General features: G+C 43.3%; 12 protein-coding genes across 20 annotated transcripts in view; 5 read left to right on the forward strand and 7 right to left on the reverse strand.

Annotated features, from left to right (window-relative positions):
• Positions 1 to 2,791, reverse strand: part of dla (deltaA) — a 6,776-nt gene extending 3,985 nt beyond the window's left edge. Inside the window, exons 1-6 of the mRNA XM_012835994.3 lie at positions 2,216 to 2,791; positions 1,806 to 2,105; positions 1,499 to 1,559; positions 1,125 to 1,382; positions 290 to 350; positions 1 to 120 (exon numbers count right to left, since the gene is read on the reverse strand). The exon at positions 1 to 120 is cut by the window's left edge and continues 11 nt beyond it. Of these exons, the coding sequence (XP_012691448.2) occupies positions 1 to 120; positions 290 to 350; positions 1,125 to 1,382; positions 1,499 to 1,559; positions 1,806 to 2,105; positions 2,216 to 2,266 (851 nt within the window). The 5' untranslated portion in view covers positions 2,267 to 2,791. The remainder of the gene's footprint in view (positions 121 to 289; positions 351 to 1,124; positions 1,383 to 1,498; positions 1,560 to 1,805; positions 2,106 to 2,215) is intronic.
• Positions 2,792 to 12,960: 10,169 nt separating this feature from the next.
• si:ch211-133l11.10 (rho-related GTP-binding protein RhoU) lies at positions 12,961 to 15,692 on the forward strand. Its single transcript, XM_031563618.2, has 4 exons — positions 12,961 to 13,506; positions 14,195 to 14,253; positions 14,396 to 14,425; positions 14,684 to 15,692. The coding sequence occupies exons 1-4, from the start codon at positions 13,257 to 13,259 to the stop codon at positions 15,152 to 15,154; spliced, it is 810 nt and encodes a 269-aa protein (XP_031419478.1). The 5' UTR covers positions 12,961 to 13,256; the 3' UTR covers positions 15,155 to 15,692.
• Positions 15,693 to 21,558: 5,866 nt separating this feature from the next.
• ccsapa (centriole, cilia and spindle-associated protein a) lies at positions 21,559 to 25,827 on the reverse strand. Its single transcript, XM_012835977.3, has 4 exons — positions 25,640 to 25,827; positions 24,588 to 24,956; positions 24,128 to 24,420; positions 21,559 to 23,669 (listed from the first exon to the last, which is right to left on the reverse strand). The coding sequence occupies exons 2-4, from the start codon at positions 24,943 to 24,945 to the stop codon at positions 23,496 to 23,498; spliced, it is 825 nt and encodes a 274-aa protein (XP_012691431.2). The 5' UTR covers positions 24,946 to 24,956; positions 25,640 to 25,827; the 3' UTR covers positions 21,559 to 23,495.
• Positions 25,828 to 26,334: 507 nt separating this feature from the next.
• On the reverse strand, positions 26,335 to 30,199 carry acta1a (actin alpha 1, skeletal muscle a; the record flags this gene model as incomplete). The annotated part of the gene is given in 7 exon segments (NM_001309834.1): positions 26,335 to 26,811; positions 26,925 to 27,106; positions 27,207 to 27,398; positions 27,495 to 27,656; positions 27,923 to 28,247; positions 28,401 to 28,540; positions 30,164 to 30,199. Coding segments are annotated over 6 exon segments (1,134 nt in total). The 3' UTR covers positions 26,335 to 26,667.
• A 1,574-nt stretch (positions 30,200 to 31,773) lies between these two features.
• nup133 (nucleoporin 133) lies at positions 31,774 to 45,333 on the reverse strand. Its single transcript, XM_012835999.3, has 26 exons — positions 45,103 to 45,333; positions 44,883 to 44,983; positions 44,638 to 44,741; positions 42,810 to 42,914; positions 42,318 to 42,449; positions 41,774 to 41,944; positions 41,466 to 41,621; positions 40,741 to 40,811; positions 40,251 to 40,398; positions 39,666 to 39,816; positions 39,268 to 39,425; positions 38,875 to 38,963; positions 38,526 to 38,689; positions 37,720 to 37,814; positions 36,927 to 37,151; positions 36,388 to 36,510; positions 35,883 to 35,982; positions 35,530 to 35,772; positions 34,241 to 34,374; positions 33,862 to 34,020; positions 33,552 to 33,687; positions 33,238 to 33,356; positions 32,952 to 33,032; positions 32,583 to 32,647; positions 32,194 to 32,282; positions 31,774 to 32,011 (listed from the first exon to the last, which is right to left on the reverse strand). Exons 1-26 carry the CDS (start codon positions 45,303 to 45,305, stop codon positions 31,875 to 31,877), a joined length of 3,459 nt encoding a protein of 1,152 aa, XP_012691453.2. The 5' UTR covers positions 45,306 to 45,333; the 3' UTR covers positions 31,774 to 31,874.
• On the forward strand, positions 45,301 to 47,015 carry pigl (phosphatidylinositol glycan anchor biosynthesis, class L). The gene has a single exon (XM_012835978.2). The coding sequence runs from the start codon at positions 45,400 to 45,402 to the stop codon at positions 46,240 to 46,242; it is 843 nt and encodes a 280-aa protein (XP_012691432.2). The 5' UTR covers positions 45,301 to 45,399; the 3' UTR covers positions 46,243 to 47,015.
• A 2,332-nt stretch (positions 47,016 to 49,347) lies between these two features.
• On the forward strand, positions 49,348 to 57,388 carry soul4 (heme-binding protein soul4). 4 transcript variants are annotated; one of them, XM_012835989.3, is made up of 6 exons: positions 49,348 to 49,482; positions 51,020 to 51,221; positions 51,838 to 51,929; positions 52,797 to 52,938; positions 53,719 to 53,902; positions 55,335 to 57,388. In XM_012835989.3, exons 2-6 carry the CDS (start codon positions 51,062 to 51,064, stop codon positions 55,507 to 55,509), a joined length of 753 nt encoding a protein of 250 aa, XP_012691443.2. In that variant the 5' UTR covers positions 49,348 to 49,482; positions 51,020 to 51,061; the 3' UTR covers positions 55,510 to 57,388. The 4 variants fall into 4 exon arrangements, with proteins under 4 accessions (XP_012691443.2, XP_031419894.1, XP_031419893.1 ...); XM_031564034.2 differs by lacking the exon at positions 49,348 to 49,482 and adding an exon at positions 49,521 to 49,674; XM_031564033.2 differs by lacking the exon at positions 49,348 to 49,482 and adding an exon at positions 49,687 to 49,775.
• A 3,514-nt stretch (positions 57,389 to 60,902) lies between these two features.
• ptk7a (protein tyrosine kinase 7a) lies at positions 60,903 to 86,769 on the forward strand. 2 transcript variants are annotated; one of them, XM_031563999.2, is made up of 20 exons: positions 60,903 to 61,700; positions 74,497 to 74,790; positions 75,307 to 75,409; positions 76,515 to 76,705; positions 78,359 to 78,506; positions 79,084 to 79,214; positions 79,382 to 79,648; positions 80,202 to 80,338; positions 80,506 to 80,644; positions 81,701 to 81,820; positions 82,102 to 82,251; positions 82,459 to 82,597; positions 82,837 to 82,964; positions 83,208 to 83,414; positions 83,579 to 83,737; positions 84,173 to 84,405; positions 84,543 to 84,617; positions 84,713 to 84,864; positions 85,299 to 85,477; positions 85,771 to 86,769. In XM_031563999.2, exons 1-20 carry the CDS (start codon positions 61,568 to 61,570, stop codon positions 85,929 to 85,931), a joined length of 3,246 nt encoding a protein of 1,081 aa, XP_031419859.1. In that variant the 5' UTR covers positions 60,903 to 61,567; the 3' UTR covers positions 85,932 to 86,769. The 2 variants fall into 2 exon arrangements, with proteins under 2 accessions (XP_031419859.1, XP_031419860.1); XM_031564000.2 differs by having other exon boundaries at positions 83,208 to 83,408.
• A 246-nt stretch (positions 86,770 to 87,015) lies between these two features.
• On the forward strand, positions 87,016 to 120,613 carry mark1 (MAP/microtubule affinity-regulating kinase 1). 2 transcript variants are annotated; one of them, XM_031563559.2, is made up of 18 exons: positions 87,016 to 87,817; positions 97,045 to 97,248; positions 98,383 to 98,445; positions 107,934 to 107,982; positions 109,098 to 109,163; positions 109,293 to 109,363; positions 110,045 to 110,101; positions 110,575 to 110,811; positions 111,137 to 111,256; positions 111,618 to 111,717; positions 112,193 to 112,305; positions 112,409 to 112,565; positions 113,393 to 113,577; positions 113,854 to 113,951; positions 116,479 to 116,628; positions 117,285 to 117,542; positions 119,626 to 119,670; positions 120,198 to 120,613. In XM_031563559.2, exons 1-18 carry the CDS (start codon positions 87,767 to 87,769, stop codon positions 120,538 to 120,540), a joined length of 2,367 nt encoding a protein of 788 aa, XP_031419419.1. In that variant the 5' UTR covers positions 87,016 to 87,766; the 3' UTR covers positions 120,541 to 120,613. The 2 variants fall into 2 exon arrangements, with proteins under 2 accessions (XP_031419419.1, XP_031419420.1); XM_031563560.2 differs by having other exon boundaries at positions 87,062 to 87,817; positions 98,383 to 98,436.
• A 2,163-nt stretch (positions 120,614 to 122,776) lies between these two features.
• zgc:172076 lies at positions 122,777 to 130,274 on the reverse strand. Its single transcript, XM_012835996.3, has 9 exons — positions 129,689 to 130,274; positions 129,213 to 129,259; positions 127,685 to 127,883; positions 126,710 to 126,864; positions 126,397 to 126,529; positions 124,542 to 124,698; positions 124,232 to 124,355; positions 123,947 to 124,136; positions 122,777 to 123,242 (listed from the first exon to the last, which is right to left on the reverse strand). The coding sequence occupies exons 1-9, from the start codon at positions 129,723 to 129,725 to the stop codon at positions 123,058 to 123,060; spliced, it is 1,227 nt and encodes a 408-aa protein (XP_012691450.2). The 5' UTR covers positions 129,726 to 130,274; the 3' UTR covers positions 122,777 to 123,057.
• A 210-nt stretch (positions 130,275 to 130,484) lies between these two features.
• On the reverse strand, positions 130,485 to 139,291 carry traf5 (Tnf receptor-associated factor 5). Of its 4 annotated transcripts, none has more exons than XM_012835995.3 (11): positions 138,809 to 139,291; positions 137,809 to 138,038; positions 137,660 to 137,717; positions 137,476 to 137,577; positions 137,197 to 137,361; positions 136,938 to 137,009; positions 136,297 to 136,371; positions 135,687 to 135,779; positions 135,395 to 135,514; positions 134,847 to 135,018; positions 130,485 to 131,449 (listed from the first exon to the last, which is right to left on the reverse strand). In XM_012835995.3, the coding sequence occupies exons 2-11, from the start codon at positions 138,030 to 138,032 to the stop codon at positions 130,884 to 130,886; spliced, it is 1,647 nt and encodes a 548-aa protein (XP_012691449.2). In that variant the 5' UTR covers positions 138,033 to 138,038; positions 138,809 to 139,291; the 3' UTR covers positions 130,485 to 130,883. The 4 variants fall into 4 exon arrangements, with proteins under 4 accessions (XP_012691449.2, XP_031419402.1, XP_031419400.1 ...); XM_031563542.2 differs by having other exon boundaries at positions 138,698 to 138,826; XM_031563540.2 differs by lacking the exon at positions 138,809 to 139,291 and adding an exon at positions 138,250 to 138,676.
• Positions 139,292 to 139,402: 111 nt separating this feature from the next.
• rcor3 (REST corepressor 3) overlaps positions 139,403 to 140,776 on the reverse strand; it is a 7,953-nt gene continuing 6,579 nt past the window's right edge. Inside the window, exon 12 of the mRNA XM_031563544.2 lies at positions 139,403 to 140,776. This exon is cut by the window's right edge and continues 482 nt beyond it. The gene's annotated coding sequence lies outside the window, so the exon portion shown is untranslated.

Raw genomic sequence — 140,776 nt, forward strand, 5'->3', positions numbered from 1 at the left:
AAGAGGCCGCCCCATCCCTCTTGACAGTTGCACTGCCACGGCTGCTGGCAGGTCCCATGGAGGCATCCTGGGTACCGGATGCACTCATCACAGTAGCGACCCTCAAAACCAACTCTGCATCTGTTAAAACAACCAAAACCGTATGTAAGACATTGAAGCATTTTCTGATATTTGGACATAACACACATAAGTCACCAGTGGGTGGAATTCAAAGATCATTTTAAAGTAATATAACTGTCAACTAGATTTGCTATGATGCAAAACTTGATGTCATTCTGGATAAACTTACTTGCATTCCCCAGGCTTCTCACAAAATCCATGATCTTCATCACATCCTGGGAGGCAGATTGCTACAAAAGAGAGACAAAACCCTACATAAGAACCATGGCAACATGAAACAACCCCAAACACATGTTCTTTGTTGAGTTTCACTTCCAGTAGAAACTTCTTCCCTAAATCGTAACTAATTCATTTCATTTAAAAAAGGGGGTCACTAAACCTATTAGCTGGTACTCGGGGAAAAAACTAAGCAAAAACATTGTAGAAGAACTTCTGCTTAACAAACAGTGACAATAGGAGCCCACAAACTAGGGGGGGGGTGTCTTTCCCTACTCTGTGGGTCAAAACTCTTTTTTCATTCAGTGCACACACCACCCCTTAATGTCTCCGGGTGGCGGAGATAAGAGTGGACAGCTGGTGGATACGCGGCCAGTGCTCGACAGCTGCTCCATTGTCTCCGTTCTCCCGGCAGCTGCCCACTTCAAACAATACCTCCCCCTCGTAAGCCAATCGGCGCCAAGCCCACTCTGGGAGTAACGAATCGGACGTAAGCATGTAAATTTATGGCACGCGTGAGATTATTCCGAAAAAACTTTCCACCTCCTGATTTGAATAAATCAAGTGGTCTTGTGTGTTTGGCTTGGAGGGGGGGTTCTGAGGTGCTGGTGAATTTTACAACCAAAGGCTAACCGTTAACTTTGTTTATAATAAAAAAAGTCCCAACAAAGTAGCGCATTTCATAGCCTGCTTTCCAAACTTAAAACAACACGTCCAACGTAAAATAAAGTCATGGCTGACTTTAAATTAAACCGTCTAAACAATAAACAGAATTCTAAATTGCTTACGTTCAGTACAGTATTGTCCTTTCCATCCAGCATCACAAGTGATCTCGCCTCCTGCCCCACAGGTGAAGTGTCCAAAGGCATCATCTCTGGGGCGACAAAACACTGAGCAGCCGTCGCCGTAGTAGTGCTCATCACAGACAAAGCGGTAGGAGTATCTCAACTCTGTCCTCCCACCGGAATGAAGGTCCTGTGACCAGTCGTCTCCCACAGTCAAGTGCCTCTGGGTAGCCATAGTACTAATGATTCGCTCTGGATTCTCTGAAAGAAGATGTGTACAGTTGTGAATACTGGACCCTTTCTGATCACGAATGCTACGGATAAAACTTCATATTGTGAGCGCGCTGCCTTGGCTCAACATAGTGGTAAGGTCCTACCTGTGGTAAGGTCTTCTTTGGAATCAGCGTGCACGGCTTCGATGATGAGAGAAAATGTTCCCTGTGATGGAAGGTTAAATCGAGAAATTAAACGGATGAACTGTGTAAAGGCTAGTTCTTCATACACGCTGCACGTAAATGATTAGAGCGAATGAGTTTAAGGCTACCATAGAAACACAACAACGTAGGACTATTCATGCGCAAATGATTCATTCATTTCAGAGACAAGTAGCCTGGTCATTAGAAGTTTTTAACTGCTTCACGACCTACAACAAATTGTGCTTGCACTGAAGAACAGAAAACTCACCGGCCACGTAAAACCGAAATTCATCTTTATGGGATTGGTGAAAGAGCCATCCGGTAGCGTGTCAGGAACTTTGAAAGAGTTCGAACCAAGTACGGGTGTAGCAGCACCACCATAGGTACATGGGGGCTCCGGAGATGCGTTCGGTTGATAATGTTTTAGGCAAATTCGAAAAAAGGTTTTGCACTCGCACTGTTGGTACAATGAGGCTAAACCTGGTTTGCAACAGTTCCTATTGCCTTGTATTCCCTTCTTGTTCAAAAACTCCTGTAACTTGAGTTCAAAGACTCCAGAAGAGAGGACCTGTGGAAATATAAAACGACAGATTAGCATAGAAAGCTACACCCTTAACCAAAAGAGAAGTTATGGCTAAAAGTTTAAAAAAAGGCTTGATACAAAAGTTGGAGTATTACCTGGCATGTGAAGACGTGCAGGAATGATACAATTAGAAGGTAGCGTCCCATGATGAATAATAAATAAATAAATAAATACAAATGGTTTTCAAGTAACTCCGTTCCCAGATCAGTGTTGTTTCCTTGACAAAGGAGTCCTTTCAGATCCGTATTCTCTTCACTGAATGATTCATTGAATGCAACTTTCCCCTAAAAGGCTCTTCAGACACTGTCCCGCATCAGCCACGCTGTTCTCAGTCATTTCATATAGACACAAACGAATCCTAAAGTTTGAGTTTAGAATGTAGCTGTCCTTTGCTGATAAAATTCCGTTTCAATGTGATAATCCAAGATGTGGTCACAGCAGTGACGAATGTACGTGCTTTTAGAGATATAGTTCCTTCTTGGTTCTTGGCTTGGCTTATTTTTGTATCTTCCAGCAAACCTCCTTGGAGGCCTGTCCTCGCGTCTTCCTACGACGTACACTGTGCGTTTGTCTCTCCCATCCAAGCGCCTGCCTGTGGTTATATACCGAGCGCCACATGCCATGGTAATAACATGCAAATGAACCACCTCCTCCCAGTGTGCGTCTCGAGTTCTGACAATGAGGTATCTCTGCACCTCCACAACTCCCACCTTCCCAGTACTAAATCTACAGTTATTGAGTGTCCTGAATCTTTTTTATGATAGGCAAAGTTCAGGTTCTGTTTATGACAAATGAATGAATGAATGAAACTCTTTACACGCTGATCATAATCATGATTTCATTGCAAAGATTCAGGCATGTTAACTGGTTTAGACGTTATGTTGGACTGAAGTGTGGAGATGTATTTTCCCATGGTTTAAAACCGGTTGGACTGATTTACTTTTGTTTTGATTCATGGTAATGGTAGTAATACATTTCGTTTTGTTCAAAACGCTGGTGATAAAGTTAAGAACAGTTCACAGGCCGACAGATTTCTCCACTTGCTTTTCCCTTTTCACTGCTCCCTCTCCCTCTACGTGTGTGTGTGTGTATGCGATGGGGGTGGGGTGGGGTGTGCGCGTGTGTGTACAATGAATGAGAATGTGTGCGAGCGCGCGTACGCGTGTGGTTTGTGGGATGAGGAGATGGGGGTGGGGACTATACTGAAGTGTGTGTGTGTGTGTGTGTGTGCGTGTGTGTGTGCGTGTGTGTGTGTGTGTGTGCGTGTGTTCGCGTGGTCGTCCCCGGGCACTTTGTTATTGTGAGCTGAAGGAATAAGTTTGCTCTCTGCTCGCTCAGCTGTATGGTAATTCGCGCAGCACCTGCTCTCCCCACAATTTAACAGGGTGAGCGAGCTAACCTCGCGTACTAGTCCCCTCTTACTATACTCAAGTCAAGGGAAGCCTCCACATCTTCAAAATAAATAATTATCTGATCGACGCATTTTCATGAAACCACGATTTAAAACACATGATATGCCTGTATTCAGTAACTAAGCATAATGGATAGTCGAGTCTGAGAAAACCAGGGTACACGAATGGAGAGATTTTAATTGCTCCTTCGTTATTGTTGATTTGTGAACAAAAGCTTTTGCCCCAGGTCCATATTTACCATTTACGTTATGTTAAACTAGTGGGTGTAGTTTTACGTCCAAATGTTTTTCTCAGTGAAACATTTCACTCAAAGGATGAAGCACTTGGCGCCTCTCCACGTGCTGTAAATGGTTTGTCTTGTTACGTTGACGGAGTTCACTCCTTGTTATGATGGAAAGTGGTATCTGTTCAAACTAATTGAGCGGACACCCTTGTTTGAAATTCCTGACCTTCAAATAGAGTACAATTCTACAGACTGTTAACTTCAGCCAAATAAATAGATTGGGATTGACGTACATCTTGTTGAGAATTTAAAAAAAATATTTTGATCTCTTCATTGGATTAACAACGAGTAGCAACATTGTTGATAACTGCGAATTGACTACAGTTTATTAAGTGTGATATTTATTTGTAATCATTCATTTCCTGTACCTGACTCTGCATGGAGATCATCAGTGATTTTTGGGCCAGCCCATGAACACAACATACTCTGAACCGAACTCGTTTCTAATGTCTTAGGTCTCTCATATCTATAGGCTGGTAGGCTACACTGGCCTGAAAAATTGATAGATTCTTATTTTCCTGGTTTCTGTACCTTACAGGCCAAAATGATGGATTTGGGAGTGACTGTTTAACCAAAGCGCGACTGTAGGGGGGCAGTTGTACTTTAACTCCTGCCCACCAGTAGCTGCGGTGAACAAAAAGGTTGACTCGAGCTACGACCATTCATCCTTTTCTTTTGCGCTTTCGTTTTCATTGATTGTGAATGCGCGCGGAGCCCTAGGGGATTCTCTGTGAAGGGGCACGACACGCCTCAGACGCGGCCAGACCCTTACAAGCCATCTGCTCTCGAGCTAACGCCGTTTTTTTTTCATCCCGTCTCTCTCCATCCTCCGCCTCCTCCTCCTCCTTCACGCGCACGTCTCTATGTGGCACTTGCCAGAGCACTCCGTCTAAATGAAGCGAGTAGCATGTTAAAGGACCTGTAACGGTATGGGCAGCCCGTGGCCAGATGGCTAGGGGAAGCCAGAAGTTTTCGTCCCAGTGGAGTAGACAGCTCACGAGCGGCCGTGGGAACGTAAACAGGGAGCGCATCACACGATATCGATCATATGAAGGCGCGTGGGGATCCCCATTATAGTCTATTATGTTGTTTGTGAACCAGTGATCAGCAATTCCAAAGTAATTCATAGGTCCCAAGCATTGAAAATGAGAAGTTGGGATGTCTAAGAAATCACTTGCGTTATACGAGGAAAATGTATGCTAAAGTTACCTTGTTGTATTAAGGTTTAATTAAGTTTTGTTTTAAGAAGGGGGTTAAGTATGATCAAGTTATTTTTAGATAATTCGAATGACCAGTCGTGGCTGTTTCCCTCTGAAAATGGTAGAATGAAACCGAGTATACAATTTAGATATTCAAGCTACCTGTGAATGCGGGAGACGGCCAGGAATTCCATTGTCTGTGGATCAGATTACCCTGGCCAGCTGCCCAAGGAGGGACACAAGCCAATCCGAGAGCTTTTGTGGCCACACCGCGCGCTCTCACATTAACATCGCCTTGTTGTTCGGGTCGCTTAGGAAACGCTTCAGTGCGCGAGGGCTTGCCTGAGACATGGCAGCCCCACCGCGATACAATTATTCAGTAATTACATAGAGACCCGCGCACATGGCTGCGCGCGCGTATGTGCATGCGAGGACGCGGGCGTTTTTTGTGTGGCTGAAAGTGCGTCTGTTTGTGGATGTAAGATTAGGAAACAGAATGTATGCTTGGGAGGCGTTGACAACTTTGAATAATTAACACATGTCGCGTGGCACACATCTGCCCATAACTGCTGGAGTCAGAGCATCAGATAAAAAAGTCTAATTAACAGGGGGATGGAGTTGGACAGGAAGTTGCCTTTTTAAAGGAATCAATGGCACTTTTGTATTTGAGAAAACCAGTCCCAAAAAGTGAATTGCAGAAATACTAGCTGTATAAGGTACAGAAGGAGTAAATTGTCCTTCATCAAGACTGATTAAAATATCAAATGTTGATTATTTATCTTGATATTAATCACTGTTCTTGGAAAATCATTCCGGAAATACAAAATGTGATGTCTAGTGAAGAGGTTTCCTATCTACAGTTTCTTCCCATTGTAGTTTTGCTTGATCTCTCTCTCTCTCTCTCTCTGTCTCTCTCTCTCTTTCTCTCTCTCTCTGTCTCCCTCTCTCTCTCCCTCTGTCTCTCTCCCTCCCTCCCTCCCTCTCTCTCTCTCTCTCCCTCTCTCTCTCTCTCTCCCTAAGCATCTGTCCTGTGGAGGAACAGATGCAGACACCTGTGCTGTGGGTTGACATATGCACCCATAAGTCCCACCCCCATACTCTTCTCCTCCCCCATCCTTCTGATGCCTCTCCCCTTCCAGCCTCCAGCCCCTCTCCAGCCCCTCTCCTGCCCCTCCACAGCAGCAGCAGGCTTCACAAAGGAGCCAAGGAGGGGCCTGGTGACCAAACTCTATCTATTCCCCCAGGGCCTACGCTCTGTTAGAGACATTGTCAGTGCTACTATTGCCTCGCCTGCACCAAACAATCTGTTGTATGACTGCTCACTTTGAAACATACCATGACCTGAGTTGAAATAGAGAGTGTGTCTGTGTGCTTGTTGGGGGGGGGGGGGGGCATATGCGTGAGTATTGTATATGGGACTTTGTCAAAGGTTCATGGGTGTGAGAGGGGTCTCCAATGTTGCAAAGACAGCAAGGGAGCAGAAGAACTACAGGGAGGTTAGTGGGGGTGGGGAGACACGCTGCCTGGGGCCTGAGTTTGATGTGATGGAAGGGGGGAGAATCTGCCCAGAGAGTTCGCTCTAGTGTGGTGTAGGCCGGACCCCAGAGAGACAAGATGATGCCATGGACACAAAACAGAACAAAGTCTACAAAGTCTAGAGTTCAGATACGATGACTACGTTCTTTGGCGGCTTTGTGCCGTGATTGCGGTGGTAGCAGCAGCAGCCGTGGTGGCGGTGGAAGCAGGTGTTTGAGGTGTAAATGACAGAGAGAGGGGGGAAGCAATGCCCCATGGGAGAGGGATGAGATTGCGAGCGACAACAATAGACAGGTTCGCATGATAGACGCATCTCTCTCTTTAGACATTTTTCTTATCTACGACTCTCATCTTCCCTTCTCTGTCTTTTCTGTCAGTGTCTTTCTCCACAGACACACTGTGCACCTGTTGTCAGCGTCATAGCGCAGGAATGGTCAGCTCATCCTTGGCCTCAGGGGAAGAGGGGGTTGGGGGAGAGGTAGAGGAGGTGTGAGGGCCTTCTGGACAGGATGGGGAAGGGGGGGGGGGGGGTTCTGCCTCCCTCCCACTTCCCTGTTGTTGAGACGTGGGCCCAGGACCTCTGTCCTAAATGGTTGCCCCCAGGGGGACTGGGCTCTTTTGTGCTGCAATGCCCCTGCAAGCTGGACATCCAGCTGCCAGCACATAGAGGCCACCGTGGCCTGACCCACACAATGCCTCCACAGAGCACCGCGGGGTCCAGAGGCACTCTCTGTCAAAACCCCTGCATTCATGCCCTTCGCACTCGTGTGTGCAGAGACACATTTTCAGCTCATTTTAATGATGATCAACACCAAGCACGGATCACACTCTGAATTAAAGACTCCAGAACAGACTGATGTGTTGAGTTTTAATGTGGTCCTGGGAGCAAGGCCAACATCTGAACTGATTTTTCTGCCAAGTTTTTAAACCAAACATGTGAAGATGTATTCAATAGGTTCCTGTTATATATAGGGCCTTAATAATAACTAAAGTATTATGAACATAGTAAAATGGAGTAGAACTACGATGTTTTAGGTCAACTATTAACCTTTCAATAATAGGTCAGATTCGGTGTTAAGATTTTTATTTTTTTTAATAATAATACAAAAAGATGTAGAATAGGTTTGAAATATTGAAGCTCATTTTCTAACTGATGTCTTGCATTAGAAACTCATAACGTCCTGACATGCCAAGAATTCCCAATAATTACTTAATGTCATCCGATTTATAAAGTTTTAATCACACACATCACAAAGTGTATAACTCTAACTGAAACTGGCAGTGGAAATGAATATTTGAATTATATCTAGGTATAACATAATATTATGAGTTCCATAAAATTAAATCCATCTTTTTTTACTCTATCTTTATCTATATATTAAATCTTTTCAAAGACATTAGTATCAGAATCAAAATGAAACAATAATTATTCCGATAAGATTGGCCAATTAGAGCTGGATGTGTGATCAGTATGTGTCAGTGGAAGCATCCAGGGGCTGAGCACTGAAGACATCCTGCTATGTCAGGGCGCACTGCACTCTTTCCTCAATAAAAGCATCCCTCTTTCTCTGGGCCCATTGTGAGCTCGATCCTAATGATGCCTGTTCCAGATTTCATTAAAAACTGCACACAGGTCACTAAAGCACGGGGTCATTCCCATGGCCTGCTGGAAACCTGGACAGCAGGCATGAGTGTCAGGACAACACCCCTTGGCACACGCCTGTTGACCGCGCAACAAAGCAATGTTGTGACATCGCAACAACATGAAGCAACCCCCCGATTACCACACACACACACACACACACACACACACACACGCACCAACCCCCCCCCACACACGCACGCACGCACACACACACACACACACACACACACACAGACACACACACACACACACACACACACACACACACACAGAACTTTTGTACTCCTTAAAAATACCCCTCTCTCCATCCAATCACTTTATCAATTGGACTCTCTCCTCTCTCTCTCTCTCTCTCTTCTCTCTCTTTCACACTCACACACACATACAAACACAAATGCACACAAATAACATTTACTTTCAACACTAACAAACACACACACACAAATTCTATCTTTCTCTTTTTTAGATATATTTGGGAATAATGTGTGCAACTAGAAAAGCCATCGTTCTGCATAGAGTACTACATTTACAAATATGTGCAGTGTACACACACACACACGCACACACACACACACGCACGCGCGCACACACACACACACACACATTGATGCAAACAAACAGAGTCACATTAGTATTCAAAGGGGAGTGGCCTCTGCTTCAGTGATCCACATGTAGACAGTATATCTAATTTGTGAGCCGTGGGGACGGGCTTGGTGGCGAGTCCGTGGGTGTGTGTTTGCAGTGGGGAGGGGGGTTCATAAAAGTGTGTGTCAGGACAAGCGTGTGTATATCTTGAGGGGAGGGTGGCTGGCAGGGTCACTCTGGCCTGGGAAAGTTGGGCTCTCCTTTTAAACCAGCACATGTTGTCTCCTTCTGGTGGCTGTGTGAATGTACCCCATGACAGATGGCTGTGGCCCATTACTATAGACTCACAGCGCCCGGGTCCCTCTGGGGCCTCAGAGAAGGGACCGGAGCAGCTCAGCTGATCCCATCAAGCCAGAGGGACAGAGAGAGGGACGAGGCAGAGAAGACTAAAGAGGTAGAGGAGTCAGACAATGGTGGAGGGAGTGAAGTGAAGAGAAGAGAAGAGAGAGACTGAACTCAGTATTGTTTCATCTTAGTCTTAATCCATATTTGGCCAGTATGCAAACGAGGCTGAAAACCCCTTTGTGACCTTTGAGTACAGCCTGGACACATTTCCGGTAGCATAGGATGCCAGTTAATGTCATTATAATTACATTATCACAATTGATACACAAAAGAAGATTAATTAATGTGTGTGATAATGCAAAGTACCAAGGCAAAAGGGCTTAATGATCCTATCCATATTACAATTCTTTAATTAGGGAATATTCTAATTAAAACATAGAATAATAATATTCTTTTTCTAAGCTTAGGATATACCCCTTTTCTGCATGGTGTCCCTTTCTTGAAAGACTTTAAAGTAATTAAGGAATGTATTTAACACCCAAAGTTATTTAAGTCTGAATTTGTCAATGTTTCTATTGTAGTCTCAGCCGACTCCTCATATGCAAAAGCATCCAGCTTGGTGATACTCCTCAGCTTCCTTGATGGCAATGCTTTTTTTTTAATCAAATTTTAATTTTTTATTTTAAAAGTTTAAATCTGTGGACAAAGATGGCCACTCCATTATATACCATACCAGGTCAGATACGGATGTTACGCTTATGAAGGATCATTGTCTTGCTGAAAAGTCCATTGATCACCAAATTCACACATTAATGAACAATGGCCTGTTATTTCAAAGAATCTACGATACCTGGCACTCGGTCCAGACCCATCAGTAAAACACCCCCAAAACAGGTCAGAACCATCTCTACCCTTGACCATGGCAATGGTATTTTTCTTGTCATAGGTCTTGCCCGTACTACACCAAACATACAGCTGATCCATGGGGCTGAATAGCTCAGTTTAAGTCTCTCATCATGCCCTTAAAACCATTGCACAGTCCAAATTCTTTCTTACATAATCAAGTAAACGTTTTATGTGCTTTTTGGTCAAGAGTGGAGTATCGTGAGGTGTCCTACATCGTTGTGTGTTCTGCTGGTAGTCTTCATTGACACTTTTGATCCTCCTCTCCTCAGGACATGCATATCTCAAACAAACATCTCAACATCTCATTTTACATTTACATTTTACATTTAGCAGACGCTTTTGTCCAAAGCGACGTACAGTACAAGGGAGAGAACAGTCAAGCTATACGAGCATTAGAACCCTGGTGTAACAATAAATACTACTTTACATTTGCATTGCATCTCAGTGCATCATACAAACATCTCAACATCTCAATGCATCAAACAAACATCTCAACATCTCAGTGCACCAAACAAACATCTCAACATCTCAGTGCACCAAACAAACATCACAGGGATGATTGTTTCCAACACAGCCCTCTTCCTTTTGTGAAATCTATCATAATCTAATCGCGATTGTAGATCTTCTCAAATGAATCTATTCTAAAGCAACAGCATGCAGGACTTTACCACTTTGAGGTATGGTTTTAAAGGTAACTATAGTTTTTTGTTTCCTCTTCAAATTCACTTTGATGGTATATGTTCATGTCAAGGGCAGACAAACACACCTCTTGTTTCCACTAACTGCTATGTACATCTCTGGTCTGAGTCGGGAATCCTACAATGTTTACAGCGTGACATAAACTATATTGCCAGAAGACACAAGTAACCATGCTAGCAAGCTTTTATCTAGTATTGTGCTGTTGTTGGTGTTTGCAAGGTTTTTGCATACCTTTTATGGAGTATGGGTATTTTTCTTGTCATAGGTCTTGCCCGTACTACACCAAACATACAGTTGATCCATGGGGCTGAATAGCTTGAGTCTCATCATGCCCTTAAAACCACCTCAGAAAACTGCACAGTCCAAATTCTTTCTTACATAATCAAGTCAACATTGTATGTGCTTTTTGGTCAAGAGTGGAGTACAGTAATGTGTCCTACATTGTTGTATGTTCTTCTGGTATTCTTTATTGACACTTTAGTTTTTTTCCTTTCCTCAGGTCATGAGATTATGCATATCTCAAACAAATATCTCAACATCTCAGTGCATCAAACAAACATCACAGGGATGATTGTTTCCAACACAGCCCTCTTCCTTTTGTGAAATCTATCATAATCTAATCACGATTGTAGATCTTCTCAAATGAATCTATTCTAAAGCAACAGCATGCAGGACTTTACCACTTTGAAGTATGGTTTTAAAGGTAACTATAGTTTTTTGTTTCCTCTTCAAATTCACTTTGATGGTATATGTTCACGTCAAGGGCAGACAAACACACCTCTTGTTTCCACTAACTGCTGTGTACATCTCTGGTCTGAGTTGGGAATCCTACAATGTTAACAGCGTGACATAAACTATATTGCCAGAAGACACCAGTTAACATGCTAGCAAGCTTTTATCAGTGCTGTGCTGTTGATGGTGTTTGCAAGGTTTTTGCATACCTTTTATGAAGTTGGTTTTCAGGTTTTTGACAAAAACTCCTTCCTTCTGCTTTACCTTGATCATAAAAGCTGATCTGGTCACACGTTACCTATTTCTCACATCCACGTTTTAAAGGTTGGTACAAAACCACACCACCACCACAAGGAATACAGTGTTTCATGTTTCTTTCATGGTTCTTTGTATGTCTGTCCCCTTTAGGGTGGCTAGGGTTTGGTTCACAATTCTTCTTGAATGCCTGAGAAAAACATTGAAAAATCATTGTTCAATATACAGTACCAGTCAAAAGTTTGGACACACCTTCTCATTTTTTGAGAAGTTTTTTCTTTACTTTTTGTATTTTCTAGATGGTAGATAACACTTTTTTTGTTTAGAACATCATTCCATATGTGTTCTTTCGTAGTTTAAATGTCTTCAGTATTAATCTTCAATGTAGAAAATAATAAAAGTAAAGAAAACACTTCTCAAAAAAATTAAAGGTGTGTCCAAACTTTTGACTGGTACTGTATATAGAATTTGTTGCCCAACCCTAAGGAGTGTGCCGGTGTACTCTCTGTTATTTTAAATGGAGTAGACAGTAGGGATACATCTGCAATCTCATGTACCGTAGTTCTGGAGTAATACAAACGGTGCAGCATTTGAATTTGAATCAATGTACGTCTGATGTTTATCAAGCATTTATGTGCTTAACTTAATGTGCTAAAAAAATCCCTATTGTCTAATACACTTTCTTTGACTGTTTAATAAGGACTTAATTGATGTACCTTCAAGTCATAGTCACATTAGCGTGTCTGAGGGAAATGTTTTGACACATATTATCTTTTCAAAATGTTGCCTTAATGCAGTTTCCTCAGGGGAGCAGAATATGTGTGTGTGTGTGTGTGTGTATAAGGAAAATATGAAAATAAAATAGACAGTATGAAATAAACCTCAGAAACCATCAGCAATGATGATTTAAAGACCAATTTAAGACTTATGTCCAGATGAGATTTATTATGACAGAAACAACACTACACTTGTAAGGACTCTCAAATGATTTTGTTGGTGTTCACAACAACAACAATTTCACTCAGATAGATATAGCCCATGTCTATACTTTCAACATCTAATTACTATTCCGTAGGGGGCGCTGTTGACAAGGAAACACGCTAAATCATTGCATGACAGTCGCTTTCTCTTGAAGAGTTTAGAGTTAGAGCGACCCACAGCCCACACACAAGCGCGCCGTCAATGTTTTATTGTTCTTCATTATTATATGACAAGTCATGCTATGCTAGTAGGACTATCAAAACTAGTTTATGTGGCTTGAAACACTGCCTGCACATTGTGTTTATTAAGCCTCTTAGGGACCTGGCGCTCAGCAGATGCATCGGCTGTCAGTCAAGAGTAGAGATTGACTTCTAGTAATGCCAGCTACTCGCACAGCATGTGTTCGGTATCACCTGAAGAGATCATCGCAAATAGGATAAGGAACAGGAGCAATCGCTGTGTAAGGCCAACAGCTTACCACAGAGATGAGCATCGTGAAGACAGAGCGGCGTAAAAAGTGTTAAGAAACGGTGCCATCTCTGTTAAGCGTGGCTGGACATGAAAATGCCGTCGCTTCACAGCAAAGAGGACGATAAGGCATCGCTAATTGTGCCTCCGGTACCCCCGAGGCGAAATTTTTGTAAGGAATTGCAAATCCCAAGGCGTATGTCATTATTTCAACCTGAAAAGAAGGTGACGTGTGTGCTAGTAGGCGACGGTGCAGTGGGCAAGACAAGTCTTATAGTGAGTTATACCACAAATGGTTTTCCAACAGAGTACATCCCGACAACTTTGGACAACTTTGCAGGTAGGCTCAACCAGTTGCATTAAGATTATTGTAGGCTAGTAGGCTACATTTTATTTTGAATGTTTTCCTGAAATGTGACATGTCCTTAACGCTGCACAGACAGTTTATTAAATGTGACGTTTGCAGTGCATTTTCAAATATTTCAGATCTTTTGCATCTTGCTTCGTTGTTTCAGGTGCTTAACATGAACTATGTGAAACATAGACTACACACGTACAACATCAAAGATTAAGATGCACATGTATTCATAGGAGCACTGGTAACAGCAGCTTCTCATTACTTTTGCTAGTTACATTGGCAAACAGTAGCAATTTCTAGCAACAACAAAAAAAAAAGGAACGTTTTGACAATGTGTACTATCTATAGCAAGCTCTGGCCTGGTTTAGTGTTCTTTTTTTTATTTCTTTTTTTAACTTTGTCTTTATTGGAAGTAAGACACATAAACATAATGTACATACAGTAACAGAAATAATGTACCAACATACATTGGAAAATAGGTTAACAGAAATAAATTACTTTAAAAAAAAATTAAGAAAGAAAAATGAAAAAACATACAAGGGTGAACCTGGCCTTTAACAGGAGGAGACTTTACAGGAGCCATATTATGAACAGTTTAGTGTCCTTTTTAAACAGAGGGCATAGAATATCAGAGATGATTGTATTCACCTTCTGCCTCTCACTTCTTCAGCACTGGTTGTGGTCGACGGAAAGCCTGTCAGACTCCAGCTCTGTGATGTTTCTGGCGAGGTACTAACATTCATTCTGATCTTGATTTGGTCTAATCAATTCTACAATTATATTTAGATATTACAATAGAGTTGATTGATTGTGTAATGTTCTTTGTGAGGAGAATGCTTAATTGTGTCCCTGTACTGTTTCTGACTGGCAGAGATGGCTTACACCCAGCGGAGAGCATAATGTACGTCTGTTTTTATTGGCCTTTCTCATTTGGACAAATAGGTCACATTCAGCCAGTTGTTCGTTTTTTATCAATATTATCTTCTCTGCAATGTCACTGTGGCTTTTAGAAATTGTGATTATATATGGATTATATTATGGTTACACATAAGACCATTTTAGCCACATTTTGTAGGTACATTGTTTTAAAAGAACTAAACAAAGGCAGTCAATAAATGTAGTCTTTTTCCTGACTATGCTTCTCTTGTCTCCTCTGCAGGAGGAGTTTGCCCAGCTCCGCTCTCTCTGCTACAGACACGCTGACATCTTCCTCCTCTGCTACAGCGTCGTCCAACCTTCCTCTTTCCGCAATGTGACGTCCAGGTGGGCGCCCGAGATCCAGCGGCTCAGCCCAGGGGCGCTCATCGTTCTGGTTGGCACACAGTCGGACCTCCGCGAGGACGTTCACGTCCTGATCCAGCTAGCCCAGAGCCAGGAGCAACCAGTGACCCCAGAGGAGGCCCGTGCCTGCGCTCAACAGATCAACGCTGTGACGCTCACTGAGTGTTCAGCTCTAACCCAGAAGAACTTGAAGGAGGTGTTTGACACGGCCATCTTGGCAAGCATGCAGGACAATGAAACCCTTCAACTGAGTCCTTACTTGAGGAATGCACCGGATACTGTCAGGAAGATCTCGGAGTCCTGGTGGAAGAAGTTTAGCTGCATAGCTGAAACAAAAATATCACCGTAACAGCCTGCTTTGTCCATTGGTAGCATTCATGATATTATTTATGGACAGGCAGTCTGCACATGTACCTATCCTGCTGCAATACCTGTCCATTGGGAGCATTCATGATATTATTTATGGACAGGCAGTCTGCACATGCACCTATCCTGCTGCAGTACCTCACAATTTCTCACTGACATTTATAGACTCTGCAGTTCTTATATGAACCATAGAAGAGGATTTTGTATTTCTAGTCTAGTTAGTTGTCTGCTTTAACAAAGCGTTTGTATGAATAAACTAAAACACACAGACTAGTGATGGCTACTGAGCAGGGGACATTGTTGATATTTTAGCTGCAGTCTGATTGCGTAAGAACATGTCGAATGTTAAGGGACTGGTGAGTGACGGTTTAAAATAGCTGGTCAGAACTAGATGTGATATCAGCAGCCCTTCAGCGTTTTTGCAGCTTTGCATTGAGATCAGATCTCACTTGCTCGGATGAAATCCGTTCTAAAGTTTGTTCCCCCAACAGTTGTCCATTAACCAGAGCAAGAAAGAGAAACATTTTTTTTATTGTATTCAAAAGGTCCTGAATGACACTGGGTTTTAAACTCAAAGACTATCTAAGGCCAGGTAAACTGATGTTTGCAACCTTTGGTTTTTAGTCAGTGGAGTTACAGAAGCAGATTGTGTTGAATATTTCCATTGTTTATGTTTTTGCATTTATTTATTAATGTTATTTGTTTGAAATATAAAGTATTGCTATTCTATGATATTACATGACAGCCAATGTAACTGTACCCTTACGGTCAGCGTAACGCTGATTCCCACTGATTGCCAGTGGACTGATATTTGGTACTTGCAGAACTACTCCCCGTTACTCATCCCTGGTACTGTGTGGTTATCCTGTAACAACCACTCCATACCATGAAGTGTGATCTAACTTTTACACATTGTAAGGCAATTGATTTTTTTAAATATATTTATTTATTGTATCTGTTTATTTGCCTCTCTGTTTTCACTTTATTGAGAGGCCGTAGAAAAGTCCTCATTTTGTATTGGCTCACTAAAAACACTTGAGACGGATTATGCTGAGGAATGTTCTATTCTCTGTACAATGGCCCCGGTGAAATTGAGTCCCATGATTGGCCCAGTTAAATTTAACTGTAAGACATTTGTAGATAAAGAAATCACAGTCCGTGTATACAGAATGGTTAACCTCTCTTCCACTGTTGCCAGACAGCTGTCATGGAACTTTATCATAGCGCTAAGTGTATTAGCGAAGGTTTTCACTCCGCTGTAGCCCGGCTTATCCGGTAATGGGACAAGACAGGACCACCTGTAATGGATTAGTCCGCAATATGGTGCTCTGTGTTGCTTCTTTTAATGCCATTACACCATGTCTGCGCACAAGAGTCAAACGTCAATGCTCAGTAATGTTCTGCAACTAAATTTGAATTGGACAATGATGAGGTGGTCTCTGGTTTAGGGCTACTAATCTGTTCAGCCAACAGTAAATCTGTCCCGTGATGAAGGTTGCAGATGTACACAGAGTTGCTCTATGCCTTTTGTCAGTTGGTTTTGTTCAGATAACTTAGCCAAAGGCCTTATATTGCACTCTTTCCTGTCCCACAATAGTTGATAGTGGCAAATAGTTGCAAATAATTCAACAGCGCCTGCTTTCCAAATATGGCTCATGGATTTCTTCTAGGCCCACATAATCTGTCATGTGGTTGCAAGCTGTCACCACTAGGGGGCAGGCTCACGTTGAGTTAAGTGAGTGGTGAGTTAAGCCGACATCACAATAGTAATATTCCCATTCCAATACTAACTCACTTACTAAAGAAAGAGGCAGACATATTACACATCATTACACAATAACAAGTCTGACTGCTCGCAGTAGACGGCGGAAGGAAGATATAAGAGACAGATTCTAAGAAGACATTAGGGGGGCCTACCTTACCTCTCATTCACAAATCCATATAGTTTATCAGTCAGTCAAATCAGAGCAACTGTTTGCAGGAATGTATCACTTTTGAAGTATGTTTTAATAGGCAACAACTTCTGGTCTAATCAAATTAATTTGGATGGAATATGGTTATGTAAAGGACAGATAAACATGCCTGCCATTCCCACTAACTGCCAAGGCTCTGGACTATGTAGTTCCGTGGTCCAAGATTTCACAGCATGACAATGCCAAATATATCACTAAAAGACTCCAGTTAGAATGCTAGGAAGCTTTTATCGGTACGAACTGTGTTGTTGCTGGTGTTTGCAAGGTTTCTACATGTCTTTTATGTAGTTATCTCGCTAGTTTTAGACCAAAACTCTTTTTAGTTTTAGACCAAACTGTTGCTTTAATAGACATACATTTATAGACAAGATGACCACAAAGCCAACCAGACAATAAAGATGAACAACAAACAAGTCGATAAACATGAAACATCATAAAATTCAAAGCAGGAATTTGAAAAACAGTGCACATATTGAGAGGTTTCACTGCTGTGAGCACAAAAGAGCTTTTAAATCATTTTGTAGAGTGCATTGGCGTCCTAAATTCATCACTCATCAATATTTTGAAATGACCAACAGGTTGACTTTCATGTTCACAAAACGAATGTATTGCTAGAATTCTCCTACTGATTCTTTCTCCATAAACAATCTCTAACGAACCCGGGAGTCAGTTCACACAGAGCCTGCTTTGTAAATAAACTTGTTGATCTCCTTTGGCAGGGACGCCCCTGGCTCTTTTTTTTTAACACCGCATGATCAGTGTGGCCAGTTTAATTTCATATCAGTGTGAACTCTCAAATATTTGTGTGAGGATACTACATAACTATTATTAATCTGATGATTATTGATCAGCAGAAAAATGTTCTGATGGTGGAATGGCAACAATTAGCTGTGTACAAGGTAAATATAAGCTCTAAAGACTGAGATGAATGAGTTTTGATGGCACGAGATAAGACTGCACATGGGAGGTCAAAAAACCTGATACGGACAGAGCTAGCAGGCCTCTGTAAATGCCTATAAATAGTGTGTCACGTGTACAACAGCACAACATTGACAGCAGCAACTCTTGTTTTATGCAGATTGCCTGGGATCCTGACACGGACAGACTTGCATATTAAAGTACATATTAAAGTAAACATAACTCACTTAAAACATTTCATAATGTGATGAGTGTCCATGCACTTTCATTCTGATATGAATATTTTGGCTGTGTGTCTGTGTCATAAATAAAATTGAAAAGCGATACCATATCTTCTAAATCTGCACCCCAGCTAACATATTAATAGTCTCTTTAAATTGTTTCCAACACTTTTTGTGGGGCGCTCACTACAGAAGACCCTACATGGCTTTGTTACTTAGGTCTGTTAACAGTTCATTGTTTAGAATAAATCATTTTTGAATCATTGTTTCCTGAAATGCTGATGAATTGAGCACCTGTATGTTGCAGACAAAAACAAACGGACAAACAGAAAAGTACCTGCCGAAAGAAGATCTTAACACGATAGATATTCATAGCATGTGGAAGAGGACTACAAGAAGATCTTAACACAGTAGATATTCATAGCATGTGGAACAGGAGTGCACGGTCAGAGGACCTAGACACAGACTAAGCTCTTGTGAATGTCCTTTAATGTCATGGACCATCTGAGCTCACACCTCCATGGCTTGCTAAATCGGTCAGACGTGAAATGTAGCTTGCTGAGAAAAGACATAAAAGAATGAATAGGTGCAGTGACAGAACTACATTCTGTTCATAATGTTTATGTTAATGTTTAATGTTTATAATGAGCCAGAGGAAATCCCTCAATGTTCCCTCCAAATGTCCCATAAATGCTTCTTGCCTGTATATGTAGTAACTGTTAAGTCTTTGGTGGGTCATGGGTGGTAGTTTTGGGTGACACCACATGACACCCATGTACATTTACAGCTAGTCTTGTGCAAGACATTTCCATTCAATTCTATTGAATTTGACTCATTTATATAGTGCCTTTACCAATAGACATTGTCTAGGCCTGAGCCCCCTATAGCAAGTATAAGGCGATGGTGGCAGGAAGAACCCTTGAGCAGAACCCAGCTCAGAGGAGGGACCCATCTGTTTGAGGCCGGCCCAGGGGAAGGGGGAAGGGGGGGGGACAAAAGACAAGCAGATCATTCATACAGAGAATCAAGCAAATGCTTCAAACATACATCACACCAGCATGTGCACAAGTTACAGGGCGTGGAAGGGGAGAGAATTAACTAAGAGAGTAAAGCCAGCAAACAAATATACTGTTCTGTCAACATACCCACAGTACTGGAGTCTTACTCTTCCCGTAGGGCACATATACCCACAGTACTGGAGTCTTACTCTACCCGTAGGGCACATATACCCACAGTACTGGAGTCTTACTGAACCCAGAGGGCACATATACCCACAGTACTGTACCCACAGGGCACATATACCCACAGTACTGTAGTCTTACTCTACCCATGGGGCACATATACCCACAGTACTGGAGTCTTACTGAACCCATACATTACTCTCACTAGATTGAGTGGATGCTTATAATGGTACATATTCAAGAAGTGATGGGTAGGTAGGCTGGCAATCAATATGTGTGTGTGTGTGCTGTCGAACCTGTCTCTTGTGTGTAGTAAGACATGTTTCTTCCGAGAGAAATGTGTAGTAAACCTGAGGAATAGAACACATAGCCACACAATAGCCAAACAGTGCTGTGGTGACCTGACCAGTTTACCATCTCAAGATCTGGTCAGGCCTGGCTTTGCCACTTCAAGATGAAGATCAGCCTATGGACACCAGATCTGGCTTTGCCACTTCAAGATGAAGATCAGCCTATGGACACCAGATCTGGCTTTGCCACTTCAAGATGAAGATCAGCCTATGGACACCAGATCTGGCTTTGCCACTTCAAGATGAAGATCAGCCTATGGACACCAGATCTGGCTTTGCCACTTCAAGATGAAGATCAGCCTATGGACACCAGATCTGGCTTTATGTCTGGCTTTGTGTTTGTGTGTGTGAGACACCTCTTCACCAAGCACATGTTTGTGTGTTTGTGTGTGTGTGAGACACCTCTTCAACAAGCGCATGTTTGTGTGTGTGAGACATCTCTTCACCAAGCACGTGTTTGTGTGTTGGTGTGTGTGAGACACCTCTTCCCCAAGCACAGTTTGTGTGTTGGTGTGTGTGTGAGACACCTCTTCCCCAAGCGCATGTTTGTGTGTTGGTGTGTGTGAGACACCTCTCCACCAAGCGCATGTTTGTGTGTGTGAGACACCTCTTCACCAAGCGCATGTTTGTGTGTTTGTGTGTGTGAGACACCTCTTCATCAAGCGCATGTTTGTGTGTTTGTGTGTGTGAGACACCTCTTCACCAAGAGTATGTTTGTGTGTGTGAGACACCTCTTCACCAAGCGCATGTTTGTGTGTTTGTGTGTGTGAGACAGATTGTTCTACAGTAAACATCCAGTATGGTGAGCCTGCTGTGTTGTCTGGCCTTATTCCTGTTAAACAGGGTTCTATCTCTCGAACAGCTAATCCAAGTAACGTACATACGTCTGTGTCTTAGCAATATCTTAGCATTCATTCATTCCTTCATTAGCTACCGTCTGTCCGTCCTTCTGTCCATTTCTTACATCCCTTTTCAAATCAGTTACCAAAGATCTCAGTAAAGAATACAATTCATGCTGTGATATGCTTGCTTGCCTTTTTTGGCACATACTATTACTGTGTAAAGTATCAATAAATGACAAAGGCAAATAGCAGAAATGAAGGTTGAACCGGTTCAAATTGATAGCTGTATTTTGTATTTTGTTGTCCATTATGTAATGACTGATTGATAGAATATCTTAATTTGACCACAAATTGTGTTGCTTGAGATGAACCTTTGCATTTGTTGCATGTTTTTAATGTTTTCAGTCAGCTTCTCTTTCAGCCTGTGTGTTAACTGTTTGAAAATGTAACATCAGAGTGGACAAATGTGTTTGAGCAAACGAGAAAAAGTGTAATCACATCCAGATCACTCAAGGAAACAATCAGTCCTGGTATAAGAATCTTTCAGTCTGTTTCACAATCCTAGTGTATAGGATATTTTTAGGGTATAATCTGTGATTCTAATCAAATACACTTGTTGTGTTCTGTGTGTGCGCTCAAAAAACCTCCGGTGTTTGTACACAGTCCTTACTCTGTAAATGGGAAACAAATATAACAACTTTGGCCAAGCCACAAACAATTCTAGCCAATCAGCATTGAAGGGAGGTGTGTAATTTGATTGGCTGTTGAGCTCAAATATCAACAACCTGAAACAATCAAACAACAAATATAAAAAAGAATCAGACTCTGCCTTATAAGTTGATGGTCTGCTAGCTAACTCTTAAAAAACTTGCATCGCAATAAAAGACGCTGAACTAATGAACTGAATCTTCCACAAAGCTACTCAAACAATGTTTATTAACAGCAATTAAAGTAGATTTATGTGCTATACCCCAGATGAAAATATATTATTGTGCATTTTTTTCAAATACAAATACAAGCATAAGAAATGTAAACATTGTCTTTTGAGGGTCATGGTTAGTCCATCTATGTTAGTTTACAGATGTGTACAGCTTATGCATGTCCTTCAGCTTTGCACAAATATCAAAACAAAACTAAAGGTATTACTCCTCAATGTATATATACACACATGTATATTCTCCAGATAAAACATTAATCTTCACAGTTCTTCACAATGACTGAACTGTCACTGAAGGGGGTCTGGAGAATAAGGACATGAGATTGTACGTGCCATAATGATTAAAGGCGTTTTCATTGCGATCAGGGAGAGTTAGTCAAATGCAATAACATTCAATTCTTGAAGCAGTATTCTTCTGCTCCCCTGAGATGCTTCAAATAATCCTTACATGGTCAATTGGAAATGCAGAATTATACCAGAACACCTCATGCAGACACGTTTCACAACAAACTCTCAGCAATTCATAATAATACACGACTGACACAACACCTGAAAAACAGCCCTCAATTTCTCTTCCAAAAGAGACTAAATCACACATTTGAGCCGATACAAAGTGCAAAAACCCTTATGTGAGTGAAATACATTCTGTAATAATAATAATACAATCTAAAAGTGAAAGTACACGTGGTTACAGACAGAAGTCTACAGCTGGGCAGGTCAACATACCAAGCAAATGTGATGCAATAACAAAATCATCTAAAAGTTTAGAAAGAAAAAATTGGACAGCACTTTTTCTTGATAGTCTCGTGAATTTGTGAACTCTAACATTTCAAATGGAAGCTTTATAAATTTGTCGCACTGAGGCAATGATATTGCATGGTTAGAAAGTATTGGTGAGGAGCTAATATCTGCTATCAGTGGTGGTTAACTGTGGTTTTGACTAGAACTTGGGAGTACCCCAGTATGTTAATTACCCTACCACATGTTTATATTTTACACAGCGAGCCTCTATAATCCTGATGGATTGCTTGCATGTCAAAGTAATATAGATGCAGAACACCAACTCACTTGGCTTTGGTCCATAATCTACTAATCTACTGACATCTGGAATGCATACTATGTTTCTGCTGCGTCATGTTTGGTCCATATAAAAGACTGCCCACTGTGGAAAACAGAACTGCAAAAGTAATACTCACATTACCTGAATTACATGTCAATTGACCACATAGGTAAAGTAGTGCTTTTAGGGATCTGAAATACATCATATGGTAGTAGTAGTGTGAAACTATCTGTTGGAATGCCCACATTCTCTTCAAGAGGTCAGCCAAAGTCTACACAAAATATAGATATGTTCATACTTTTAAAAAGTGTTCATCTACAATGTTTGATCCAGATCCATTCAGAATTCATTTAAAAATTAAACAAATTGGTCAATACTGTCATTCTGGCAGAAAACTATCAATCACTGTACTGCACATCACAGAGCACATGCAGATAAGTGTGGTTTCACTGTTGAAATGTAAGCCTAGAAGAAAGAAGAAAATAAAGCTCACAAAAATCAAAGCAACCAAGACAACTGAAGAAAAACGGATCTCTATTTTCAGATTCATTACTGTTGTGTTGTGACAGTGCTTTGGTAGTGGGCGTGAAAAGCTCTCCACTCTTTTTTAAAAAAGTGAATTGATTTGAGCCAAACAAATGATATTGTTTTGTTCATCCTAAATGTGTGGTTAGATTAATCCCAATGTTCCTCCTCAGCTGTAGGGACATCCATCCTCTGAGAGTGAATCTGATAACAACCTTCCCTTCTCAAATCCACATCGGAACCCTTTTAAGATAATGAGGAAACTGGATCACTAGATCAGGGTTAAGAGGGGGATCCTGCACCGCCGGGGGCAAACTTCACCGTAGCCGCGCGGAGAAGCAGCGCATGTACTCGGTCGTCCAGCGGTCGGCTACGGTCAGCTCGGAGCGGAGGGATTTCTCCAGGTCAGCTGACCGTGCCCTGCGGCGATCCAGCGCACTACTGCACCTCTGGGCCTCCAGGCGTTTGGCGGCTGTGTCCGAACGATGGATCTGTGAGAACAGGACAAGATATTTGACATCATCTAGTTCTGTAAAACCATAGAACCAAAGAGCAAAAGAACAAAAGTTAGACTTCAATAGTATTCAATTGACAGGGTCACAAATGATAGGAACAACAGTGTGGGAATGGAATCAAATTGAAGGTTGCTGGTGCTCCTAAGGATCTCGTGCCACTGTAGTGAAAGAGAGCCCAGAGCACATCTCAGTGACTGGGATCCATTATTCATGCCCTCCACCGGTACTGTTGCAGATCTGGTTCCCTACTCTCCATGTTCTGCACCTCTCCATCCCCAATAAGAGTGTGCCATGACTCCACAGGCTGGAGCACTGGGACTGAACAAACACTTCACCAATATTGGATCATCTCAGCTCTTTTGATTCCTATTCAATAAGATGTTTCAATAGAATTCAAGATAGATGATCAAATTCACCAACTCAACATTCCTTACCTCTCCTGCAGACACTGAAGCGCGCATGCTCGACGTCCTCCCCCTGGTCTCCACGTGTCTCTCAGCCCAGCCCGGGCGCATGTACGAAGGCCTGTGTTCTCCTCCACTGCACTGCTTCCTCTCTGGTGGCTGACTCTTGGCTCTGGAGGGTTTGGGTGCTGAGGAGGGCCGGGGCTTGTCAACGTCACCGTCGTAACCGGGCTCAGAGCGAGGGGTGCGGCGGCGCACACGTCTCCTCGGCGGAGGCTCTGTGGAACTGGTCTGGTGGTCCGTCTCGTCTGGAACCCCATTCTCTGCACATCATTGTCAGAAAGCAACATGAATATCAAAACGAATGAAAAAATAGAGAACAATGAATAGCTAAGCATGATAGAGGCGACAATAAGAACAGATACAACACTGCAACCTGTCATCCCGTTTGGCATTGATTTCTATTATGGAGGTAAGGAAACAGACTTACCCGTGCATGAAGAAATCTCCTTACTGGGGGGGTCGGTTGAGTGACCATTCACTACAGTTTCGACCGATTCCTCGGTATCTTCGTTTTTGTTCCTGGACTCGCATAATGTCTGAAGCTTGGCTATTAAAGGGTCCAATCCCTGTTTGACTTTTGGACTTGACCTTCCACTAGATTCTGACCCACTGTCCCAGCCATCTCCGTATAAAGGGTTGTGCGTCTGTTCCATAACCCGACGGGTCAATCTGTATTTCACGGAGTCCTCGTAATTTTTGGAAAATGTGGACCATTTAGGATCCCGGAATTTTTTCATGTATTCCGATCGGATCTTCCTCGTCACCACTTTATTATCGTTTGCCATCTTGCAACAACCTGATGAAAAAAATCATCAACAGAAAAGGTCCCGATAAGTTACAGACAACAGTTTAAACTTATGAGGGCGTTATAGGTCTAATGTTACTGCTGATTACTTCTTGTTGACTCGATGTCAATGCATTTCTGCGCGTGTATGCATCTAAACAGGCAGTGCATGTGCAAAAACAAACGTTAACTCAGAGCACATAGCGGCCACCGTGTCCGTCAGGCACGTACCCTAACACTGTCAGTCTAAGCGTGGGCCTACTGCATAGCATCTATTAATATTTTAACACAACTTGATTGTGCTACTAGCCTACTTTCCTGAAATATATGTATTATTCACCCCATATCCTCAGAGTACGTCTTTCTATCTTCTCTATCGAATGGAATTAAAAACATGCAACTTCAACACCATAATAATGTGCTGGTTTATTTCTATTTTAAATGCGACTACTGTTTGTCACAAAACCATCACCATCTAGCCTGGACTGCTTCTGTGTCCGTGCCCATCCATTACAAGGTCTACGTGGACCCATTACGGTGAATTTTCTTAACATAGGTATTGCAATAATGAGCAACAGAAAACCAACGATTAACATGTAAAGGGTTACACGACGTCTAATCGGACTTCACCTGAGCATGCACACACAGGATAGGTAAACACATTATTAACACCCGCTCGGAGTGTCTCGTCTTACCCGCTCAGATGAGTCTAGGCAACAAACTGAAGAGAAAAATGTTTCCTTTCCGTAACCATACTGCCCTTTCGAATTAATCGGTTGCTAAATGTATCCAACTACACGACGGATTTCACCCAAGGAGTGCTGGGTGCTTCATGGCGGAGTTGAGCTTCAACCAGCGTATGACGTACCGTAAGCAGCAAGAGTGATGTTTATCCACTCAAAACGGCTACAGTGCGCATGCTCTCAAGATTAGGTACCACCGTGCGTAGTCGGTTGCCCTGATGAATCCAACTAAGTCCTATAGTAGGGTAGCCAGACATACGAGTTCGTCAACTCGTAATAGATAGACCCTATATCACGTCGCTAAGCGGTATTCACCATGTTTGTGTTGCACTCTCAATTAGCCAAGCTAACCTCTCAACCCTCAGGGCATCCTTTGATGATGTGAGTGTCATTTAATGAATCCCTGAATCCCTCACATCCCCGGCTACACCTGTTGAGCCCTATAGGTGAATTTGCGTGGAATTACCAAAATCCCTTGTTTATTTTCAATTGTTCAGTGGTTCAGGTTTCTTTATGTGAATGTAATGTTATGTAATGGCAGAGACATGTAATGATTGCTGTGTGTGTCTTGACAGTGTATCAAGGATGAAAGAAGTATTTTCCCATATTCGTGTTCCCCCCCATAATTAGGACAAAGACATTTGTAAATAGTTCATAAGTTTTATTTCCTGTTGGTGTTATTGATCTGGAAGATAGAACCGATAATAGGACTACAATTGACCAACTTTAAGAATACAAGCAAGGCAACAGTCTATAACCCTGATGTTCCCCAGTTAGGTTGCTTGCACCCTCTACAAGCATACATTCAAAGGATGACATTTCTTGATGTGTTTGTAGAGGCTGAAATCCTCTCAGTTTCGCGTCATTGTAAAACAAATCGTTGGCTGGAAAAAAAACTTGTACAAAATTGTCCCATAATAACAGCAGCGGGCTGTCGTTGGTTCCTGAGCAAGAAATGATCCATGGGGTGATTCGTTCGCTTAGAAGCATTTGCGGTGGACAATGCTGGGGCCTGCCTCATCGTACTCCTGTTTGGTGATCCACATCTGCTGGAAGGTGGACAGGGAAGCCAGGATGGAGCCACCAATCCAGACGGAGTACTTACGCTCAGGTGGGGCAATGATCTAGAGCAAAGAAGAGGAGAGAGATCATTAAGTCAAATGTTATACTTGATGTTAATGGTAATGTTATGCTATAGCTAAGTCAGATTGAATTGGAATGGGAAGCAGATAATCACCTTGATCTTCATGGTGCTGGGGGCCAGAGCAGTGATCTCCTTCTGCATCCTGTCAGCAATACCAGGGTACATGGTGGTACCACCGGACAAGACATTGTTGGCGTACAGGTCCTTCCTGATGTCAATGTCGCACTTCATGATGCTGTTGTAGGCAGTCTCATGAATACCAGCAGACTCCATACCTGTGAGTGAGAGTCGCAAGTGAGAAAAGCTCCTTCCCAAGACAGAACACAAAAGGTGGAGATGATGAACTGTTGCGTTCATGTGTTCCTGTATACTTACCAATGAAGGAAGGCTGGAAGAGGGTCTCAGGGCAACGGAAACGTTCATTACCAATGGTAATGACCTGACCGTCGGGGAGCTCGTAGCTCTTCTCCAGGGAGGAGGAGGAGGCAGCGGTTGCCATCTCATTCTCGAAGTCCAGAGCCACATAGCACAACTTCTCCTTGATGTCGCGCACGATCTCACGCTCAGCTGTGAAAGGCATTTTTTTTTGTTTAAGCTTCAAAGGGTCATCATTCAAAGTGCAGTTTAAGACTGAAACTGTAGCTTTGACTCTTTCTTACTAACCGGTTGTCACGAAAGAGTAACCACGCTCTGTCAGGATCTTCATCAGGTAATCAGTCAGATCGCGACCAGCCAGATCCAGACGCATGATAGCATGGGGGAGAGCATAACCCTCATAGATGGGGACATTGTGAGACACACCATCACCGGAGTCCAGCACAATACCTGAGGAGATAAACCAGAGAGTTAGTGTAGAATTCCAGATATCACCGGATGTGTCTGTTTCTTAATCACCTCACAACTACTGCCAGTGTTTTCTAAGGCAAATGTAGATGTGTAGAATTGTGTAGAGATGTGTAGAGATGTTTAATTCCAGATATCACTGGGTGTGTCTGTTTATTTATCACCTCACAACTACTGCCAGTGTTTCTAAGGCAAATGTAGATGTGTAGAATTGTGTAGAGATGTGTAGAGATGTTTAGATGGCTCACCAGTGGTACGGCCAGAGGCGTACAGGGACAGCACAGCCTGGATGGCCACATACATGGCTGGGACGTTGAAGGTCTCAAACATGATCTGGGTCATCTTCTCTCTGTTGGCCTTGGGGTTGAGTGGGGCCTCTGTGAGCAGGGTGGGGTGCTCCTCGGGTGCCACACGCAGCTCATTGTAGAAGGTGTGATGCCAGATCTTCTCCATATCATCCCAGTTGGTGATGATACCGTGCTCAATGGGGTACTTCAGAGTCAGGATACCTCTCTTGCTCTGAGCCTCATCTCCTACGTAGGAGTCCTTCTGTCCCATACCGACCATCACACCCTGGAGGAAGAGGCAGAAAGGCAGATTGTGGGAATTGTAACAACAGCATTGTATAAAACTAATATTTGCAGCAATTGCAAATATCAGTTATTATTTGAAATGAAAAACCTTTGAAAAGCTGAGCTTTGTAAGTTGAGGGGAAAGGGCTCATACCTGGTGACGAGGACGGCCCACAATGGAGGGGAATACAGCCCTGGGGGCGTCATCACCGGCAAAGCCAGCTTTCACAAGGCCGGAGCCGTTGTCGCACACAAGAGCGGTAGTCTCGTCGTCGTCACACATCTTGATGGATACTGCTCAGAGACATACAGAGATGGGGTTTCACTTTTACATGCCACAAATACCAGCGCAGCTAACACCTGTCACTTGGGCTATGCCTGTTAATATCCAGCCTGCACAAATCTGTGAAGAGTTTTACAACAACTTCTCTGCTTCAATAGGCCTTGCAAAACAATAAGAACGTCAAAATGCTGAGGAATTCTTAAAATAATGGCCTACACTGCAAAAATTCACCTTTAAAATACAAGAAAAAAGTAATAAAATGGGAGATATATTACTTAAAATAAGCAAAATTATCTGGAAAAATGTACAGGAAAATTTGACTTAACAAGATTTTCTTTTTTAAAATAACCCTAATATATCTGAAAACTAATGTGGTCAGACTAAAAAAAAAGTACATTTATCTTGATTCTGACTTTGACAAAGCAGTTTTGTACTTCAGACCGCCTTATAATTATGAAAATTCTAGTTTCAAGCATTAACTTGCTCAGGACCAGAATCTCAGTAACAAGTTATAATACCTTATTAAGATAATTAAGGACTGAAAGGCTTGAAGCAAGTTAAATGATCTAACATTAAAAATGCCTGGTAAGAAGAAATATCTTGTCAGACAAAAAAGATTTAAATTTCTAGGAGCACAGCTCCTACCAGATGTATGATAGGCTTTTTTAACCTATAATTAGTTCACAAATGAATAAATAATGCCTCTTAATCTAAACAAATAAATGAAAATGTCTATCCATGTATCTACCATCAGGACCAGAAATAAAATCTCAGTAACATGTTATAATACCTTATTAAGATAATTAAGGACTGAAAGGCTTGAAGCAAGTTAAATGATCTAACATTAAAAATGCCTGGTAAGAAGAAATATCTTGTCAGACAAAAAAGATTTAAATTTCTAGGAGCACAGCTCCTACCAGATGTATGGTAGGCTTTTTTAACCTATAATTAGTTCACAAATGAATAAATAATGCCTCTTAATCTAAACAAATAAATGAAAATGTTTATCCATGTATCTATTATCTGCATCATTCATTCACTAGCACGAGAAGGCAGCATGCACCTAAACTTTCTGTCAAGGAAAAGGCCTACTTCAATAGTCAATTTAACTGATGTTGGTTAAAGCAATTGCCAATTGGTCTCAACTTAGTTTATGCTATTAGACATTAAGAAGAAGATATTTTGTTCTGAATAACCGTTAGACATTGAATGTTTACCGAGCTTGTGAACTGATTTACTTTAATGTCCAACTATTTATGGCATTGCCCTAGGATTACTTGACATTAATCAGAGAGGTTCTCGATTATCAAATCCTGGATATAGATTCGTCAGCCTACATGAAGTCAGAGTTGAATAGCCTACAGTTTCTACTAACTACAGTTAGTTTTAAAAGTCGACTTCACGGTCTAGCAGCGTCAAGCCAAGTCTGGTGAACGGCAGCAGCGCCAGTTGCACACACGCTTGTCAAAACAGAATAACTATTCGTTAGGTTTTATCCGTTCCGTATTCATTGGCATTGTTTAATTCGGATTTCAAATGATGTCCCTTCATGGTAAAGTATCCAAAGTATTCGATGTTCAGTATAATCTCGATGTTCAATGAGTGAGAAATCCGGTCCTGTTCAGCACGCTTACCTGTGGAGTTTCCTGCCTAGTAGTTCAACCGCTGCTGGATAATGGTACACAGACATGGGGACCACCAGGATGCTTATATACTCGTCCTCTTCCACCCCTCCTTTTTTTCTCCCGGCAGCCTTCAGGAATATCAATGTATTACACAGGTATTTGCTCCGACCCCCATCCATATTTGGCTCAGATTGGTGTGTGTGGTGGGCACACTGCTTGCAACTGCTTGGCTCCTCCGTGCATACAGTGCCCGTGACAGTCCATATATGGAAAGCTAGACCCTAACCCTAGCCATGGTGTCCGAGCCGTGTATGGAAGATCAGGGGTTGTAACCCTCTTGCTCTAGTATGACATTTCGAATAGGGACGCTCTCCTAGGCGGGACTGTAAACCCCTTGGCCTATTAATGAAGTAGTTAATTTTGTCAACCGTAGTGGTGGACTACTGTCGTTTAAGTTAACATTACTACGACTGTAATGCTTAATAGCTCTAGTTATGGTCATGTAAGTGATGCAAGTGTGTTACTTAACATCAGGAGTAGCCTGGGCCAAATAATCCTAATAAAACTGTGAACCACATTTAAAAGTATTGATGGCTTCCGGTTGGTCTATTTTGGTAGCTGCAAATTGACTCATTTTGATAGGTGACAAAATAGTAAATTAATAGTAAAATTTGCCTAATTCATTTTGCACCATAATTGTGTAGCTGTATTGGGGAATTGGCTTGCTCTCTGCAACTGACTAAATTTCACTTACACCTTATTTTTTAAGAAGTCAATATGTGGCATAGTTCTATAAAGACATTTCAATATTGAATGTATGCAGGTTCAGTGAGGACATGGTCAGTACAGGCCAGAAGAAAAAAAAAAAAAGGGAAATGCTCAGGCCTCCATACTTGAGGAAATTATGCAGACAAATGCGTTTTAAATGAACATTTCAACCAAAAATCTGTGTATCCACACACCTCTGTCACTCTGGTCAGACATGTAACAGTCCACTCACTTTAGAAACTATAATTTACCCAATCCTGACCCAACAAAAAAGAAGCTACTTTCCTTCCTTCCTCCCCCCCCCCCCCCCAAATGAAAGAACAGGTTTGAGTTCCCACACACAGCCCATGTAAGGCATCAAAAGTGCCTAGTAAAAGCTGTGGTTATTAATCCGGGTTGTCCCCCAAATTAACCTCCCCCAACACTATTTATAGGAGCCTCAAGACTCCCTGAGACATCTGTTCCTGCCAGTAGTCAAGTAGATCAATTGCACCCCTCAAAGATTCCTACTACAGCATGAAGCGCATGTCAGCATCTGTGCCTCAAAGACGTTTGCCCTGGACGTGTATATTTAGGGTCGAATATATTGACCAAAAGGATCGGTTGCAGCTCTGGCACTTCTAGGTAGGGAAAGGGAGGGTGAATGTTGGAAGAAAGGGGCAGTGCCAAGGAGTCTAAGGAGGAAGTATGGTGTGGTGTGTGTGTGGGGGTGGGGTTGGGATGGGGTAGGAAGGTGGTGGGGGGCACTCCTCAAGTTATAAATAAACATACATACCCTTCAAGTGTCAGCTGGAGACAGACTAAGACTTGCTCTCTATATTTGGCGTGCAACTTAAGAAAAGAGGCAACAATAACTTAAAAAATATTTATTCAGAGAAAGAGTTTGAATGAAGCATATAAAAACATACAATATCGTGACACAGAAAGGATAGAGGAGACAGGAAGGCTGCGGTCACATCTGCACCTGTAGGTAATGCTCATAGTTGGCTCTCAGCACAAACTCAAAGTAAGGCTTGGCCCGCAGGATTTCGATCTCTTCCAACTGCAACAGTTCTTTGACATCAGGCAGGTATGTCTGCAGAGGCACACCTGAGAGAGAGAGAGAGAGAGAGAGAGAGAGAGAGAGGATAATCGATTGACAAGATACAAAAGTTGAAAGGGAAAGTGAGCTCTTAAGTCTCTCCAACTGAACCACACGACCCCAATCATGTTTGGATCACTCCACCAATGACACAAACACAGAACACACACGGCAGCGTGTCATGTCTTACCTTCTTGGATCAGCTTTTCGATAATTCGGATGAAGATACTGTCTTTTGCTGCTTCCACAGGGTTATCATTACCATCAGCTGATGCCCAGCTACAATAAAAAGCACAGAGACGCATTTACAGAAACAGCTTTCAACTGACAGCCAACGAATCTGTTGGAACTGAACTGAGTGTATTAGAACTGTTGGAAGTGCAGAGCATGACAACCAAATAGCATAAACATCAGGTCGGGTGTGTGTGTGTGTGTGTGTGTGTGTGTGTGTGTGTGTCACATAATGCTCAGCCTTAAGTACAAGCAGACACAGAGGAGCTCTTCAGAATGAAAGGAAGTGTGTTATGGCCAAATTAAACATTGGGAGGTGGCTGGCTGCTGTGGAGGTAACAGACTTACTCATCCCTCTTTAAGGCTTTGCAGAGGATCTCACACTTCAGAGCCTCGATGTCCACAGCGTCCTCCTGGAGACACACAGAGAAGTTCATGAGCCAAACCAGAGTATGTACATCCTCATCTAGAAGTGTGTGGACCCACAAGAGATTTCTGACAATCGGTCTTATGAAAATGTCATGAGATCTTCATCAAGTTAGAAAACATCCAACATGGAATAACCACCAACATGGAATAACCATTTTGACAATATATGCATTCTTTTGATAAGTGAGAATAAGATTGATGTCACATCTGTGCAGATTTCCAGAACTCTCTGCAGGAGACTGAGAACTACATGTAGAGGAGCTGAACTCAGAAGAAGCAGATTCAAACCTCATCTATGTAGTCAAGAAGGTCCAGGGCTTTTTTGAAATCATACTCGTTGGCTCGGCGGTTATCATCACAGATATATAGCTGGAGGGTGCAGGGAAAATATGAAAAAGATGGTGGGTGGTGGGTTTACAGTGAAGAGAGACATACATCAGGCAGAGATTTATGTGTGGGAGGTTGGCACCACCGCTCTGAGAGAGTATTATTGATAGTGTGTGTGAGTGTGTGTGTGTGTGTGTGTGTGTGTGTGTGTGTGTGTATGTGCGTGCGTGTGTGTGCCTGCGCTCACATTAATCAGGTTGTGTGCACTGAGAAGAGGCATTGTGTCAGGGTTGAGCTGTTTCTCCTCCAGCAGCTGTTTGGGAAGCGTTTCCTGGTGCAGTAGGAACCTCTCCTGCTCGATGATATCTGTAAACCAAAGAGATAACTGACCATCATACAAGCATTCCTGTCCTAAAATAATATCTCAATTAAAGGTGAAGTGTGAAGTTACCATACTATTATAAACTCCCCAATGCATCGAGTTAAGAATAAAAAAAGCACTGGTTTGATAGTCCTTTGGATACTGTGTAAGGGGTAACTATGGTAATATTTAGAACTTACCATCTAGTTGCTTCTGCATGTTGGCCCCTGACATGTCTGATGCCAGAGCCGTTAGTTTACCGAGGGCCAGCAGGGTCTTCTTCTTGACAAAGTAGCGCGTTTCCACGTTGGCCTGGCTGTGCAGGGTCTGGTGAGCCTGGAGACACAGAGCACACAGAGAGATGGGTCTCGGGGGTGTCAATGAACTCAAGAGATTACTACACTCTGATATTCAAGCATGTGTATGCAACATAGACACCTGTGTGTGTGTGTGTGTGTGTGTGGGGGGGGGGGGGTTACGCATGAGAGAGAGAGTTGGAGAGGTTCCTACGCTCTGGTAGTCGTGCACATGGATGTCATGAAGCCAACTGAGGTGCTCGTGGGCCTGCAGGAAGCTGGCCAGCTGCTGGTGTTGGGCGACCGGCTGAGAGAGCAGTTTCCCCCTCTTCCCCTTTTCCATGTACCAGCGGAACAGGAAGTCTGCAAAGTTCTGCAGAAAGTAGAGAACCCTCAAAACCCTGGAGAACACTCCACAACAATACCTGACAAAAACATTTATGGACTACTTGATAAGAGAGTGTGGTATGGGTTATACTACTTGATAAGAGAGTGTGGTGTGGGTTAGACTACTTGATAAGAGAGTGTGGTGTGGGTTAGACTACTTGATAAGAGAGTGTGCTATGGGGATATCTGGGGTTGATTGCTCTTACCTGGTCTGCAAATTTACTCATGTAGTGCTGTAAGCGGCTCTGGTTGTCTGTCTGTTCACACATCTGCACCAGGATGTCAAAGTCACCATACTTCTCCGCCAGGGCCGACACCCACTGGTACTGGCCCAGATCCACTACACACACACACACACACACACACACACACACACACACACACACACACACACACACACACACACACACACACACACACACACACACACACACACACACACAGAAGCACAGTGGAATCAATTCCAATGTATACAACACATTACAGCAGGCATACAACACATTAAAGCAGCTATACAACACATTAAAGCAGGTCTACGACACATTAAAGCAGCTATACAACACATTAAAGCAGGTCTACGACACATTAAAGCAGCTATACAACACATTAAAGCAGGTGTGGGGAAAGGAGCAGGGGCTTCATTGGGTTCACCTCATTAACCGATGTGAACCTTTAAAGGACTGATCAGCGTGTTATATCAGGTGCAGTCTGGGTTAGCCTGCAGCCACCATGGCTCCTTGGTTGGGTTAAGACCCATTCCTTGAGCGGCCACTATTATAATGAGTAATTATGAAACAAAGCTACCTCAGGTATATTTGTCCTGTCCGTTTGTTATGATAGTTGAATATAGTGCCTGACTAAATGTTAGAAGTATTCTCTTCCTTTTTTTATGCATTTCTTCAAGAGCATGTATTTCCCTTTGTTATTGTAGCTTGGCAGTTTTATCTTATCTATATTATTATTTTATCATCAGGACTTAAGTCATAACACTTTGGTCAACATGTTATTTTCCACTGGCTAAAAAACAAAACAAAAAACACAACCACAGCAATCACTCAAGTCAAACAAAACATTGAGCAATTATCTCATCACTCTCAAAAACGAAAAGATCGACAAAGAATAGCAGGGGGATATCTTATGAGTGACAAGTCACAGTGGCTGCCTGACAAAGGTTAGCAGCTGTAGCACATTACGAATCATTATTTGATAAGATAACATTAAAGAGATAAGCAGAGAGTATACAATATAGCTCAGACTGTGCATTTTTCACTTTCTTCACTCAGTCAGCATAGAAACAAAGAATACAAAATTAAGCCAAAAGTTCTGGAAACAAGCGTTGGAGAAATACAAACTTTGAGTGTTTCAACAGAGAACTTTGGCTGACAAAAATCATAGGTCTCTAAAGATTGACTGATAACGAGATCCACACTTAACCCAGTCAGCCCTAGTCTAAAGCTTCCAGGTCCATTAGAAACGGCCTGTTGTGGTAACTCACACAGTGGGAGGAGCAGCTCGGAGCGCCGGTGAGTGTACTCCATCTCCAGAGCGCTGTAGCGGTCGGACTCGGCGGCCCGGTTCACTGAGCTCAGCTGGGCCACATAGCCACTCAGGTAGGAGTTGAGCAGCGCCACCAGCTGTTCACTGAGGGTGTTGCGCAGCTCAGAGTCAGCGTGGGGGTACACCGCTTTAAGGATGACCTCATTCTGCCGTGTGATGACTGATCGAACGCCACTAGAGGCTGGAGGGAACACAAATGGACACGGAAATTGCGACAAATGCATTGTGACATTCACTTATGCTTGCATATTGTGTGTGTAGTGTGTGTGTGTGTGTGTGTGTGTGTGTTACCTGTCCATGGGATATACTCTGGCTCAGATTCAGCAGTCTCTGAAGCTCGGTAGAAAGAGGCTTTACTCTCTCTGTACTGGCATGCTGCTTGAAGCATATCCTGCCAAATCAAACAGCACTCTTCAGTTATACCCCAAATAATACCAGCTGGGTTCAGTCGAAACAGATTGGACTCGTCTCCAATGACAGGACACAATGGGCCTTGAATTCTCAATTGTGTTCATAGTTCATCAATACTACAAGCAGTTAAAGAAGGGGGGTTACAGGTTACATGCAGGAGGTTGAGAATGGAGGTCATGGACATTGTATATGGTCTACTGGTGATGATTACAGTTGAATGGAGGTCATTGTATATGGTCTACTGGTGATGATTACAGTTGAATGGAGGTCATTGTATATGGTCTACTGGTGATGATTACAGTTGAATGGAGGTCATTGTATATGGTCTACTGGTGATGATTACAGTTGAGAATGAAGAAGGAAGCAGAAACGTTGCGTTGCGCACCTTGATGATGTTGTTGACGTCGATGACGACCTCGGCCCACTTGAGTGAGTTGATGGGGTTCTCCTTCAGAGCCTTCTCTTCCTCGTCCAGGAGACACTCAAAGATGACAGAGATCCCGGACACCTGAGACATAGGTCTTGTTACATACCAGAAGAGTGTACACAGATTCACAGGAAGGAACTTCACTGACCACTGACCACTGACCAGTTAGTGAATAATCATGTCTCAGAGGATTAAAGGACATGCCCAACACGGTTACTTTAGTGGCCCTTTCACAATTGCAATGCAGGAAAAAATACTTTTGAACCTAATCATGAGTGTATTGTGTGATTAAATAAATTAAATTAAAACACCAAAGCTGGGTTCAAACATTTCATAAGAATGTGTTCTTTACAGTCCACTCTCATGCAAAGTCTTTGGAAAATGTTTTTAGTCAAACGTCAAAAATACTCTACATCTAGACTGAGATGCACAATTCCAACATTGCCATGAACACTGTTGCTGGTGCACATTAAAGTGGTTCTTGAGCGGTGCAGCACCTCTCTGAAGAAGACGTCTGCGGGGGTGAGGCTGGCAGGCACGTCAGCGCTGCTCCTCTTCAGGGCGCTGACGATGGCGGGGTTCACCAGGTCGGGGTGCTTGGCGTGGTGGTTCTTCAGCGCAATGGCTGCCGTCAGTTTCTCCGCGTGCTCGCAAAGCAACAGCCTGGTCGCCATGGGAGACGACTGCACTGTGGTCGAGCTCAAGCGCTCCAGCAGACCCATCTGAGGGGGAAAGGGGGAGGAAAATTAGTTAGAAAATGAGTGTGAAATCCTGCAGGCGAAGGACTTAGTCTAATGAGAGAGAAAAGCTGCCTACTATTGTTGTGTCACTGGGGTTAGACACCAAGATTACTTGGCTAGGTCAAAAAATGAAGGAGTTAGGATATTTTAAGGACTTCCTGCTCATCTTGGACGCCATCTTGAAAATTACACCTTTCTAGTGGTCAAACTTTGGTAAACTTTTAGTATGTTACTAAGGACACCTAATACTACAAGAAATAGCTGAGAAACCTTTTGTTAGAATTTTTTTAGGGTTAGGTGTTTTTTTTTTCATATATGCAGCCGCCTATTACACTCATAGTGGTACAGGAGGTAAAGAAGTCGTTTAGTAATCAGAAGGTTGCTAGTTCGATTCCCTGTCGAAGCGTCCTTGAGCAAGACACTGAACCCCTAATTGCTCCTGATGTGCAGTGTGCCATCAGTGTAAATGTAAAATGTGTATACATTGTAAGTCGCTTTGGAAAAAGTGTCTGCTAAATGACTAAATGTAAATGTAATAGTGGCAGTTTACCTGATTCAGGAAGTCCATCAGGCACCCGTGGGCCTTCATTTTGTCCTCCAGCTGGTGCAGCAATATAAGGGAGGTCAGGGGGAAGCCAGCACCCTCTGGGCCACAGAAGATGACAAATAGTGTACTGTTATACTATCATATTCCACATTTACATTTACATTACATTTACATTTAGTCATTTAGCAGACGCTTTTGTCCAAAGCGACGTACAAGGGAAAGAACAGTCAAGCTAAGAGCAATAGAAAGCATGGTATAACAATAAATACTACTTTACATGAGAATTAGAAAGCAACGACCATTTAAAGGAAGAGTCTGCAATTCTGGCAAAAGGTTGTTGATATTTGTTGCTCCTGATGCAACATGTTGATTGGCTGGAGTTGCTTATGGTTCGGTCTGAGCCACTATGTCTGTTTCCCATTGACAGTCAGGACTGTGTGCGAACACCAGAGGTTTTTTAGAGTGCACACACTGAACAGACAGCTAGAAGACCATGAGGAGCAATTCCACAAATTTGACAAAAAGTGTATTGGATAAGAATCATGGACTCAACCTTTAAATACCCTGTTTGGAATACTGGTGTCACAGCGTTCTCCTCTTTATTCCCTTATAACAACAATACGTATATATATTCACAACATTATATATACACACACACACACACACACACACCCCTTTCCCCTAAGCTTCTCTCAATTGTTTTCCCCTGTCCTTCTCTGAGGTTTGCGTTTCCTGCTCACCGTCAGGGACTGACTCAGCGCGCACACACACACACACACACACGCACACACGCACACACGCACACTCACCGTCAGGGACTGACTCAGCCCAGCGAGGATCAGAGGCAGGATAATCATCCACAAGGTCACGGCTGATCTGGGCCACCACCTCGTCCAGCTCTGCACCCTCCCCTCCGTCACGCTCGCTGGGAAGGAGCTGATCCGCCACGGTTTGAGCGCCAATCACATCATGCCTTCAGGAGAGAAACAGCAGCGCAGCACTTAGAAGGGCAGTGGAAATGGACAATAGATTGGTTTGGTCTATCTTGAATCTTATTAAAATAAAAAAATGTGCGACAATAACAACATCACACATCATAATAATAATAATAATAATAACACATCATCGCGTTATGTAAGTGTGTGAGAGGGTACATACCGACAGAACTGCAAGAAAGCAGATTTTAGTAACTTGATTTTGTCTTCCTGTGCAACTCCATCCATTTTAGGCATTTCCACAGCAGCAGCCTATGAATACAAGGGCAAATTATTGGTGCTAGGCTATACTTAATTCGTCTCAATGTTTGTACTTGTAATCCCAAATCAAGTTAGCAATCATTTATTACAAATCCTAAATTAATCTGGCATGAAACAAACATTCATACTTTGTATCATTGCAGTCACCACTTAAAAAAAAAAAGTTCAACGTAAACGTGAATTTACAAAACAGAATACCAACAAAGCTGCTAAAACTACAACGGCTTTTCTGTATGTTACTCTTCATGTAGTGCATGAACATGCAGGAGAAGTCTAAATGACACCTGGCCTGTACCTCTGATCCTGGACCTGCCAGAGAGGAGCAGAGGGAATCCTCCATCATCTCAGGAAGCATGGACACAGTCTCCCGAGGTACCACGGCAACAAGCCCACTATTGTGGGAGAAAAACACCGGCAGGTTGGCACACACACCTCCACCACGAATACGGTCTCCTGTGAAGGACAAATTAAAGTTAGACATTTGTAAAAATACATAAAATGAATTCAGTCTTTATAGCAAATCCTGTTAACTTTGACGATGAAAATGAACAATTAAGCATCACACAATTAAGTCTCGACATCTAGACTGGCTCAAACTGTTTTGATATTATAATGACTTCACAACACATTTGCTACAAATCATCTGACTCCGTCACCAACACCCACGTCCCCCCCTGTCTGTGACGGTCCTACCTGGGTCACTAAAGGCAATCCTCTCCTCGGGCAGGGCTCCCCGACCTCTCGCCATTGAACAGGTGAACACCATCTCCTCGTTGTACAGGTACGCAGCACTGCGAGAGCCCCTGGGCACGACCAGATGGGTGGTGTGCATCTCCTCCTCTGTCTGCAGAGCGACACCAATCAAAAGAAGGACAACATGAACCACACGAGTCACGACAGAGGATTAGACCAATCAAGAGAAGGACAACATGAACCACACGACAGAGGATGACACCAATCAAGAGAAGGACAACATGAACCACACAGGACTAGACCAATCAAGAGAAGGACAACATGAACCACACGAGTCACGACACAGGATTAGACCAATCAAGAGAAGGACAACATGAACCACACAGGATTAGACCAATCAAGAGATGACAACATGAACCACAGATTGTACGTTGGCAAACACACACATACAGATGAACATGCCCAAATGCACTCTACCATACCATAATGCCCACATCCCTGTCAACACTGTACCCTCCCATAATGCCCACATCCCTGTCAACACTGTACCCTCCCATAATGCCCACGTCCATGTCAACACTGTACCTGAAAAGCCGGGTTGTGTTTGGTGACTTCCACTGAGATTTCATCCGAGGTGAGGGAGACGCGGTCAGGCAGCATGACCAGACAGTAGTACACCAGACAGGGAGTATCTGCAGGGTGCCAGGCTGCCGCCAGGACAACCAACCCCTCCCTACAGCAACACACAAGATGAGGAACATGAAAGAAAAGCATGGGCACCTCTCGTGTACTTTATGTCCAATGGTTTCTGAAAGGGTTAGGTTCATAAATACTGGTTGATCATACAGCCATGTATCACACGTTACACACCACACTACCTTCCACAAGATTTCAGCTTTCAATGTCACCTATCTATAGTAATTTCTCCTGTGTCTAAAACGTATAATATAGAATAGGGATTAAGTCCTCTGTAAGTCTTCTATTACACTCAGTGAGAGCTAAGAACTCCTCAAAATTGAACCAAATGTTGTTTGAATACAAATGTATAAAGATTCAGAAAAGATATTTAGCTTACTTGCTCAGCTGTAGGTCCAGGTAGGCCACATTCACACCCGCTTTCATCTCATCGTAGTTGACTTCTGACCCCTAAAAAAGAAACAGGAAAACATACTGATACGAGTGGTTTCTTAAAAAGCACGCCATTCGTGGTTTAGAAGGACGGCTCATAAAAATACCACACTTTGTGAATTATCACCATATAATTAACACGGACACTTTCTTGGTATTCCTGGAACAACCAAATTCATCAAAACCTTAACAAATCAAAAGGCCTAAAATTGGCCTAACGCCACTCTACATAAGTAAGGCCTAGCCAAGTAGCAGGTTAATCAACTATAAAGCAAAGGACTTTTTCATACATCTCGCAAAAACGTCATAATTTGTGGGTTATCAGATATTCTCCCAGCTAAGCGTGTGCTAACCCAGATAGCATTAGAGGTGCACTCCTCCAGACAGTAGCTAAGCGTGTGCTAACCCAGATAGCATTAGAGGTGCACTCCTCCAGACAGTAGCTAACCGTGTGCTTACCCAGATAGCGTCAGAGCTGCACTCCTCCAGACAGTAGCTAAGTGTGTGCTAACCCAGATAGCGTCAGAGATGCACTCCTCCAGACAGTAGCTAAGCGTGTGCTTACCCAGATAGCGTCAGAGATGCACTCCTCCAGACAGTAGCTAAGCGTGTGCTAACCCAGACAGTAGCTAACCGTGTGCTAACCCAGACAGTAGCTAACCGTGTGCTTACCCAGATAGCGTCAGAGATGCACTCCTCCAGACTGCTGACTGGGTTCCAGCTGAGACCTTGCTGTTCAGAGCCCTCATCCACCTCCCACTTACTCAGCCCAGCGGAGCTCAGCGTGTACAGACATCCGGTCTCAGCCACCCACAGAACACTGTGCACCTGCACAAGACACACAGAATGAGGGCTTGGGATACATCATCCCTGAAGATGACTGAGTGTTTGTGCAGAGCAGAAAACTAGCATCGTGTGTCAGTGGTGTAACACTCTGGACGGATAAACACAACAAAGATGGAGAATGCTGGCAGACTGACTGTGACATCCGTGGGAGTGGCTGACATGCCAAAGAGGCTGGAGACCCGTCGCCCGAGGCCGGACAGCACGCCCTGTCCCTGCTGCAGGGGGCGCTGCTGCAGCTTTCCAAACACATCCACCCCGACCCGGAGGAGCTGCCCTTTGTAGGAGGACACCATGAAACTGTTCCCCTGGAACATCAAGGGAGTGAGGAGAAAGCAAAGAGGGCTGTCAATATTTACATTTGGGTCATTTCAAAGGCGTTGGCTAAATACTATTACCATACTTGATGACTGATTTAGATAAAAGTGTCTGCTAAATACTATAACTGTAACCATACTTGATGACTGATTTAGATAAAAGCGTCTGCTAAATACTATTACCATACTTGATGACTGATTTAGATAAAAGCTTCTGCTAAATACTATAACTATACTTGATGACTGATTGGTTTAACTTTATATCATAGTACAATCTTAACACTGATGTGTAAGATGTGCTTGAACAGAAACAGAGTGTCAGATCTTCCATGTGTTAGTGCCCCACTCTGTTCCAATAACACACCTTTACTGCTGTGACAAAGTTGCAGAGGTTTCCCCCGAGGTCTGCAGTCGTCTCCACAAAGCTGCCCTCATGGGCCAGACTTGACCAGAACCGGACGGTTCCTTCAGGCGACACTGCCAGAACACACACCGACTGTAGATTCAGAGGAAGTTAAGGTTGAATATTTGTGTAAGTTTCACATAATTAAACTAACTGAAATTCATGTAAGAATTTGATTCATTTGTTATGTTATTAATTTGTTATGTTATGGATAAGGAAGCAGGGACAATTCCCAGGTGAGAAATATCGTAAAACTAGTCTTACTTTTTTTAACAGCTGCAATACATGATACACGTCTTACAATACAACTTTCATCAGTGTTTTGATGATCAAGGGCAATACATTAAACAAAGTCAACTCAAGAAAACATCAAATCAAGAAAACATTGTGAAAACGCTTGTGATTACAATCTTCAAAAGAGGATGAAAAGGGAAATAAACAGACAAACTGCACCTGTATAGGGGCGGTGTCCAGCTGGTTGGAGGACGAGATGGAGATGAGGTCAGCACTGTAGGCAAACTCACTTGACGGTAACTGCAGGTCCTTGCACACTGACAACTGTGAATCATGCCAAACACACAGTCAAGTTTTTTCATAGTTAGCTGTTTGTTCATCTTCATTTGATTTATTTATATAGCACCAATAACAACTTAAATGTTCAAATCGTCAAATCAAACTTTATTTGTACGGCGCATTTCATACAAGGAGGTAACACAATGCGCCGTTCTCGAGACCTTTTACAGAGCCCAAGTCCTGAATGACCTAGAGTAAGTATTAGGGGTGGGAATCTCTTGGCACCTCACGATTCGATTCGATTCCGATTCAGAGGTCAACGATTCGATTCTAAACCGATTCTCGATTCTAAACCGATTATCGATTCTAAACCGATTATCGATTATCAATTCTAAACCGATAAAACGATTATCGATGCATCTCAATTTTTAAAACATTTGAGTTTGCTACTCAGAGTCTGCAATAATCGATGCCGCTTGCATTTCAACACAAAATGAATGTGTTAAAAAAAAAAAAAAAAAAAAAAAAAAAAAAAAATATATATAATTTTTTTTTTTTTTTTTTTAATTAAAAAATCGATTATGAACTTTTCTGAATCGAGACAGAATCGTTCTAGAGAGACTCGAGAGAAATCGAAAAATCGATTTTCCCCCCACCCCTAGTAAGTATGTTGTTGTTTTGAACGATACAAGCTCAGCATAAGACCTTAACCAGGGTACAATTTCCGTGAGGTCCACATGTATTCCAGATAGGCTGAACAGGGCAATCATCTGCTGTGGTTCCACAGGATTCATGCCAGCTGTTCAGCATTACTCAGGTATATTCCTTTCTAAATTCAGATTGTTTCTGTTGAATTACTAATTGCTCAAATATCACAATAAATGCAGCTATGAATCAGTCAATCAACGCCTGATTCCCTTACCCTTCCTTTTAGAACCCTACAAGTAATGTATCCCATCACTCTTCAGAATCAGAATCAGAATAGTATTTATTGCCAAGTAGGTTTACACCTACCTGGAATTTGTTCTGATGTATAGGTGCATACAGTAAACATAAAAACATACAACACAGTAAGTACTACACATAACATAAAACATAAAAACACAGTAAGTACTACACAAACACAATAAGTACTACAATACAAAAAGCAGGGCAGGAGTGCAAAAGTGGATGTGCAATGTGCAGTGTGCAATGTAGTGTGTGTTAACATAACACAAGCTTGAGGTGTGGGGGCGGGATGAGAGTCCACGTCAGGTGGCCTTGTTACTAAGGCCAACGGCAGCCGGGAGGAAGCTGGTTTTGTGGCGTGAGGTTTTGGTCCTAATGGACCGCAGCCTCCTGCCGGAGGGAAGGACCTCGAAGAGTTTGTGACCCGGGTGTGAGGGATCGGCCACAATCTTACCTGAGCCTTATTGTGTATTATTATTGTGAATTAATATTTCAACAGAAACAATCTGAATTTAGAAATGAATATACCTTACCAGGTAATTCAATATGACATCATGTACATTGCATGCCAAAACAAATGTACGAAACAACTTTATAGGTGAACGCCAATCACAAGCGTACCGATGCATCTCTCGTTGAGTAGAAGAAAACTGCTTAGCGTAGTCAGCAAGTTAATACGACCACTAACTTAGGACTATGTTCCCTGTTCATTTCCTAAAGGTTGGGCATCCTTTTAAGCGAAGTCTGACCTCGCTGTACAGTTTTTCCTAGGCTAACATTCACTATTATGGTGACGGCCCTTTAGTGTCAGTGACATTACCTTGGCGACAGCTGTCTGGCAAATCTTCCACATTACAAGCCTCTCTCCACACACCATCCAAGCCCAGCCTGTCTCCTCGATCTTCACAGAGATCTGATCATCCGCTGGCAAACACACAAAGAAGAAGTATAAGTAAGAAGATATAGAAGTATGCTGAATCACAGTGCTTACTCCCCCAAAACAATACATTAGCCTTTATTACAGCCTAATTAAGACAGCCAATAGGGCCTAAACGTAAAGCTTACATTCGGCCATGCTAAGTGCCTCCATCACTTTGACAGGCAGCGAGGAACCAAATGTCTGTACATCAAAGTTGATCGCTTCGACTGGGCCATGGCTCTGCACTCTGGAAAGAAAGAAGATATAAAGCTGCCATGGTCATTGATTGATATTTAGAACGGGAGTCATCAACAATTCTCTTTCGTCCTCGATGCTCCAATACTGTATGTTGAGCCTGTCACTAACCTCGCTGGCAATGCCGACCTTCTGGGAGAGAATAGAAGTCCCGTAGGTGTGCAGCTTAGACTTTTCCGACCGCCTGTTCTTGTTGTTTGCCTACGGCCAGAACCTGTGGTACCACGAGGTGAAAACATGCCGTGATTTCTTTGAATGTTATCGGCATCAAACGAAATGGCTTCACAATGGACTCTAGCTTTCTCTCCGTGCATGAAGAGAGTCGCGCTCAAACCCTCAAATAGTCGCGGGATATATACGTCATTGTAGCGCCGTAGACAAACACGGAAACTTAACTTAAGGTGAGCAATGATTTTGCCGTTTGTGATACTCTTCGTAGTGTTTTACGTAGCTTCGATAAAATGGATTTGTCATCGTTATAACAGGACATTCTTAATGTCAGGTCTTAAACTTTTATTCAATGACCGTCGACATCAAATGGGTTTCCGAGATGTAAATGAAGTGTCTCTCCCGCCAGATTCAGTCCGAGCGTTGGTTGTCATTGCACACCCGGACGATGAATGCATGTTTTTTGCACCTTCTATATTAACGTTGTTAAAGCAAAATGCTTCTGTGCATTTGTTATGCTTGTCATCTGGCAATTACTACAACCAAGGCGTACAGCGCAAAAATGAACTCTTCGACAGTGCCGCAGTTTTGGGGATACCGGCATCCCGAGTCTCCGTAATTGAGCACAAAGAGCTTCAAGATGACCCCAAAGCAGACTGGAGCATTTCTCTGACATCGTCTCTGATTTTGAAACACATCCAGATACATGCCATTAACGCTGTACTGACATTCGACGGAAGAGGAGTGAGTGGCCATGCCAATCACATTGTCATCTACAAGGCCTTCAATCATCTTGCTGTCACTGGGAAAATACCACATAGCTGTCATGTACTGTGTTTGGACACCATCAGCGTTTTCAGAAAGTACCTCTCTATCTTGGAGCTGCCAATTAGTTGGCTAATTCCTTCTGACCTCTGCTGCATAAGTGGACCAAAAGAATACAATCAAGCCAAAAGGGCCATGTTCTGTCATCGCAGCCAGCTGTTGTGGTTTCGCCACCTGTACATATTCTTTTCTCGCTATATGTTTGTCAACACATTCCAAGCCATCCCCCTTCACAGAAAAGATATAAAAGTATATTAGTGTGTATGACCTATCATTTTCCCACACTGAAGAATGCCCTGACTTTGAGGTAACAGGCTACTGACCAATGCATTGTGATCAACTGTATGTTGCGGTTCCATGGACTAGTCTGCATAAACATGCAGTTAGACCATATTTTAGTTTCACTTGTTCATGAACGGAAGCTGCTACTGTATGCACTGACATTTCTTTTTATGTAACTGATTGTACTTTCTTTCTAATTTTCACATTTTCTTTCTGAACTTTTGTTAAACACTGTATATAATCAAGGGCTCATGTTGAACCCTGTCAGTTGAAGGAGTTGTTTTCTTTGTTATAAATTGGTTCCTGACTTTCTCCCGAAGAAAATATGTCATGTCAAGGCATTTATTTCATGGAGACGTTTAGGACTGTTCTGTTATTTAGTTCTTAAGTTTGTAATGTTGAATTGTAGTAGGCCTATTTTTACATTCATATTACACAGAGATGCACCTCATGTACTTTTAAAGTGATTTGAAAGGCCTTCTTTAATCTGTGAGATGGAGACGAAAAAATGTATCTCTTTACTGTTCCAATGTCGAGGATCCTTCGAGTTCTACCAAGAACCGAATCCTTAAATCAGAGCCTTTTTTTTTTTAAAGTAGCGCAGAATTTTAATGTGAATTTTTTCAATAAGCACTGTTCCATTGTTTGTTCTTCCGAACGCTAGGAAGAGGAAGAGTCTCCATTGCCATTGTGATTGTAGTATGCACTGCTATGAAACATGAAATAAAGAGGGGGAGGTTTGATTCATGTATCTGTATTGATCCATATACACAGCCCTCTAAAAGTTTGGAAACACTTTGCATTATTTCGTGTATACACTCTATTTTGTAAACACTCTACTTTGCATTTTTAAAAGTTTTTTTATTAATCACATTTTGTGAGTATCAATTTTATTTGTTTTATTAACACCCCTAACTTCATATAATACCAATGACACAACCCTACTAAAAAGTATTTATTTCAAAAATGAGTTTTCAATGTCAACAGTATTTAATACTAATCGTCAGCAAAATTGTTGTAAGACAAACACTTTAAATATCACTTTCCAAGGAAATCCAAGAAATGATTGAATTAACAGCACTAGTTTTGTAAACACAGGAATTATAAACAAACTTTCAACAACAATCATCACTGCTGTTCATAATAGATGAACAGGTGATTCTGTTTAACAGGTACAGATGTGTGAAATCGTTTTGCACACTTCTCAAGATTGTTTTTCTGTTCTGCAGTACCCAGGGACCATCTATTGAATTCATTTATTTGAAAGGGAGGGTCCTCAATTCTGGGAAAAGGTTGTTGATATTTGAGCTCAATGAAATGACAACACTCCTTTCCGTGCTGCTCCTAAAGCAACATGTTCATTGGCTTGGTCTGATCACTTAGTTTGTTTCCCATCTACAACACCAGAGCTTTTGTTTAATGCACACTCTGGTAACTGGACGATAAAACATGAGGAGAATTTCCCAAAAGCATAATGGATTATGATTAAGGACTCTTCCTTTAAATATGAGGGGATGTTTTGGTGGCAGGGAGGGGCTCAGGTTTAGCCTTTACACTGTTCTCTTCCACCTACTACATTATAGACCTGTCATAACCTCTTGGGAACCAGTCACATTGTCTCAAAGCACTTTACAGAGCTTCAAATCTAGATTTTCTCAAATGTCCTTTTATTACAGTGCATGAAATGCCCTGTATTGTTATTCCTACGTGGCTTCTTATACTTCTTTTTACCTTTTTCTGCGCTTAATTTAGCTATTTTTCTAAACTTTATACTTTTTAAGATATTAAAGAAAAACTAATACATATTTTCCCATAGACTTACATTGGGCCATTATGACATCATAATAGGGTCATTAAACTGGCTTGCACCTGTGCTTCACTGACACCTGCGCCAAGGTTCCAAGGCTCCTCTTCTCTCTGTCCCTCTCCATTCAACTGTATAACTAGGAATATTAAGATACACCTTCCATACTCAACTTTCTCTTCATCTCTCTCAGTCTACTTTCTCTCTTCACTCTCTCTTTACTGTCTTTATCCAGAGCCGCTCTTGTTCACTCTTCTTTCCTTTCTTCTTTCTTTCTTCCACACTTCTTTCCTTCTTCCATTCTTCTTTCCTTCTTCCACTATTCTTTCCTTTCTTCTTTCCTTCTTCCACTCTTCTTTCCTTCTTTTGCTCTTCTTTCCTTTCTTCTTTCCTTCTTTCACTCTTCTTTCTTTTCTTCTTTCCTTCTCCCACTCTTCTTTCCTTTCTTCTTTCCTTTTTCACTCTTCTTTCTTTTCTTATTTCCTTCTTCCACTCTTCTTTCCTTCTTTCACTCTTCTTTCTTTTCTTCTTCCACTCTTCTTTCCTTCTTTTACTCTTCTTTCCTTCTTTCACTCTTCTTTCTTTTCTTCTTCCTTTCTTAACTTTTGCATTGGTATTTCCTTCAGGAAATGCATTTTCTAGTTACGTTTAGTATTTCTATTATTACTATATCATGGCAAAAAAAAGTAAGATCTATACAAAGCAAATAGAATGCACACTGGAAAATAAAAGGAACATACAGGCATTCTATTTGCTTTGTATAGATCTTACTTTTTTGCCATGATTTAGTTTAGGTGCTAATGTGGCTAATGTGGCAAATTTACGTCCTGCATTTTATTTACAATTTCTTTTAATGTAGTGCAGGGGCACGCTTATCCAGAGAGCACATGCAAGTTTGGGCTGATTTCCACAGCTATCCAATCAGCTGCAGCAGTTATCCAATGAAATAATACACAGCAGATCGAGTAGATAGAGACTTGAGGCATCAGAGACAGCTGCAGACTAGCACACAAGTTTATTTTGGTAACCTGAGGGTAGGCTATAGCCTACTGTTTTGTGTACTGTTTTTCACAAAAGTAGCAATACTTAATCAAAAATGGGAACATCTAAGGAAGGAGGACTACAAGGAAGACTTTTTTTTCACAGTAAACCAAACATTTCAAATCTCTGCCAAAACCTTAGCATGTTTTTTTTATAACTTCCCCTAATGTACTGTTGAAATACATCAGTGCTCGTCTATAAGACAGATTTTTTTCTGAAAGGGTAATGCTGCCCTCTGGTGTTAACCACAGCAAAGTCTTCCTCGAACGCGTAGGCCTATGTCATGGCTGCGCACAACATCGCCGACTGGTGACAGTGACACTTTAACACAGATACCACCTTTATTTTGCCATAGTCAACTTCCCCCTCAGGTAAGTGTGAAGTTTGCACGTGATCGTGTTACAAACAACATAACCAAATCATTGCCATACTATATTTAGTTTATTAAAATATACACCTATGCAGTACAGTATCCAAAGTTTGCCGTGTGCAGCACTCAGCGAGATATGGTTAGGTTAACATTAGCTTGCTAGCTAGCTCGCTTGATGAACTGTAACATTAAGGTAGTTAGAATTGCATCGCTTATCAAAAACGCATGCCTATCGTCATAACGTATCATAATCGAGGTGATACTGCCGTTACCTGGTAGAGGTTTAATATTTCTGTAAGTAGACGTTTTCGCTTGTTACAATGAAGCATTCGATCGTCGTGTTTCTGTGTCATTTTAGTTTAGATTGACCTATGTGTTGATGCTGCTACTCACTGAATTGGAGCACTGTGCTAGTGGCTATAATTGAAACCCTTTAAAGTTATTAAGTAAGTACATTATGTCATTTACATACTCAACTAGACCTTATAAAGTCTAAATTACTGGTTGCAGTAAATCGCCGAAGAATTACATATATATTAGCTATTTAGCTACCTAACAGTGAATAAAGTACACTACGACAGGGCCAAATAAATAATGGGGGCAAGGATGTTTAACCCCAGCGCCCGGGCAGACTGGCAGGGCCGTGAAAGAGGAAATAGGCCCACATCGTTAGCCAATGGTGTGACTTTGTATCACATTCCTTGTTTATGTTTGGATGCGACAAGTAGGCTACGAGTACTAGTATCGACATATCTGCACTCGTACTAGGTGTCAGGGGAAGTGATCTACCACGATACGAGTACAGATTTATACCATATCAGGTAGCAACCAAACTGCATGTCAGAATAGAGAATTATCTCATACTGGAAATCAACTGGCTGAAAAATGAGCTATCCTACCTACGACTACCCAGCGTGTTCTTTACGACAAATATAGACGGAGCTGTCAAAACATTGTCAACACAGCCCTCCTTGATTCTGAGAGGAAATAAATGCATGGTATATATTTGATCCATGATAGATTTTTAGTTATTCACAAAAAGGAAATCAGGCGAGTTTATTTAGAGGAGGCACAAAAGTCAGGATATACCACAACATCTTAAATATCTTAAAAGTGCCATCGTAACAAATATGCGGACTTGTGTCGTTTTTAATGGCATCCATTAGTAGAAATGGAATGTAATATTCGACATTATATAGTATTCTGTATTCAGTACCAGTAGTCGACTATAGCGGCGGGGGAGGGCTGTTTTCTAACGTTTACAAAAGGAAAAGTAGGCCTAATCGGCTACAGGCACTGAATGTGGAGGCCAGAAGAAGAGACAGATAAAAACACTTCCAGTACCAAACAGTCATTTAATACAGTAGCCTACAAATCATTTTTAGAAAGACCAGTTGTTCATAATGACCAGTGTATTCACAAGGTGTCCGGGGAAAAAAGAAATGTCTTAGTTTATTGAGACTGTGGTCAGTTATAAAGTTCCTTGGTTTCACAACATCTGAACTGGAAGACACTTTTAAGGTCTTTTCTTCCCACAGCTCAGTGGCTATCACTTCATTAAGGGGCCTTAATTCAGGAAGATGGCATTGATATCATTTGAGGACCTTGCCGAACTGGATGATGAACAGCTGGATGATGACATCACTGATAACTCTGAGCCAATGGATGATGACGATCAAGACAGACTGCTTGCCCATTGGCAGGCCGTGGGCCGGACCCACCAAGTGTCTGTTCCACGTGGTACAGAGAAACTCTTTTATTATGAAGCTAATGTCAGTATTCATCTTCTGTGTGATGTGCTCTCCAGATGTTATCATAACTGTCGGGCTATTCTGGGTTTGACTGTTAAAAGAGTTGTTTACGGGTGGTGTTGAAGCCATTTCTGTGGAAATAATAGTTTTGTAATAATTGTAGATAGAGAATTTAAGATTGAATGATATTTATGAGAACTAAGAAGAAATTGTGTTGCATGTGTAATGTAGAAATGTAAATATTGATAGTTGACCAGTGACGCTAAGAAAAACGTAATTTGATTGGATGTTTGATTCGATATGAAAGAACAAGAAACACCGCGAAGCAGTCAGAAGCTATTGGACCTTGGAGCAACACAGTCTTTTTACCTACACTAATGCCAGTTAACTTGTTAGAAAAGTATTATCCTGAATTTTTATGCTGTATTATTTAAATCATTTTAAGTAAACTTTCAAAAGAAGAATTTCGGATTACAGACTTTTGTTTCTGAACTTTGGTGTCGAGTAAGAAAGAACTTTGAGGTCCTAAGCTAATGGGCTAAGCTAGGCTGCACCCATAGGTGGAACTACCCAAACTCAGCTCTGCACACATCTTGTGTCGACAGAAATGACGGCGCCCATTGTCGAGATGACCCAAAGAAACCAAACCACTGAAAGGCAGCAGGTGCCCTTTGCCGTCATATCTAAACGTGAAAAGGTACGCAGCTGCTCTGTTCTTCAGTGGTGCTCAGGAGGTACGTGGGTTTAGCGACTAACCCAGAGTTATCTCAGCGTAAGTAGTAAACCTCCTAAAAGAGGAACCCTATGGCTTTGTTCTGCTTGGAGAATGAAGCCACAGGGCTCTTCTATTAGGAGGTTTACCACATACTCTGGGTTAATTAACCCAGGTTTGTCACTAGATCATGTCCATGGAATACTCTACAGGTTAATGAGTTTGTGGGTGTTATGTTTTGAAATCACGTTTACATTTTGAAGTGCCTCTTGTAAATCGCTAGACTTTGTGCCTTCAGGATTGCAGTCACTGAACTTGATTTAATTGTCTTAATTTTAATCTCTCTCGTTTAATCTCTAAATCTCTTAATCTTTGTGTGTGTGTGTGTGTGTGTGTGTGTGTGTGTGCGTGTGTCTGTGTGTGTGTGTGTGTGTGTGTGTGTGTGTGTGTGTGTGTGTGTGTGATGAGTGTGTGTGTGTGTGTGTGTGTGTGTGTGTGTGTGTGTGTGTGATGAGTGTGTGTCTGTGAGTGTGTATGTGTGATCTGAGTGTGTGTGTGTGTGTGTGTGTGTCTGTGTGTGATCTGAGTGTGTGTGTGTGTGTGTGTGTGTGTGTGTGTGTGTGATCTGAGTGTGTGTGTGTGTGTGTGTGTGTGTGTGTGAGTGTGTGTGTGTGTGTGTGTGTGTGTGTGTGTGTGTGTGTGTGTGTGTGTGTGTGAGTGTGTGTGTGTGTGTGTGTGTGTGTGTGTGTGTGTGTGTGTGTGTGTGTGTGTGTGTGTGTGATCTGAGTGTGTGTGTGTGTGTGTGTGTGTGTGTGTGTGTGTGTGTGTACGCATGTTGATGACTGACTACAGCTGGGAGAAGTGATGTTTGAGGAGAGAGTGTACCCGGCAGGGAAGTGGGCATGCATCACCAAGTCAGAGAAGATGTACGAGCAGAGCATCTCTCTGGCCTTCATGAAGATCATGCGCTTCATCTGCAAGGAAAGCTCAGTGGGTTGGTACAACTCCTTATATCCTTATGTCTGTGTGCTTTTCATTCTGTCAATTCTTTTATCGACACGTACAAAAATGATGTAATTGTGAAGTTCTAGTTGTGTTTTTTCAAATCGACTGTTTGTTCTTTATTGCATTGCTTAGATTTTTTGCTACAAATGAAAACAAATGTATAAATGTCAAATAATCAAGCTATTGTGAAATATTCATCTTTTCACTTCAGAATTGTATAATTACGGTAAGCCTAGAAGCATTTTTATTAAGGGTAACAAAAATGTAAAGATTTAAAGAATGCTGAATGCCAGTTCAAAGAGGTGTGTCCAGTTGGTGCAGAAACAGTAAGGTCATTGAAATATTTCATAGAGAGAGAGAGACCCCAAAACTCCCTTGACCCCTTAACTAACTACAGTGCCCTCCACAATTATTGGCACCCCTAGTGAATATGAGCAAAACAGGCTATACAAAAATATGTCTTTGCTGTTTATCCTCTTGGTCTTTCACTCAAAATATTCACAAAAATCTTGACATTAAATAAATATTTTTCCCCAAAACATGTGTGCCACAATTATTGGAAAGACCAAGAGGGTAAACAGCAAAGACATATTTTTTCATATTCACTAGGGGTGCCAATAATTGTGGAGGGCACTGTACTTGTCTTCCTCCAGGAGTGGTACACTATGGTAGATTTTAGGTTTATATGAAATCTTTGAAGAAATGACAATGTTCCAGTGATGTGGTTTAAGCCTAACCTCTGACCTCTTCTCTCTGGTTCCTGCCGTAGGTCGGTACTTGGGCATGACTGTACCTGTGGTGGCTGAGTTTCAGATGGCGGAGAATGGGACCAACTTCCTGAAGGACGTGGTGACGGCCTTCTACCTGCCTGCAGAGTTCCAGACCAACCCCCCTGAGCCCTGTGACCCCGAGATCACCATTTCTCACAGAGAACCCATGAGAGTCATCTCGCGGTAAGGAACCATGCCCTCTCATCTGTAAGCAGAACTCTCTCATCTGTAAGCAGAACTCTCTCATCTGTTAGCAGAACTCTCTCATCTGTAAGCAGAACTCTCATCTGTTAGCAGAACTCTCATCTGTTAGCAGAACTCTCATCTGTAAGCAGAACTCTCTCATCTGTTAGCAGAACTCTCTCATCTGTAAGCAGAACTCTCATCTGTAAGCAGAACTCTCTCATCTGTTAGCAGAACTCTCTCATCTGTACGCAGAACTCTCTCATCTGTTAGCAGAACTCTCATCTGTTAGCAGAACTCTCATCTGTTAGCAGAACTCTCATCTGTAAGCAGAACTCTCATCTGTTAGCAGAACTCTCTCATCTGTTAGCAGAACTCTCTCATCTGTAAGCAGAACTCTCATCTGTAAGCAGAACTCTCTCATCTGTACGCAGAACTCTCTCATCTGTTAGCAGAACTCTCATCTGTTAGCAGAACTCTCATCTGTAAGCAGAACTCTCATCTGTTAGCAGAACTCTCTCATCTGTAAGCAGAACTCTCTCATCTGTTAGCAGAACTCTCTCATCTGTAAGCAGAACTCTCTCATCTGTAAGCAGAACTCTCTCATCTGTTAGCAGAACTCTCTCATCTGTTAGCAGAACTCTCTCATCTGTAAGCAGAACTCTCATCTGTAAGCAGAACTCTCATCTGTTAGCAGAACTCTCTCATCTGTAAGCAGAACTCAGGATTCCTGTCAAAGCTAACCCTGGACACTATTTGTGGTGTGACATTAGCTTATAGCGTGTCATTTTCTTGTGTGCACACAAAATCGTTTTCAAACGGTCAAATAGAAAGTTTTTGTAAAAGCCCTGAATAACTTAAATTAGACTAAGGCAGAAAAAGAAATGCCATGTACCAGCACATTTTCCACAAAAGATCTATTTTCATGGCCTCTGCGGTACATGGTGCCAAGTGTAACTTTAGTTAGTGTACAGAATGCACTCTGTGCTACAGCAGGCATGCCTTTTTTTATGAAACCATGGAACACCGGAATGCCTTTACCGTGTGTGCAACCGCGTGCATGCACTGCCGTTTCAGCTACCAAACTGAGGCCCACCAGCTTATATATATACTTCTAAGATACTCTAAAGGCCATAGTAGTAAGTTCACCAAATGATTTGTATTCTAAATGTCTGGTCTGTGTGTGTGTGTGTGTGTGAGTGTGTGTGTGTGTGTGTGTGTGTGTGTGTGTGTGTGTGTGTGTGTGTGTGTGTGTGTGTGTGTGTGTGTGTGCACATTCTTAATGTCTGGTCTCTCCACCAGAGTGTGTGTGTGTGTGTGTGTGTGTGTGTGTGTATATTCTTAATGTCTGGTCTCTCCACCAGAGTGTGTGTGTGTGTGTGTGTGTGTGTGTGTGTGTGTGTATATTCTTAATGTCTGGTCTCTCCACCAGAGTGTTCTATGGGACCACCACGGAGGAGACCATCCAGTGGCAGATCCATCTCCTGTGGGAGCTGCTGGGGGAGACGGAGAACGTCCACCGCCACATGTACATGGTGGCCACCTACGAGAACCCAGGGGTTCCCGAACGCAGGAATGAGATCTGGTTCATCCGTAAAGATGCCTAGACTAGAGGTACCCTCCCTGCTGATGTTCTGCAATCATTGTCAGTGTGGAGCCCACAGATTTGTCCCATGTCACACAACCAGTCCCCCCTCCCTGCCCTGCTCTCGGCCCCTTTCAGAGAGAGCGTGATTGCACCAGGTGTGTTGTGGGTGTGGGCCAGGAGTGGATATAGTTACTGTGTAATCATTTCAAATCAATCAATGACCCACATCACCCTGATCAGCCCACATACCCCCTCGACGCATGTTCTAATCGTAAGGTAAGACCATAACTCCCATCGCACAGGAAGAGCATGACTTTCTATTTTAACTGCGTTCACTACATGATACTTGGCACTTTGGTAACGTTTTCATCTTATTCTGTCCCAATATAAATTCCTGGGAGGCCTATGGATGAAGGCAAAGTGAATATTATTATTATTATTATTAGTAGTAGTAGTAGTATTGTTATTGTTATTAGTATTGTTATTGTTATTAGTATTGTTATTAGTATTAGTATTAGTAGTAGTAGTAAACACCTGGTGGTTATCCTTTGTTGTCTTTATTCTTCTGTTCAAGAGAGTGTCTTCCCAGTGTCCCCAGCAGTAAAGCCAGCTGTTCTCCTTGTTCTGGAATGTTCCTCTTGTTTTGACCTGTGTTGTTCAAAGTCATCCCCTGGCTCAGTGTGTCCATGGTTCAGTGCGATTGAGTCCACTCACGCTCCACGACAGTCTGTCACTCGTCCTTGGAGAAGACACTTTGACGTCCCACTTCAGTTTCTGCTGGGGACGGAACTCCCAACTCAATTCAGACAATCAATCAATCAATCAATCACAGTTGGAGTCATTGATAGGTTTGACAGGTATGAAATCTGCTAGATATTCTTTTTTTTTTTAAAGATTTATTTTGGGGCTTTTTTGGCCTTTAATCGATAGTCTTAGTGAAGAGTGGAACAGGAAATGAGAGGGAGAAGAGGCGGGGAGTGGACAGGAGAAATGACATCAGGCCGGAATCGAACCTGTGGCATCAAGCCCGAATGTGGTCGGGGCTACTGGTTGCGCCACAGTGCCACCCCCTGCGAGATATTCTTGAGGCTAGTTAACTAGTAATTGTTCAATTCACTTGACATGCCTGGCTCTCATGGGGTCATTCTAAGATGTCCCTACTGCTTCAGTGGGTGCCACTGAAAAGGATCTTTATTCGAACAGTGCTGTAACTCCTGCTGGCCAGTAGGTGGTAGAATGGCCGTGACGGTATCTCTTCGCCTTGTTGGTAAATGGTACATTTTTCAAACTGTCTTTTTTTCAGGCAAATACTTCCAGACAGAGTGAGGACTAATTAGAGCGGTGGAATATTCTAGATGGTTTATCTGAGGTTGATGTCCCGTTCTTTTACTGATTGTACGGAGGGCTTTCATATCTGCTTCTTGTGTCATTTTGTGTCTTTGTGTTGTGCCTTTGCATCTGGTTCAAGTTGTTTCCTCCATGTTGTGATCTTGTTTTTACAATAATATAATTCTCTGAATGACATCCTTTTGCCAAGTTCTTTCCGCCATGTTGTGATCTTGTTTTTACAATAATAGAATTTATCTGAATGACATCCTTCTACCAAGTTCTTTCCGCCATGTTGTGATCTTGTTTTTACAATAATATAATTCTCCGAATTACATCCTTTTGCTAAGTTGCTTGATTTGTATGTTTGCTCTCTCTCTGCTGTATTGTGATTTAATAGTCTACCTTCTTATAGAACAACTCTTACAGCTCTTTATGTAAACTGTGGCATTATGAAATGTACTGGATACACTGTATGTACTATTGAGATATTATATTGAAAGAGAAACGGTTAATATTTTGTATTTTGCTTTTGAATAATACAAATGAATAATAAAATAATAAAAACACTATTATGGAACAAAGACTCGTTCATTTATTTATAGTTTGGGGATCCAGTGAACATTTCAGTGCAACAGCGGTAATTAAACCATTAACCATTCAAATTCAGTGTTCACGAATGATAACATTGTAACATGTAACATACAGTAATTGCTTGTATTCTACACAGTAAACAATAGTGAATAGTTTCACACCATTATCAATTGCCCTTTTTTGATGGGAATGTTGTCAGTCCTCCTTCAGACTCCTGGGTAGTGTTAGGGGTTTGCACCATAGACATACAGTATATACATATAGACATATATGTCTATGGTTTGCACATTGTGCTGGCTGTTCCCAGGACTCCTTTCCTGGACAGAGTTTGGAGTTTGTTTTGGGGATCTGTTGAACACACTCTCCTGACTTTGGGCCTGTGACTCTGGGTGCTCCTGCCACTGCTGCTTGCTTTCACTATCCTTGTTCTTAACAAATCTTATCTTAATATTTTTCTGTCTTTAGTAAAAGGGCAGGATTTTTGTGATTGGCGAAATGAAAGCAAGATAAATCATGACATAACTTTTTTGACCTTCAGTGTGAAACTGCAATCCTTAAAGCAACAGTATGCAACAATTTCGCACTTTTAATGTTTTTATAGGCAACTATTTCTGGTATCATCTTCAAATTATTTTTGATTGTATATGGTCATATATGGAAGGACAAATAATAACACCTGTTTTTTCCACTAGCAGCCCAGAATATGCTCTATATAGTTTTGTAGTCCGAGACGGACCTCCCCACAAAAATGTAGGAAAAGTTTTGACTGTGTGACATTGCCAACTATACTCCACTTATGTAGCCTGGATACCAGACCGAACTTAGCCCCGCCCATCATTTTTTTGGTTGGGAAGTTCGGTCTGGCATTACTCCATTGAGGAGAAATTATCTGCGGCTCGATATCGGCCGTACCAATCAAATTGTTAAGGCGGGCTTTATACGATGATGGACAGATGATCAACAGTAACGTAACCAACCACGTCACCAACACACGAGTTGAATTCGTTTTCAACAAACATGGCTGCCGCTGGAGAGCTGAAATGTATAGATTCGAGTCCATTTAGACATTGACAGTGCATTCATTTTGAAAGAGGAACAGAGAAACGTGATTAAGGCATTTGTCAATCGAAAAGATGTTTTTGCCTTCCTTCCTACGGGATCCGGTAAAAGTGTAATGTATCAGCTGCCCCTGGTCACATACTACGTTGTTCTGATTGGTTGTAGGTAACCAATTGAGCGAAGAGGCATTTTTTCTCCTGGTTCGGTTGAAACACGCCCCATAATCACAGCCCAATGGAGCGATATCAGACTCATATTCTGACTAGAATTATGAGTATGACATCGTCAGGCTACCACTTATGTGCAGAAATGCAGAAATGTCTCTTCGTCTTCAGCTTTTCAATTCAATTGGTGTCTGGTGCTGTTGATGATTCCCTCCACCTTCCCTCGTGATGGGGGTGGTGTTAAGGTGATATGATGTGTTGTTTTTATGTAAAACATGCGCATTCAAGTTATGGACAAAAATGTCAAACTTGATCTACTCCAACCACACATTTTTTGCATGGTTTTGGGAGCTTCAATGTGTGATCAATTCAGCTGGGTTTGAGTCCTTGTTATGAGAAATGTTTTCTGTTTTGCCACTTAACCCCACAGTCCAAACATATGAAAAACAAAGGAGATTATCGTCACATATAGATCACAACCATAGTCCAAACATATGAAGAGCAAAGGAGATTATCATCATATATAGATCGCAACCAGTACTTGCCATAAATTCCTGTTTCTACTTTAATGCCTCCCAGCCAAGTTTTCTCTCTCATACATTTGGATGAGATCTGTTCCTGGTAAAGTCACCATTGTGCTGTGTTTTCTCCCTGTGTTGATCTTTGTCGCCACATGTTTCCACTGTAAATGTAATGCCAAGAAAACAGTTTTGTACCCTCTCGTGACCAGTTCCTTTCACCCATGAGACTCAAGACCATGCCTATACTGCTGACCTTTCCTTAGGGTCAATCAGAGTCATCTTAAATGATGGGTTTAAACTGAACAGCTATTAAATCTCTACAGAGTGACATCCCCGTTATACGAGGAGATACACACCTACAATATGTATTTTTGTTGCCATAAAACTCTAGAAGAATAGTAAAATGTGATGATGACTTAAGATTTTAAATATGCCATCTTATTCTGATGTGTCCAACGTGTGGAAGAATCTTGACCTGGTATTAACACACGTCTTGGGTGATCCAACCACAAGTGGACAGCTCTAAATATGGCAGTTCACACCCGGCATTAGAATTGGACAGCTCTAAATATGGCAGTTCACACCCGGCATTAGAATTGGTCTCCAGTGACCACTTCTGATGGGATCTCACTACCCCGCTCCATATGCCGATAAACATGTACAGTACATCATTTCCGTTGGTCTCCAGTGACCACTTCTGATGGGATCTCACTACCCCGCTCCATATGCCGATAAACATGTACAGTACATCATTTCCGTTGGTCTCCAGTGACCACTTCTGATGGGATCTCACTACCCCGCTCCATATGCCGATACACATGTACAGTACATCATTTCCGTTGGTCTCCAGTGACCACTTCTGATGGGATCTCACTACCCCGCTCTATATGCCGATACACATGTACAGTACATCATTTCCGTTAGCGAAGACTAAGAGGGGGCAGTGCACTTTGTTCATTGGGCCCCCTTGCTTTATTTTAAATAACATTCAAATCACTTTCATTATGAGAGGGAAAATATATATATATATATTGTAGTCTCTGCAAACGGAAGTGATGTACATGTGTACCTGTGTAGTAGAGTTTATATATATATATATATATATGTATAAATAATTAATAATAATAATTTATATATATATATAAACTCTGCCATGGATACTAACATGACAATGAAGATTGACTAAAATGGGTAGGGGGTAGGGTACTGTCCAAGATGACACCGAGGCTCTTCGCCTGTTTGGAGACAGGTATGGTGGCTTCAGCAAGGGGCAGTGAACAGATATTAGTGTTTGAGAGTGTGGGTTTGGAACCAATGAAGAGTGGCTCAGTTCTACTACTGTTGAATTGTAGGTAGTTGTTTGTCATCCATATCTGTATAGCATAGAGACAAGCATCGAGAGTACTGGTGGAGTATATGCGTATGTTCGTAGAAGTGGGCTTAGTGGAGACAGATAAAGCTGTGTATTATCAGCATAGCAGTGAGAATGGATGCCATTGTGCCAAAAGATGTTGCCAAGAGGGAGGAGGTAAATAATGACTAAGAGTTGCCCCAACCCTGAACCCTGCTGTGGAACTCAACGGTGAACTATGCAGCTTTCGGACCGATAATTCAGTACTTGTACAAAATGTGTCCTGTCTACCAGGTAGTGGGCAAACCATGGATAGACAGTGCCACAGACTCCCATGCTATCCAGACAATCCATGAGGATGACTCACTTTAAAACGGCTCACATGCAACTGGAGCTTGCATGACCCACTCATTCTTGTGCCTTCCCCTTGCACTGTGAAATTAAACCAAATTTGCTTTAAGTATATCGTGCAAGGTGTGTTGGCCGGAGCAGGCCTATATGCTGATATTTTACAATAATGACAGTATTAATGTTTTTTTTTTTTTTTAATTTTAAGAAAAACTCTGCCCACTTAAAAACACTCCTGACAATGACTTCTACTTCCAAAACTAACATAGGGCAACTTTTTCAAAACATTGAATTTAATTCTTGATTTGACTCTGTGTTGGGAGAACGACAAACCCACCTACTGCCTGGTTCACCTACCACCCCTCACCAAAACCGGAAACTGTTCAGCCGAGGGGCGAGGAGTGAGGGAAACGCGATGCTGGAGAAGGGAACAGACTTTTCTGCTCTCACAACAACCACCCGCACAGAAGAAAAAAATCCATGTTTCAGAAAGCTACTCCAGTCAAAGTTATGATGAAATCTCATAGACCCACGGCCACATGCGCTCTCTAAAAGCTAGACTGGACTGTACGCGTTTGAATGGTATAGCTTTCTGAAACAAGTGAGAACGTTCAAGGATTTACTGCACACCGGTAGAGATTTCTTTACAACTTCTTCATTATCCTTTATCTTGGACTGTTTTTACCGATCGACGATTTTTCTTTAAACGCAAACATGACTTTATCGCTTGAAGATAAGCAACAACCTCGCCGACTAAAATTGGTGCTGAATAGACCACCTTATGAACGGGTGCCGCTGTCGACAAAGGGTGCCACTGTTTTTGCGATCCTGGCATTGCTCAGTGAAGGTAAGATGACTAGAAGTGTTATTTTTACAGCATATAGCCTAAGCTTTTTGGAACTGTAGGCCACAGCAACAAGGCCACTCGTTGAAGTTCCTAAACGACTGAATGTCTGAGAAGTTTATACTTTACTGTAGTGTTGGTTGGTAGCCTATATGCTACTTTTAAGTTTGAAGTTAAACTATGTTGACTTATCTTAAATGTTTTGTCTGGTCTCATTTAAAAATCTTAACAGATTTCCAGGATTTAGTGTACTATGAGTCGGTGTGCGCCAAGCCTATGCATTATGAATCCTATAGGGGCTGCGGAGCCTGAAAGAGTTGGAGGGGGAGGAAACAATAGCGCATCAGTTACCAAATTTTTAACTGATTTTATTGTCAATTGACAAACTAAGTCAATGTCGAAATTGGCCAGGCGACAGCAGGGACGTGATTTGCTTGTTGATGACGCGCAGGGAAAGATATATGTTGTGTTGTCCATTCTTATTTCTGTAACAAGTTTCCATCGGGGGGAAAAACGTGTTAACCAGGCTCTTAATCATTACTGGCATTGTCCGTTTCCATGTTTGGAATAGTGTAGCGTAGACACAGGCATATATGTTAGTTTGTGGAATATGTGATACTTTTCTTTAATACTTAATATCCAAGGCTATGACATAGCCTACAGTCATATGTGTCGCTGTCGTTTGATTCAACGTGCTGTTTCTTGAATTGAAACCGGTTGGGATGCCGTAGCTTATAGCGTGGGGGAGGAGAGAAAATTCAGTTGGCAAATTTGTTTCTCGAAGGTAGATCGTAGTGTAGTAGGTCTACGCATCAAAAGGCTCAGATGTCTACCAATTGGCTTGTGTCTTTACGTGATTGGATATTTTCCGTCTACGATTATGAGTAGCAATGATATCCTCCAATACACAGATATCTTTTTGTTTTGTTTATGCCACTAGGTCGTGGAGACAGGTAAAACTGCTTCAGAAAGAACAGGCCTACTTGGGGTTGGGAATAATTGTCTGTGTTGTATAGCTCTACTTGTCTCTGGGGGTTTTGGTTCCTTCGGGGTTTTTGCAGGAAATTGCAGCATATTTGCATAGTGGTTTGAAAGATAAAAGGCCAAGTCCAGGCCTGATTCACAGGTACTTGAGGGCTCTGCTTGATCTTTAGAACTTAGGGGAGCCATCTCCCCCTTTTGTCATGGTAATTGGAGCTGGCATGGGTGAGGGGCCTCTCTACAATGGTCAAGGAGAAATGCCATGCTTATGAGGGAAATAAAATCTGTATCTAATCTTAAATCATTTCCCCCAAGGGGAATACTTACATAGTGTTTGTTTTGTGTACAATACTGAAAAAGGACGGTTCCCCAATGTTTGGGGAAAATAAAGGAGAACGAATTTCAGGGATTTTGATTTTAAGATATTGTTGGCATTGCCCCTTAACAACAGATAGGAGGCAAATGGATGAAGTTACCTCTGTAGTGGTCATATTCAAACTCCTCCAGTGTTGATGCATTAGGTTACCTCTGTAGTGGTCATATTCAAACTCCTCCAATCTTAATGCATTGTTTTGGCCCAACTAATGGTCATTGGGTTTCTTTCCTTGACATGATTCTTGTGCCTTGGATGAACCCAGAACCATGCCAATGCCTGGACTGAACCATTCAAATGCTCAGTATCACGCCTCTACATTATGGCATCCATTATATGGCTAGAACTGAGTTGTGCTTCAGTCCGTCAGTGGCTCTTTGATGTATAAATTCATCCCACGAGGATGTCCTCAACTTGACTGAGAAGCCCTTTTCAGACATGACAAGAGACACGAAAGTGTCCTGGTGAGTGGAGTTCACACCAGCTAGACATGATCTTGGTGGTGTAGGGGAGATTGAGCCTTAAGACAGATATTAAGCAAAAAAAACAGGCGCAGAAAAGGCTTTTGTTTGTGTCTCCACCGTGGTCAAGTAGTCATGTTGTTATCTGAGCGTTAGCAGCTGTGATTGTCCTTTTCCTCTTTATCTCTGCCTCTGCCCTTATGGACCTCTCTCACCTCTGCATCTCACCAGGGTGCGTTATTATTTTTGCAGCAGTCTTCTTGTTCATGTGAAGTTTAAAACTATTTCACAGGCCACAAATGTAGTCTAATTATCCAAAATTGGCTCAGGTGATCTACAGACCAAGCCTCACAAAAGTTATCATATGGGTTTTAAATTTTCGAAACTGTTTGTGTCCATTACAGCTTATCAAAATTGGTGGCAAAGCCTCCAAACAGGAAGTGAGGTCATATCCCAGCAACTGTTTGATGTATTGACAATAAGCTTGGTATGCGAACTTGGGAGCCCTTCCTGAGGTAGACCTAAAATATGGGATCATTTGAGCCCTTGGGAGCACTGCAATAAACAACAACGTGTTTCTTGTAATATCTTTTTATGTAAAGGCCTTATAAAAGTGGTTGTTATGGTCATTTCTTGGGAGAAATGATCTTATGTCTTATACCAAATGTATGTGCCCGCCATATTGGATTTACTCAAAGACCTAAAAAAAAGCTTTCAGTGGCCACAAACCTGGTCAAATCTTCACCGAATTTGCTACAGATGATCTTCAGACAAAGCCTCACAAAAGTTATCAGACGGATTTTTTTATTTACTAAACCGTTAGTCTGTTACAGCCAATCAAATTTGGCGGAAAAGACACCAAACAGGAAGTGAGCTCATATCTTGGTCAATTAACATGAAACTCGCTTTGAGTGCTTCCAGCCATGCTCTCAACATAACGATCAAGTTCAACTCCACAGAAATCTAAAGTTGGTGCTGCTGAAATATATAGTTATTTTGACTACTTGGAATTGTCGTTGCAATCTAAGAGCAAATTAGGGCTGGTAGTTCCTGCACCGCAGTGGAAAATCAATTGAGTAGTGGGCCGTTCCTGTAAACGTTTGAAGCCCCTTGAAAGCCCTACAAGTTCCTGCAGTCCTGCATCTGCCTGTTGTTGGTGCTTGTCTTCTCATTGAAAGCCTGGGAGCTGGTGCTGGGATGATGTCTGTCTGCTTTTGGTCAGCGTCCATAAGAAAGTGGAATTGAATTAGCCAAAATTTGGTTAATGTTTTTTTTTTTTTTCATGTGCCGACTGTTGAATTTTGCATCCAGCAGGAGCTTTGACTGTGTCGGTTAACATGCTCACTATTGAATTGATCTAATTATGCAACAGAAGTGAGATCACAGATCATCAGTGCCATGATGTTAACCATGATAATGCACAACCTCATGTGTTTAATTACTTTTCTACAACATGAGATAAGCAAGATCGCTTCCACAGCCAGACCCCTTACAGTAGATCACTTCACTTCCACAACAAGACCCCTTACAGTACATCACTTCACTTCCACAACAAGACCCATTACAGTACATCACTTCACTTCCACAACAAGACCCCTTACAGTACATCACTTCATCACTTCCACAACAAGACCCCTTACAGTAGATAACTTCCACAACAAGACCCCTTACAGTAGATCACTTCACTTCCACAACAAGACCCCTTACAGTAGATCACTTCCACAACAAGACCCCTTACAGTACATCACTTCCACAACAAGACCCCTTACATTACATCACTTCCACAACAGAATTCTCAAAAGGACACCGGAGACATCACTTCAAAATGACAACTCATCAGTAGAATGAAATAAACTGCTGCTGCTGCCGCCGCCACCGATGTAGGAATTTTCTGTCGTAGGGAAAATAGCCTTTCAACGAGGTCCCGAGAGTGTTGTATTGTTGATCATTTAGTTGCTGACACACGTAATTCACTATTGACCATCATCATTCCTCCTGTTTACATTCATCAGCCCGACAGTTACACCACGTGCACCTCTTACCAGTACACCATGGATGCGTTTTTGGACAGATTGGATAGCTGCTGAAAGAACCTGAAAATGAAGTGAAGTGGAGTCTTACTCTACCCACACATTACTCTCACTAGATTGAGTGGATGCTTATAATGGTACATATTCAAGAAGTGATGGGTAGGTAGGCTGGCAATCAATGTGTGTGTGTGTGTGTGTGTGTGTGTGTGTGTGTGTGTGTGTGTGTGAAAGAATGAGAGAAATGAAGCATTTCCAGTTTAAAGCCATAGACCCACATGTTGCACGTGCAGTGCAGGCCCCCCCCCCACACTGAACAGGTTAGTGGAGAATGTCTTCAGTATGTGCGTTCTCACAACCCCTGGTGGTCTTCATGGAGAGTCTAAGATCCACTTTTATTGATGCCTTTCTGAACAAGGCTTTGATCTCGACTGGGAGCTGACTTCAGGATATTGACTATGCCACTCATTGAATTATACACGCAAAGAGCTGTGGTCAATGAGCATGATTGAAACTTGAATTCTAAAAGTACCTTACGGTTTGGTTGAGCGTTTCATGAACCTTTATCATAACATTCTCAGGGGGGCAGGGGGGGGTGGGGGTGGGATGTAGATGCTGTGCTTGTCATGTTTCAGTTCGACTAGATTTGAAAGCAAGCAAGCTTGGGTAGTGAGACCTCTTCTGAGAACAAGTGGTTCTTGTTTAGTCATGACATCAGAACGAGGTTGTAATTAAATTGAGGTAGGCTACATATGTTTGTCATTTGGCCTTTTTTCTCTTGTGCTGAATTTAGCAGCACTGCAGCATTCTCCTCTTGAACAGCTAAGGCCTTTGCTTCAACACAACGTTAAGGTATTTATGAAGTCCAATGAAGTTTAAGGGACTATGACAAACTTTGTTTTCGTTTAAAGTGGTTGAAAACATGTCGGGAGAATGCTAGAAGCTTATAATCACATCAACAGTTTTTTTTTCTTGATAAGTCTACGTTGAGGACATCATCTCATTATGCTTTCTTCTCTAGTGTCTGGTTGTGCTGGCATAACCACTGTTATATTAAGTGTGATCTCTACATGGGGGGGGGGGAAAGGGAGAAGTCATGACTTTGTGTTTAGCTACGTGCCTTCTTTGGAGCACAGCATATGTGTGTGTCTCTAACACTACAAAGCCAACACACTCACACACATAAGAGGGACTTGTAAAACAAATGTAAAGTTACATTAAGCGAGTTTTTACTGCTTTAGGGTATTTTTTTAAGATAGCTTTTACAAGAGCAATTCATTTTGATTGTGTCTTTTCTCCTCTCCCACCCCCACCAGACACTCTCAGGTCACAGAGATCACTGCTCCCCTCTCTCTCCCATGTTAAAGCCTTTATTTGCCTGCCTGTGTGGAGGCTGTGTGTCTGGTGCTGTGCTGCCAGCCTTAATGGCCCATGCATTCATGAGTTCCTGTGAAAAGACAGAACCTCGTTGGTCTACGTGCTGTTTTTTAGGGTGGGAGTCGCTCGCATGTTCTGGAGAGTTCAGGGGGATTGAGATGTGAGTCTGTGGAGCACTAAATAGCTCTTCTTCTTGCCTGAACTACTGTTCTTCTCGTCTGAACGACTCTTCTTCTTGCCTGAACTACTCTTCTTCTCGTCTGAACGACTCTTCTTCTCGTCTGAACTACTCTTCTTCTTGTCTGAACAACTCTTCTTGTTGTCTGAACAACTCTTCTTCTTGCCTGAATTACTCGTCTTGTTGTCTGAACAACTCTTCTTGTTGTCTGAACAACTCTTCTTCTTGTCTGAACAACTCTTCTTGTTGTCTGAACTACTGTTCTTCTCGCCTGAACTACTGTTCTTCTCGTCTGAACTACTCTTCTTCTTGTCTGAACAACTCTTCTTCTTGTCTGAATTGTATCAATTAGTCACATTGGAACTGTAGTTAAGGTTTGAACTCCTTCTAAGATAAGAGCCTGGTGCCGCTGTAAAAGTTTAGTTTGATTAAAAATGGAAAACGACCACAAGGAAAAAAGATAGATAGATAGATAGATAGATGGATACTTTATTAATCCCGAGGGAAATTTAGGAAAATGGGGTGATCAAAGGAGTTTTTGGAATTCTCCAGAATGAAAACAACAAATGACAGAATGTGTGCCATCGTGCATGTGATGACGGCACCATGAGGCACAGCTGCAGCCCAGATTCCAGCGCGACCAGCGCCAACCAGACATGGAAGCTGCTGAGAGGCCTGTTGTACTTTTAGTAGGATGCCTCTTCCCTCCAGTGTCTCTGTGTAATTACTGTAACTCATAACTCTTAGAACTCTCTCTAAAGTCCACCTTCTTCTGTTCAGTTGAAGTATTTCAGCATGGAAAGGGCCCTCGAGGCCTGTGTGCATGCGATGTGTGACTGAGAGATAATCCCATGGTATGGCTATCAAGTCACTTGAGCCGGTCATGTCAATACCACACAACGCCTGGATCATTTCACATCATTGTCAGTTCTAATATTCCACCCATCGTTCATGGCGGTGCCTAGCATTGTGGCGGAACAACTGTTTCTGAACGCTAAAGGATTTACACAAGCTTTCCTACTCACTGTGGCCCATTACCCGTCCACCTTTCTGTCTCTGTAACCAACCACACAAGTCTGTCTGTGTGTGTGGGTGGACTTTACTACACAGAGATGCCAACTCCACACACACGATTTTGAGTTACGTGAGAAAGACAATCTAGGCCCACCTGTTTGGTCATGTCCTGTGAATGGCTGTCTCATGATAGTGGAGAGGGTGTAGCAGCTGCAAAAACAGCCAACTTCCCTCTTGCCCACCCCACACTGAGCCAGGGGGGTCTCCTTAACAATGTCTCCGATGGCGATGGGGACGCGGCCTGGACTGCTAAACTCTCCCGTAATATTAGGTTACACAAGACAACAGCAGCTGAATGTGATAAGATTGCCAGTGTGGTGTCTGAGCCTGGAGGGGGGAGGGGGAGGGGGGGGGGCATGGCATGGGCTGCATGTCTTCATGAAAACTCCTCTCCTCTCATTAACATGCCAAGGTCTCCAGTTTCAGCATCAAAAATCAATTAAAAAGATGTCGTTGTAGTGGTGCCTGGGTGCTGTCCATTGTCACAGATGATCAGATTGGTGAAATGATCTTTTAAATGTATTGAAACATTGCGATGTCTGACTCTCAGTCGTTTTGGAAAGTAGGTCAATTCATGTGATTGATTCAGGCCATAGGACAATGCTTTGATGTCCAATAGACACACCAATAGTTATAATGAGTTTGATCTGTTATTGCAGACCACTGTTCAACACCACAATTAGGAGATCAATGAAGTATTCTATATCTCTTGGGTGGCTTGTTTAACACGTGTTTAATGCGGTTGTCTTGGCAGCAAAATGGATGCATTGCGAGTAGCCAACGCGAGTGTGAGGAGATGGAAGAATATCATTGCTGCCGACAAGGGACTCAAAATACTCGCCGATAGGAGCAATCGGCTCGAAGAGTTTGATATATATTTAATAATGCGATATAGGGTTTCAAAAGAATCCTTTCGCTGGCTTCTGCACTCTATACAATTCATTAAATGTAAAAAAAAAAAAATGAAATTGGAACATTTCTAAAGTGAAATTGATGTGATCAATGTGCAGGTGATTCATTTTGAACAATTGATCATCGTTCGTTTAGCCAAGTTAGTGTGATGTTCATTGATGATCATCGTTCGTTTAGCCAAGTTAATGTGATGTTCATTGATGATCATCGTTCGTTTAGCCAAGTTAGTGTGATGTTCATTGATGATCATCGTTCATTTAGCCAAGTTAGTGTGATGTTCATTGTTCGGAAATGGCACTCATGATTGCTATGTAGCTGTGCGCGTACAAGCTGTCTAATAAGTGTTTCAAGCTTAGATGTTGACAAAAAAAATGCAGGCTAAGCACCCATCGTAAATGTGGCCCTTAGATTTAAAGTGAATGCTTTCTTCATTTTGGTAGAACATCAAGCTTCCTTAAGTGAGATCCTCTGTGGTTGAATAGAACATTTGATTGGTCTGTGTAGCAGATACAGGGGAAACTGTGACAATGACAAGCCATGAACTCTGTTCATTAAACATTGTGTATTAGAACTGTGTTCATATGTTATATGTGTGCTTTTTGCAAAAAGCATATACATCATTGGAGAGGATAGAAAACAGCATTCACTGAAAGAATGTGCACAAAGATCTACAGACAAGCATGTGTGACTTGCACCGACTTCTGGATCATTCCATGTGAAGTCAACAGAGGCCTCTCAAGGGACCATCTTGGATTCGCTTCATACTTTATGTAAATAATGTCGCTGTACTCAACTAGTATGCATGATTTGAAGTATTTTCTTTAGTATCTGAGAAACACAGACTTACCAAAGAGGGCGTGGCCCTTATTTTACGGGATTGCTCTACAGTATTGGATGTCTTTGATGTCTAAGATAGTTGGCCCACAGTTGCATATTTTCCAAATTATGGCTTGGTGTAAATTGTACAAAAAAAAAACTTTGCAGCAACTTTTGGGCAATATGCATTATAGGGCAATATGCAGTATATGGCAATATGCAAAGTTAAAGACATGTAATAATGTATAAGAGTCCCTCAAAATCTCAAGCATCTGGCATGAATAGTTCAAAAGTATGTCATGTATGGAACTTTCTCATTTTTTTTAGTAATACTCAGAAAATAAAACATTGTGCGCACTAGTCGTTGGGTACAATGACAGATTTGCTTCATATTTGATGTAAATACTAAGATGGTCAGTCGGGAACATGTTCTAAACTCTGTGGATGGGACACGTTCTGGCCCTTGTCCCAAGGCAAAGGACACATGTGTTGTCTTCTACACACTCTACCCTTGAACATATCGTGCTCTTCCATCCAGGCTGTGTGCCAGCAGAATATTTTTAAAGGTATCTTCTCATCTGCTATGATTTCAAGCATTCCTTGGTTTCCATGGACACCATAAGATGCAGTGGACTATGAATGCCACCTTTGTCCCCCCCCCCTCTCTAAATTCCTCCTCACGAATCCAGGAAGAGGTTTGGGATCCTGCCTAGAACAGGTATTTGCAGAGAACTGGGTTTTTAAAATATCTCTTCTATGAACAGCTGTCTTCTTTTTGACTGATTAAAGCTGCACTAAAGTCATCCACATTCTGTTCTGTGAATCGGTGTGGTTGTCTCACACCCTTAGTTCTCATAATATGGAATGTTAAGGCGTTAGTTATTTCTCGTAACGCCTCTCATCATTCACATTTTGAGTTGGATCCAGGTCCTCTCTGGTCAACTCGTATATCCTAGTGGTCAGTCCATTTGGAATTCTGCTCTCACGCGTGACCGGTCACTGCACTCACTAAATATGATGGTGTTTTGTTACAGCTGTGTTTGGGGATTGCCGTTGTTGTTTTTATGCTGTCCTGTTATTCTTCACGTCTTTCAAATCGGAGAGAGCCAACACACAGTGTCTGTGGGCAAATACGACCTCTCCTTGAAATTCAGTATATGGCTCCTTTTTTCCCTGTGAAAGACAGAGGAATAAAATGTAGAATAAAAAAATGTTAAATTTCTCAGCCACCTCTCCAAGTCCATGGCTATAGAGGAGTAGTGGAGGGCTCATTTGCAGACCCCAATGTTTGGCACGTATTTATGTATGTGTTGGTATCAGGAAGCTAGCATTTTCCTGTTAACATTTAAGTTGTGTCTAAAGCCAGCCATTGTTGTGCCTCCGGACTGCATGATCGGACCAATGAGACCAGTTCATTCCTATAGCCTGGTCATTTGGGACTCATTTAGGTCAGTTTCCCTGCTTAAGAGTCTGCCGGAGCAGAGTAGGTCTCCCTGTGGGACACAGACAGGCTTTCATCCTAATAAGGGTCACGCTGGTCAGCATCTGTGCGGATGAAGGTCTGTTGAGTTGAGTTGAGAGGAGGCCATTGTAGTGCAGAGCTTCCTCTTTTAAAAAAGTGGTTTGGTTTAAAGGGCCCATGCTCGCTCGCTCATCGTCGTCTTCACTCGTACAGGGCGTGGGTTCTGTTGTAGTGCAGGTATACCCCCAGACCTCAGGCCTACCTGCGTGTGTGTGTGTGTGTGTCCTGTGTCGCCTCCATATATGCACGTGTGTGTTCCAGTGTGTCGTGTGTGCCATTAAAAACCTGACAAAGGTCTTAATTATTATTATACTATAATTATTATTATATTAATTCATTATTATTATTAACGCCATGTTCTGGGACAGAGGAGAGAGGGGAGAGAGGAGTCCTCAGCTTCTCAGAGTTGGGTCAGTTGTGTCGATTTAAAACTTTCAATTCCTTGCAGAGCTGGTTGGGTATCAGTGTCATTTCTTGAACCAGTGCTTGCCCAGTCTCAGCTTTACACGGCCGTGGAGAGTGCGGCTCATATTAGTAGGCAGACTGACTGAGAAGAAAGTGGACATTCTGTCCGTGTTGGGCTCTTCCCCATGCTGTTGCCCTGAGACGGGTCCATAGAAAGCAGACCCCTTTCTGAGTGTGACCCAGCGCCACCCTGGCTCTTTGTGTAGCGCGCCGTCTCAGTGGGAGAGACTGCATTCATTTCCCCTCTTCAGCATGGACCGTCCTCTCCCTCCCTGCAAGGGCTCCATTCAGGCCGAGGAGGAGTGTTTGTGTGTCTGTGTGTGTGTGTGTGTGTGTGTGTGTGTTTCTGTGTGTGTGTCTGTGTCTGTGTCTGTGTGTGTGTGTGTGTGTGTGTGTGTCTGTGACTGTGACTGTGTGTGTGTGTCTGTGTGTGTGTGTGTGTGTGTGTGTGTGTGTGTGTGTGTGTGTCTGTGTGTGTGTGTGTGTGTGTGTGTGTGTGTTTGTGTGTGTCTGTGTGTGTGTGTGTGTGTTTCTGTGTGTGTGTCTGTGTCTGTGTGTGTCTGTGTGTGTCTGTGTGTGTGTGTGTGTGTGTGTGTGTCTGTGACTGTGACTGTGTGTGTGTGTGTGTGTGTGTGTGTGTGTCTGTGTGTGTGTGTGTCTGTGTGTGTGTGTGTCTGTGTCTGTGTGTGTGTGTGTGTGTGTGTGTGTGTGTGTGTGTGTGTGTCTGTGACTGTGTCTGTGTGTGTGTGTGTGTGTGTGTGTGGGGGGGGGGTGTGTGTGTGTGGGGTGTGTGTGTCTGTGTGTCTGTGTGTGTGTGTGTGTGTGTGTGTGTGTCTGTGTGTGTGAGGGAGAGATCTCTGTCCCCATCCTGTCTAGCTCTGTGTTGGTGGTGGAACAGTTGCCAGAGCTTTTGAGTTGGTGAAAAAGCATGTAAAGACATGATCTGATCATAGGGGCAGAACGACACGAAATCTCAGATCAAATATGGAAAGAAAAGAGGGTACATCTGTCCGCTCTTGGGAAAGACAGCCTTCCTGGTCATTGTTTAACTGTGACCATAACACATGGGGTTCTCCCACAGAGAAGTAGGGTGCTGTTATGGTTGACTACACATTGGACATTTTACATTTAGTCATTTAGCAGACGCTTTTGTGTCCAAAGCGACGCACAAGGGAGAGAACAATCAAACTACGAGCAATAGAGACCTAGTGTAACAATAAATACTATTTTACATAAGAAATAGAAAAAAAAAGTGCAGGAATGTAAGCATGTAAGTGCAAGTTACGTACTAGTAGAAGTTCAAGTTAGGAAGGGAGGTGCTCTCTGAAGAGTTGGAGCTTCTTAACGGTAGAGAGGGACGCCCCTGCTCTGGTAGTGTTCTTAAAGGTAGAGAGGGATGCGCCTGCTCTGGTAGTGCTAGGCAGCTTCTTAAAGGTAGAGAGGGACGCCCCTGCTCTGGTAGTGTGTGTGTGTGTGTGTGTGTGTGTGTGTGTGTGTGTGTGTGCCCCTGCTCTGGTAGTGCTAGAGCTTCTTAAAGGGAGAGAGGGACGCCCCTGCTCTGGTAGTGTGTGTGTGTGTGTGTGTGTGTGTGTGTGTGTGTGTGTGTGTGTGTGTGCCCCTGCTCTGATCTGGTAGTGCTAGGCAGCTTCTTAAAGGTAGAGAGGGACGCCTCTGCTCTGGTAGTGCTGGAGCTTCTTAAAGGTAGAGAGGGACGCCCCTGCTCTGGTAGTGTGTGTGTGTGTGTGTGTGTGTGTGTGTGTGTGTGTGTGTGTGCCCCTGCTCTGGTAGTGCTAGGCAGCTCGTTCCACCAACGTGGGACATTGGAGCATCACTCAGCAAGAAGCCATTGGAGAATGATGAGTGCAGGGCCCTGTCCACAGCACACCTGCTTGGGCCACGTGAAGAGCTGTCTGACATCACATGTGTGTGTGTGTGTGTGGGTCTGTGTGTGTGTGGGTGTGTGTGTGTGTGTGGGTCTGTGTGTGGGTGTGTGTGTATGTGTGGGTCTGTGTGTGGGTGGATGGGGTGGGGGTCTGTGTGTGTGCTTGGGCCACATGAAGAGCTGTCTGTCTGAGATCACATGTGTGTGTGTGGGTCTGTGTGTGGGGTGGGGGTCTGTGTGTGTGTGGATGGATGGGGTGGGGTGGGGTGGGGGTCTGTGTGTGTGCTTGGGCCACATGAAGAGCTGTCTGTGATCACGTGTGTGTGTGTGTGTGTGTGTGTGGGTCTGTGGGTCTGTGTGTGTGTGGGTGGGGTGGGTGTCTGTGTGTGTGTGTGTGGGTGGGTGGGTGGATGGATGGATGGGGTGGGGTGGGGGTCTGTGTGTGTGTGTGTGTGTGAGTGTGTGGGGTGGGGTGGGGTGGGGGTCTGTGTGTGTGTGTGGGGGGGGGGGGGGTGTATTAGATGAGTTGCATAGGAGGGGGGCAGTGACAATGAAGTCATCACAGTCTTAAGGCTCAGATGTTGACCAGAAAAACGCTGGCTAAACATCCTTCATAAATATGGACCGATATGTTTTGCAGCTATACTGCCAAGATTCTTGACAATGCTGTTATTGTGTCTTAATGAGTTGCTCATGATGCTGTTCCATCTTCTTCTTTTTTTTTTTTCTAGTCTTGTGTGCACATGCAAACCTCCAGTTTAGTGAGGGGCCGAAGTCCCAGGATGCATTGCACGGGCGCAGCGCCATGCTGCGCTGTGAGGCCAGCAGCCCAGAGGAGGTGGCCTACACCTGGCTGCAGAACGGGGTGGCGGTCAACAACACGGAGCGCCGCTACCAGGAAGGAGGAAACCTGAAGTTCACCGCTGTGGATCGAACCCTAGATTCTGGAAACTTCCAGTGTGTGGCCCTCGTCAATGCCACAGGAGAACAAACACACTCCAACAACGCCTCCTTCAACATCAAATGTGAGTGTGGCTCTCCCTCATATCTGTTAGGAACTTCCCTATTTAACACACAGCTCACTCGACCAAGACCTCCTTGGGGTCTCCCCCCAGACCTGGTCCTGATGAACACACACACACATGCAGCCCATCAGCTCCAGCTCTGGCCCTCAGCTCTCCACAACTACAGAAAATTAAACATCACCCGCCCGAGAGAAAGTTATTTTGGGCCAGCTAGAGGCCTAGACAGAGGTCTCATTCATTGCCCCTCGCCAAGATTAATTGCCTGATGCAGTGTCCGGCTGTTTATGTCAAATAGAAAAAAGGTGAGTCGGCTGAAGGGAGGCTCCTGTTTTCGTGGTGAAGTCGGAATTAGAGGAATTTTGTTTTTGATCATCAAAACAGAGGTTCCGACACCAGCCGACACATTGCAGGAATACCCACTTTCAGTCTGGCCACTGGCTCTAGTCTTTTAGCCTGTATGTATCCATTACTCTCTGTACTTCTGTAAAGTCCCTCTCCTGTCTTTGATCTTCTTAGGGTTGGAGAGTGGTGCGGTGACGCTTCAAGAGCCGGCTTCAGAGACGGACATTGAGAGCGCCGCTGTTGTGACGTTACGCTGCAATATTGATGGGCACCCAAGGTGAGAGAGTCCCCCCTCCTCCACTGTCTCTGGTCAAACTGCTGGCTGTTTGATCATACGGTCTAGAATCTGGGCCCTGTCCGATGTACGCTGTTTAGCAAATAGAAGATAAGATGGGGTCCCTGCTTACCCATTGTGACAGTCAAGCTCTGGCTAATTCAGTTATTAACTCAAATGCAAATGTACAATATTGACTTTATTCCTATGTTGGAAAAGAGTACTTATCAAGACTTGAAACCACAATCAGCTAGTCTATTATTGGTTGAAGATAATGGTCAGAGACTGCACATTTGGTCTCTTTTGACAAGCAGCAAAGGCATTTAGCTAAAGTCTATGATTGATGCAGGGCCCTAGACAAAGTCAACTAGGAGTAAAAATCATTCAATTAGGCCTGTTTGTCATCACATAATTGCTCATGCAGTTTCTTATACTGTATATATTAGGGGTGTAAGAAAATATCAATACACTTGAGTATTGTTATATTATGTTTTTTGTTACTGTATCGACTCATAAAATCGTCGAAATATCGATTCCTGGCAGACAGTGGTTCATTTGTGTTGTTTTTAAACCCCCAGTCGCTATACAGCAGTGGGGTTCTGATTGCATACAAAAGTAAATGTTGTCTACATGGTGGTGTGTTCTTTACACTATGACAGTTTTCCTCAAATTTGACTGAAATAGTCCCAATGTATTGAGTCATGACCCCTGTAGGCGTATGAATTTAGTTGCGTTGACAGTTGACAGTTGACAGTTGACAGTACAAACCCACCACGTGGGCCCTGCTATTGGACTCTCTGGCCCTCCATCTCAAGGCTGAAACCTCAACACATGTAAAAGCTCAGCGAAAGAAGGAAAATGGGACATAGAAACATCAAGAAGTGAAATAATAGATAAAACATTTTACACTGGATGCAAGCCCGTCTTTAAGTTCATTATGACACGATTGCATGTAATAGATAGATAGATAGATAGATAGATAAATACTTTATTAATCCCGTGGGGAAATTCTGGTGTCTTGCAGCTCTCTCATATTTACAATAATTTTATTTACAAATATTGTAATTACAATAGCTTACAATTACAATGACGCTTTGTCATTTTACAGGCCAACATGCCGCTGGTACAGAGATGGCGTTCATCTCACAGAGCGGGATAAGATCCATCGCATCAACAGCAAAGAGCGAACACTCACGCTACCTAGCGTCACGCCAGACAATAACGGCGTTTACTACTGCTGTGCCAAGAACCCCGCTGGACACGCCTGCAGCAGCCTCAACTTCACCCTCAACATTATTGGTGAGTGAGCGTGGGTTTTACTAGGAGATTTTCTTTCGTTGATGTCTGCTAACACAAGGTTATGTATTTTCTGTGGTTTCCTGTTCCAAAGACTGAGGTCAGAATGAATGTAGGTATTGATACTATGGAATCTTGCATTCTAAAGCTAACCTGCTTGGTGGCACGTTTACATCATCAGAACATGTATGCGGAACCCCCCACAAGCTGTCACTGTCCGTGTGCATGAAGTAGAATATCAATATTCAAGTTCCAATGAAGTAAAAAAACAGTTTTTGGTGCTCGCACCTGTGGTCAATCAGTTTATGTCTGCTTTAAATTTACTACGAAATCATTTGTGTTGGGAACAATCTATTTACTGTGAGTTGAGTGACCTTGATTGCTGAATCATTGTTAGCTGTTTTGTCATTTTGGAATATGGAGAAGGGTAAGGCCCCCCCCCCCCCCCCGGGATTACAAACCCAGATTAGGGTAAGGGAAGAAAGTGGGATATGAACCGTGACACCTTAGGCACCCAAACATCTTACGACAACAAGTAGTCTGTGAGCGCCTCGGCCAAAACCACTGGCTTGTTTTTTTCAGCAGCCTCAGACAACTCTTTTAAAGCTCCTTTTGAGTCTTCGAAAAAACCAAAACCCAACAGAAGCTTTGTGGTTGATTTAGCTACAAAGCCTCTAACACCTGTCCCTGTTATTGACTGTTAATAGGTTAACCTCAACTAATTTATTCTCAAACAAACACACCAATGATTTTAAAACCTGATTATATCTCTATGTGGAGCAACCCTTGGTCAAGCTGGTTTTACAACCAGACAGAATATATTGAGCCAACACCCATACACAACCTGCAGCTTGTCTTCACCCACCCACTGACTGTGGAGTTGGGAGGACATCCTAAGTGGCTCCAACAATGAATTCAATGTGGTTAGCAATGCTAACTTAGCATCCATGGCCCACAGTTCTCTCCTGCTCTCTCTTCCTCTTAACATTATGCCAGTTCATCCTCTGCCCTTACTTTGACTGAGAAGCCGCTGCCGGTGATCGAGTTTCTTCTTCTAGCTCTGCTAGATCTTCAAGTGAACAAAAGATGGAATCATCTGCCTCCTCTCCCGCAATGTGGCCTTACCCTGTGCTTTCCAACTGTCACCTAGCCCAAACCCTGCTCATCCATTCTGTCCCTGCCCTAAAATAACCCTATGATGAAATGTTGAAACGCTTCTCGTGGACTCCACTTCTCCCCTGTTTTCACCGTTTGGAGCCGTGTTCTTGACGGCTGAATCCTTAGATAGAGGCTGCTCTTGGCACATTTGAACTCCTCTGCCAAGCTGGTCTTTGGTAACTTCAAACTCCTTTCCCATACAATGCTTACAGTACTTGGACAACATGGCGCCCCAAGACATTTCCTAGCTGCCTTATTCATGATTTTTCTCAAATATCTCTGAAATGGCAACCTCACACACAGTCAAAGGACACCGTATGCATGGCAGAAGTCCAAACTGCAAGCACTGCCATTTCAATGTCAGCTCAGAGTTTAGATTTCACCTAAAGGTTTGTTAGAACGGATATAAGTAGAGAGTGAGAATCAAACTCAGGTTGGCACACTTTGAATCTTGATGTTTGTACGTTTGACTTAATGGCCCATGTTTGTTTTCTGTAGATAAAAGCTATCCTCAGCCGGTGGTTAGTCCTGAGGATCAGGTTGTGCTCAAGAATGAGGAGGCCATGTTCCACTGCCAGTTCACAGCTGACCCGCCCCCCACTGTGGTCTGGTATCACGAGGACGAGCCCATCGCCAACAAGTCTCGGTATGTCTTTTGATGATTCTACTTCTCACTTCTGTTTTTATCAAGGATGTGTGTTTCTCCCTTCCATTACCCATTTTATGGGACATTCCTGGGATGCAGGTGTACTTGCCTGCACAGGATGTAGGAATGTGTTTTATATTTGAGACTGTTCTATGTATTTATGTAAAGATGTGCAAGTCTGTGTTTCTAATCCATTACATCCATTTTTTTTTTTTTTTTTCAAATTGAGTGACTTGCCCCTCACGGTCCTGAAACAAACTCTGATACCATATTTACTGTAGTCAGATATAGTGCAATTGCCACCTACTGATCTTTCTTGGTATTACTGGTTGCAAATACTAAACCCTGTATATGCAGCCTGGTTACTCGGAAATGGTGTATGGTTTTTAATAAAGAAAACTATTTCTGAATTATGTTTTGTAATTGAGTTCATGTAGACAGAAAGAACTTTCAAGATTACATGTGTTGCCATATCGCCCAGCCCCTAGCTCAAATATCAACAACCTTTCACCAGATCTTGCAGACTTCACCTTTTAATGTTTTTTATGACCCTCCCTTCTTCCTCTCTCTCCTATAGTGTGTTCCTGATGGGAAATGGGTCCCTGTTCATCACCCAAGTGAAGCCACGGAACACTGGCGTCTACAAGTGTGTGGGCAAAGGGCCGCAGGGCCAAGCTGTGACCTTAGAAGCATCCTTACGACTGGCTGGTAAAATATATGAAACAAACATTTGTTATTAGCAATGGTAACCATGTCAACCGACTATTATTCTCACTTTAAAACGCTCTCTCTGTCTTCTCCTTCATCTGTGCAGAGCTACAGGACACGACTGCCATTATTCTCACTTTAAAACACTCTCTCCTTCATTCCTGCAGAGCTAGAGGACACGACCGGCAGCATGTCTCGCATCTTCGCGGCAGACTCCCTGGAGCGGGTGTCATGCCGCCCACCGCGTGGCCATCCAGAGCCCCAGGTGTGGTGGGAGAGGGAGGGGAAGCGGCTCCCTTCAAAGGGACGTGTGCACCAGGACGGCCTGGACCTGGTCTTCAGCCCCACAGAAGGAGACGACTCGGGCCTCTTCACGTGTGTGGCCCAGAACAAGGCTGCCACGAGGAAGCAGGAGCTCACTGTGACCGTGGCCAGTAAGTACTACTGACGCTCTCACTCTTGTTTAGTTTCCGCTGTCCGTGGACAACATCATCTCTTCTCACTACCTTTACATCCATCCATATGAAGTTCAGAACACAGTTTGTGCTAAAACACCTTTTTGGGGTGCTGACTGATTATTATTGTAACATTCATTCAAAGTAAATTTGGGTTTACTCCAAAAAAATGTAATTGAAAAAATCATTCATTCTTAACTTGCTGCTCAAATCTGCCCGAGGTTGTGTGGCTGGTAGCATATTTGGTCATTTTTAACCTAGAGAGTAACCCAATCCTGCTCACTGAACTTCCTAAATGGCATAGTCAGGATAACAGAATTGAGAGCAGCATACCATGTCATTTTCTTGTGTTATATTTTCTTCCTCACCTGCCTTATATTTGTTCCTGTATTGGCAGGAACAAATATATTGCAAATGGAAAAGCCAGAATTATTATGATTGCGTAATGCTCTTCTTGAGATGATTTGTGAATGTGAGTTATACTCATCTTAAGATCCTTTCTGAGAAGCTCCATGTGTCTTTATATTTCCAGCCCCGCCGGTGTGGGTTCAGAAGCCCGAGAAGAGTGAGCTGCGAGAGGGACAGGCAGGGTACCTGCACTGCCATGCCAAAGCTTCTCCGGAGCCGGAGGTCACCTGGTACAGGAACCACGCCCCTATTGATGATGAGGTAGGGGACACAACCGCATTTCCCCAGAATCGTTTAGTGATTGTGGAATGATTAATCAAACTATTATATGGATTTTATTTCAGAGATTTGTTTAAATGTAGATGTCACCCAACTGTTAATGTCACTGTCACTCACATGCCTCTATCCTTTGCCTCTGTCACCTGCAGGATGTGCGCTTCAAGCAGTTTCCTAACGGGACCCTCCGCATCAACAGTGTGGAGGTTTATGACAAGCATATACAGTACAGCTGTATGATCAGAAATGAAGCTGGCAGGCTGACGGCCCACGCCAGTGTGTTAATACTAGGTAAGGGTGTTTGGCTTTATTGATTTATATTGCCAGTGTGTTAATACTAGGTAAGGGTGTTTGGCTTTATTGATTTATATTGCCAGTGTGTTAATACTAGGTAAGGGTGTTTGGCTTTATTGATTTATATTGCCAGTGTGTTAATACTAGGTAAGGGTGTTTGGCTTTATTGATTTATATTGCCAGTGTGTTAATACTAGGTAAGGGTGTTGGCTTTATTGATTTATATTGCCAGTGTGTTAATACTAGGTAAGGGTGTTTGGCTTTATAGATTTATATTGCCAGTGTGTTAATACTAGGTAAGGGTGTTTGGCTTTATTGATTTATATTGCCAGTGTGTTAATACTAGGTAAGGGTGTTTGGCTTTATTGATTTATATTGCCAGTGTGTTAATACTAGGTAAGGGTGTTTGGCTTTATTGATTTATATTGCCAGTGTGTTAATACTAGGTAAGGGTGTTTGGCTTTATAGATTTATATTGCCAGTGTGTTAATACTAGGTAAGGGTGTTTGGCTTTATTGATTTATATTGCCAGTGTGTTAATACTAGGTAAGGGTGTTTGGCTTTATTGATTTATATTGCCAGTGTGTTAATACTAGGTAAGGGTGTTTGGCTTTATTGATTTATATTGCCAGTGTGTTAATACTAGGTAAGGGTGTTTGGCTTTATTGATTTATATTGCCAGTGTGTTAATACTAGGTAAGGGTGTTTGGCTTTATTGATTTCTATTGGCAGTGTGTTAATACTAGGTAAGGGTGTTTGGCTTTATTGATTTATATTGGCAGTGTGTTAATACTAGGTAAGGGTGTTTGGCTTTATTGATTTATATTGACTTTACTAGTACACTAAGTATGTGGTACTACACTCTGTTCATACTTGTGTTTATTCTATTCAATTCAATTCACTTTGTTTTATATAGCACCAAAAGAATACAATTGTCTCTAGGCGCTTTTATACTACTGTCCTCTAAGCTATGCAGCTCTTGCTGGTCTAACATGTGTTTTGTGTGTGTGTGTGTGTGTGTGTGTGTGTTGGTGTGGTGTGTGCGTCACACAGAGCGTCTGAAGTTCACGCCAACCCCTCAGTCAACCCAGTGCCTGGAGCTGGATAAGGAGGGCAGTCTGCAGTGCTCTGCCAGGGGACAGGAAACCCCCACAGTCCAGTGGATCAAATCTGGTGATTATGAGAGCCTTGTGTATGATCCTGATTCATCTGCAGCATATGCTGTAGATTGGAGATTTCCTCTGAATTATGACTGGGTTTGCAGGGAATGATGCAGAACCTTGGAAGTTTGAATGTGTATGCTAGCGGGCATGGTAATGATGCATATATGATCATCAGCATTGATTGATTTTGATAAGCAGGCTGTTTAAGGTGAGAGATTGAGTTGGTGAGGGTGAGGATTGATGACTGATGATTGATGACGATCATGAATGTCTCTCTGGTGCCCAATCTAGACGGCAGTGAGATCCCACCATTGGTGACACGGAATGGGGGGACACTTCACTTCTCCAAGGTGATGCAGGCGGACGCTGGGAACTACACCTGTGTTGCCTCAAACAGCCTGCAGGGGGAGATCAGAGCAGAGGTGGAGGTCACTGTGGCAGGTAAGAAGGGGCACCAACAGAAACCTTAACAGCCGTGAGTGAGAGTGAGAGTGTGTGTGTACACACTCACTTGCAGATGTACAAAACATTCCCAAATGGTCATCCCTCAGGCACCTCCCTGTTTGCACACAGTCCTTGGAGGAAAGAGCTTTGGAAACATATTCATGTTTTCGTTCCTCTCCTCTCCTCTTCTCTTCTGTTCTCCAGAGTATGTTTCCTTTAAGCTGGAGCCTGAGAACACCACTGTGTACCAGGGCCACACCGCCGTGCTGCACTGCCAGGCCAGCGGAGACCCTGCTCCCTACATCCAGTGGAAGAAGAAGGACGCACGGGCCATCAGGAGCAGGTCAGAATCCACTGGCACTTTTAGGAGCCTCTATAATATCATTTTGGAAGCGCCATTTCAGCACATATCTTGGGGTCTTTGTAACATTTGATTTATTTTATAACAGATGATGTTATGAATTGTCTGAGTGTTGGTACGTGAAGAGTATTGGGCAATTAAATCCCACTAAATCAGACATGATTGTGGATTCCACTAAATGAGACATGATTGTGGATTCCACTCTCTGTTCCACTGTGCAGGTACCAGACGATGCCCAACGGGTCTCTGGTCATCCATGACGTGAGCGTGGAGGACACTGGCAGCTACATCTGCATCGCTGGGAATAAGTGCAACATCGGCCACACCTCAGCGGAGCTGTATGTCGTGGGTAAGACAACGCACTCCACCTACAGGAATGGACCAAATCATGTCTCTCAGAGAAAACAGTGGCACTGATATAACGCCTTAAGCCATACTCTCTTTACCAGATGACTAAACTAGTGTGTACAAAATCTGTCTGCAACGGACCACAGCGATATGCTTAAAGATGCGCTATGTGCAAAGACAGACTGCTCAGAGAAAACAGACCATTTGAGTGACTCGGCTTGTTGTGTGTGAATGTATGCTACAGAGAAGCCTGTGCAACACTCTCTGGAGGTTGAGAGAACCCCGTATAAGATGATTCAGACCATTGGCCTGTCCGTCGGAGCGGCGGTTGCTTACATCATCGTGGTGCTGGGCCTCATGCTGTACTGCAAGAGGAGACGCAACGCCAAGCGGCTCCAGAAGGGTACCGCGGAGGGGGAGGAGCCAGAGATGGAGTGCCTTAATGGTGAGGGTGAGCGTGAGTTTGTTTCTCTGTTATTTCATTGGATGAAAAGACCTTTGGGACGTACTATTAATGTTTGTCCATCCAGAATAAAATTGTTACTTCCAAAAGTACATACTGATTGTTCCTTAACGCTGGTACGGTGGTTGTAAGAATATAGTTTTGTTCTGTAGGGGGCGCCACTGTTCAGCAGAACGGTCAGACCACAGCAGAGATCCAGGAGGAGGTAGCCCTGACCAATATGGCCACCACAGGAAATGCCAACAAGCGCCACAGCAGCCACGACAAGCTCCATTTCCCCCGGGCCAACCTCACCAACATCACAACACTTGGTACAGTGCCTTTCTTCAGAGAAACCATTTCAGTGATTTTGCACAGGGGTTCGCTCACTTCTGGGTACTGTAGTTCAGGGGGTAAATTCAAGAGTGGTGTTGGAACCTTTGACAATAATTTGACACACTTTGTAATGCAAGACACATTTTCAGTGTGGTATACACATTAATAACACATCATCCAGCTCACACAAATTACATTAACACATCATATTTATCTAAATATTGTGAGCTATGTGTTTACACAACAGTTGCATGAGTAGATATCTGCTTCCATGCACTTTGTCCTATTTACAATGGTACAGCACATATCCACTCTGTGCCACTGGTTCCATTTACCATGCTGTGTAAACCCTAGCCATAGAGTCAGAGCAGGAATAGGCTTCACAAACTGAACTTGCAGCGCTGATGTGTTTGTTTTTTCCTGCTCTGTAGGGAAGGGGGAGTTTGGTGAGGTGTTCCTGGCCAAGGTGAAGCTGTCCGAGGATGATGAAGAAGAGGCAGTGGTGCTGGTGAAGAGCCTGCAGACACGCGACGAGCAGCTTCAACAGGAGTTTCGCCGAGAGGCCGAGATGTTTTCCAAGCTTTGCCATGCAAACATTACACGCATAGTGGGCATGTGCAGGGAAGTGGACCCATACTACATGGTCTTGGAATATGCCGACATGGTGAGGATGGGGGGCCTGAGGGGTTTGGTAAAAAAAAAAGTTTGTGATGAACATATCATGTTATTTCCATTAGACAAGTAATGATTTGAGGGGGAGTTTAGAATCAAGTTAATTCATTTTCTTCTTCTTTTTTGTAGGGAGATCTGAAGCAGTTCTTAAAGAACTCAAAATGTAAAGATGAGAAAGTCAAGCTGCTCAGCACCAAACAAAAAGTGAGTACAGTTTTCACAAGCAGAAGTGCAAACAAACACAAACAAACACAAACATCCTACACATCCTCCTGACCCTTTTTCTGTTTACTCCACAGGTGTCCGTTTGTCTGCAGGTTGCTAAGGGGATGGAACACCTCTCTAACGGACGTTTTGTGCACAAAGACTTGGCTGCTAGGAACTGCCTCATCAGCTCCAAGCGCCATGTCAAAATATCAGCACTATGTCTCAGTAAAGATGTTTACCACGGGTACGGCGTCATTTCTCTCATCTTGAATAACACTTGGAGCCTTTAGGAGAGACTTCATATGACTGTCTTTAGGGTTGTTATATGATGTATTGCACTTTGCTTACCAGTGACCACTGTAGTTACAGTGACGACTAATTTATGAGTAATCAGCACTGCAAAATAGAGGTAACCTGTGGTCCACCTTAACTGATCGCTGATGGTCATAGATCACAAAACTACTCCCACCAAGTGGTCAGAGGATGTAAATACATGTGTTCTCCTCACTGAAGATACGAATGAAATGTTATGTGATGTTATGGTGAAACATTAGGGAGTAAATACATTTTCCAAATATCCTAATATCCTAGGTTCCTTTTAAGTGTTGTGAAACTGACGGTGAGGTGAGGTTCCTTTAGTTCTTGACAGTTCTGTTTGTGTGGTTCTTCTCCACGCAGTGAGTACCATCAGTACCGACAGGCCCGGGTCCCCCTGCGCTGGCTCCCTGCAGAGGCTGTCTTTGAGGATGACTACTCCACCAAGACAGATGTATGGGCATTCGCTGTGCTTGTGTGGGAGGTCTTCAGTTTTGGAGAGCTTCCATATGCTCCTTTGGATGACGACAAGGTCCTAGAGGGTGAGGGATACACATCATCTCATTTGAGCAGTGCTCAGGCCTCATTTTCCTGCACTCAATTCACTGTGATTCAGTAAAACCGCTGGCAAGCAGGTCAAAAGACAGAACTTTTGGCCTTCATATTCGATACAAAATCTATTTGACCTGATTTAGTGGTTTATTAATCTGGTCCAATGAGCTTCTTTTTTTTTTTTTTTTAGAAAAATATTAATAAGAGCTTTTTTTCTGTTTAAACAATAGAGCAGTGGCCGGTTGAGTATTAAATGTGGTCACTTGTGACTTGTGTCTTCCAGGTCTTCGTGAGGCGAAGCTGAAGCTGACTCCTCCACACGGGTGTCCCTCACGGGTCTATAAACTGATGATGCGCTGCTGGGCGCCCAGCCCCAAAGACAGAGTCTCATTCAGTGACATCGTCGCCGCTCTCAGTGAGCTGCCCTCTGAAAGCAAAGTTTAAGATGGCCATGGTACTCATGTGTGTGTGTGTGTGTGTATGTGTGTGTGTGTGTGTGTGTGTGTGTGTGTGTGTGTGTGTGTGTGTGTGTGTGTGTGTATCTGGATGTGTTTTATGTGGTAAGACACATGACTGAAATACTTATTTCCCCCCAAAAACATGATATTTTAGTGAAGTTATGGGGTGATACAAATGTACTGAACAACCATATGCCATTAACAAAGGGTGTTTCACGTTGTGAGACTAATACTCAGACACATCATTCTCGTTTTCCTATCAGTGGTTCAACTTAGGGTAGTTGATTTGTGTTGCTTAAGTATAGTGTGTGAAACACAATGTAAAGGCCATGCACTGATCACAAGTTTTGTTTATTTTATATCGCAGGATTTTCACATGCCTGTCTTCAAGGTCCTATTTTAATTTCACTTGTATTGTACAGAAAGGTACTGTTTATATGTGTTTTTTTTTATTGTTCAAATGTATTTTGCGTTGAATAATTCACCAGGAAAGATTTGTAAATAAAAAAATGGTGTAGTTATGGCTGAGCTTCACTTAAATCCTAAGTGCCTGTTTCAATGAAGGATTTTTTTCCATTGTAGCATATGTTATGAACTGTCAAAATGACTTGTACTTTTATGCATTTGTATTTTTACCCCAGTGTTTTATACCTTTTAGTGTGTCTGCCATTTATTTTAATTTTGATGTATAAAAACGTATATGTTTGACTGATCAGTCCACTAATATAACCGTTAAGCTTCTACAATAGGCTCCCTTCCACCTCCAAGAAGGCTGTGATGACATACATGCTGCAGATACAATAAAAACTACATAGCCCAATGAACACCTCGTGTCCTTTCTGTTGTGCTTCACTTTATGATTCCAGATGCATAGGGTTGTTTTTACAGTTAGAGTGCTTGGGTGAAATATTTATGAGAATTATGGACACCCAGAGACAACATTTTAAAGAAGTGTAAGGAGAACTTAGGGGTCACTGTGTTTGCTCATCCTTTCCTTGCTGAAAAAAAAAGGCAAAATTCGTGAACTCCGTTAAACTGTAGTCTAACGAGGATGATCTAGCAGAAGGGCGGCTCGCCCGGTTACGAATATAATGACAAGCGCCATTCAATGAACCGAGTTGTTGATTTGAATCGGCGCAAATGCGTAATAAGGACCCCTAACCAATAGATGGTGATGTCGCGCTTGACACCTTTGAGATGGAGGTTCCTGCATAAAAATTGAGATTTAACTTAAACACAGATTACAACGGCAGACTTAAATTACAAATTTCATTTAAAGGGGATTTTGCTATACACCCGACACTGGGTCTACATTTGAGTGAGGATATTTCGAGCATTTTCAAAGAGAAAATAATCTCTTTGATCATAGCCTATGGCCGAAACTGGATTTTTTTTTCCACTTCGCACTGGTCAACCCGACCATAAACAACAACAAACTAAACAAACGTTGCATTCGATCATCAGCTGAGGTTGGCTGAATTTCACAGACGGCTGCAAATAAGAATGCCCCCCTCTTCCTAGTCGAGGCTGTTGGGTGGATCAATGCTTGGCGCACTGTTCAGTTCAAACTCATCTTCCACGGAGCCCGCTATTCGCTTCCTCTGCTTACTACCTGGGTCGCATCTATAGGTCAAGGCCCGTGTTAGCACTGCGAGGGGGACCAGAAGATGGATTTGTAGTTTGGACTATTACCGATCAGTCGGTCTGGTTGGAAATGTTGGTGTTCTAGCAAGTGGAGTTGGAAAAATATCATCCTCCCTAGAAGTGCTGTTCTCTACGCTGCCTTGTTCGGTATTTTTAGAAGAGGCCTGAAAGCACAAAATGTCGACCAGAACGCCATTGCCCACTGTGAATGAACGCGATACCGAAAATGTAAGTGCTGGAATGTTGTTCATTTCTCGTTTTAATGACCAGTGTTAGATGCACAAGAAAATAGGTCTGGTTACGTTTTAGCCAGTGACAATTGAAGTGATGTCGCTGCACAATAATTGTAGCAAGCTGGAGGTTTGCTTTCTATATCGCCTGGCCAACTAGCTAGCCTGCCAGCTGATGATTTAGCCGCCGATACCTGCGACCTTACTGTTTTTGCCGATTTCGAATGAATTAACGTTATTTTAGAGTGGTGCATAGACCGCCTAATGTAACCCCTTTGGACATTTTTTAGAGTTTAGCATTCGAAAAGCTCTTAAACGTGTTTGTGCAGAATGAAGTTCTTGACATCACCGATGATCACCCATAAATCTGATAACGTTATATTTCTGATGAGCAAGGACTGGTTGACCTCATCATGGCAGAAATTTGACCAATTAGTCTCCTATTAGCTCAGCTGGTGTTACATTTTCACTACACATGGCACATGATTAAATGGCTTTTTGACAGCAGTTATCAGTTCAGTTTTTAGCGAACCTCATTGTTCCAACGGCAGCCTACTCCCTTAAGGATCCCCAATATTACGCTCGGGTCAAATGTGCAAAGGTTCCCTTTGTGGTACTTTGTCAGAATGTGAGCCACAGGCCTGTAGTTTCATGGAAGTCTTAAATAGAATGAAAGTCAGTGCTACCTCGTGTAGATCGATGATTTTGTAAATCACGTCGCTTAGTCGCGATGATTAGTCTACCTGTTAACAGCAAAGCTCCCATCACTGGAAGCAATCTAGCTCGTGGATGAAAAAATGAAATAATTAAGATTTACAGATTCATATTGATGACTGGATCTGGGTTGATTGATACTCTAGTCAATTTGTTGTGGTAAAACCTGAAATGCAGGCCAGCATTTACCTTAGTACCAAAGTCAGTGTTGTTTTCTAGAATGCTGAACTGGGCCTCTTGCTTGGATGGTTCCTCCCCATCTGCCCCATACTGTTCTACCGAGAGAATGAGTTTTAGGGTCGATTTATAGGCCTACAATGTGGGCTGTAGGTTACAGACGGTTGGGACTGACTTGAGCCAGAAACCATTGCTGAAGAAGTTCAAATGAAAGAAGTTTTGTGTCCACTTAATGTAGCTGTTTGCCTCGTACACCTTGACATTTGTGTTATTTCTGTTCAGATTAAGCCAGCATACAGATCAGATGATGTCTTTGATATCTGCCATCAGGAGGTTGTTGACCTCACGTGTCTTTGATTGGGACACAGAAGGGCTGGGCTGATATCAATACCAGCTTATCCCATCGGATCAATACTGTGGAGAAACTGAAATGTTGTGTTTCAAATGTCCTGCCTCAGCACAGCAGGATAGCAGTATCCTCCATCTACACTCAATAGACTTATCCATTTGAAATGGGATCATGTTTTGTGAAATTGCTCACATTAAAATGTCAAGGGTAGCTGTCTTGGCTGTTGTAAGTACGTGACTGTGCACTTTTCTGCCTTTATGCCTGCGTGAGAGGCTCGATGGATCAATGAGACGTTCTCTCAGAAATCCCTCTGGTAAAGATAGCCACGGTCGCCTCTTATAGGAAGGCTGTCATCGCTGGCTGTGAGGTCACACGGTGAAACTAAGATGTCAAACTAAAACTTTGTTAGAAGAATAAGCCACTAGTGCCTGAACAGCAGTGCAGAGATGTGTGTGTGTTTTATGAACACGTGTGTGTGTGTGTGTGTGTGAGGGAGGGAGGGAGGGAGGGAGTCTCTGTGTGCAGAGAGAAACTATAAGGAAGGTTCACTGAAGCTTGGCATATCATTGGCAAGGCTTCCTGACACAATTGCGTAAGACTAGTGGTAGATGAGGAGGTAGTGGGGCTTTTAAAGACGGCGCTGGTTGAGGGTGGGGGTGGGGGTGGCTGGCAGGAAGGTTGTAGGGTAGGGGGTTGGTTGGCTAGCTAATGTGCCTTTCTGGAATGCTGTGTCTAGGCAGTGCGCTCATTGTCATGCTAACACCGGAATGCTGCTGTGTGTCGGCGCTCTTCAGAAAGCCTCGGAGAAGTGCCTCTGGTGCCCTTCCAGGAAAGGATGCTGAGTCCCTCCTCCTGGATCTAGCCCACGGAGATGTACACACACACACACACACACACACACACACACACACACACACTGACACTCGCTCGCTCGCTCAGTATCATTCTATCACTAGCTGTCTCTCTCTCTCACACTCTCTGTGTCAGGCTGGGGACCAGCTCACACTCTCAGCATCTGTTGGTCAGAGGTGTAGCTCAGTCTCTCTCTTGAACCTAGAAACAGACACACACACACACACACACACACACACACACAGCTTGTTTGATAAGTTGTTTGCTCATTCTTTTGGCAATCAGAAATATGGGCTAGTGTCCTTTGTGTGGAGGGGACAGTAAATAATTGAAAGGTGCATAATTGGCAGTTGCATCAATAAATAATATGGTGCTGCATTGCGTTAATGTTAACATGAATTACATTCAACCATCAATGAGGCCTGACCTCAGCAATTGTTAATACATTTAGTTTATGGTTTCTTCATACTAACTATTGCAGTGAATAGCCTAATAATATTGAGTCTTGTCCTTGATGTAAAGCACAGAAGCCTTGACCTAAACGGGCCAGATTACAACTAAATGTATGGTTGCCCTAGCTAGACACTGGACATGATAAGCAAAATAGTTTATGTCCACATTTAACACATTTCATTAACTTCTGAAAATGTCTCAGTTTGTACTTGTTTGACAAGCATCAAAGATATGTCTATGCATGACTGCCCCTTTAGAGTCCTTCGTGGAATAAAACTGCTCGAGTATCACTTATGTAGTGAAGAGCACAGTCCCTCACTGGACTCAAGTGAGGTTTATCCTTTGGTCACCATTACACTGAGGCTCCTAATCTGGGACACGATACCAATGGAAGATGCACGTGTGAGAAGCATAGTCCAACGAGGGACTCTCATCTGCAGCCTCGAGCGCTGGACGCAGGCATGCTAGCAAGGAGGCTACAACCATGAGTTCTAGAGTCTGTTCAGAGCCACAACCAAATACATGTTTAGTCTGACAGAACTAAGTAGAAAATCTAATTATGCATATCATCCACCATGTCAATATACTCACAATAACATTCACATTGATTGTGACGTCAGAACTATTTATTTAAAGCGGCATTATGCAGGTGCATTAGGCTTTGTCTTTCTGTAACATCTTCTGAATCATTTTGAGATAAACACACCTGGCGTTCCTAGTTCTGTGATCTGGGACAGAAACTTAAACACTAAAATGCAAGAACCGCATTTCGAGCAGCACACAGTTATTGATTATATATTCCCAAAATACATAATTTAGGAAGTTGGCTGTATTTGGTGTTTTATAAGGTCTGTTGGCTGATGGCTAGTTAATACATTAGTTTGATATAAACGCTAATGTCTCTTTAAGGTAATTCATTCATGAGCATGTCAGATGTCAATGACGTTACAGAGGTGGAAACATGATGTGCTTAAACTCGATTTCGTCTTTTATTGCCCTACATACAGATATCAAATGAATGTTTTTCAACTGGATGATGAATTGGACTTCACAGTCTGTTGTTCATTGTATTGTTTTTACAGATGGGCATCATGGCTGTAAATCATCAGTGCTCATATGAATAATATAAATAATAACAAAGGCATTTGAAGAGCCCTTTTAAGGTAGGGGTAGGGGGTGGGAGCAGGGACAGGGCCATGACATTATCAGTCCGTATCGCATCCACTTCAATGAGTTATCAGACTGTTGTTCAGTCGTTAAAAGCAAGCTACCACCCTGCCCACCCAGACTTGCACTCAAATGTAATATTAATGTCCTCCAATCATCTCGTAGAGAGCTGAGTCACGGCTACTCTCTGTGTCTGCACGTGAAGACCTTGGCAGCCGCGCCCACTGCTGCTACTGCTACTGCTACTGCTACTGCTACTGCTACTACTGCTGCTGCTGCTAAAAGGACCAGGACACTCAGTGGGGTGGCTGCCTCCGCAAAGGCTTACATGCCTATATGTCCTGCAGGCAGATATTTGAAGATGTTAAAATATGTTTCAAGATGTGATGTTCCCATGTGTCTAAGCGCCTTACTCATTTCCTTCTTGAAGTTCTTCACTTTGATGTCAAATTTATGTCTTTGCTTCATTTCTTGCTTCAGAAATATGACAATCATGTGTCCATAAAGTGTGTATTTCTGTCCGAAAGTGCTGTAAAGCGTAGTCTGTGTATGCTGTGTGTAGTGCCCTCAGACTCACCTTCAGCCTTCTGTACTGCAGAATCACCCATATGTCTGTGTCTGTGAAGATGGACCGATAAGGGGAGGGGAGGGGAGGGGAGGGAAGCGTAATGCATAATGACCCTCCCGCATTGGAGCAGGATGGTCACTGCTGTGTGAGCGCTCACAGTAGATCTCTTAGGCAGGGTGTCGTAATCATGTTGTTACGTTAGGTCAGAACTTGTAGGCATTTAGTCTGGAAGAAAAATGTGATGAAAACAGCCCACAATTTGGATTGATTTGGTGAAAGTGACAATTTTACTGGATGTATGCTAGTTGATGTTGGATGAGCACAGACATGTCTTCAAAATATACATGGCATGACATTTGGAGATTTTGAACTTTTTGTTCATTCTTTGGAAATGTCCTTCTATTCAAAGGACAACATGTGTTCCAGCTTTTTCAGGCTGTTGCCACGTTTTTGCCACGTTTTTGCCACGTTTTTCTTTGGATTATAGTTTTGAAACAAGCAGTTGGGTCTTATTCTTATTCTTTCTACATACAGTTGGGGTAGCAGTGTGGAGTGGTTTAGAGCGCAAAGAGCATTCCATATTCACCTCCAACAATATGGTTGCTGTTGAGGGTCTTAAAGAAAGATGTTACATTCAGAATCGTTATATTAGATATAATCGATAAATGACCGCTATATCGGCATGCTGATATTATCTGTAGATATATTAAGCCAATTGCCGATCTATCAGTATCAGGAACAGGGGTCAGGGTGAAGGTCGGGGGTGGGAAAGCTCTCGGGATTACGAACGCAGGTTAGGGTAAGGGAAGAAACGAATCACTTTAGGCCCCCAAAGAGAATGACCAATCATATGGCCACTTCATCAGTATCAACAACATCGTACAATATGATGTATTTAAACAGAGAATGACCAGTCATATGGCCACTTCATCAACATCAACAACATCGTACAATATGATGTATAAACAGAGAATGACCAGTCATATGGCCACTTCATCAACAACATCGTACAATATGATGTATAAACAGAGAATGACCAGTCATATGGCCACTTCATCAACAACATCGTACAATATGTTGTATTTAAACAGAGAATGACCAGTCATATGGCCACTTCATCAGTATCAACAACATCGTACAATATCATCGTAAAAGGAGAGGGAGAAGTTGCCCAGCGTGGTCATTTTAATTGAAATAACGCAGATGTCAGTAATGCTCCATCGTAAGACTCTGACCTGTTGATAATTCCTGAACTGCATCTTGCACTTGTTTTGTACATGGCAGGCTCAACGGACTGACTCAAATGACGCATGAAGCCACGTTGGGGCGGGGCTCAAGCACTTTGACATGCTTTGATTCTGTATTTAGTTTTTTGACCGAGTATGGCTGTATACCCACAGCGATCCTCTAAAGCATTCGTTATTACTTTGGCGCGTTCAAATCTGCAGTAAGACGTGACGGTGAGAAGCTACATGAATGCTTTGGGGAGAAGGACTTGCCCTCTGTCTTTTTTTTGTCTCGCTAAACGATACATTCGGGTGATGCTGTTGTAAATACATTTTTTTTGAGGTCTATTCCTATCCTCAGACATACCTGAACAATATCGGCATACAGTTTGACACAAATCGTTGTCTATTGAGTTTAACAAATCCGGCTAACTAGGCTGAGCCGACCAGCATGCTACAGCTGATAGACAACTATTGGTGCACTGCCGAAACGCCCTCTATAGATTTCTATTCCACTGATGCAAGTAGTAATAGTTGATGTTGGACATAAGTAGGCTATTTTAACAGTAAATGCAGCTGACAGTTTGGCTCACAGGGCATACCAAATCGAGGAAGTCGCAAACCGAACTAAATGGTTCAGGACGAATACACGTACTGTTACACCCCTGCCATTCAGCCAGCTGTGTGCTGCTTTGATCTGAGCTTTCATAACATAAGCTACTAGATGATGCAACCACTCTCACTCTAATTTTGATCAGTGTTCATTAGCCGTGGGCCAGTGCTATGCCGCTATGGATCTAAGGGAGCGGTGCCAGACCTCAGGGAACACCGGTAATGTTGGTTTGGCAGAGCCAGACTATGTAACAGGCACATAGAGTGTGAAGGCCATTCACCCAGACATCTAATAGTTCACACTATTCTTTCTGACTGAATCCTGTTACTGTTAATGCCATATTAATCAGACAACGAAACATGCCTGCAACCTAGGCTATATTCTCATTGTTTCCTTAAATTAATGCAATACTGGAAAGGTCCTTTATTAAAATACCCCAACTTCAGTAGCATGTAATATTCTCGTATTCAATAGCATCTTTTAGCATATTTTAGTACAAAAATTTGAGCTGTGTTGGTAGTTCTAAAATGGTCTTTGATAAAGCAGAATGCACAGTTTCAAAAGTGATCAGTAATTAATGTAACTCTTGTGATCTTGAATGAAAGCGCTTGTGCCTAGCTCCATGAGACCTCACTTCATTAGATCTGTGGAACCTTGTCAAAGGGCTTTGAAAATGGCTTTGCAATGTGTGTGTCCCTTGCTGTCTCAGTAATGTCTCTCAGAACTGGTTTTCTTAGTAATAAGAGATAGAGGCTCTAGTTTGGCTCCCAGAGACTGCAGTGCAAGCACACTAAATGAAGCAGTAAAGGTGTGATCAAAGGCACTAAGAGGGTAGAGTTAGGCCAAAGTTCAATAGTGAGGTTTGTTTAGGTTAAAGGCACCTGATAGCATTGTCGAATGAATGCATGAATGTGTCATTTTAGACTTAAATGTAAATTCGCATATAGCATATCCCCTTGTCGTATAGGCGACGCACAGCGTGGTGATGCAAAAGAAGGATCTTAAGCTTTTAGGCTACTGCAACAGCAGACAAGGTGCAGCAAAAAAGATCAGAGGCCGTGCCTTTTAAAAATAAAAAAACGTAGCTGATATGTATTTTGCTGCCACCCCCTTCGCAGTAGTCCTCTTGTGCAGCCGCAGCTCCCAGGTGTTCTGCCACGCTTGGAGACACTCCCTGGAAGTCTCACTCTTTGAGCGTGTCCAACACCATTTGTGACGTGCGCTGGGTCAGCTTGCATGTCAACTTGTGGGCTTTCACCGTACGGGGAGCACCCACATGCCAGCGCGCCACACTTCAGGGCGTTTGTGCCGAATATTCTCCCCTCAGACGGCTCAGAACGTTCCAGTAGAACACGGCGTTGACAGTGGCCCTGGGGGACACGCATGTACCGTTTTGGCTTTTTCATAGGCGCAGTCTCTGAACCTTTTGCTTGCACCTTGTGTTAGGTTCATCTTGGGTATTCAGCGTTAATCACATTTTAAATTTGATCCTTTACATTTTTGACTTGGAATTCTTCTGAGCACAAAGCGTTTGTCCAGTTGGCCAGTGGTCATCCAGAGCCCCAGCAGAACTGAACCAGTGACTGAAAGCCTGTTTAACAGACCACTGGATCATCGGGAGAGAGTGGAGATAACCTTTGCGTACTATGACCGTATGTGCAAATATACTAACTATACGGGATACCTCATAGACAGGGACACAAACCTGATGCATAAGACGCAAGAGCAGCAGTGACCAGTAGCCTACATGAACGGAGAATAAGGCGTAAGATATGGGGGGTTGCGAGCTGTATGTTGATGAATTTGAACACCTGGACAAACCTGAATGCAATCTCTTTCTACATTCCGTAGCGGCCAAGAGAAATGCGCTGATGCACTGCGTTTCTTCCGCTGCCGTAGTCTAATAAGAAATACAATATATAAGTAGAAATAACAAGAAAGAAGTTATTGTGTGTTTACATCACGGATGCATTTGTTCACTGCTTACTGAGTATTTAATTAAAGTCGGACAAATTAGATTACCTCTTCCCAGCTGCTGAAGTCTCTCAAGGGGTTTAACCTTTTAAAATTAAACATTTTCTTCTTTTTTTTTTAAAGGAATGCCAGGATATATTAATATATTGCATTAATCCATTATACAGAAATATGCAGGCATAATGCCCCTCTCTTCCAACAACACAAACAAGATCTTTTTTTGTCAGATGGATGAATCCGATGGGATATGAAGAAGAATATGTTGCCAACACGCCTATATCCCAAATCCATGCCCTCGGGGAGACGGGCCGTGTTGCATTTACATTTACATTTAGTCATTTAGCAGACGCTTTTGTCCAAAGCGACGTACAAGGGAGAGAACAGTCAAGCCAAGAGCAATAAAAAGCATGGTGTAACAATAAATACTACTTTACATGAGAATTAGAAAACGACGACCTAGAAAAAAGGAAAAAGAAGTGCAGGAATGTAACTGCTGAAGTGCAAGTTAAGCGCTAGTCAAGTGCCAGTTAGGAAGGGAGGTGCTCTCTGAAGAGTTGGGTCTTCAAAAGCTTCTTGAAGGTAGTTGGCCACCAAACTAGACTAGGGCCCATGATTGGGAAACGCATGGAGAGTGAAAGCATGCAGTTGCCATGGGATTGCTCTTTGTCGCTCGAAATGAAAGACTGTGCTAAATCTTCTAGATCTGAACCACATGCAGGCAGCAACATGATCTTTGCAGCTTTAAAATACTAGATAAGCGTTTCAATTAAATGAATTGGTGATTTTCAATGTACTCATTCACTACTTTTAATCAGAATCTGGTACATTTGGAGGCCTGTTTAATACATTAAAAGTTTTAGTAGATGGAAGTATTTGTAGTCATTTTCAGATCTCGAGACACACACAGCATGCAAGTATATGCTTGACCTACACACAAACACAGAAGCTAGACAGTTCCAGCAAACACTTCATCTGTTTGACCAAGTTCCTGTTTGTGTTAAATGTTTAAATACTGCTTCACTGCTCAGATTCTTTGTCTCTCTGTGAATTGTGGCAATGTCAGACTTGTGGATGTATTCAAGTATGTATTATTTAATGTTTACCTGTTTATGTTTACCTGTCATGTTCACAGCACACCTCCGTGGATGGCGACCCAAAGCCGCCCGCCCCGCCCACCAAGTCTGCCAGTCGGCAGAGTCTGGCCCGGTGCAGGAACTCCATCTCCTCCCTCACCGATGAGCAGCCCACCGTCGGCGACTACAGGCTGCTCAAGACCATCGGGAAGGGCAACTTCGCCAAAGTCAAACTGGCACGCCACGTGCTGACGGGGAGAGAGGTGAGTGTGCCAGTCTAGGAGGTGTTCCAAGAAAGCTTCAGATTTGTTTTGAACATCCCCTATCCTGTGTCAATAAATGTGAACAGCATTTTAATATCATCTCTCAGATCCAGTCAGGTGAACCATGTCCAGGAGTAAACATGCTAGCACACCATTAGCATGCTAGCACACCTGCACTCTGCACCATTAACATGTCTGATGTCTAGAAGCTGAGAGAGCAGGCCTCTACTGTAGTGACATGCTAGCACACCAGGCCTCTACTGTAGTGACATGCTAGCACACCAGGCCTCTACTGTAGTGACATGCTAGCACACCAGGCCTCTACTGTAGTGACATGCTAGCACACCAGGCCTCTACTGTAGTGACATGCTAGCACACCTGGGCGCTGCACCATGTTGATGTCTAAAAGCTGAGAGAGCAGGCCTCTACTGTAGTGACATGCTAGCACACCTGCGCTCTGCACCATTAACTTGTCTGATGTCTAGAAGCTGAGAGAGCAGGCCTTTACTGTAGTGACATGCTAGCACACCTGCGCTCTGCACCATTAACATGCTAGCACACCTGCGCTCTGCACCATTAGCATGTCTGATGTCTAGAAGCTGAGAGAGCAGGCCTCAGGCTGCATTATTGATGCGGTTAGCATCAGTGTGTTCGCCAGAGCATTGGACAGAGCTGCGGTTGCATAAGCCACTCAGTCATGACCTCCTGGTCGGTCCAGTCATGTAATGGTGGTGTCATGTCATCCATGCAGCTCTTGGCTGGTTCAGCAGTGACCCTAGAGGCAAGGGAAGGAAGCGACATCATCAGTTTTTTTCTTTTTCAAACCAAAAATTAATTTCTTTCATTATTTTAATTGCTAGTTTGCATGCACTGGAAGTCAGAAGTTATTGATGTTTATATTCATAACAGATATGCTTTTGGAATGAAAATTAAAAAGTGCAAGTGAAGGCGAATCCACATTATTTCACACAGTTTTTAGGTCTAGTTTAGGTTTTTAGTTGAACTAATGAGAAGTAAATCAACAACACTTCATATGCGGAGTGGTGTATTTTGAGCTATTTTGCCTGTGTTGGTGTGTTGTGTTGGTTAGAGAGCTTTGCTCCTCAAAATCCCCTCCATGTGTCCAACCCACAGGTAGCAGTGAAGATCATTGACAAGACGCAGTTAAACCCAACTAGTCTGCAAAAGGTAAGTAAGGTAATTCGAATCATGGAATACTACTATTACAACTGTCTGCATTGATATCCAGGATATTCTCCAGTTTTGTGATCTTGAATGTGATTTTCTTTACGTCGTAGGACCTCAGAGATGGCAAAGGATAGCATAGTTTTACGCACCTTATCACTGTGTGTCCGTCATGGTCTAAACCTTCCTGTCTTGTTCCTGGGGCACATTTGGTGTACATATGGGAATGTAGTATTTGATATTTGAGTTGTATTTGATTTATTTTGGTTTCTTAACGTAAGATGTTACATACACGACACATACAATATTGATAGTGGATAAGAACGGAAGAGAGCATTGAAGTACTGTAGAACACGGCTGTGGGCATACAGGGTGCTCGTAAGGTTCATATCACAAGGGTATATAGAGCAATGAAACACGTTGATGGTGGCAATTATTTATGTTATGGGGTAAATAGGCTAGCACAGAGAATGTAGCGGTATCATGAGCGGGGTAGAATGAATGCACCCAGGATCTGTAAAGGCACTCCTGCACAGTGCTACATGTACTGACTGGAGCCCGCCGCTGCTAAACACAACAACATGGCTTATTCATGACGAGAGAATGCACTGAGAGGAACCTCTTTAGTCTCTGCATGAGTCATGTTGAATAGCCCCAACACTTGCAGAGGTGAAGCATCTGCTAGAAAAGTCCAGAGAGGTGTGGTGAGGATGCCGGAGATTCTGTGTCAGTTTAGCATTCTGCATGATCAGAACTACACTACTGTTCAAAAGTTTGGGGTCACCCAGATAATTTCGTGTTTTCCATGAAAACTCACACTTTTATTTATCAAATGAGTTGCAAAATGAATAGAAAATATAGTTAAGACATTGACAAGGTTAGAAATAATGATTTCTATTTGAAATATTAATTTTGTTCTTCAAACTTTGCTTTCGTCAAAGAATGCTCAATTTGCAGCAATTACAGCATTGCAGACCTTTGGCATTCTAGCTGTTAATTTGTTGAGGTAATCTGTAGAAATTTCACCCCACGCTTCCTGAAGCACCTCCCACAAGTTGGATTGGCTTGATGGGCACTTCTTGCGTACCATACGGTCAAGCTGCTCCCACAACAGCTCAATGGGGTTGAGATCTGGTGACTGCGCTGGCCACTCTATTACAGACAGCATACCAGCTGCCTGCTTCTTCCCTAAATATTTCTTGCATAATTTGGAGGTGTGCTTTGGGTCATTGTCCTGTTGTAGGAGGAAATTGGCTCCAATCAAGCGCTGTACACAGGATATGGCATGGTGTTGCAAAATGGAGTGATAGCCTTCCTTATTTAAAATCCCTTTTACCTTGTACAAATCTCCCACTTCACCAGCACCAAAGCAGCCCCAGACCATCACATTACCTCCACCATGCTTGACAGATGGCATCAGGCACTCTTCCAGCATCTTTTCACCTTTTCTGCGTCTCACAAATGTTCTTCTGTGTGATCCAAACACCTCAAACTTTGATTCGTCTGTCCATAACACTTTTTTCCAATTTTCCTCTGTAAAATGTCTGTGTTCTTTTGCCCATATCAATCTTTTCTTTTTATTGGCCAGTCTCAGATATGTTTTTTTCTTTGCCACTCATCAGGCCAGCATCCCAGAGTCGCCTCTTCACTGTAGACGTTGACACTGGTGTTTTGCGGGTACCATTTAAAGAAGCTGCCAGTTGAGGACCTGTGAGGCGTTTATTTCTCAAACTACAGACTCTAATATACTTGTCTTCTTGCTAGGTTGTGCACCAGGGCCTCCCACTTCTCTTTCTACTCTGGTTAGAGCCCGTTTGTGCTATTCTCTGAAGGGAGTAGTACACACCGTTGTAGGAAATTATTAGTTTCTTCGCCATTTTTCGCATGGAATAGCCTTCATTTCTAAGAACAAGAATAGACTGGCGAGTTTCACATGAAAGTTCTTTTTTTCTGGCCATTTTGAGAGAATAATCTAACCCACAAATGTGATGCTCCAGATACTCAACTAGTTCAAAGGAAGGCCAGTTTTATAGCTTCTCTCACCAGCAAAACAGTTTTCAGCTGTGCTAACATAATTGCACAAGGGTTTTCAAGGGTTTTCTAATCATCCAGTAGTCTTCTAAGGCGATTAGCAAACACAATGTACCATTAGAACACTGGAGTGATAGTTGCTGGAAATGGGCCTCTATACACCTATGTAGATATTTCATTAAAAACCAGATGTTTCCACCTAGAATAGTCATTTATCACATTAACAATGTATAGAGTGTATTTCTGATTCATTTAATGTTATCTTCATTGAAAAAAACAGTGCTTTTCTTTGAAAAATAAGGAAATTGCTAAGTGACCCCAAACTTTTGAACGGTAGTGTATATAGAGCCATTCTGTTTCAGTTCAGCATTCTGCGTGATCAGAACTATACAGAGCCCTTAAGGAAAAGAGCACCTTCAGCACCCAGCACCTACTGATATCAAGAAAAACATGGAGATTGAATGCGCACAAGTCACCAGGGACTGTCTTGAGATGGAAATGAGTGTGGGGTCATACAGGAGCAGTTTGTTTAGCGTATGCTTCATCAGATGTAGAGTTGCCCCAATGTGAAGTTCAGTGCTGCTGGGATGACTTCTCTGTCTCTGTGCCACCTCCTCTTCTGCCCCCCGGGGGTTAGGGCCATCTGTAATGTTGACAACATAATTGGTGTTACCACCGCAGGACAGTGGGAGTCAGATATCAGAGACACAGTAGGGGATGGAGAGTGGAGGGGAACTCCATAACACAGCTCATCATCTGCTAATAGTGCATTCCAGAAAGGGGAGAGTGGGAGAGTTCCAAGTTTGGAACTTTCCAGCTCCCAGTTAGGAACGTTGACATGACGACAACAACACTTCTGGGTTCTGACAGATAGGTTGCTAGCCAGTAATATAGCTAAGGATCGCTATATATTGATAAGATTAAGACAACAATTTAAGATGAAAATCCTCTGCACTAATGAGTATGCCCTGTTGAAATGATGTCACAGATCTTCAAGTGGGAAAGCTTTGAGCTCATAGAAACTTCCTACATTTCCTAATGGGAGGTTCCCAAGTTACACAAACGTTCAGGTGCATTTTCCTACAGTTTCTCCTACATTTCCAAGTGCCCAGCTGGCTGGTGACCGCCGCAACAGGCGTGGCATGCTGTGTCCAGGATCCATGAAGGCCCTCCTTCACAGTACAACATGCGCTGTCAGTAGCCCAGTTTTATTGATATAGGACATTTTATATTTGTTTAGTTGTGATGAGTTATGTTTAGTTATGTTGGCTGGCTTGGTGCATTGGGATGTTTAGTTATATAAGCATAGTAAGGGTGGCAGGATACAATAGCAGTGCCTAACTGGCTGGCGACAGCCGCAACACGCGCCTTATGCTGTACCCGGGATCCATAAAGGCCCTCCTTCGCGGTACAACATGAGCTGTCTGTAGCCCACTCCTGCTAAACACAACAACAACACGGCCAGCAAGAAGAAGTGAAGAATGTTGCGACAGGTGACGGGGTTTTTTTATGCATTATTCATGACTATGGGATGCATTAAAGAGGAATGTCTTTAGTCTTCAGTTAAAAACTCCTCAGCTCCATGAAGCATCCCGGCTATAGGCGCTGACGCCCCGGCCTTCCCATCATTCCTAGTTAGAGCCAATATTCCACAGGGTTAGCATGGCCCACGTCTCCAGCCAGTGGTCTCAATATTCCACAGGGTTTCTATGCCCCACGTCTCAGTGGTCCCCAGTGGTCTCATCCCAGGGTCAAGGTCCTGAGCTGCAGCAGCTCTCAGAAAACCCTCCTGGATTTCAACCAGCTCTGGTAGCGACAGTGTCGCTATTCCCCTTTCCCCCTCCCCTCCCCTCCCATTGGCCAGGACATTGTCCCAGGCTCCGCCTCTCTAGTGGGTCTCCTCCCCTCCCATTGGCCAGGACATTGTCCCAGGCTCCCCCTCTCTAGTGGGTCTCCTCCCCTCCCATTGGCCAGGACATTGTCCCAGGCTCCCCCTCTCTAGTGGGTCTCCTCCCCTCCCATTGGCCAGGACATTGTCCCAGGCTCCCCCTCTCTAGTGGGTCTCCTCCCCTCCCATTGGCCAGGACATTGTCCCAGGCTCCCCCTCTCTAGTGGGTCTCCTCCCCTCCCATTGGCCAGGACATTGTCCCAGGCTCCCCCTCTCTAGTGGGTCTCCTCCCCTCCCATCCCCTTCCTCGAGCTGCGCTGGATCCCACCTCGCCGACCGCGTCGCTCATTTCCCACTTGCTCCAGGCAGCAGCCAACATTTCAAATGAAAGCCGCCTTTTCTCGCTTTAGTGAGGCACTTTTGTTCAGTCTTTCCCCACAGACGCAGCGGGCGAAAAGAGTACCTCTCTTTAATCGCAGGGCTCATTCACTGGCACACTCGCATTAGTACACACTTATATGTACACACACACACACACACACACACACAGATTGAACTGCCAATACATATGAATTCAGTCACTGTTAGCAAACGCTACATAGACATTTATGACAATAGGGGTGGACCTTAACATTAGTAAAGCCATTCGTTTGAAGTCTGTGACCTCAGCCTCTAGATCTCATCAGTAGATAAAACACCCTTTTAAATGAGGGGGGATTCTGAGGAAATACATACACACATCATCCCTGGCGCTGGACCTGCTGACGTCCCAAGAGACCTGTGAATATGACTGTGTGGTCATGAAGCTCTGGTACAGTTACTCCTGGAAGCAGAGGCTGAGCCCTAAGCCCTAAGCCCCGGTTCTTGAGTGCATTCTTGTGTCCTTGCATCAGTTCCACTGCATGCTGCTGTGTCATTCCATCTCCTTGTTCCGAAGTACAATAACCTTTATTCTCTACTCACTGAGACTGAGATGAGGAGTACCTCTTGTGTGTGCGTGTGTTCTGAGAGGAGCCAAAGCATGCACACCGAGTGAGTCAAGGGGTGTGTGTGTGTGTGTGTGTGTGTGTGTGTGTGTGTGTGTGTGTGTGTGTGTGTGTGTGTGTGTGTGTGTGTGTGTGTGTGTGTGTGTGTGTGTGTGTGTGTGTGTGTGTGTGTGTGTGTGTGTGTGTGTGTGTGTGTGTGTGTGTGTCTGGACCTCTCTGACACACACAGCCTCAGACACCATTTGAACTTAATTGGAGAAAGAAGCATTTCTGAATGTAGAATGATGTCGGTTTTGCTTTGTTTCAGAAAAGATCCTAAAAATAGGCCACTTGATTTCTCCCAAGCCTAGAGCACCACTCCAGATCACTAGGCAGAAAATGGCTTCATTCCTCCATGACGGCTTGAGTCTGCCCAGTCTCCCATGAGTAATCCCATCACATACAGACACTTCGTACAAGAGGGCCGTGTTACAATGGCATTACTAGGGGAGAGGATATGTAATATATTGCTAGCTACTGGCTAGGTAACTGGTATGAAAGTAAGAAAAGAAAAAAATGAAAACATACTGGCTGTCAAAATAGATACTCACCAAAAATAAATGCAAGTGTAATGTTACAGTTAAATATAAATATTTTATTATACGGCTCCCCTGAGTTCTATTGATTTCTCAATGTTCCAGCGTTTGGAGGTCTGATTTATCTTTTATAATGACCGCAGTAACAAATGAATGGCCGCTGCCATTGGCAACGGGTTTTGTGCTTCTAATTCACCTCTTTCATAGAATTTCGCAAGTAGTCTATCCACTTAACGTAAAGGAAATTAAATTGTAACTTGAAGTCAGCAAATAATAAAAAAGAGCCCTTTTGGAGGAGTTTCTTATCGTTTTGGCAAGTAACCGTATAGTAAGCTGCACGTCAGGGTCATTTTTGTCCCGTCAGGATTTATTTTCCTATACTGACTGTACAGTACTGCTTCCTATACATTATCCCTTACATGTAATCATACAGATATACAATTAAAGGTGCAGTAGTCCGCAATTCGGTTTTCGCAAAAGGTTGTTGATATATGAGCTCAATAACAGCCAATCAAATTACACTCCTGTCTTCCATGCTGGTGAACCACCTTGTTGATTGGCTGGGATTGTTCAAAGGCTCGGTCAGAGTCGTGAGTGTTTGGTGTTGGTTCACAGTCCTGGCTCTGTAAATGTATTTATTTATTTAGTCATTTAGCAGACGCTTTTATCCAAAGCGACTTACAAGGACATTTTACATTTACACTGATGGCACACTGCACATCAGGAGCAATTAGGGGTTCAGTGTCTTGCTCAAGGACGCTTCGACAGGGAATCGAACTAGCAATCTTCTGATTATTAAACGACTTCTCTACCTCCTGTACCACTGTCGCCCCCAAATGGGACAAATTGTTTTTTTTTTAGCACAAATGCTAACAGACAGCTAGAGGTCTGTGAGAATGAATTGGACAAAGATTGTATGGGATTAGAGTCACGGACTGCATCTTTTTTAAATGATAACTTTTGTCTCTGTTTTGTGGATCTCCAAAACGCCTGGATGACTTTACACTCCCGTGACATATTTAAATCTTAGTTTTGCTGCCCATGTGGTGTGTACTGCTGTCCAATGATCTTGAGTTTCTACTGACTATGCTGCCTGTGTCGGCGCCTGTGGTTTCTTCCTTCACATATCACTCCCTTCTATCTTGAGCTATACGATACCTGTTGTCTCTTTGCTAAGCATCGAGTGAAGGATGGCTGTGAATTTAAGCTAACATCACAGTTGTCCTTTCCAACCAAAATACTGTTCCATGTTGTAGTGTTTGTTTATCTGTGCCTATGAAGGATCCCACTCCTTTAATAAAACCGGTTAACCAGTCAACCAGTTATTCATCATAAAGCACTACTATTAGAGGTCTTCACATGTGTATTTGTGAATGTTACAGTGATGGTTAGGATGGCTTGGAGTAGCTGGAGCTACGTTATAACCCCACAGTGAGGGCGTTATAACCCCACAGCCACAGTGAGGGCGTATTAACCCCACAGTGAGGGCGTTATAACCCCACAGTCTAGTCACAGTGAGGGCGTTATAACCCCACAGTGAGGGCGTTATAACCCCACAGCCACAGTGAGGGCGTTATAACCCCACAGTCTAGCCACAGTGAGGCGTTATAACCCCACAGCCACAGTGAGGGCGTTATAACCCCACAGTCTAGTCACAGTGAGGGCGTAATAACCCCACAGTCTAGCCACAGTGAGGGCGTTATAACCCCATGGCCACAGTGAGGGCGTTATAACCCCACAGCCACAGTGAGGGCGTTATAACCCCACAGTCTAGCCACAGTGAGGCGTTATAACCCCACAGCCACAGTGAGGGCGTTATAACCCCACAGTCTAGTCACAGTGAGGGCGTAATAACCCCACAGTCTAGCCACAGTGAGGGCGTTATAACCCCATGGCCACAGTGAGGGCGTTATAACCCCACAGTCTAGTCACAGTGAGGGCGTAATAACCCCACAGTCTAGCCACAGTGAGGGCGTTATAACCCCATGGCCACAGTGAGGGCGTTATAACCCCACAGTCTAGTCACAGTGAGGGCGTAATAACCCCACAGTCTAGCCACAGTGAGGGCGTTATAACCCCACAGTGAGGGCGTAATAACCCCACAGCCACAGTGAGGGCGTTATAACCCCACAGTCTAGTCACAGTGAGGGTGTTATAACCCCACAGCCACAGTGAGGGCGTTATAACCCCACAGTCACAGTGAGGGCGTTATAACTACATCACCACATAAATGAACTACATCACCCATAATTCCTGGAGTTTTTGTTACGCCACAGTGAGGCTGTAAACATTGCGTGAGATTCAAAGGGAGCTTGGTGGTTTATTAGCCTGTGGTGTGAACAGAGTCTCCTTCATAATCTCCACAGGCCAACTCTGACGAGGGGTGTTGCCTTAGGCTTAGGGGATGGCTTTGTAATGTGATCAATTGATGTGTCACTACGTTGTTCCTGGTCCCTGTTCCCTGTCCTTCTCTCCAGGGTTTGAAAGCCCATGTGCTTCCTTTTAGTGTTTCTTTGGATGACCTTTTAGAGTTTAAACCTTGCCAAAACTGAAATAGGAGATTTTTAAAGCAGCAATAAGTAGTTTTGCTAGCAAGCTAACTCCCTAAAAGGCATGCTAAAACCTTGCAAACACCATCAACAGACCAGTTGGCACTGATATAAGCTTGCCAACACACTAACTGGTGTCTTTTGGCAGTATAGCTGGCAATATCATGCTGTGAAAGCTTTTATTCCATTTTTGCAGGGTGTTCCAGCCCGGACGAAAATGCTCATCCTTCATTAGTCCTACCATTCTTCTGCTGTTCTCTCTTTTGCAGCTGTGGGACAGCCTTAAGGGCTCAATATACTTCTACGACTCCGTTACTCTGTGGTCACGCAGTTGCCTCGACGGACTCGTTTTCATGTATGGTTTTCCAACTGTTGGGGGTGTTGCAAAGCAATTAAAAAACAAAAGATGGCGGTGGACCAAACTTCGTAGATGGTCGTATTTGTACATAAAAGTTGATTTTTTTTTTTTAAAGTTACTGAGAAATAGACACAATGTACAATGTAAAAACCCTGTTATTGTAACTGAAAATACGTCTGAGGTGATTTGCAAGGTGTCTGAGCCAGCTATCTAATGTTGGCATACTACTACCCACAAGGTAAACAGCGATGTATTTGATGGAGACGGATAGTTACAAAAATTGGGAGGTGCCCGTCAGGCCACGGAGAGGTGCTCGGAGAGGGTTTGCCACGACGGAGAGGGCTTTCCGTGTTTTCATAAACCGACGACCATAAATTGCGCTTTACACTCAATACAAGCCTTACCCAGAACCCTCTCTGTTCTAGGTTCTTTGAAATCTCCTCTTAAAAGGCATGTTTTGACCTCCTTTCTCATATGGTATAGAAGTTAAAGGTCAGGTAGAGTGTTGGCTAGGTGTGGTGTATTGGTAATTAGTGCCCCCTAAATCACCCATGAAGGTCTGGATGGCCATCGCTCTGGTCTCTTTGGTGTTCACAGTGAAATGGTATTACAGACGATAGTTGCTAGTGGGTTTTGCCCAGAGAACTTCCTCATTGAATGGAGGGGTGGGGTTTGAAACGAGCGCTAACTTATTACTGATGTGACCGTGGTTCAGGCTGGGTTAGGGTTCAGGCTGCCCAACAGTGACGCCAGATAGTCAGTCCATCTCTGAAAGCGATGAGCCTTGCACCCTTGCCATCAGACACACAGGGCAACCCCTCCCTCCACCCCCCCCCCCCCCCCCCTTCAGCAGTCCTTCACTCCTAACTCCAGCCATAGGCTACCACCACATGCTCTCCTCACTGGCACACATGATGGACCATGCTAATGCTAAGGCTAAGTTGAGGCAATGATCTGTTTCAGTCCACTCCAGTAGGCCTAAAGGTGGTGTCCTCTGCATGGCGTAAATGGGCCCATATGTATAGTGTTTTTTTTTTTTTTTAATTATTACATTCTTTTTTTTTTATTGCAATGGCTACTGTTGCCAACTCCTCTGTGCTCTTTGTTCCACAGCTCTTTCGTGAAGTAAGGATCATGAAGTTCTTGAACCACCCTAATATAGGTAAGACTCCTCTCCTGTTTTAGTGTTGTGTCTCTTCTCCCATGGTTCATTACCTTCACCAGATCATAAGGGACAGGATTGAAGAGAGTGCATTTTTTTTTCTTCATTTATTTTTTTTCCATTTATTTTTGTATGGGTCCTTCTTTGGTCTGTGTCCCGAGGAAGTACAGCACTATTGGTCTCTATGGTCCAGAGCGGTGCTTGTGGATTACGTCTCTGTGTATTCAAAATATTTCAGTATCTCAATATTTCATATTTTTTTTTCTCCTATACTTTCTGTATAGTTGATACAGTTTCTTGTCAGCATGCGAGTGTCTTAGTGGAATAACCTGATGGGAGTAATGGATTGTATCTTGAACAGTTCTGTGATGGATTAATCGGGCTGAAAGCTGTGATTAAGGTCCACTCCAGAGTGGATAGACAACGATGCCTTGTCTGTTGCTTTTCTGTCCAAAGGCTTACCCCTACATTGTAGGAGACGCTGATTCAATTGCAGCCAACTCCAAACAGTGCTGAGAGACTTAGGCATTCTCACTGTCTGGCTGTCTCTCAGTCTTATACACATACACACACACTCACCCTCTCTCTCATCGCTCGCTCGCTCGCTCACATACACACACACACACACACACACACCCTCTCTCTCATCACTCGCTCGCTCACTCACACACACACACTGTCACTCTTTCTCAATCACTTACTCACTAACACACACACACACACACACACACACACACAGGCGCACACACGCATACTCACACAGGCACACGCATACTCACACAGGCACACGCATACACACAAAGGCACACGCATACACACACACACACACACAAAATCTCTCATCGTTCATTCATTCATTCATTCATTCATTCATTCATTCATTCATTCATTCTTTCATTCATTCACTCACTCACTCACGTACTCACACACTTAATTTTACTTACTTAAAGTCTTCTGAGAATTTCTGAGACCCTCACATTTTGTGGTATGATGATGTAAAAATACAGTACTATTATATTGAATGTATTTGCAAATATTTACAGTACTGTCCCCTGTGATATAATTCCAGTAATGCACTAAAATCGATCCTCCATTTTCTCGTTCTCTCCACCCAGTTAAATTATTTGAAGTGATTGAGACGGACAAGACGCTTTATTTAATTATGGAGTATGCCAGTGGAGGTGAGTGCGGCGCCCGTACTGTGTGTGTGTTTTGATTGGCCTGTGACCTGCAGAAACTTTGGTCTATCTGATCTCTCTGCCTGACCCCTGACCTCTGACCTGTGACCTCTGAACTTTGACCCCCTTCAGGAGAAGTATTTGACTACTTGGTTGCACATGGGAGAATGAAGGAGAAAGAAGCTCGAGCAAAGTTCCGTCAGGTAAACACACACACTCACACTCACACACTCACACACACACACACTCTCACACACACACTCACACACACACTCTCACACACACACACACACTCTCACACACACACTCACACACACACACACCCTCACACACACTCTCACACACACTCACACACACACACACACACTCTTACACACTCTCACACACTCTCACACTCTCACACACTCACACACTTTCACACACTCACACACACTTTCACTCACTCACTCACACACACACACGCACTCACACAAACACTCTCACAAACACTCTCTCACACACACACACACACACACACACACTCTCACACACACACTTTCACACACACTCACACACACTCACTCACACTCACACACACACACTGTCTTACACACTCTCACACACTCACACACACTCACACACTCACACACACTCACACACTCAGACACTCACACACACTGAACAATATTCAGTGTGAGATTGTAAAAACTGTTTTTTAAGATGGAATAAAAATGGAAATGGGTGAGTTCTGTCTATCTCCTTCTGAAAATGTATGATATGATTATGTAGTAGACCAAAGTCACAAAAGAAATTCCTGTGGTGTGTACGGTGTTGTAAAGATCAAGAGCGGTTATATTTCTTGGTTAAGACGATTGAAGATTAAAATGGTACTATCTTCTCCCTAGATTGTGTCAGCAGTGGAATATTGTCATCAGAAGAAGATAGTCCATAGAGACCTGAAGGTGAGTACCCTGGCCTTCAGCAGACACCGTCAGTAGTCCTCAAGAGCACCTGTGTCCCCCTCACACTGGACATGGATGAGCTGGCCTTCAGCAGACACCGTCAGTAGTCCTCAAGAGCACCTGTGTCCCCTCACACTGAGCTGGCCTTCAGCAGACACTGTCAGTAGTCCTCAAGAACACCTGTGTCCCCTCACACTGGAAATGGATGAGCTGCTGTGTTTTACAATGCCTAAGCTTCTTACTGTATTCTCTCTGTATCTTTCTCTCTCATTTTCACTGCGATCTCAACTTCTCTCTCTCCCTCTTCTCTCATCCTCCTCTTCTCTCCTCTTCTCTCCCCCTCTTCTCTTCTCCTCTTCTCTCCCCATCTTCTCTCTTCTCTCCTCTTCTCTCCCCCTCTTCTCTCCTCCTCCTCCTCTTCTCCTCTTCTCTTCTCTCCCCCTCTTCTCTCCTCTCCTCCTCTTCTCTCCCAGGCTGAGAACCTGCTCCTAGATGCAGACATGAACATAAAGATAGCAGACTTTGGCTTCAGTAACGAGTTCACCATCGGCAACAAGCTGGACACATTCTGTGGCTCCCCGCCCTACGCCGCCCCGGAGCTCTTCCAGGGGAAGAAGTACGACGGGCCCGAGGTGGACGTGTGGAGCTTGGGGGTCATCCTCTACACGCTGGTCAGCGGCTCGCTGCCCTTCGACGGGCAGAACCTCAAGGTCTGTAGCGTCTCCAAAGCTCCAACTGCACTGGGCAACTCTAACATGAAAATCAGTGTTACCACTCGACAGAAACACGTCCAACTTGTGGTCGTAAACAGTATGGAGGCAGATGATCTTGCTTTGTAAAATGCATCGCTTTTTAGCACAAAAACACTGTTCACATTAAAAATGAAAGAGTCTTTAAGGCTGCTCGTGTGTGTGTGTGTGTGTGTGTGTGTGTGTGCGCGCGTTCATCTGTGTGCTCTTTGCAGGAGCTGAGAGAGAGGGCGTTCCTACATGTCTACTGACTGTGTGTGCGTGTGTGTGTGTGTGCTCTTTGCAGGAGCTGAGAGAAAGGGTGCTTCGGGGGAAGTATCGTATCCCCTTCTACATGTCTACTGACTGTGAGAACCTGCTGAAGAAACTACTTGTGCTCAACCCTGGCAAGCGTGGCAGTCTGGAGGTATTAACATGCAGACACAGATATATGTGCACTCACACACTCAGACTCACACACTCACAGACTCAGACTCACACACGTACGACTTACACTAGCACCCATGAGTCCGGGCTGATCTGTTTGAACGTGCTTCTCAAAAAGCAGGTTATGTTGTGTGTGTGTGTGTGTGTTGCGTGGGAAATGTTGTAGTGCCTTGCCTTGGTGCAGTTTAAGTAGTGCTAGGCGTTACTTATGGCCTAACATGGTATAATTTTTTTAAACTGTCAGTTGCATAGAGTAAGTAATGTGAATATATTATTGTGTGTGTCTGTGTGTGTGTGTGCAAGAGAGTCAGTAAGGGTGTCATGTTGTTACGCCCCTTCAGCAAATCATGAAGGATCGCTGGATGAACACCAGCCATGAAGAGGAGGAGCTCAAACCCTACTCAGAACCAACGCCTGACTTCAGTGATCCTGATAGGATAGGTCAACATTAGTCGTCTTCTTCTTCTTCTTCTTCTTTTTCTTCTTCTTCTTCTTTTTCTTCCTCTCATTCTTCTTCTTCTTCTTATTATTATTTGCTTCTTCTTCTTCTTCTCTTCTTCTTCCTCTTCTTCTTCTTCTTCTTCTTCTTCTTATTTGCTTCTTCTTCTTCTTATTTGCTTCTTCTTCTTCTTCTTCTTATTTGCTTCTTCTTCTTCTTCTTCTTCTTCTTCTTCTTCTTATTTGCTTCTTCTTATTATTTGCTTCTTCCTCTTCTTCTTCTTCTTCTTCTTCTTCTTCTTCTTCTTCTCCTCTTCTTCTTCTTCTCCTTCTTCTTATCTCTAGTTTTCTCCTGACTTGTTCCCTCAACATTATCTATACCCTGTCTTGACATTTACAGAAAAGGAATCTCATTTTCTGTCACTCTTGCCCCCCCTCCTCACTCTCTCCGGCTCCGTTTGTTTCTCCTCTCCCACAGAAATGATGATCACTATGGGCTTCCCAAAGGATAAAGTCACAGAGTCACTCGTGGGCCAGAAATATGATGACATCATGGCCACATACCTGCTGCTGGGAAGGAAACGAGCTGAGGTCAGCCCCGGATCATGACTCCGCTACGACTGGAAATGATAATCGATGCTCTCTGGTGAGCTGTGTGGTGTAGTGCTTGACTGGCTGTCTGTTTTGTGTGCAGTTTGAGGGGAGTGAGTCGCTGTCCAGCATGAACTTGTCCCAGAGGGCCCGGCCCAGCAGTGACCTCAACAACAGCTCTGCCCAGTCACCGGCCCACACCTCCAAGGTCCAGCGCAGCACATCAGCCAGTCAGAAGCAGCGGCGCTATAGCGACTATGGTTAGCATGACACCCACATGGCAGTTAGCATGACACCCACATGGCAGTTAGCATGACACCCACATGGCGGTTAGCATGATACCCACATGGCAGTTAGCATGACACCCACATGGCAGTTAGCATGACACCCACATGGTTAGCATGACTTCACACGGCAGTTAGCATGACACCCACACGGCAGTTAGCATGACACCCACACGGCAGTTAGCATGACACCCACATGGTTAGCATGACGCCCACATGGTTAACATGACTTCACACGGCAGTTAGCATGACACCCACACGGCAGTTAGCATGACACCCACACGGCAGTTAGCATGACACCCACACGGCAGTTAGCATGACACCAACACGGCAGTTAGCATGACACCCACATGGTTAGCATGACTTCACACGGCAGTTAGCATGACTTTACACGGCAGTTAGCATGACACCCACATGGCAGTTAGCATGACTTCACACTGCAGTTAGCATGACACCCACATGGAGGTTAGCATGACACCCACATGGCAGTTAGCATGACACCCACACGGCAGTTAGCATGACACCCACACGGCAGTTAGCATGACACCCACACGGCAGTTAGCATGACACCCACATAGCAGTTAGCATGACACCCACATGGTTAGCATGACTTCACATGAAGTTCCATATTGTCTGTACTTATTCCTAAAGAGGGGATATTGAGTTCCAACTATGTACCACTCTATTAGTCAACACAGAAATGTACATGTATGCACACACATAGGGAGGCATAGTGTCAGACGCATGCGTTTCAACTGTACTCCCTCTTAGCCTTGTTATGTGTGGTGGCTCTTCTCTTGCAGTGGCGCCCTCTATCCCCCCATCCGTGTCTTACACCAAGCGAGCGCAGGCCAACAGTGTGGAGGGCGAAAAGAAGGAAGACTGGGACGCCGCACGCAAGCTGCCCACCTCCGGCTCCAAGGGAGAGGTGCTCGCCTCTCCGCTCGTTGCCCAGGAGCACAGGAGGTCCACCACCACCGCCTCAGGGGTGGGTGCTCGCTCACGGGGGTGGCGTATGACCAGCAGCGTATAAGGGGATGTTTTGTGGCTGGATCTAAATGTCTCTCTTTATCTAAATGTGTGTGTCTCTGTGTGTGTGTGTGTGTGTGTGTGTGTGTGTGTGTGTGTCTCTTTGTGTGTGTGTCTCTTTGTGTGTGTGTGTGTGTGTCTCTTTGTGTGTGTGTGTGTGTCTCTTTATGTGTGTGTGTGTGTCTCTTTATGTGTGTGTGTGTGTGTGTGTGTGTGTGTGTGTGTGTGTGTACAGACCAGCGCTGCAGGAGCGATGACGCGGAGGAACACGTACGTGTGTGAGCGCTCCAGCACTGAACGATACTCTGCCGTCCCCAATGGAAAAGACAGCAGGTTGGCTGATCTCCGCAACGCGCACACACACACACACACACACACACACACACACACACACACACACACACACACTCTCCTCTCTCTCTCTCTCTCTCTCTCTCTCTCTCTCTCTCTCTCTCTCTCTCTCTCTCTGTGTGTGTGTTTTTGTGTCTGATATTGTGTTAATCCACCTCAAATCAACAAATGTTTTCTGCTCGACCATCTCAGATTTTCTTGAGTGTGACCATCCATACTCATACTCGATATATATCGAATACTTTCACGGCCGGCTTGTGGGAAGGCAACATAAAAGAAGGCAGACGAACAACAAATTAGGGCTGAACGATTTGGGAAAATAATCTAATTGCGATTTTTTACCAAAATATTGCGATTGCGATTTAATATGCGATTTTTTTTTTGTATCCTCTTTTTTCCCCCAACAAAACGTAATGAATGATTTAAATATGACCAACACAATATTAGATACATTTAGCGTCAAATATTCTTTCCCACATTTTACATTTTTATTTAACTGCTCATTACAGAAACAAGAACAACAAATCGGTGACTTTGCCACTGTGCATTTAAGTAATTTAAAAAAAGTCATTTTAAGTATAAACACTAGGCATGCACTTTTTAAACACTGTGTGCAAAATGTAACATCTTAAAGGTTTTTTTTTATTTTTATTTTTTTTTTTTATACCACGGTTTTTAATCGCGAACGTTGCGGTTAAAAAATCGCGTTCTATCATATCGCGATTAAATCGCAAATGCAATTAATCGTTCAGCCCTACAACAAATCTAGGTTACTATATAAAGAAGTCAAATTAAATCATTAAATCAGCACAGAATAAAGGGAGAAAATGTGTCTAGCGGTTGATGTATGGAAGCGTGTTGGCAGTGTGTGGGTGGACAGCAGTGTGTGTGTGTGCGTGTGTGTGTGTGTGTGTGAATAAGAAGGGCGGGTAGGAGAGAAGGGAAGAGCTGAACTGAGGGAGAGAGGGGGAGAGAGAGAGAGGAAGGAAGGGAGGAAGGGAGAGAGGGAGGGAGGGCGATCCCCAGGTGTTCTTCTATCCCACACCTCCACCAGGTCTGGGTAATAATCAGTTCTCCTCTCCTATGCATGGCTACTACAGACTCTGCAGAGGGTTGGAACCAAACTTTCGGAGAAAAAACCATTCGGAACATAGTACCCCCCTCGCCGTGTTTGGCGCTACTCTCAATCTGGGGCAAAGTTTGGAATGTAATAACAGGGGTGGGCAAACTGTTTGGCTGAAGGGCCACACTGAGTTTTAGAAATGAAAAGACACTCCATAGTTGATAGTTGATTTTGGGGGGGGGGGGGGGGGGGGTTGGGGGTGGATGGATTAACTAACATAAATTACAAGAATATGAAATCTGTTTCCCAAAAAGTAGTGAAAAATATGTGCTTGATTTAATGGGAACAGTGTTGCTGCTCGCCCTAATGCGAGTGCATTAAAGTGTGGTGTCAGGACCGAGCTCAAGTGTTCATCAGTGCGCTGTGACGTGCCCTGGTGATGATCATCACACTGGTCACACACACATGTAGAGCCAAGTAACACCAGGATCTTCTGTGCCATCTGTGCGATGTCTGGAGACGGGGCCTGTTCCTGTTCAGTGAGGCGTGACACTCATCCAGTTTGAGTGGCACTGGAGATCAATCACTTCCTGTGGCGCGAGATCAATCACTTCCTGTGGCGCTGTCTCATATTCGAGTGACAGGGGACATGACACCGGCTGTACTGACTTCAGTCTTTTCCAAATGAATCAGTGACAGAATTCATCTGTGCAAGTTGTGTTCTGCGATAGTATTTCTGTATTTCTTCCCATGCTGAAACGCCTCGTCCTGCCTGTTCTCAGGGCAAGGGATGGACAAATCATTTGCTCAATTCCAAAGTAAACGTGGCTTTGAAAAGCGTTCACACTCTAAAACAGTTCAGCAGGGGCGTCTTTACACCGGTCCCATCACCCGTATGAACTTCACACGTTTTACGACTGGCTTCACTACGTGACCAAACCGCAGTCTTGCACAAGACTTCCTGGTGGAAATGGAAAATGACCTCAAGGGTCTTCTTATTTCACCTGGTCCTGGATTCTTTTCAGCAGTCTGATGTTTGTTTTTTTTCCTCTTAAATTTGGCGATCCATTTGCGGTGGCATTTGCCAGTTTACACCAGGGTAGCTTCAGCCTCTCAATGCAACCACCCTGTCACCCTGTCTTAAGTCCGATACATTTGAAAAAATGCTAAAAAGTGTGCAAGGAACTGGTTTTCAACCCATAAAACGCAGATTTTTATAAAAATGTTGTCAATATTAACTTCAGCTCAAACTTTGCATAGTCTATAGTCACAGTGTTATCAGTGGGTGACATGTTTGAATCCCCAATTTAACTGCCCTATTGCACACCATCAGGAAAACAACCACATTGTAGACGGTGTTGAATAACTTGAGTATTACCCTAGACACCTCTGGAGGCCTGACTTACTGTTTTTTTTTTTCTTTCTTTCTTTCTCTCTCTCTCTCAGTCTAACTGAGATGTCGGCCTCAGCCAGTGGCACATCTCCATCCTCAGGCATGGCCTCCACACGGCCTCGTCACATGAAGTCCATGTCTGCCTCAGGGCACCCTGTGAAGTCCCCTCTCCCGCCCATAGAGGACAACACTGAGTACAAAGGGTGAGGCCACACTGGGCTGGGAGACATGCCTCAACCAACCAGACACTCTCCTGTTCTATAGCAATAGAATGCAGCCTAGAATTCCATGATCATCTCTGTTCACTATATTTCCTCAACTCTCTCTCTTTCTCTCCCTCCCCCTCTCTCTCTCTCCTTCTCTCTCTCTCCCCCTCTCCTTCTCTCTCTCTCTCTCTCTCCCCTTCTCTCCCTCCCCCCCCCACTCTCTCTCTCTCTCTCTCTCTCCTTCTCTCTCTCTCTCTCCTTCTCTCTCTCTCACTCCTTCTCTCTCTCTCTCTCACACTCCTTCTCTCTCTCTCTCTCTCACTTCTTCTCTCTCTCTCTCTCTCTCTCTCTCTCTCTCTCTCTCTCTCTCTCCTCTCTCTCTCACTCCTTCTCTCTCCCCCCTCACTCTCTCTCTCTCTCTCCTCTCTCTCTCTCCTTCTCTCTCTCTCTCTCCTTCTCTCTCTCTCTCTCTCTCACTCCTTCTCTCTCCCCCTCACTCTCTCTCTCTCTCTCTCTCACTCCTTCTCTCTCTCTCTCTCTCACTCCTTCTCTCTCCTCTCTCTCTCTCTCTCTCTCTCCTTCTCTCTCCCCTCTCTCTCTCTCTCTCTCTCTCTCTCTCCTTCTCTCTCTCCTTCTCTCTCTCCCACCTCCAGGTCCAACAGCCGTGTCCCCACAGCGTCCCCTTCAGCCCACAGCATCAGCAGCAGCACTCCTGACCGCACCCGTTTCCCGCGGGGCACATCCAGTCGCAGTACCTTCCACGGCGGGCAGCTCCGAGACCGCCGCAGTGCCACCTACAACGGGCCGCCCGCCTCGCCCTCTCTCTCCCACGACACCGGGGCTCTTGCCCAGGCCCGCCGCGGCACCTCCACGGGCATCATCAGCAAGATCACCTCCAAGTTTGTGCGCAGGTCAGTGACCCTCACACCATGAACCTCATTCTCACAGCCAATACAGACATACAGGTTGTGTGTAGGTCAGTGACCCTCACACCATGAAGCTCATTCTCACAGCCAATACAGACATACAGGTTGTGTGCAGGTCAGTGACCCTCACACCATGAACCTCATTCTCACAGCCAATACAGACATACAGGTTGTGTGTAGGTCAGTGACCCTCACACCATAAACCTCATTCTCACAGCCAATACAGACATACAGGTTGTGTGCAGGTCAGTGACCCTCACACCATAAAGCTCATTCTCACAGCCAATACAGACATACAGGTTGTGTGCAGGTCAGTGACCCTCACACCATGAAGCTCATTCTCACAGCCAATACAGACATACAGGTTGTGTGTGGGTCAGTTGTAACATAATTTGATTTCCAGTGTGGGAAGGGAATGTTCCCTCCACCCTTGTGAAAGTCTGATGTATAACAGAAGGCCTCAGTGTGGTGATCAGCAGCACTATCAGTGTTTTTGTGGGGGTCAGAAGACATATGTTTGTCTGAACACATGAAATTCGATACCTTCTTTCTGGAAAATGCCACAGCTTGGTCCAAATCTTTACAGACTGAACCTTCCTAGGCGTTGTACTTAAATTAGCAGTCGCTTTAAGATTGCCTTCTTTTTTCTTTGTTCTAGAACTCTCTCTTTCAGGGTCACTCAGAGGTAGGATATAACCACGCCCCTCTTTCCCCCATCATTCCTCTACCTCTCCTGGCCCCATTAATCAGTTCCTATGACTTTTGACCCCTGCAGTACTTATTAACCTGCATATCCTATGCCTGCCTGCCTGCCTGCCTGCCTGTGTGTGTGTGTGTGTGTGTGTGTGTGTGTGTGTGTGTGTGTGTGTGTGTGTGTGTGTGTGTGTGTGTGTGTGTGTGTGTGTGTGTGTGTGTGTGTGTGTGTGTGGTCGTCAGGTGGAGATCTATTGTTAAGGATGAGGTTTGGGTTCATGTTTGCTGTGTATGAACATATTACCAGCAGATGAATACAGTGTCAAAGTTAGTGGCAAAAACAGGAAAGCTTGAACTTGTATATTAGTGGTTCTCTCAAACTGTATTTGGTTCCAGATTGTAGTTTAATCAAATTCAGTTGGACATGTGGAATAAGGAAAACTAGAAAATACAGACTTCCCACCACCATGGAAATCCTGGAAAAAGCATCGAATTTTTAAATCCTTTTTTTCAGGCCTGGAAAAGTCGTGAAGTTCAGTGAATCGGTTGAAAGTTTTGGAAATGTCATGAAATGTAATTTTGTTGTATGTAGGTTTAATTAAATGAATTATGTTAGATTTTCCATTGATAATGTTTCGTTGTGCAAATTTCTGAAGCGTGAATTAACCTTGAATAGCCTAACTGGCCTATTAGTAAAAGAATGGGAACGGTTGTTTTAATTTTTAATAATTAGGCCCAACCTGTGGAGTAAACTAAGCTATGCTGTGTACTTTTAGACGGTGAAAGGTCATGAGACTTAATTAAAGGTCATGGAAAAGTCATGGAAAAGTTTTGAAATGTTGAACCCTCAAAAGGTAATCAATGAATTTACTTCAAAACTAAAGTTGTCTTCAGTGTTTTGAAAGTGGTTTTAAAATGACTTATAATATTATAATATTATAATCCATATTTCACACAAAATGATGTTCAAAGTCCATGAAAAATTATATTCTCGTGATGGTGTCAATTCAAAGAACAAATATGTTCCTTTACTCCTCAGATCTGCATACGAACAAGCACACACATTTAACTCATTTTCTGACAACCGACATCCTTTACAGCAGCAAGGAAGGAAAGACACAAAAACAAAACAGGCAAACCTATATTAAGAAAACGTTCGTATCATCACTCTACATAAAACGATTCAATCCTCCCCACAGGTGTTGACCATTCTCAACGACTGCAAACGTGGGGCTGTGTGTGTGTGTGTGTGTGTGTGTGTATGGGTATGTGTATGAGTGAGTGTGTGTGTGGGGGGGTGAGTGTGTGCAATGCATGTATTTCCCTTGTTCTACTTCTGCCTGTGATATTGAACTCTTAACTGGTTGCTCCCAAGGGTTCCCGGTGAGGGTGAGGCCAGGCCCCGGACTGACAGCCTGAGGTGAGTTGTGTCCTGTCCTATGTGTAGTGTGTAGTCTGACCCCAGGGCCTGAGGTGTGTTGTGTCCTGTCCTATGTGTAGTGTGAACTCTGACCCCAGGGCCTGAGGTGAGTTGTGTCCTGTCCTATGTGTAGTGTGAACTCTGACCCCAGGGCCTGAGGTGTGTTGTGTCCTGTCCTATGTGTAGTGTGAACTCTGACCCCAGGGCCTGAGGTGTGTTGTGTCCTGTCCTATGTGTAGTGTGAACTCTGACCCCAGGGCCTGAGGTGTGGAGGGGAAGGGAAGAGTTGTCTTTTTTTTTTAGAAGAAGAAGAAGAATTTCTTCACAATGTAGTTTGTACAGTAGCTGATATCGTTTAGCCTGTTGTTTGTGTTTTATGTCTGCCTTGTAATTTAGGTGTTTGTTTTGTGTGTGTGTGTGTGTGTGTGTGTGTGTGTGTGTGTGTGTGTGTGTGTGTGTGTGCGCGCGCGCGCGCTTCTGTAACAGAGTCACATATTGACGGTTGTGTCTGCTCCATTCCTCCGTAGGAGCGCGTCGTGCGAGCCCAAGGAAGATGGCCGTGACTCCAAGCCCCGCTCCCTGCGCTTCACGTGGAGCATGAAGACCACCTCCTCCATGGAGTCCTCCGACATGATGCGGGAGATCCGCAAGGTCCTGGACGCCAACAACTGTGACTACGAGCAGCGCGAGCGCTTTCTGCTCTTCTGCGTCCACGGCGACGCCCGGCAAGACTGCCTGGTCCAATGGGAGATGGAGGTGTGCAAGCTGCCCCGCCTCTCGCTCAACGGCGTGCGCTTCAAGAGAATATCCGGCACCTCCATCGCCTTCAAAAACATTGCATCTAAAATAGCCAATGAGCTGAAGCTCTGATGGGGAGAAAGTGACCCAACACAAACGGGAGAAGAAGAATAGAAGAGTTCTCAACGTGCACATGGAGGGGGGGGGGGGGGGGGGGGGCAACAAGATGTCCTCAGGCCCTCGTGGTTTCCATCCCCGCTAGGAGCAGAGAACTTTGAATGCCATTTTTTTCTCTTTTTTTTTGTTTTTTCTCAGGCTACTGTTATGTGGGGGATTGGTAAGTGGAGAAGATTCTTAGTACCATACCCCCCCCCCCCCCCCTCCAAAATCTGACCCTTGACCTCCGCTCAGGCTGCGCCAGACCCAGTCCAGTGAAATCAGGGGATGAACTAGAAGCTCATCTGGGAATCATCCATACACATTTCTGATCGAATTCGTCATGTGATGAACTGAATTCTTGGTCGTGTCCCAAGTTTACTGAATGGCCCCCTTGTTTGCCCTTCGTCCCCAGAGCCTTGCTTGTTACTTTTGAGGCTCACGCAAAACGCAACCATCATTGCAATAATAAATGGTATTGATGGCCTGCTGCTCTTCGTTTTCTCCCTGGAGCTACCTTTTGGACGGGGAAGGCAGGCAACCACAGACTTCTAAAGATACTTTTTTTTTCCACATGTACAGGTTATCTAGAGAATGTTTTTGTCAACCTTGACTGTTTATAGAGTTGTATAATACAGGATGCTTTCAGCATTATGTCTGAAGGTGTTTGTATAGTCTTTGGGTTCTGTACAGAAAAAAAAGAACTGTATGTTTTAAGATGTCATACCGTAATTTTGTTTTTTATTTTGATTCTGTTCATGACATGATTAGCATATTTTTAGTGCGTTGTTTTAATGTTTTTCACAAGAAATATAATTTTTACTCTCATATGGAGCTCAGTCCTCAAAACATAACAGTTGAATAGCAGTATTTTTAAAGAAACGTAGCATGTCACATTCAAACACCAGTTCCATCTCCCCTTAGTGCATCCGTAGTAAGATTTTGGTTCTACAAAACAAACAAAAGGAGAATGTGTTCTGTTGACATGGCATCGAGCATGAATGGCATTCTTTTCCTTCCCCCTTTCTATGTGGGACCATCTTGAGTTGAATATTTAATTTTTTCTGAATATTTAATGACCGCTGAAGACTACTCTACTCTATAAATGGTACTGTACTGTAGGCATACTATAGTAGGACTGGCCTCGGATCTGACCTTTAAGCTGTGCTCACACCGCTCACTGCTGGGCTGGTGTCTCCACCACTGACCTGGAGCCTGGAGGCTGAGAACGCCTTGGATATTCCCCGCATTGAGACATCTTTTCTCCCCCTCTCCCTGCCAAGACATCATGCCCTTTTGTTTTGCTGCTCTGCCTGTCTGCACCCTGACCTCTGCACCCTGACCCCATGTGATGTTGGAAACCAAACCATATTCCCCATGTAGGAAGTGTCATTTCATTTAGCTGGTCTCCATGGTTACGACCGAGTGATGAAGAGAAGCCAGTGGAAGAGTTCATGTAAAACCACTAGAGTTTGAGTGTATGGTGTTTCCTTTCTACTAACTGACGAGGGTTCGATGTGCAATGAAAGTCTGTATTGTGATTCTGGATCACCAACTGTTCTGAAGCAGTACTGAGCAGGGCGGGAGAGAGATGCTCAAACTACTCACTTAAAGGGATACGAAGAGGAAGGTGAGGAATACAATACAGTCTGTGTATTTGAAGCGCTTTTTTCTCAATTGAGAGAAAAACTATGTAAAGGTTCATACTGTGAGTACCCCCAGCCTCTCCCTACTCGTAGCTGTGTGTGGATAATGTGTGTGTGTGTGTGTGTGTGTGTGTGTGTGTGTGTGTGTGTGTGTGTGTGTGTGTGTGTGTGTGTGTGTGTGTGTGTGTGTGTGTGTTTGAAGGATGGTGTTGGGATGGCACTGATTATTTTTTATTGTGATGGTACTTTTGTCACCTAGAGAACACTTTTCTGTTGCCTTAGCAGACAGCAGTGGTCTGTGGTCACAGGGTCCCTACCTCCCCCCCCCACCCCGTCCCCTGTTGTGTCCCCCGCCCCCCCCCCCCCCCCCCCCCCCCCCTCCATCCCCAGAAACATCCATCTGATAAAGTTGACTGCGTGTCTGGACTCACTGATGCACACTATTAAAAGAGACTTGAAAGGAACCTTCTAAACTGTGTGTTGTCTTCCTTTTGAGTCGAAGTCCCAAAGATGGCAGTTTGTCATGTGCAGTGGCCATTTTGAATCCATAACCGACAACCTCAGGGTGGTGACAACTCCTTTTATTTTCAGAATATGAGATGTATGTATTTTTATTTAGCGCTACAGCCCCATGCCTAACAGCTGACTGAAAACTCAATCGCCATCACAGGACTCCCAAGCACTCCATTTTAAATGTTTGGGCAAAAAGTGGTTGCATTGGCCAAAATAACAAGCCCACACCGTGGCTCAGGATTTGTCTGTGTAGCCACTGAGTTTGTGTGTCGGCACCAGGTCATCTATGATTTGTCTGTGTAGCCACTGAGTTTGTGTGTCGGCACCAGGTCATCTATGATTTGTCTGTGTAGCCACTGAGTTTGTGTGTGGGCACCAGGTCGTCTATGCCGCCGTGGTTCTCCAGCCGCTTCTCCATGCAGATGAGCAGCTGCACGCCGTCCACCACTAACTGGAGGACACCCACCTCGGAGAAGCCGATGGTCGGAGCGTTGGTCGCTCTGTACAGCCCAGGTTTGTCTGTGGAGGGAGTGAAAGACACTGTTGAAGGAAACTTCGAAATTCTCTTTTGGCAAATTTCAAAAACTTTTAGAATCTAAGAACTAAAAGACAAGTTGAATTTTAAAAGTGGCTGTTTTTGAGGTTTTTAAGATCCTTGTTCAAGCAACCAAGTTTTATACCCAACCATGTCTGTGCCTCAGTGTGGAAGTTCCTGTGGAAGGTGGACTCTTTCTTGCTTGGCTTCAAACTGCAAAACTGATATCTGTGTCTATGTAGAGGTCACTGAATGGGCTATCATTGGAATATAATCCAATGGAATATAATGTGTGTCTGTGAGCTGTCTCCACCAGGCTGTGCAGTCCTCCCTCCCAGAGAGTCCATCAGTAAGCCAAAGACAGGAGACTTGCCAAGACTCCTACTGCTTACACACCTGCCATAGTGTAGAGTTGTCATGGGAAGGATTTGGGTATAACCCAATCACACCTCTAGTTTTGATGAGTTTGAGATGTTCTATATACATGAAGACCGTGTTTTAGTGTTTACCCAATAACATTCACATAGAAGTGGTTGGGGCGGGAAACTAAAGATTTTGTAAGAATCTGTAACCCAGTTGTAGGAGATTATTAGATTACTCTATGACTCAAAACTGTTAGTTGGTGCTTCTCATCCAATCATTTTACTTCTATCTCCATGGCCAAACAGAGCTGGTGTCAGTGCAGTACCGGTAGGGATCAGGTGGAGGCGCAGTCTGTCCAGGACATTCTCCAGGCGTTTGTGATTGGGCAGGTGCTGCAGCCGGACGGTGACGCTGGCCTTCAGACCCGTGCCCACCTCCGCTGGGGAGCTCACCACCCAGCCCAAGTGTTCCTTCCACACGAACGGGTGGCGCAGGGTTTTGTATAGACTCTCCAGCTGGACATAAAAGAATAGAGTTCAATACTACGGTACTACAGTGGTGTAGGCAGTCACACTATTCCAGACAGAACAATAACAAGATCTCCCTTTACCTTCAGCAGGTTGAGGCAGATACAGTCAAACGCCAGCTGGAGGTTGGCATCTGTTCTGGAGCATTCAAGCTTGAGGTGGTCCTCAAAGTTAACCCATACGACCAGCTGCCCATCCTGACTCTCCCTGGGGAGCAGAGACACTCACTTACATGCTGTGTACTCAAAAGCCCCAAATGACCGTCTCTTGTTACCACTTTAACACATGTTTAGCAATTCATCCTATTTAGGTTAAATTGAGAAGTCGATGTTGAAAACTAGTGTCTAATAAGTACGGTATATGTTATCAGGGTAGAAATAGTTTTTGACCTACCACACAGCCCTGGCATCGGGCCAGTCACGAGCCACCCCAATCTTCACCATTGCAGGGGTCGGGGTCATCATGGCGAGGCCCTTTCCACCCGCGTCCTGACTCAGCTCCTCCATGGAGTACAGCTTGCCTGGGAACTCCTCAGACAACTTGGTCAGAGCTGAGTGATGAGACACCAGGGATGATTGCTCTCAGTAACAGCATAGCATAGCATAGCATAGCATAGCATAGCATAGCATAGCATAGCATAGCATAGCATAGCATAGCATAGCATAGCATAGCATAGCATAGCATAGCATTAGCATTAGCATTAGCATTAGCATTAGCATTACTTTAATACCCTACCATCCTGACAACCTACCCATCTCTGCACTTAAGCCTACTTTTTGGACCCCACTTTTGTCTTGATTATTCATTTATGCAGCCATAACGTAAGGCAATATGTGAGGACTCTAATGCAAAAATGAGTTCCAAACAGACCAAAGCATGACACATATGCAAGGGAAAATATCTGGTGCTTGCATTTCACAACTTTCAACCGCAAGCAACACAAGCAAAGCAGAGAAACCACAATTCAGTTGGGCAACGCAGTGCTGCAAGTGCAGCAATGAAATTTCGTACACGCTTTTTTTTTTCTCGAAACTAAAACAGATTGTCTCACCGACCACCTTTATTCAATTTATTCAAGTCCTGCTGGGCTATTTAGTGACAGGTGATACAACCGGTGCCAAGATCTCACTATGCTAGGCTATAGACTCATCTGGTTGTCTACCAGATGTAGACAAGTCATGATTACTGCAGTGGCACTCCCAACAAGATGCCCCTGTGTCCTGATGCAAGCTGTCCTCAGAAGTAATAATAATAATTCATTTAATTTGTAATGTACAATATGCGCCTGTGTTAATGCAAGCTGTCCAATGTGTACAATATGCCCCTGTGTTAATGCAAGCTGTCCTCAGAAGTAATAATAATAATTCATTTAATTTGTAATGTACAATATGCGCCTGTGTTAATGCAAGCTGTCCAATGTGTACAATATGCCCCTGTGTTAATGCAAGCTGTCCTCAGGAGTAATAATAATAATAATTCATTTAATTTGTAATGTACAATATGCACCTGTGTTAATGCAAGCTGTCCAATGTGTACAATATGCCCCTGTGTTAATGCAAGCTGTTCTCAGAAGTGGACAATATGCACCTGTGTTAATGCAACAAGCTGTTCTCAGAAGTGTTCAATATGCGCCTGTGTTAATGCAAGCTGTCCAATGTGTACAATATGCACCTGTGTTAAAGAAGCAATACGGAGTTCTGTTCCAAAACTAGTAATCTAACTACCTAAAAGGCATGCAAAAATCTTGCAAACACCACCAACAGCCCAGCTGACACTGATAGAAGCTTGCCAACACTCTAACTGGTGTCTTTTGGCGGTTTAGCTGGCAATGTCATGCGTGTGAAAGCTTTTCTTCCATTTTTGCAGGGTGTACCAGCCCGTTACACAGAACTACATAGGGCATATCTTGGATAGCTAGTGGGGAAGACACAGATGTTTATCTGTCCTTCACATGACCATATGATATCAAAATGAATTTGAGGATGGTACCAAAACTAGTTGCCTGTAAAACCATATCTCAAAAAGTGTCAAATTGTTGCATAGTGTTACTCTAATGCAAGCTGTCCTCAGAAGTGTACAATGTTCTACTTTCCCCTTTATTTTCTATGTAACATTACTTTTGAAAAGGATGTCTGGAGAATTCTATGGAAGATTTGGAAGCAATCTTATTGTAAGGACACTTTCAGTGTTTTGCTTGCTGATAGTAGTACACACAGTGCTTACTGAGGTCAGTGTGTGCAGTCAGTACCTTTCTCTGCCAGTGAAAGCAGCTTCCTGCGCTCTGCCCTGCTGCAGTGCATCGGAAAGCAGAAGTCCTCCACGCAGCGAGCCACTCTGACCTCACAGTCCACAGCATACGCAGCATCCAAGACATCCCCTCCCTGCACAACACAACCACAGAACACCCACTCACTACACGGCCAACACACAAGAACTACACGGCCAACACACTCACTACACGGCCAACACACTCACTACACGGCCAACACACAAGCGGCAGCAAAGACAGCACATGGCATGTGTGTGTGTGTGTGTGTGTGGGGGGGGGGTTGGGGCCACACCTTCAGGTTGCCGCAGTTAAAGTCACTCTCCTGTGAGCTGGTGATCTTGTAGTCATGGTATGCGTCAATGATGCGGTCGAAGAAGTCACAGAAGAGGATGTAGGACTGGGCGTCCCCTGCCAAACAGCCCACTGCCATGGGCCCTGTGGCCTGACCTGGTGACAGCCGACGACATGTTACATATCAGACACTATGTTTACATTTACATTTAGTCATTTAGCAGACGCTTTTGTCCAAAGCGACGTACAAGGGAGAGAACAGTCAAGCTAAGAGCAATAAAAAGCATGGTGTAACAATAAATACTACTTTACATGAGAATTAGAAAAACAACGACCTAGAAAAAAGGAAAAAGAAGTGCAGGAATGTAATTTAAGCGCTAGTCAGCTGCCAGTTAGGAAGGGAGGTGCTCTCTGAAGAGTTGGGTCTTCAAAAGCTTCTTGAAGGTAGAGAGGGACGCCCCTGCTCTGGTAGTACTAGGCAGTTCGTTCCACCAACGTGGAACTACAAATGTTTACTGTGGGGGTCTTTACTCATACTACAAACATATAGCAATATGTGCTAACTGTTGTACACTAACAAGAACTCTCACACAGTCAAATGCTGGTTGGGTTGATGAAATCGTTTTTCTGACCAAATACATGTTAAATGTGAAAATGTAACATACGCTTGGAGCGCAAAGGGAGGACAAAGCATTTTAGAGGTAACTGAAGTAGTAGCTATTGCTAAGCCACCATACAGCTATATTGACCCCTACTGTTTTACTTGTAGCATTCATGAAGTTACTCCAACAAACTTTTGTTTACTTCGTGAAGTTACTCAAACACAAACTCTTTTTTATATTTATATTTATATATAGATATGCCTGTTTGTACAGTTTAACTGTTTAACGTTTCATTTCTTCAACGTTTCAAGATGCATAAAAACACTAGTGCACACACACACACACACACACACACACACTCAAACATCTCACACCTGGGTCTTCTAGGCCAGGTCGGATGATGTCGTCGAACATGACTCCACTCTCCGTGGCGCGGTTGAACTGTCGTGTGTACAGATGCAGCGTGAGGATGTGGCCCATGTAGGTGTGGTTGTCCCTCAGGTAGGGGAACTCCTCTGCAGGGGAGCCCCTGTGTAAGTTGAACCGGCTCATGGGGTCTATAGGCTGCAAGCTCTGGAGACGCAAGAGAGCATTGGGGTGGGCACACACAGGGGCAGGGCAGGGGCAGGGCACTACTAATAACAACACTGTAGTGGCATTGGGGTGGCACACACAGGGGCAGGGCACTACTAATAACAACACTGTAGTGGCATTGGGGTGGCACACACAGGGGCAGGGCACTACTAATAACAACACTGTAGTGGCATTGGGGTGGCATACACAGGGGCAGGGCACTACTAATAACAACACTGCGGTGGCATTGGGGTGGCACACACAGGGGCAGGGCACTACTAATAACAACACTGCAGTGGCATTGGGGTGGCACACACAGGGGCAGGGCACTACTAATAACAACACTGTAGTGGCAGACATGAGGGCATGAGATTTCAAAAGCGGAACACTGCACCTTTGCAGTGAATGCATAATAAAGTAAGCATGGCCATACAGTTATGTACATACATGCATACACACATACATACATGCATACACACATACATACACACATACATACATACATACACACATACATACATGCATACACACATACATATATACATACACACATACATACATACATACATACACACACACATACATACACACACACATACATACATACACACATACATACACACACACATACATACATACACACACACATACATATACATATACACACACACACACATCCATACATACATACATACACACATACACACATCCATACATACATCCATATACACACACACACACACACACACACACATACATACATCCATACACATACACTCATACATATACACACACACATACATACATACATACATACACACATCCGTACATACATCCATACATACACACACACACACACACACACATACATACATACATCCATACACACACACATACACACACACACACACACACACACACACATACACACATACATCCATACACACACACACATACATACATCCATACACACACACATGCACACATGCACACATACACACACTCACTGACTTATCTTAGTCAGTGAAGTGATGTCAACATGGTCTCTCTCACTGCTCACTACTGCACAGCGATGCATCTAATCTGTCCTACCCTGCTGGTCAATCTATGGTTTCACCAAACCTCCCAGGAATGTCAGCGTTGTTTACGGAGAGGAGGTGGTAGCCCAATCAATAGAATGGCACAGTGCCCACTCACACTGCAGGGCTATTGCAGAGAGGTACTGCATGTGTGTAAGTCGGTGAGTGTGTATGTATGCATGTGTTTATGTGTGTGTGTATGTATGTATGTGTGTGTGTGCCACTGCTTTTCAGACAGTGAAATGGTTACCTCGAGAATAGGCTTGTACTTTACTTCCTTAGGAAATTCAAGTGGCGCTGAAAGAGAAGGTTGGAGTTCATGTTAAACAGAGAGAGAGAGAGAGAGAGCTGTGGGCAGAGCTGTGCTTTTAATCTCATCAGTGGTGCTACATACAAATCTACTTGATCTTTTCCTAACAGAATAAGAATGGTCTGAACACAAGCTCCCCCCACACATCTACAAGCAAAGCAAGAGATAGTACTACTACTACTACTACTACTACTAATAATAATAATAATTCATTTTATTTGTAACGCACTCTTCATTCAGAAGAATCTCAGAGTGCCAACATACTGTGGGCACCATAGTATATAGTCCTGTGGTACACTATAGTCCTGTGGGCAGACGGCTGCACTTGTCTCTCCACACACTGCTGAAGCTGCCACTCCACACATGCATATGGGACAGAGGGCATGCAAAGGTCTCCCAACAGTGGAGGAACTTACATTTGAACTTCATCCATTTCCTCTGAGACCTCAACATCTCTGCAGTTGCTGGGGGCAGCCTGCTTAAAGGGGGGCTGAGTTCAGACCGTCTAGAAGTCACCACAGGCAGCTACTCAGACCAGGCAACGAACAGCAGACCAGATCTTGTGCTGATGTTGACACTTGTCCTTCCTTAACAAAAGAGCTATGAATAGCCAGCAGGGGCAGCTCGTCACACATGTCACAGCCATCTCCGTTGTCACCCACCTGTTTGTCTTTCATCTCACACAAAGCCCTCCCTTACGCTCTGGGTGTCGTGTTACGTTTCACTTCCATCTTGTGTCTATTTTTGAGGCCGTGTCATACATTAGCAGTGGTCCTGTGAGCTCTGTGGACAGGGTGAGCACTCAGGGGCTCAGAGACAGAGACAGAGACAGCCTCTGGGGTGGCGGATGTGTTGAGAAGGAAACCAGCTCTGAGCAAGTGAAGCCGCGTCGGGTAGCTATTCTCAAGTTGCCGTATGAATGTGACGGTGCAAAAGCCCAAATCAGTGGCTTTGAGTCATCTCACACTGAGACATCCTGTCAGAACCAGAAGGAGAGACACACAGCACACACACACACACACACACACACACACACACAGTACATGCACACACACACACATAGAGTACACACACACACACACACCAGAACCACCAGGAGAGACAGCGCACACACACACACACACACACACACACACACACACACACACACACATTGCCCCCACACTGCAGTTCTCAAAGAGTGGAACAGAACAAATGACCATGTATCCGGTAGACTTTTCAAAAGAATATGTATTTGTAAGATGCATTTGTACAGCAACGTATTCGATGCCTGTAGAAAGTTCACATTGTAAGGGGTTTTCAAGTTAATTATTAACATGTAACAGAACTCCAACTGTAACACACAACTCAATGAAAACTGAATGGTTGAAAAAAATGAATGAATGGATGAAAAGAGGGAGTAGTATGAACACAAAAACGATTTTCTACATTTCTTCTGACACTCCTCAAGGGAACCGTTTTTTGTGTGATCTTGGCCATTTGGTCATTTCGATCAGAACATTCTCAATTTGCTGTGAATCAGTGAAGCTTTTTTATTAGCCAGTACACACGGTTGTCAAAAAATCTCCAAAAACTGTCCCAGAACTGAAGCGCCTGTCAGCTGGGAGTCTGCTAAAGGTCCTCCAGCCCCACGGTGTCCACCTGGACCTTGATGAAAAGGGTATCGTCGCGCACATACACGGCATTCTTTGGTGTCTCCAAGTTGGCATGGGAGACAAACAGCTGGTACCCGGCAGCCTTGTTGGCCTCGCTGCGGGGCCGGTAGAAGCTGTCATTGTCAGGGTCTGGGGTGAAGCCCATAGTCAGATGATTCCTACCTCCGCTCTGATCCAACACTGAGAGCACCACTGGCTGGTGGAAGGGCCAGGGCAACAGGGAGTCGAAGTCTCCGCGCATCAGCATCAGATACAAGGACAGGTGGGTACCGCGGCCAGGCCCGTCGCCACCCAGGTAGACACGAGCGCTCAGCTTGTACCCGCTGCGGCTGGTGTAGAAGGGGGTGGCGCTGAGGGGGGCGCCAGACTCTTTCCTGCGTCGGTATTCACGGACCTTCCAGATGAGCTTGCCATCGTACGAGGTGGACTCTAGGTGGCGGAAGCGCTCCTCGTTGCTCTGCAGCTGTTCCACGTGGATGGACAGGAGACGGGAGTGGCGCTGGGCCGTCTGCTCCAGAACACCTGAAGGGGCCAGACACACACATCAGTACACACACACACACACACACACACATCAGTACACACAGCCAGACACACACATCAGTACACACACACACATCAGTACACACACACACACACACACACACACACACACACACATCAGTACACACACACACACACATCAGTACACACACACACACACACACACACATCAGTACACACACACACACACACACACACACACATCAGTACACACACATTTGATTAATTTATTTGGAATGACCAATACTGATACAACACCACAGCATCCAAATATTAATAAAGAGCCTATTATGTCTCACACAACAACACAAACACTGTGCAAGTATTAACAGCCAAGTGAATCAGTAGATGAATACATAGTCATATCAGGGGTAGAGATGGCAGCGCCTTCTCCATATATGCAGACTGCCTATGATTGCTGACACAGAGCAGTATTTGGCTATTTGCTTAGAGTTCTTCTTATTAAGTCCAGCAATTTGCAATCCTCTAACACAGAGTCTATGAACATGTCCAAGGCTACCATAAATGAGTACAACTAGTTTTGTACTATAACCACCTACTGTCAGAGCATGAGTTAATGGCTGATATTTTAAAAAAAATTCAGAGAAACACAGGTCCATATACATGTCAAAGCAACAACCCACTTCCAGAATCACAATGGTTTTTAAAAGATCATCAACAACAACAATGTCAGGAGTATTTGGAGAGTCTTTACAGTTTTTCTCGATTGATTACATTCAAAAACTGGAACTTATGGCACAATGACCACAACCTGTAACTCATGTGCCAACTCCCTAAACCAATTCTGCTAAACTATAAGCACAATTATGTGCTTTAGACACAGATTTCAATTGTTAACCGCACTTTCTTCAACTCACAACACACAATTATCTGCTTTAGACACAAATTTCAATTGTTAACCACACTTTCTTCAAAACACTAAACACCATCCTCTCTACTTTGCACACTTCATCAATGCCAAAACCTCCTTGTGTTCAGACAGAACACACTGCTATTCAATTGGCAAAACTTCCATTTCCAAGGCTGTTGTGCAATTTGAAATCAAAGCTTTAGCAATATGATGGCCACAGGTTAGCTCCTGGTTTGGAGAACAATTGATGGCAACATTGAAGTGAGAGGTGATCAGAAAGGCAGAGGAGTGAGAGTAAGAGGAGGAGGAGGAGGAAGAGGATGAAGAGAAAGAGCAAGAAGGAGAGCCATTATCTCTGATGAGATTCGGGCCACTGTGGTCAACCCTGTGGTCAACCATGGTTTGACCATGCAGGAGGCTGGCCAGAGGGTTCAACCAAATATAAGCCGCTTCTCAGTTGCATCCATTCTCTGGACATTCAGAAGAGGGAATAGGTAAGAAACACTACTATGACAGGAAAACACTAGTTTGAATGCCTTATATCAGGATCATAGTATTCTTGTATTTTCCATTGTACTGTATCTGTAAAATTACGTAAACAAATACAAAGTGCAACCACTGATGACCAAGACTAATTCCTAAACATCAATACAGTGAGCCTAGCCACAGTGGACTGTGTTCTAAGGCGGAACACCTTGAGAATAAAGCAGGTGTACAGGGTGCCTTTTGTCAGAAACTCCGACAGTCAAACAGTTATGCTATGACTATGTGCAAGTCATATACATTTCCACAACTGATTGCGTCCTATCAGCACGGACACATTACTGTACTGTATTGCAATCCAATCCAATGTTACAGTTTTTCTCGATTGCTTACACACATGAAGCATGCCTCGTTTTCTCAAAACTCTAAACACAAATCCCTAAACCACTCACACAAAATGCAACAACATTCACAACACTGTGTAGGTCTATTTCTGATAGCACATTGTCAATATTGTCTTGAGCTAGAACAGGATGCAGTAGTTTTTTGTCCTTTTTTATTTTACATTTTTCTTTCTTTTTTTTGTTGACTGTACTGGCCTATATCCTATTGTTTGTTCTGTGCAAATCATTTACACATTCATTTGTGTTTGCTGTGATGTATAGGCTACAGCACTTTTGGAAAAAATAAAGAAATATTTTAAATATTTGTGTGTTGTTTTATATTTGCGTAAAAACATTATACAGTTATATTTTACTACAGGAGTAAGCGTATAGTAACATAATGTTCCTGATAAGGCCTTCATACTGGTGTATTCCCATTTCATAGTAGTGTTTTCCATTGAGCACATCAGTGTTCAATCGATGCTTAGAATGTCTACTCATATAATGGGCTGTGTTTGTCATTAGAAAACAAAGTACCCTTTTGAGGTGACATAACACTGTTTTGAAAGCAAAGTTGCCTTTTGCAGGATGTATAAAGGGTTTTGCATTTTGTGTGAGTGGTTTTGGGATTTGTGTTTAGAGTTTTGAGGAAACGAGGCATGCTTTCAAAAAATGTGTGTTAGCAATTGAGAAAAACTGTAAGAACACTTTCTAAGGAGTTGTCATTCAAGTGTGTGAACCAGTTCAATTGTACTTTTTTGTTTGTGTGTATTGCGCTTTGTCCATATGCTTTGCGTAATTCGTTCGCTGTAATGTCAACAATGCGATCGTGACGGGCAATGTATAGTCCTTTAAATGCGGGGCATCCGTTCATTATGTGCGCTGTTGATTCCAAATGTTTGTCGTTATGCAACAAGCAGAATGGGTCATGACGTTTTGGAAACCATGTAGAATGATTGTATTGAGTGGGGAGTGCTTGCAGCCTAGCTTTGATGACAAATTTTAGAATGCCTGCGTTAACAGCTGGATTATGTAGCGCCGAATGTGACACTGCCGGGTCCGCGCACTGTAGGCATGCAAGTTTACCCTGGAGGCGCAGGTTTACCCAGTAATTGCACTGTTCAGTACACACACACACACAAACACACACACACACACACATCAGTACATACACAAAAGTACACACAGCCACACACTCACACACAGAACACCTGAAGGAGCCACATCACACACATCAGTACAACACACACACACACACACATCAGTACACACAGCCACACACACACACACACATCAGTACACACAGCCACACACACACACACACATCAGTACACGCAGACACACACACACACACATCAGTACACACAGCCAGACACACACACACACAAACACACACACACACACACACATCAGTACACACAGCCAGACACTCACGCACATAGGTACACACATCAACACACACACATACACACACACACACACACACTCACATCAGTACACACAGCCAGACACTCACACACATAAGTACACACATCAACACATACACGCAGGTACTTATAGTCAGACTCAAATGGAAATCCTATTAATGTGAATAGTGGAGTGTGTTCCATGTTTTGGGTGGTCTGACAGGTCCGCTCACCCAGATGTTCCCTGAGGGCCTCGGCCTCATCCACCCGCTGCCTGAGGGAGTCCAGAGAGGCCCTCAGGCTCTGGAGCTGGTCCTGGCCGAGGTCTGCTCCCAACACACACCTCAGAGCCTGCAGCTGCTGCTGGACGCTGGACACACACTCTCTCTGCTCCTCCAGGGTGCACTGACACACACACACACACACACACAGGCACAAATCACTTAGGTCAATGGTTAACTAAACTCCATCAGGGCTTTTAACTTCATTAGTTCATTTTAAGAATACTTCAGGACCGTTCAGCAGGTCCAGCAGCTCTAGCAAGAGACAATCAGTGCTAACTTGATATATCTATATATATATATTGATATTTTATATCTAACATTCAGCTTTCGAGAATAAATCAGAAAGTGTTCGGATAGTTTTGCTAACAATCTCAATTGATTTTTGTTGTTGTTGTTGTTGCAGTTGAAATGTCCCATATTTCCATTCCATAAAATCTACATTAGTCATAGTTTGAAGAGAGAAGTGGCCATGTTTTGTTTTCCGAGTGGCATCTTACGCTGTGGCCAGTAAGGGTGCGGTCACACTTGGTGACCTCCCTGTCCAGCGTGTTGACCAGCAGGCTGTGGTCCTGCAGCACACTGTGTCTGTGGACCAGGTCCTGCTGGAGGTCCTCCACCTGCACAAGTCAATGAAGAGTGAACACGTTTACATACAGACAGAGGAGTGCCTTTTATATACACACACAAATATATTCCTTTTATTTAACAGTGTTGAAGGGAAGTCTCGGGTTGGTATATTTATGTAAATTCTTTGGTACTTCTTCATAGTTATGTAATAGGTGGTCTTACCTGTTTCTCCAGCTTACTATTGCTCTCCAAAATCAGCAGGACGTGGTGATTAAACTCCGTTTTTTCATGGACTTGAACCAGTGCTCTCTTCGCCTATATCCACACAAAAAACAGCAGGTTATATAACGTCATCACAGATCAGCTGCTGATGAAATGACAAAGTGTCTCACTAAATGTGTGATCACTAATCAAGTACTTTCTTAATTCTAAGAAAAGAAACGTCATGGTCTGTGCACATAACCTTGCGTCAGTGAAGATAAAATAATGTTTTATTTCTTCCCACTATATGACTGAGAAATGTCAGTAGGGGATGAACAGTGCATGTTCACATAGTCAAAGTCAAAGTCAAAGTGTTTATTATCGCATACACCAAATTTCTTCAGCGCAGCGAAATTCTTACGACTTGGCAGCCAACATCTACGCAGTAGACGGCATACAACAGGTAACAAAAATAACATATACCAAAATAACATATACCAGAAATAACATATAACATATAACATATAACAAGTAACAACAGTTTGAAATACAAGAAGGGCAGTTTCCAGGGTGGGGAATATTAAATTAAATAAGATAAAAAATATGTGTTTATATATATATATATACATACCCTGGTACTACAGCCATACTTTCTGTAAGAGCAATCTGTCTCTTCTTCAGGACACTCAACGACATGCTCATGGACCTGGATAATAATAATAATAATAATAATAATAATAAAACTTTATTTATATAGCACCTTTCATGCAAAAGAATTCAGCTCAAAGTGCTTTACAGCAAATACATAATATGCACAAAGAAATTACATGCACATAAAAATAGACATCAAAGAAACATAACTCAGATATAGTGCAAAAAAAATAAAATTATAATTATAGAGATATATTTAATCTAACCCCTTAATATCACCAGTAGAGATTTAAATTAAATTAAATTAAATTAAATTAAATTAAATTAAATTAAATTAAATTAAAAGTATTTATATATATATATATAGTGCGAAGTGGTAGCTAGTTAAAGGCTAATGTGAAGAGGTACGTTTTTAGTTTTCTTTTAAAGATGTTAAGCGAGCTGGCTTCCCTGATGTCTATAGGCAGTATGTTCCATAGCACTGAATGAATGCACAAGAAACAATATTTAAAAAAAAAAAAAAATTTGAAAAGAAACAACATTTGAAAAGAAACAATATTTTAAAAGCAGATTCAGCATAAGCCTTAGGTGAAGCAATGCAAATGTCAGGGGAAGCCTCACTTTGTTTCTTCTTATCCTTTGAACACATTTGGGACAGTCCACTTCAGCCTCAGGACAAATGGCTCCATGTTTCTGTTGACACAGATGTAGGTTTATGTATGTACGTGACATATTCAATCAGGCAGATGTGAGACGATATATGATTTCCTCCCCATACTTCCCACAATAATGTGTTTTCAATCCTTATTAGGAACACATTACAACATCTGCATTATTTGTAACATTCATGGTGGACTATTTGAAATAAGAAATGTCTAACCTTTAGCTGGGCGAGGGGGTACGCTTTTCTACAGTGAGTACACAGCTCAAGGCGGAACGAACAGACACTCTGCTGATGCTCCAGAAGGTCTTTTCGGTGTGTTTCTTCTGCGCAGCCCTGGTTTGAGCACTCCACAGACTCATATTCACAACATTTTAGGTGGTCCTATAATAGACACAATACAATTATATGATTACATTTTTTTTTGCAATACATTACATTCATCTGGCATTTCCTGAGCGGAACTCCTTTGAGCTGTGTTTCAGGTGTCCAGCAGACCTGCAAATGCCTTAGAGTGATCTTGTGGGAGCAGGATGATGCATTTGTGCAGTAAACCTCCAGGTTTAGCAGTTCTCTTCTGCAGCAGTTGTCCTGAAACACCTGCCAGGGGAAATGAAATATTTGTGTTTTCCTCTGTCTTTTTTACAGATTTTTGAAAACATTCTTTGAAGCATATATTTACCTCATCTGACTTGATAAGCATATTGTCTAATGGGCACTTTGGACTAGTTTGGCTGTCCCTGGAAAGAAGACAAAGATCATATTCAAGCATAATTGTTAAAATGCAGTCTATGAAGCAATCTAAGTAGCCTACCCTAAAAGCCAACTTACATCAGGGTTCGGATGCACTGGTAGCAAAATATATGGCCACATCCTGCTTGGTGGGGATTGAGCACGACACTGTTGCAGACGGGACACATGTACTGCTCCCCAATACGTTCTACGAAGTGCAGAGTCCGGGCAGGCAGCAAAGACTCCAGCTCCCATTTGACACCATTAACACACTGTCTTGATTGCTCTCTCGACCAGACACACTCATTCTCCTCTGCAGACATGAGAATCTGAGGTGGCCATAAATGGTAAAGTTAATATGATATTCACCACCATTCGCAAATAAACATGCGAAGTTATGAAGTTATTTCACGAAATAGGCCAACAAACAAACAAAACAAATTGAAACCTATGCAAAATGGGCTCTTATGCGCGCTCCACTTGTAAAACAGAACAGAAATCCCCTCCCGAAACAGTGCACCCGTGGGCTGGATAGCTTACAACACTGCCTTCGCTCCTCATGAACATCAACGCACAGTAGAAACACAAGAAAGCTACTTTTCACGGCAGTAGGACATGGCAGACACTTTCAATTGGGTGGTCTATGTGTGTTGTTTTGCACCTTATCTCATTTAACCACGCTGATGCCGCTTAATGCCAGCACCAATCGGTTGTTACAGCAGTGTTCTTAGCGCTACTGGGAAATCCCCATCCCATGCTACATACAAACGACAAGTTATGGCTCTGGTTTCAACAACATAAACATGCATTTAGTGCAGTAAATTCAATGTCGGGTCTCCCGTGAGAGACTCAATAATATTTTATGAACAGCACGATATATACTGAACTAAAACATATGTCATTTGAAGTTGCTTTCGTTTTCACTGGCTTTAGTGCAGTTACTATTAAGGTAATGGGTGGTTTTAAAACACACTATACGCTGACATACCTCACAGTTGCAAGCAGTTAAATGTGCGTAGATGTCAAGGTCTGGGTAGTCCTACTCTGCCGTACCACCTGTTCTAGTCAGTTGTCACTTCTTACAAGAATAATAGCCTACCTCTGCACGAGCTTTATGGTAGTCACTCAAACTTCATACTACGTCAGAACTGAACATGGCGCGTTGCCACTCAATAAGCGAGAGCGGAAAACGGCTTTACAGGAACTAAAGTTCATGCGAGAGAAAACAAGAACTATACCAGTGTTTCAGATGGAAATGTCGTGGGTTATGTAGCTGACATCAATGGCCTACTAAATGCAGCAATTCGACAAACAATTTGTACGCAATTTGCAGTTTGAGGCACAGAGTACCTGTTTAATTCTGGCTTGCTCAATGACAAGTATAGTACAACATTCTGCAATACAATAAACTACTCAAGTTACCGGCATGACAGTTTAGGCTTCGACATGCAGACATACAATTTCTCGGAATAGCGACGTATGTGCAAGTACAAGTGCCTGTACAAGTCTCCACAGAAGTCATTACAAACTGAGGTCTCCAAAGCGTGTGCAATTTTCTACCAAGCATAGTTCATGTCAGTACTGTAAGAGAGGATATTACAAGGACTGTTGAGGTCTGGAGGGCAAACAGCCCAATATTTTTTTTTTGTTCAGTATGTAATAGTGTACAATATCTTGGATATTTAAAAAGAGGTCCTCACTTTCCCATTTTATTCAGCTTGTTACATACAAACACAGATGCACTTCCACAAAAACTAAACAATCAGCCTTTCTTTTCATTACAGTGCATGCCACGAAATTCATCAATTGAAGCAGTGAATTAACAAAGTAAACAAAAAAGAAAAAATGGCATATTCCATTTACAGCTTCTAGGATTGCCTTGAAATCGAACAGATCTATAGTTGAGATTTAGAACACATGCCCGATACCATAACGTTTTGGTTTCAATGTATATTCAAGCTGTGAACAATGAAATGTGACCAATGAAAACTCAAGACAACATAAAGTCGAATATCAATAGAAAATACACTTAAAGACATGGCATACAAGAAATGAAGTTGATGCTTTCAATACAAAATGTAAGTCCAACAGAACAGATGCAAAAACGCTGAACAATGTGAGAACAGTTTCCTAACAAAAATACATTGAACGTTTTTTTTAAAGACAAGTAGTCTTTATTGCACGCCCCTTGGTGTACATCTTTAGATCATCTTTAGATGTACCCCCAGTGAGTGTGCCGTTCACTAGATAGCTGCATTGGCAGAAAGAGAGCGCTTTGCATGTCCTTGCTCCATACTTGCAGACCAATAACAAACAGTGGTTCTTTAGGGAGTTACACCCATCGTAGGTGTCTTATCAATAGGATCATCAAGAATACCAATTCTCTTCAGAATATGCAATAACATTAAATAAGCCGTTTCAAAGGCAAACGTAGAAATGTAACTGCTGTGATTAAAATAAGTCCTTTTTTTCATCCATATTTTGGAACACTGACCTTCAACACATATTTGTACAACATTTTAAATAGCCATTTTAAAAAAGAAAGAAAGATACATTTGTGTTCATCCTCATTTCATCTTCCAGTTTTTAGGAACTATTTTCTCTTAGATTTATAAGAGCACTTTGAAGGTTTCAGTTATGCCAGAGTTTGGACAAAACCAAATTAGAGTCCATAGCACCAAGTACAAAAATAAATAAATGCTTCTATATACAAATCACAAGTGAGCCTTTTAACAGATCTAAAATCACTGAGCGTACATCGTGAGCATTAGGAACGACATCAAACACTCAAACAAACAGTTCTGCCTGCCATGAGATTTTGGTGTCTGAATGGTTGACTATTTACAATTTTAAAAACGGTGTCAACATAGCTTCATGTGAAACTTCAATTTCCTCATTTGAACCATGTTAAAACACTAAAAGACATCTACACATGAATAGATCATTGTAATTTCTGATTACACTATGAATTATGAATAAAACATTACACAAAAATAAATACAAAACTACTGGTATACACGTTTCCTTCTTTTTACAGACAGCTTAGCTCTACACAGAGCTCTGGATA

Source organism: Clupea harengus, chromosome 26 (assembly GCF_900700415.2).
Source record: "Clupea harengus chromosome 26, Ch_v2.0.2, whole genome shotgun sequence".
NCBI lineage: Eukaryota > Metazoa > Chordata > Actinopteri > Clupeiformes > Clupeidae > Clupea > Clupea harengus.

What these genes read in the sequence shown, in the direction of transcription:
- traf5 (XM_031563540.2), bottom strand. Translation starts at nt 138,276, where the DNA reads ATGTTCATGAGGAGCGAAGGCAGTGTT. An exon ending in TCACTCTAAGGCATTTGCAG is followed by an intron (nt 137,362 to 137,475) that starts GTCTGCTGGACA and finishes TGTCTATTATAG; the next exon opens with GACCACCTAAAATGTTGTGA. An exon ending in GCACCCTTACTGGCCACAGC is followed by an intron (nt 135,019 to 135,394) that starts GTAAGATGCCAC and finishes TGTGTGTGTCAG; the next exon opens with TGCACCCTGGAGGAGCAGAG.
- si:ch211-133l11.10 (XM_031563618.2), top strand. Translation starts at nt 13,257, where the DNA reads ATGAAAATGCCGTCGCTTCACAGCAAAGAGGACGATAAGGCATCGCTA. An exon ending in AACTTTGGACAACTTTGCAG is followed by an intron (nt 13,507 to 14,194) that starts GTAGGCTCAACC and finishes TCACTTCTTCAG; the next exon opens with CACTGGTTGTGGTCGACGGA. An exon ending in TCTGTGATGTTTCTGGCGAG is followed by an intron (nt 14,254 to 14,395) that starts GTACTAACATTC and finishes TCTGACTGGCAG; the next exon opens with AGATGGCTTACACCCAGCGG.
- ptk7a (XM_031563999.2), top strand. Translation starts at nt 61,568, where the DNA reads ATGACTTTATCGCTTGAAGATAAGCAACAACCTCGCCGACTAAAATTG. An exon ending in AGTCCAGTGGATCAAATCTG is followed by an intron (nt 81,821 to 82,101) that starts GTGATTATGAGA and finishes TGCCCAATCTAG; the next exon opens with ACGGCAGTGAGATCCCACCA. An exon ending in TGACGACAAGGTCCTAGAGG is followed by an intron (nt 85,478 to 85,770) that starts GTGAGGGATACA and finishes TGTGTCTTCCAG; the next exon opens with GTCTTCGTGAGGCGAAGCTG.
- nup133 (XM_012835999.3), bottom strand. Translation starts at nt 45,305, where the DNA reads ATGCACGGAGAGAAAGCTAGAGTCCATTGTGAAGCCATTTCGTTTGAT. An exon ending in AGAGTATATCCCATGGACAG is followed by an intron (nt 35,773 to 35,882) that starts GTAACACACACA and finishes TGTTCCCTCCAG; the next exon opens with CCTCTAGTGGCGTTCGATCA. An exon ending in ATGTGCACGACTACCAGAGC is followed by an intron (nt 33,688 to 33,861) that starts GTAGGAACCTCT and finishes CTGTGTCTCCAG; the next exon opens with GCTCACCAGACCCTGCACAG.
- mark1 (XM_031563559.2), top strand. Translation starts at nt 87,767, where the DNA reads ATGTCGACCAGAACGCCATTGCCCACTGTGAATGAACGCGATACCGAA. An exon ending in CCACCACCACCGCCTCAGGG is followed by an intron (nt 113,578 to 113,853) that starts GTGGGTGCTCGC and finishes GTGTGTGTACAG; the next exon opens with ACCAGCGCTGCAGGAGCGAT. An exon ending in ACCTCCAAGTTTGTGCGCAG is followed by an intron (nt 117,543 to 119,625) that starts GTCAGTGACCCT and finishes GTTGCTCCCAAG; the next exon opens with GGTTCCCGGTGAGGGTGAGG.
- ccsapa (XM_012835977.3), bottom strand. Translation starts at nt 24,945, where the DNA reads ATGGCAAACGATAATAAAGTGGTGACGAGGAAGATCCGATCGGAATAC. An exon ending in GGAGATTTCTTCATGCACGG is followed by an intron (nt 24,421 to 24,587) that starts GTAAGTCTGTTT and finishes AATGATGTGCAG; the next exon opens with AGAATGGGGTTCCAGACGAG. An exon ending in CTTCAGTGTCTGCAGGAGAG is followed by an intron (nt 23,670 to 24,127) that starts GTAAGGAATGTT and finishes CTGTTCTCACAG; the next exon opens with ATCCATCGTTCGGACACAGC.
- pigl (XM_012835978.2), top strand. Translation starts at nt 45,400, where the DNA reads ATGATTTTGCCGTTTGTGATACTCTTCGTAGTGTTTTACGTAGCTTCG.
- zgc:172076 (XM_012835996.3), bottom strand. Translation starts at nt 129,725, where the DNA reads ATGTTGAGGTCTCAGAGGAAATGGATGAAGTTCAAAT. An exon ending in ACCTGGCCTAGAAGACCCAG is followed by an intron (nt 126,865 to 127,684) that starts GTGTGAGATGTT and finishes GGCTGTCACCAG; the next exon opens with GTCAGGCCACAGGGCCCATG. An exon ending in TCTGCCTCAACCTGCTGAAG is followed by an intron (nt 124,137 to 124,231) that starts GTAAAGGGAGAT and finishes TTTTATGTCCAG; the next exon opens with CTGGAGAGTCTATACAAAAC.
- soul4 (XM_012835989.3), top strand. Translation starts at nt 51,062, where the DNA reads ATGGCATTGATATCATTTGAGGACCTTGCCGAACTGGATGATGAACAG. An exon ending in CCAAGTGTCTGTTCCACGTG is followed by an intron (nt 51,222 to 51,837) that starts GTACAGAGAAAC and finishes TTGTGTCGACAG; the next exon opens with AAATGACGGCGCCCATTGTC. An exon ending in CCCATGAGAGTCATCTCGCG is followed by an intron (nt 53,903 to 55,334) that starts GTAAGGAACCAT and finishes TCTCTCCACCAG; the next exon opens with AGTGTTCTATGGGACCACCA.